Source organism: Phalacrocorax carbo, chromosome 7, assembly GCF_963921805.1.
Source record: "Phalacrocorax carbo chromosome 7, bPhaCar2.1, whole genome shotgun sequence".
NCBI classification, from domain to species: Eukaryota; Metazoa; Chordata; class Aves; order Suliformes; family Phalacrocoracidae; genus Phalacrocorax; species Phalacrocorax carbo.
In genome coordinates, this window is record NC_087519.1 from 25,608,785 (window position 1) to 25,730,680 (window position 121,896).

General features: G+C 48.0%; 6 protein-coding genes across 10 annotated transcripts in view; 4 read left to right on the forward strand and 2 right to left on the reverse strand.

Annotated features, from left to right (window-relative positions):
- The window catches only part of PAK2 (p21 (RAC1) activated kinase 2), a 45,108-nt gene extending 26,929 nt beyond the window's left edge, over nt 1–18,179 (forward strand). For both annotated transcript variants that reach the window (XM_064457084.1, XM_064457085.1), the window contains exons 3-15: nt 1,689–1,789; nt 2,298–2,448; nt 3,320–3,351; nt 3,678–3,785; nt 4,983–5,115; nt 5,771–5,834; nt 6,528–6,576; nt 8,305–8,417; nt 8,902–9,019; nt 10,299–10,398; nt 12,995–13,191; nt 13,746–13,883; nt 14,410–18,179. In XM_064457084.1, coding sequence (XP_064313154.1) covers nt 1,689–1,789; nt 2,298–2,448; nt 3,320–3,351; nt 3,678–3,785; nt 4,983–5,115; nt 5,771–5,834; nt 6,528–6,576; nt 8,305–8,417; nt 8,902–9,019; nt 10,299–10,398; nt 12,995–13,191; nt 13,746–13,883; nt 14,410–14,496 — 1,391 coding nt within the window. In that variant the 3' untranslated portion in view covers nt 14,497–18,179. The remainder of the gene's footprint in view (nt 1–1,688; nt 1,790–2,297; nt 2,449–3,319; nt 3,352–3,677; nt 3,786–4,982; nt 5,116–5,770; nt 5,835–6,527; nt 6,577–8,304; nt 8,418–8,901; nt 9,020–10,298; nt 10,399–12,994; nt 13,192–13,745; nt 13,884–14,409) is intronic.
- Nucleotides 18,180–24,371: 6,192 nt separating this feature from the next.
- LOC104043143 (aquaporin-12) lies at nt 24,372–27,759 on the forward strand. Its single transcript, XM_009502714.2, has 3 exons — nt 24,372–25,510; nt 26,001–26,117; nt 26,718–27,759. The coding sequence occupies exons 1-3, from the start codon at nt 24,904–24,906 to the stop codon at nt 26,897–26,899; spliced, it is 906 nt and encodes a 301-aa protein (XP_009501009.1). The 5' UTR covers nt 24,372–24,903; the 3' UTR covers nt 26,900–27,759.
- Nucleotides 27,760–29,842: 2,083 nt separating this feature from the next.
- On the reverse strand, nt 29,843–47,304 carry LOC104043144 (galactose-3-O-sulfotransferase 2). The gene is made up of 4 exons (XM_064455836.1): nt 47,237–47,304; nt 33,055–33,165; nt 31,493–32,441; nt 29,843–30,803 (listed from the first exon to the last, which is right to left on the reverse strand). Exons 1-4 carry the CDS (start codon nt 47,302–47,304, stop codon nt 29,946–29,948), a joined length of 1,986 nt encoding a protein of 661 aa, XP_064311906.1. The 3' UTR covers nt 29,843–29,945.
- A 13,028-nt stretch (nt 47,305–60,332) lies between these two features.
- Nucleotides 60,333–94,445, forward strand: LOC104051697 (ovotransferrin). 3 transcript variants are annotated; one of them, XM_064457101.1, is made up of 17 exons: nt 60,333–60,463; nt 62,621–62,784; nt 62,996–63,104; nt 64,447–64,638; nt 64,844–64,979; nt 65,406–65,461; nt 66,760–66,929; nt 67,055–67,241; nt 68,314–68,468; nt 69,216–69,309; nt 69,776–69,811; nt 70,490–70,648; nt 71,720–71,864; nt 72,777–72,841; nt 73,441–73,625; nt 74,478–74,664; nt 94,393–94,445. In XM_064457101.1, exons 1-17 carry the CDS (start codon nt 60,421–60,423, stop codon nt 94,428–94,430), a joined length of 2,121 nt encoding a protein of 706 aa, XP_064313171.1. In that variant the 5' UTR covers nt 60,333–60,420; the 3' UTR covers nt 94,431–94,445. The 3 variants fall into 3 exon arrangements, with proteins under 3 accessions (XP_064313171.1, XP_009511101.2, XP_064313172.1); XM_009512806.2 differs by lacking the exon at nt 94,393–94,445 and adding an exon at nt 75,118–75,358; XM_064457102.1 differs by lacking the exons at nt 60,333–60,463; nt 94,393–94,445 and adding exons at nt 61,231–61,270; nt 75,118–75,358.
- Nucleotides 79,162–87,962, forward strand: SRPRB (SRP receptor subunit beta). Its single transcript, XM_064457113.1, has 7 exons — nt 79,162–79,310; nt 79,456–79,550; nt 80,100–80,177; nt 81,749–81,831; nt 82,250–82,386; nt 83,285–83,339; nt 85,757–87,962. Exons 1-7 carry the CDS (start codon nt 79,199–79,201, stop codon nt 85,971–85,973), a joined length of 777 nt encoding a protein of 258 aa, XP_064313183.1. The 5' UTR covers nt 79,162–79,198; the 3' UTR covers nt 85,974–87,962.
- On the reverse strand, nt 90,963–120,264 carry SLCO2A1 (solute carrier organic anion transporter family member 2A1). 2 transcript variants are annotated; one of them, XM_064457104.1, is made up of 14 exons: nt 120,039–120,264; nt 107,801–107,938; nt 105,599–105,761; nt 101,616–101,831; nt 99,430–99,528; nt 97,882–98,015; nt 96,632–96,713; nt 95,282–95,446; nt 94,530–94,719; nt 92,816–92,975; nt 92,277–92,446; nt 92,043–92,107; nt 91,770–91,890; nt 90,963–91,640 (listed from the first exon to the last, which is right to left on the reverse strand). In XM_064457104.1, exons 1-14 carry the CDS (start codon nt 120,129–120,131, stop codon nt 91,520–91,522), a joined length of 1,917 nt encoding a protein of 638 aa, XP_064313174.1. In that variant the 5' UTR covers nt 120,132–120,264; the 3' UTR covers nt 90,963–91,519. The 2 variants fall into 2 exon arrangements, with proteins under 2 accessions (XP_064313174.1, XP_064313175.1); XM_064457105.1 differs by lacking the exon at nt 107,801–107,938.
- Nucleotides 120,265–121,896: the final 1,632 nt, after the last annotated feature.

Here is a 121,896-nt window from a genome sequence, read left to right on the forward strand (position 1 = left end):
CGCAGCCCATGCTGGAGGATTTGAGCACCAGCTCCTGTTCCCTAGATGTCAAGTGCTGGGGAGCAGGAACCTTCCTGAGGAATATAGCTTCCCGCCCCACCTTACCTTCACATAAACAACTGCAAGAGATTGGGAAGAAACAGTACTTTCCTTAAAGGTTTTAACATAAGCAAGTTTCTCCTGTACTGTGACTGAACGATGTTAATGAGAATACTTGACAGTTGGTTTTCTTTTTGGCTCTGACCTGTGCAGCCATATTAAATATATCCTGTTTATAATAGCTGTGTCTTTCCACTGCATTGTTCAGCTGGAGGCAGCCCACATGGCTTTTCGTTTGTAAGTATTGTCCTCAGCTCCCCGTCCTTCCTCTCCTGCCAGTGTGAGGGGATTTCAGAAGGGTTCGCTGGGTCTCAGTAGCATGATCTATGCTTGCCCATGCTCAGTAACTTTTTACTATGTAGTAATAAAGAGGGTGCTGTTTTAGCTGCTCTTTTTCTGTATTGAAACTACGCAACTTCTTATTTTTAAGGAGGATTTAAAAACAAAGCGAAAAAAACTTTTTTTTTTTTAAATACAAATGTAAAATGGTAATCAAGTTAGATTGCAAAATGGTGTGCTGCTTTCCTTTGTGGTTATGAGCCCTATAGCATTGTTGTTGGCTTCGTGCATGCTAAAATAAATGCAGCTGATTCAGCTATATGCTCTGCGAGCCTAGAGGCATTCCCAGGATTACACGTGCAGTTTTCTTGGTATCAGGTCAGGCATGCTCTACAGCTCACTGTAGCTGTAGAGCAGAGGGCTGTGACATGAGGCCTTGAGCATCATCTTTCTGATGGAGAGGAAACAGCAAGTGCACTCCTCTGCTCTGGCAGGGAAAGAAAGCAGGGCTTGGGCTTTTTTGGAAGAACAAGAAAACAGGTTCTTCAAACCTTCCAACTTAACTCCAAACCTCTTCTTAGTAAAGGGAACAGAAAGGTATATTTTATATTTAGAGTTAACTATGAATTGTCTTCCTTTTTATTTTCTCTTTGTCAGAAGAAATAAAAAGCCAAAAAACCCAAGCCCCAGGCATTATAAAATATCTTATGAATTTAATAGAATCTAGGTTAGATTGTGCACATGGTCCGTCTCATTATCTGTTCCTGCTTCTGGTACTTATTATGCTTGTGGGTTGGGTTTCTTTTTCCCTCTTTTAATTTAAATTAGGTAATTGCTCTGGGGCTATAAACACTTATCTTCATCACAGGAAGTCCTAGTTTGCATTAATTACCTTGAATTGAAGCAGTGAGGCAAGAGAGTTTTAACTGTCTTTAGGGTGAACTTGAGGTTGAACTGAAGTTGTCTTCAGTGTTGTTCTTAATCCATATTAAAATGTCCTTTTTTGCATAGTGAACATTCATATGTTTAGATTTCATATGCCCAACAGAACTCCTTGCATTCTGGTGCTCTTATTTGCTGGCTACCATAGTGCAAATGATCTGAATGGAACAAGTTGTTGATTCTTACATGAAGTCTATTCCAACCTGAAAATATTAAATCACTGTGCTGCATATGTGAACACCTCCATCCAGTAAACAGAACAATGGTTACATTCATCCTAACTGTTGTAATGCTTGGATTGATGATATTAAATGGAGACAGTAGGACTTTAAATCTTTGCTCATTAGATCTTTGAATGTCTTTTTCAGGAAGCAAGAAGAAGGAAAAGGAAAGGCCAGAAATCTCCCCACCATCAGATTTTGAGCATACCATTCATGTTGGCTTTGATGCTGTTACTGGAGAGTTCACTGTAAGTATACCTGCCTTGGAATTGCTCGGAAAACAGCTGTGGGTCAGTGCTGTTGTGAAGCCATAGTGGTGTTTAAAGTGCAAGTTGTTTTGGTTTTTTTTGTCAAAGAAGTAGTTTTACTGTGTATTTGTACAGCATGCAGAGTAATGAGATTGTGACCTGTTAGTACTTCTGCAGCTTAAGTGTCAGATGTGATTTTTGTGTCACCTGGGACAGCCTTCTCTGAGAAACCCTCTTCAGTTTACTTTCGTTAGTAATTAACACTGGTTCTGTTGAGTGCTTTTGTATTCCTGTTCCTCACATCTGGCTTAATACACCTGAAAGAGGTGGTGGCATGTTGGTACAGTGATTTGTGTTTTCACCTATGGACATATTAAAAGCCCGTCCTGCTGGTTCATGTGTTTAAGGCTGCGTGTGTTCTGTTTTTTACAGAGAAATGAAATTTGTTCTGTTTTTAAAAACCTCTTTAAAATACTAGAAGGATGCTTGAAATAGCTTATTTTTTCAGGGAATGCCAGAGCAATGGGCTCGGTTGCTTCAGACCTCAAATATCACAAAGCTAGAACAGAAGAAAAACCCCCAGGCGGTACTAGACGTGCTGAAATTCTATGACTCCAAAGACACAGCAAAACAGAAGTATCTGAGTTTTTCTGCTCCAGGTGAGATCCGAGTGTGTGTAAGACATATGGAAGAGGAGTTGTGTATTTGGAACACAGTCTTACTCTCTTTCAGAATAGTAAATCAGATTCAAATGCTGAAAGGGCAAGCTACTTTTCAATGAGGATTTAAAACTTAGTGGCAACTGACGTTGTCCAGTTTATTTCCTGTTTTAAGTGGAGGGGGGAAGAAATGGATTATTCAAAATAGCAGCCAAAATTAAATTTAATGTGCTGTGTTTATGAAGCTGGGGCTCTAAGACTGTGATTAACTGGTTTCATGCTGGAGACCTTGCTCCTCCTGTCTTTGGCCGAAACAGCTATCTGTGAACTTGATCTCACCATGTGGTGGCATCAAAGATGCAAAATAAGTTGTGGTTCCTAGATTGGGAGCTATGCGGGGAGGCTGAGAGAATGACTGTCCTACAAACAGGTGCCATTTTACCTAGTTTTCTTCCAAGTTTTTTCTGAAAATAGCTTGGTAATAAGGCTTTGTAATACTCTCATCCTTGATTCAAGATAACGCTAAGGGAACAGAAATACTCATTTGATCCTGATTTCACATCTCAGTAAGACAGAACACAAGTGTGACAAGCAGTGCTCAATTTGGAAAACTATGTGGGGTACTCAAGTGAGGTGAAAAGCAAGTTGGGAAATGAGTGGGTTTGCCTACCCTTAGGGGAGGATTTTAGAAACTCACAGCTTCCTTCTGCGTGGCTTTACGGTACAACACTGGTTTCTCTCATTTGTGACCATGGCATCTTGCTTTCTGAGAGATGAAAAAAATCTCCCAAGATGTGTTCTTTACTCTGTAAAGTTCACTTTTTATTATTTTTCTGATGGCTTTATGTATTCTGCTATTTGTCCTATTTAGAAAAAGATGGTTTCCCTTCAGGAACACCAACGGTGAGTGTGTTTACTATTCTTTGTATGTTCTTAGGTGCATACAAGTTCAGGTCTTCTGTATTTTTTTTATATACTGAATCTTGCAGTATAAAACAAAATGAGAATTTTTTGTGGAATAAAGACATAAATCGGGGGGCCAACCGAGCATATATTTCATTGGAGCAATAGTATTTGAGTCTTGTAATAAAATGTAGTAGGGCACGTAAACCACTCAACCTATCCTTTCCTTTTGACATAAGTAAGAATTCTTTTATCTTCATGTGGGGAAAAAGAAAGAAGAAAGTCTGAGACAATTTTGTTTGTTTTAAACTTTGGTAAAAATGTAGACCAATGCCAAAGGTTCAGAACCATCAACAGCTGTTGCAGATGATGATGAGGATGATGAAGAAGCTCCTCCTCCTGTTATTGCTCCACGGCCAGATCACACAAAATCGGTGAGCAGCTGTAAAATTTACAGCACAGAACTGCATTTCTCAGTATTTTTCTGCTTCTGTTTTCCAGCAAAGTCTTATATTTGTGAAACGAGGTGTTGTAAGTTTTTAGGGAAAAGTTCTGGTTTTTATCTTAATTTGTGAAGAAAATGCCTAATCTCTGGGTATCAGTTGGATCAGAAATCCTGAAGTTAATGATGATTTCTTTGTCAGCTCGTGTTGAAGGTATCCAGTTATGCTTATCCTTCAACCCAGCATATGAGGAGGCGGCTTTTTAGTCCTAAAAAACTTATAGCTAGTTCCTGTAACTTTGCACAGTACAGGAATACAAGTATATTTGATTTGATTTGATTGCAGTGTGATAGCCTCACCAAATATACTACCTAAACCCAAAACAATTCAAATTTAAGATTTGAAAGCTTATTTCTCACACAAAGTCATCAACATTACATGGAAAGTTAAATGCTTAAGAAGGTGTTCATTAAGTTTTAGTGTAGTTGTCCTGAACTACACACTTTGTTAATAATTTCCCAGGAATCCCACTTATTCCAGCTCATTCGTTTGACTGTGGTAGACGTATATTTTGCTGCTCTGTTGCCCACTTATTCTCACTCCAGGAGTGCAAATGTGAATGGCATTTATTTGTCAAGTCATACTGCTTTATAATTGCCCACTCTAGGTATGTAGACAGGACTACAGTTTCATATTTCTAGAGCAGCTGCATATGTCTGTGAACAGCTCAGGAGGAAATGAAATAAAGCTCCAAGAAAATTCCATAAACTGGGGGTAACTAGGAAATTTCTGAGAGTCTCGTGCTTCTTTTCATGGCAAAGCATGGATCTTTTTCCTTTAGATTGTAGTAGTACTTGATCTCACTATTAACAGTGATTTCTGTTCTGTTAACTAACATGGGTTATAAAGAATAAGGAGCTAGAAAATCCACAGAACATCTGTCTGTGGAAGTTTGGTTTAGTCTCCTAGCATCCACTCTGTTCAGGAGGTGACTGCGTCTGTCTTTCAGAGGTCAGTAAGGTTGCCAGCATTTTGACTTACTGGACTTAAATGTTTCTCAGTTCTAATTTCCACCTCCGATCTGTTATGTAAAATGATGCTTAGGGATCTTTGAAGGACTGTGATTGTTTTCAACTAGAGGTCAATGATTGCAAAGAAAATGCTCAGGTAAACGGTGTCTCTTAACAGATTTATACGCGGTCTGTAATTGACCCCATCCCTGCACCAGCCAGTGACACTTCTGTTGACAGTGCGACGAAATCAGGTGATAAGCAGAAAAAGAAGACCAAAATGTCAGATGAAGAGATCATGGAAAAACTACGTAGGTGTTTTTTATTTCAGATAAACAAAGGCTTTAGGACTGGGGGAGGAATATTAAGTTTCTGCCCTCATCCATATTTTTGTGTAAGGGTTATGTGAATATTGTGCTTGATTGGCTTTGTGTCAGACAGTAGCTGAGAGAGCTGCATTCAGAAGTTCTGCTGATTTTTATGTGCTTCAGAGCCCTGTTGGGTAAAAAATTGTGGAACAGGTTTTTTGGTTTGAAGTTCTGTTGTGTTCTGCATGTATAATACAACCATAATAAACCAAAACAGTTTCTGCTGTTGCTTGTTCCATAATTGTCTTGAAGAGAATTTTTCACCGTATTAAAGTTCCTGTGCTTAAGTTCAGAACTGACTAGTTCCTGGGCTAGGCTAAGCTAATGGATTTGTCATAACCTCATACTGGGTTTGCTACAGAGAAGACTATCATTAAATTGAAATACTAGGGGAAATAGCATGGTCTGTCTCATTAAGAGTATAGCCTAGTGTAATGATTGAAGTTGGGCCATTTGTGACTGGAACTGAATTAGGAAGCTTTGGCTGTTCATGTATCAGCCTTTACTGCTTGAGCTGACCCACTCTTGGAGGTATCTTGGCTGGGCCAGCCCTACTAAAGGGAGACAGCAGGACTGACTCTTTTAATGTTTTTTTTAGGCACTATTGTGAGCATAGGAGATCCCAAGAAAAAATACACCAGATATGAAAAAATTGGGCAGGGGTAAGTGTTCGCCCCAACTTTCCCAGTTGCCAGTATTAAAAGCAGTTTACTGATCTCTAGCTGATGTGATCGCATTTAATGCGAAAGTGTGGCTCTAACCTCTCTGGGTGCATCTAGTCCTCTCCTCTCCCGGTAAGATGCATTTATCCATTTTGTAATATGGCTGCTGAATAGCATGAGGGCATGTTGGAAGGCTTTCTGTGTGCTAAGTGAACAATACTGCCTTGACTAAGTTATTCTTGTAGAGGTTCTCTGAATCCTTCTGAGAAAAAAGTATATACAAGTTCTAGCTTTTCCAGCTTTGATTATATATATGCGTAACTCCTCCCGAATACTTTCCAAATAGGTCTCTGTGTTTGTGGGCCGGCTTCCCCTGGGGGAAAATGAGAAGTAATACCTACCACAGAAAGGGCTGACCAGCTTATCTGATCATAGGAAGCAGCACAAGCTCTGGGGGCTTAGGCATCCTGAATGCAAGAGGCATAGCTGGTGTCAGAAGAGAGCGTATTTGCAGTTAGTTGCATGTGAACTGACTGGTATCTATGATGCCGCTTACTTTTAATAGCCACCTTTCTGATAAAGCTCTTGCAACATCAAAAGCTGACACAATTTTGTTTTTGTGATTTGTCTGTTCATGTTTGTTACACAGAGAGGTGCAACTGGCTGTAATGTTTTTGTTTTTTTTCTTCACAGGGCTTCAGGTACAGTTTTCACAGCTATTGATGTGGCAACAGGGCAGGAGGTAAGATGTCTGTGTTCATAGAGATGAAAATACTTTTTCTGTATAAATGTTCTTCTATAAATGTAGGTGGTGGAAATGATTTGACTAGATTTCTTTGTGGCACCCATCTCTGCTATCACCTCTCAGAAGAATGTTTGTCATAGTTATTTGTAACAGTGTGTTCCTTTTTTCTGTAGTAATCAGATGATGAAAGCTAAAAACAGAGTTTTTTCTTTCCAGTGAAAAGCAGAGGGAGTGAGCTGTTCCAGAAATGGGTTTTGAAAACAGTTTATCCTTCAAGAGTTATGGGCAATGAAGTCCTGCATTTTCAGAAATAAAACTTTGTTTTGTCTTTGCACACTTGTTCTCTAGACCTGTCTCAGTAGGGGGGACTGATGCGCCTATTTGTATGGAAACAGTTTGCTCCTTATGATTCTTTGTTGTAGTTAGAATGCCTTCTCCACATCCTGCTCTTTGCTTTTACTCATTGGTGTCTCCAAACCCACTTGGTGAAATTGATGACATGAGCAATACTCTTTGCATGCCTGTCAGCCGGTGGTCAGCTTTGGTTCCCAGGACTAAAACTTTAGGAACTATTTGCTTCTTTTTAAATTCAGATTTCCTTCATTTTCCTTTAAATGTCCACAAGTAGCTGCTCCTTAAGTCACTGATAAGTAATTGCCCTTTCAACAGTAACCACATTTACCAGTACTGTAGTGGAGCACTACATCTTGATAAAATGCAAGCCTTTCATCATCTCAATATGTTGTCTCTTAATTTCCTTTCTACATACTGCAGTACTTCATGTCCTCTTACTGACTGCAGAGTAAATTTTATAGTCCAGTTCCTTTCTCAGACCTCTTCTGCCTCTTGTCAGGCAGGTGGGCTAACAGTTGATTGCTTGCAGTCTTCATACATGACACGAATGCAGTACTCTGGCTTCCTCAGTGCTCCACATTGGCTATATTTTAAGCAAGGGATTGGACTAGATGACCTCCTGAGGTCCCCTCCAGTCTTACTTATTTTGTGATTCTGTGCCACAAGTTCTCTTCTTTTAATTCCCTTGGTGATATGATAACGATCGGTTCTACAAGATTATATTGGTTCTTGTGTCTGGTTTTGGACTCATGGGTAGGTTATCTTATAAAACTCCAAATTGCCTCCTCAAAATGTTGTAGCTAACGTAACTGGGACAGTTATTCTCCATTTTAAAGTTTGGAATACTTGTCCTGGTCTGCTTATTTCCTGGACAAGTTAGGTCTTTATCTTCACTTCTCTCTCTGGGATAGTTCATTGGCTTAATTGCTTTGCAAGCAATTCCTTCTGCCTCCCAGCATTCCTTATACCCAAACACTACTTTGGTCAGAATATAGAAAACCAAATTGCCTTTGCTTACATTGGAAGGCTTATACTTTCTCTCTTAGTTGCTACACGATTCTCTTCTGTTTTAGGCCTGTTGATATGGTATTGAGCGAGTATCTTTTCCTTTGCTGCCTGTTCTGGCCTTTGTTATTGTTTGTGGACCTTAAGCTGCAAGAGGATGGTGTTGGCTATGGGTGCAAGTTGTATGCTCATCAAGTTGCATTCTTTTTAAGTTGTATGCTAACAAATAGCTTGCCAGCTGCAAGCTGTGCTAAACTCCTTGAATCCCGTTACAGAATTTCTTCTAACTTTTCACTGTATTAAGAATGACTGAAAGGTTTTGATACTCAGGTTTGAGTGATTGCTGTTTTATTTTGTCCTATTCAGGTTGCTATTAAACAGATAAACCTGCAGAAACAGCCCAAGAAGGAGTTGATCATTAATGAGATCTTGGTAATGAAGGAGCTAAAGAACCCCAACATAGTCAACTTCCTGGACAGGTAAATGCAGACAGCTGGCTGATTCCTTCATCCCCAAGGGTCTCAAGAGTTTATAACTTGATACACAGACCCAGACTTCCTGTACCTAAGGGTCTTATAAGCAAATGAGACTGTATTTAGATTGTCATCTAAAAAAAAAGTAATTTGTATTAGGGAATGGTATTGATGATTCAGTATGAAGGCTTCTTCTGTCATGAATGCAGTGCTACATGTAGTTGGGGATCAGTGGTGGACAAGAGCACAGCTGGATCAATGCTTCTGTTGTGCATGAGATAGGTAGGGTGTTATCCACCCCATTTAGGTAGTAAGCATGCAGCTTTTATTGCCAGCATTTACATTTCAGGGTAACTTCCAGATATTAACTTCCTTTATTATTTGTCTTGAAGTGCTTATGAATCATTTCATTGACCAGCCTTCATCAGTCATTTTTCAGTTCCTGGTCTCTTGATGGCAAATGGGCCTTCTTTTCATCTTCTGTTTGTAGTTACCTCGTGGGAGATGAATTGTTTGTGGTCATGGAGTATCTAGCTGGAGGCTCGCTGACAGATGTGGTCACAGAAACATGCATGGATGAAGCACAGATTGCTGCTGTTTGCAGAGAGGTGAGTATTATAGTTGATGCGTAGAGGAACGAAGGTGCGCTCTATTCCCCTAGGTTTTATAAGTACACTTAGGCTAGGACTAATTGCTGTTGGAGCCATTGGGTTAGGAATAATGAATGATACTGAGAGCAGAAATCAATATTACAATTGCAGAAGATTGTAGTTGGAATAGTTTTAAGATTGCAGCGAGAATTCAAGTGGAAGAGTTAAAAATAGCTTATCTCACAACTTACTGGTGGTTTCTGCCCTGAATCAGAGTGCCAGCATCCAGCTGAGCCTCGATTTATTACGGCAGAAGTAGTAATTGTATTATGGGCTGTGCAGGAGAAACTTAGGCTTTTAAAAGCCCCACTTGTCTACATCAACATGACATCAGCTTTTGATGACTCACTGAAAGGGAAGGGATGGAAAGCAAACTTGTACGTTAACATGTATGGACAGGTAATGGTTTCCAGAGAAACCAGAGCTGGAAGCAGAGAACTGAAAGTAACTTTTTACTGTAACAGTAATTAACTTTTCTGAGGAAAAAGTCTCTGATATCAAACTATTGTACTTCGTCAAAACTCTGATGCCCAGTATGTTGGATACGCTTCATTCTGCAAATCAGTGCCACTTTTTGCTAAAGCAAACGAAGATGCAAAAAACTCACTGGGCACTACATCCATGGCAAGTTGCAAAGGGTAAATGTTCTTCTTATATTAAAAGAGAAAAATCTTACAATGTTTTTGTCTTTTATTCTCAAATAGCTAAAGGAAATTTCATTACATTTTTAGGCAGAAACTTAGTGTGAAAGGTGTTAATCTAAACAACACAAAACCAGTATTACCGACTTTCATAATGAAGATGTTTTATAGCCTTTGCTGTTAGGAGAAGTTGCATGCATGTTGAGAATGAAGTCTCACTGATTTCTCTTGGTGAGAGTTCAGGCTAAAAAGCTCTCACTTAATCCTTTATGGTTCCTCTGTAGAATTTGTGGGATGTACCAAAGTTAATATCTGGGATGTTTGAGAGCATCTTGGGTGATGTCTGGGTCATAAGGAGTTTAATTTATGGGTTTGCTAAGATAGCAGAGAAACTCTGTGGTTAAATGATTTTTGTCGTCTTGAGATCTGGAGGCTATTGTTTAGCACAAGAGCTTCCTCTGCTGGTTATTTTAAATAATACCTGTTATATTTTGCACTCAGCACTGGCTGAGGGAGTAAACATTGCTTTTGAATTTGTGTTCACATACACAAATTGCGTTTCCGTATGCTGAATTCTTTTTTTTTTTTCTATCCAGTGCTTGCAAGCGCTCGAGTTCCTACATGCCAACCAGGTCATCCACAGAGACATTAAGAGTGACAATGTCCTGTTAGGAATGGATGGATCAGTTAAACTAAGTGAGTACCAGACAGTTGTTCTAATGTTCTGTTTTCCCTCTCCTAGTAAACTTTGGCTTGGAGAGTGTAAATTGATAGGAGAGTTGGCAAGGAAATCTGAGGTGAATTTTTATTGACTCTAAGTAATAGAAATTCATTCTGTGTTAAAACGTATAGTTTGCAGATAGCAGGTATTGAAATTCTAAGCACCCTAAGACTAAGGCTGTGAATGTGTTAGACCGGAAGGATGTTGAAGCAAACCTGTTGCCACATGAATACGTTGGTAAACATGAAGTAACTGGCACCATACAGTGAAGCAAAGATGCAAATGATTGCAAGAGAAAAGTTGCTGCTAACTGCAGTTGCTTTGTTAGTCTCTTCAGGTTGTCATGACTTGCTTTTAATGTTTTGCCCTTTTCATTTGAAGGCCGCTAACAAGAACACTGTACATTATTAACAGTTGATATTGCAGTCTAGCCTTGTGCTGCACCTGTACAGGGCCTCCTTTTCTTGGACTGAAAGTGTAACACACTTTCATTAATATAATCATGAAATGACAAAAGAAACTACTTGCTTTTCAGGCAATTGTTATGCATGCATGGACTTGCATACAGTAAGTCAGTTTCTGGTGTGTGTAAATGTGTGTGGCATTAAAAAAACGTGAAACAGCTCGAAGCTGTCAGGACTGTTGAGAGAGAGGTGCATTATCTGACTTCTTGGTATGTAGGAATGTGCAAAGAATAAAGTGACCAAAGAGTTACGGGATGGTGTTTTCACAGTTGGGTAGGAATTTGAAATGCCATGAAAATGTATCTTGGCAATATTCCTTAGTCTAGATGGTTGGCAGTCGTTGTTTATGGGATGGAGTGTGAAGAAAGATTATGAGCAACCTGATTTGCTTATCAGCATTGTTGGGTGCACTGCTTGCTTGCATAGGAGGTTTTATTTTTTTAAGGGTGTGATGTGTTTGTGCAAAACTGTCTGGATTCAGAGGGTGAATCTAAGTTACAGTAGAGGATGTGGCTGAGAAGAGTTAGCTAGAGAAGGCTCAAAAATGTAAAAGCTGTCAAAGTAAAGCAGAGTGGCAGATGGAGAGGGTCAGCAGCCTAGGTAAAGAAGCACCAGCCCCAGGAGACTGGGGGAAGATGAGAAGGAAGGAAAGGAGAAAACAGGAGTCAGCTGTAAAAATGTCCTATATGAAGGGGAGATATTGTAACCAATGCTGAGACTAGCTTTTCTTTGGCTATGTGGTTACAGAGCTTCTCACAGTTGTTTAGGGTGGAGGGTGGAAGAAATGGCATCTTCTTTTCAATCTCTTCCCCTTCTCTGGGGGAGTCTGGCTTCTGGGAGACTGGTGACAGGAGAAGTAGGAGATACTAGTCTGCCTGTCACCACTACCTACAGACTACTGGTTGGTGAAACTGGGTTCTGCATCTTGCCTGTCTTTTCTCTCCTTGCTAGTGGCATGGTGCTGAAGACCTCATTGGTAGATCAGGAGACACACTGTTTCTGCTTCTCTGGTGTGTTCATTAAAATGAGCTGTGCTCTGAGTTGACAGTGACATCTTGATAAAGGTCAAGAAGTGCTGGCAAGGAACTCGGTGACTCCTATAGGATTTTTTTTGTGTTTTTGTTTTGTTTTCTTTTAAGGCAGCATTTTTAGTCAGGGTGGGGGTAGTCAGTTCTTTGTTGAATTGTCCTCTTTGTACAACCTAGCACTCTCATGACTATGGCTCTTTTGTTAGCACTGCTTGGCATAAAAATTTCAAAATCAACTCGAAATTTTAAATTCTCTCTTTCTCTTTCTCTCTCTCTCTCAAACTTAGTGTCAATGATAAGGTAATATCTGTCTCCTGCCTTAACTGTGTTCTTATTGATGCTTTACATGCCTGGGAAGTGGGAGTGCTGCAGCTGGATAAAGTAACATGATGGAACATGCATTGCTGCTGCACCTGAAGGCTATAGGAATAGGTGACTTTTCTCGTTTTCTTGAGTGTGGTTGTTCTCTTCGGTAGTTATCTTGTGGAGAGGTTTGTTTGTCCAGGTTCCTTCCGCTGAGTGGGGTAGCACTTCACTTACCTGAAGCCTTGTTTCCATGTCTGTCAGCTGTAGTACCTGTATTTGATGGCCAAATTGCTGTGAAATGTTGAACTCAATAGCTGCACAAATAAAATCTGTTTAGCAGGGCAGAAGCCATGGTTTGTGGATTCATTTTTTTCTAGTTCAGGCCGTATAATATACCATGCACAGAACACTTGCCTTCTGCATTCTGCTTGATTACTTTTTTTGGCTGTTACCCATCTACGATTCTTGAAGAAAGGACTGGGCAAAATACTGTTGTTCTACAGGTAATACTTGTGTCCCTTTTCCAAAGGACAAAAAGCCTAATCTTCATTCCACGGAATTCTGCCCCGCTTAAACACGTTCAGGTTTTGCATCTATCTTGCACGTTGGATTTTGTAATATGCAGAATTGGGGGGGTGGGGAGGGAGGCACCCCCAAGCCCCTCCCAAGAGTAGAGGAGTAAAATATACGTGTAGTAATAGAGAAGTCTTTTTAGGAAGCTCACTTACTTGGGGTACACCAATTTAACTTTTTAAAATTCTGTTATCCTACAGCCGACTTTGGTTTCTGTGCTCAGATCACCCCAGAGCAGAGCAAGCGCAGCACTATGGTTGGAACTCCTTACTGGATGGCTCCTGAAGTGGTCACACGGAAAGCATATGGCCCTAAAGTGGATATCTGGTCTCTGGGCATCATGGCTATTGAGATGGTGGAAGGAGAACCCCCATACCTCAACGAAAACCCCCTGAGGGTAAGAAGCCCAGATGTGGCTAGAACTGTTTGCAGGTGTTAACCATATGAATGTTTTCAGTAATTGTTCATTAATAGTATCTACATTGAAAATAAAATGAAATTAAAAAACCAGCAAGCTTCAGCAGTGCAAGAAAATTCCTCTAGAAGGAAGGCAGCTGTATTGAATTTGCAGTCAGCCCTACCCTGAATTTTTCTGTTCAGACGTTGACTACCTGCTTGTAACTGAAACACTGGACTTTGAATTCAGTCTTCTGTGATAGTTTAGGGAAAGTAAATGCATCAGGTTATGAAAAATGAGGCTTGTGTCAGAGTCTGGTATTTTCTTTGCCAGGATAGGTATCTGTTACAAAAAGATTTTGAATGTTATTTTGCCACTGGCAAGAATAGGTCATGACTGCCTATAATTGTGGCATTTTTAGTTTTTCATCTCATCAGGAAGAGAAGTAGGCTGTAGAGCCCTTTCTCATCTAGACTAAGGGGTTGCTGTGAGGCAGGTCAGTTTGTCGTCTTTTAAAGATTTGGTTTGGTTATAAAATAGTCCTCATTTTACAGGCTTTATATTTGATAGCAACTAATGGCACACCAGAGCTGCAGAACCCTGAGAAACTGTCCCCAATATTCCGGGATTTCTTGAACCGATGTTTGGAGATGGATGTAGAGAAAAGAGGATCAGCCAAAGAATTGCTACAGGTAAGAATCAGCTTCTCAGTCTGAGATACAGAAGCCACAAGTAAGGTCAGCCTGTGATAAACCGCACTGTAGACTGGCACTCTTTTTTTTGTGTTTTCTTCTGAGGACTGTAGTGGACAGCAGTTGGTAGGAACTACAGTTATCAAAGATTGTTATATGTACTCTGAAATTTTCCCATCTGTAATCTGTGCCTTCATTTTGCCACTGCTAAAGTATCGAGCAATTCATGAACGTACTGTAATAGAGCTATTGAAGTGAGCAGAATGGAACTGAGAGAAGGTGTTTGAACAGGAAATGTCTTTAGTGAATTATTGGAAAAGGAAAGGCCTAGGCTGTTTTGGGGTAAGGAGGAATGATTATCAGGCTTGAGGTGATCTCGGTCTGTCCCTTCAGGAGCTGGGCATTGATAGCGTTTGCATTGCTTTGCAATCCTCAGGATGAAAAGGGCAGTGTTAGATATATGGCTTTTACTGGCTTTTTAAACTGTGTCTTTGACTAATTTACTGTGTTTCTCTATTCCTGGCAGCATCCCTTCTTGAAACTGGCCAAACCTCTGTCTAGCTTGACGCCACTGATCTTGGCAGCCAAAGAAGCAATGAAGAGTAACCGCTAACATTACTGCCACAGCCTTCATCCTTTTTTGTTTGTTTGTATTTTACAAATCTTTATAATATATGAAATTGTTACACATTTGGGGGGAGGGAACAGATTTTGTTGGGGGGTAAACGTCTGCAAAAGGGAAGAAACTCTCATCGAGAAGACACCCAAAATGAATTGTGGTGACTCTAGTGATCCCTGTCTGGGGTCCAGAAGGAATTGAGGACTGAATTACTGGCAGGTTTTTTTGTTTGTTTGTTTTGGGTTTTCTTTTAATTCCCAGACAGCCCAGAAATGCCACTTACTGTGCCCAGGGTTTTAAGAGTTTTTAATGACTTTGCTGTAACAGCTCCCATTCATTGTACCCTTCTGGGTACTTTCAATACTTGAATGACAGATTCAAGCTTTCAGAGAGCAGTACTAACTTTACCTGCTGATCTCTTCCACTCTCTTCTTCCTCCCCTCTACCTGTTTACTTTTAAATCACTGTAGTAAGCTCCCATATGACTAGATTCATGGCAAGTGTGACAAATGTGAAGGTACATCTTGCCCCTCATTTCTTTTTTGGATTAGCTGTTACTGTACTGTAGAATTGACAACTTGGCTATGTAAGAAATCGTAATGTATCAAGATGTGTTTTGCTTTTTAAGATTAATATGGAGAGAGGGGGAAGAGAAGTATTCAGCTGTTTTTTCACATGCCTTTGCTCTGCGGACTTTTAATCGAAGATGTGGCCTCTTTGCAGAAACTTAATGATCGGTCAAGTCTTTGGATGTTGGTTTATGGATATGTAGGTAGGGGTCAGATACTTTATTTATGATCAAATGATCACCTATAGTCAGGGCAAGAAAAAAAGTTCCAGCTGTCTTCTGTCTGCTCTTTTTTTCCCATTAGACTTGCTGGCCAGAAGCTTAAGGGATAATGTGCTTGGTGTGGTGGGTAGTTCAAAAACATGTATTGTATCTGTGCTCTGATTTGGGCTTTGGAAGTTATGCTGGTGCCTTTGACTTCTTTATTTTACGTTTCCCTTCTTTGTATCAAATACATTTTTGTATATGTTGTAATTATTTTCCCCAAGCAAATATGCATCAACCTATGGAGTTGTCAGAATTTAAGTATTAGAGCTATTTTTTCCAATTTTGTATGTGCTCCATTTTTACTAATGAAATCAGAGGAACAAATAATCAGATCTGAGGACACTGAAGATACAGGATTTTTTTAATAGGATTCATACAGAAGATTATGAAAACCTGGAAATGCCAAAGCACTGTTCTGAGAATACAAAGGCTGAGAGGGGAGAACAGTGCCGTCAGACGTTCTTGGGGCTTATTTGACCGGCTAGTTGGAGGCTGAGGAGACGTGATGTGTCACACTGAGCCTTTCTCACTAAAGACGTTGGACCAGCTGGAATGGCTGAAGTCAAACATTCAATGCAAGAAAGTGCCTCCCTCTGAAGGACAGTGAGCAACTTGTGCGGTTGAGTTCTTGGGGTGTTACCAGGGGCAAGTGTAGAAGAGCCTGTGCCCCAACTTCTTCTAGTGCTACAGTCTATGCATTTCAACTTCCCCAACAGTTTAACAAGGAGCCAACTGTAGTTACAATGTGCCAAATGATTCTGTGAAAGAATAACTATTACTTTGGTAGGATTTTATTGCATTCCCAGTGGGGCAGGACAGGGGACAGGTAGAGTTATGGCTGGCTATGAATGGAGGACCCTGAATAAAATTTCTTTTGCACACTTTTACAGACATTGCTAGCAGAAGATAGCAGTCATTTGACATAATTTCAGTATTTGTATAGCGACAGAGATAACTATATTTGGGGGGCTGGTAGCCAAGGTATGACAAAACCAATTTCCAGCTGGGAGTAGCCGGCCAGAACAGCACAGACTATTTGTGTTGTTGATTGAAGGGAAGCAGGGCTAGGGTCTCACTGCATCTGCTGCAACTCACTAGCTTCTAGGAAATGGCACAGTACCAAGATGATGTCTTGTGCAGGGCACTGCAGTATCGCGGTTCAGCTTGCATTCTGCTCTGGCGTGGTTGTAAAAATTTAGGTCGGATAAATTATGTTAACTGCTCCATCAAAGGAATAAATCCCTCTAGCGATAAGTGTAAGAATAGTTACGGTTTTGAACTCGAGGAAGTGTCTCATTCAGGCAAGAAAATCTAGATGCATTTCCCAGGCAAAATGTATTACAAGCCATGGATGCTGTAAATGCTATAATGGCGATGCCCCAGCTTGAGTGCACCTGGCTCCCTGATCAAATGAAGTAATGGAAGCTTGGCTGAGAAAATAAACCTGTTGTACTGATGATTCCCTCTTTGTCCGTTGCTGGCAATGGACTTTGTGAAAATCCTTGTGCCAGAGTGAAACTGGGAGCTTTTCTGTCTGTCTTTTTTCTTTTTTTATTTTTTTTTGGATGGCACAATCTAGAGAGTAAGATAACTTGTGATAAATTTAGAGTTTTTTAAAAATAGAAAAACATGAAATCATAAGTAATTTTAACTTATTAGTTCACTTTTATTGATTAATGAGAATGATTTAAAACATATATTACAAAATTTGTCCAGTTTAGGAGATGATTTCCAAACTTTCAGCCATCTTAGCACACAAAACTTGGCTCAATCCAGAAGTTAACAAAATGTATCTCGGCACTTGCTGTGTGACCTGGAATGGTGTTTAGCAATGAAGTTGAGAAGCATCCACATCTCCCCTTCCCCACGCTGCAGTCTTATTGTTATGTGGTGAGGTTTCTCACCCCCACTGCCAGAAATCAGGGCCAGAGATGGAGCTGGCACAAGAGAGGCAGGAAAAGGTTGCCGTACTGTGCTTTTGTGTCTCAGTGGGTCAGGCGTTGTTTTGCTAATGGTGTCAGCTGGATGTGTCTGCAAGATTAAAAAAATGCAAGCTGTGTTGTTCCCCCCACCCCTGAAGGGAGTCAGATTAATGTCCTTAAGACTTGCTTGCAGGCCTGTTCAACTCTGCTGTATCACTAGGGCAGAGACCAGCCAGAGTTTGAGTAGATGATACGGGAAGGATTGCATCTGAAAGTGCTGGGGTTTGCTCTCTTGGGTGCCAGCATAAGATCCTGAGTCAGATTCTAATCAAACTGCATGTGATACATACGAAGCATACGATGGTGTGGTTAGTTGGGTATACAGAGCCAGACAGCTTCTGGTTGAGTTGCAAGTGTGCAGGGAATGTGACTCCTGGGATTTTCTTATCCTAGAACAAGCCAGACTTCTCATCAGAAGCAACCATGGCACTGGGAATGTGCACTTTGACCTGACTTAGGTGTTAACGAGACTAATTGTAGGCTTTCCCCAGCTTTCTGGTTCAGGGAAGTGCAAAAGGTGTGTCTAGAGCAGATGGGAGAAGCTGGGTCCCTTTGTCAGAGGGGATGGTGGATGGGCTGGGGAGGGAGGAAGAAAGTTGTTAAGGGACTCTCCAGCTGGAGTTGAGTAAGTAAATGTCTCTGGTCCATTTTTTCCCTCTGTTCATCACGCTGTCAATGGAAATGGAAGTAGGTGCAAGCTTTCTTTTTATTTTTTTAACTGTCTTCAGATTTTAATGTTGCCTTTTGTGTAATTTAATCCCATTATGTTATTTAATTGTTACTGCAATATTAACTACTGTATTTGTTGACTTTGTTTAATAACTGTTCTTTCAGGGCTAGAAATAAACTTTTAAAAAACATCTGGGTTTCCCTCCCCCCCTTCTCCATCATGAGTTTATACCTTCTAAGAGTAGCTGAAGAGAGTACATGTTTAAATATCTTAATGAGATTAACAGAATGTATTTGTTTGTAATTAAGCTTCTTACAAATGCTTTGATTTTATACTATACTAGCTGGTCCTGTTTCTTTTAAAATTTTAATACTCATCAGTGTCGGTACCAGCCTCGTGGTAACTGCAGCTTTCCTCACCACCACGCAGTGCTGGTAGATGATTATGCCTCCCGCAAAATGCTCCAGATCACTGATGGGAGGAGAGTGGCTCTGCAACACCCTTTTCACCCACCGTGGAAGAGATCCCTTGTTGCTCTTGCGAAGGGAGCAAATCAAAGACCAGCCTAGTTCGTGACAGTCACATCTTCTACCATTCATTTGCTGTAAGGTAGCCTTTTGGTAGTGACTGGGGTGGGACTGATGGGCCAGTAAACTGCAATCATGGCAATATGATGATGTTCCAGTAACTATTCTGAACAAGGCTGCTGTATTTTGCACCGTGAATATCCAGTGTCCCACATGTAAACATTACGGCATAGGAGGCACGGGGAATGAGCCGTCCTGGTGCCTGCCTGGAAGACGCTACTCCTGCTTTTGCACCATCCCTGCTGATCGGCATTTGACTGGCAGAGCTGAACAGGGTGAGGATGCTGGGTGTCAACAGCTCACCTAGGACTTGGGGTGAGATCGATGGTACCTGTTGGTAGGCTGTGGAGATTCGCTCATGTTTTTCATCGGAACTGCAAAAATGCTGTGGTGTGTTGGTGTGGCAGTCTAGCTAAAGAAAAGGACATCTAAACGAATTTACTTTGGGGTTGAGACCAGTTCAGTTGAAATCCAGATGAAGTTTCTGTCTCAATTGTGGATGTCAAGGACTCATCGTGTCGTGTGTTTCCCATGTGTTATTGGGAAATCATCTCTTCCCCTTTCTTGTGTGTTGTACAAGCCTTGCTCATACCACTGACAAAGGGAAATGAAGAAACCACTTGTCTTCAGAAGCCTTTTCAGCCAGACATGAGAATGTTGTTTTGCACAAAGCACTGTCTCTTCAGGTTAATTAATTTGTTGTAGTATCTTTGTCTTTATATAATTGACCCTTTATTCATTTAAACTGATGTTCTCTAACTCTGCATTTAAGTGATTTTGCATTTAATTTGTGGCGTCGACAAGAGGAGGGAGAAGGTGCTTAGTGGAACTTGCTAATTATTTGGATATTGGTACTTGTGCTGCTTGAAGGAGAGCAGGGTTTTGGCTGAATGTGATTTGCACAAGTTGAAAGTTGCTAGTCCTTCCTTGATAAATCCTGCTAAGTCCTGCATGAATTTGCTCACCCCTTGCATATACCTGGCCTAGACTAAAACCAAGAGCGGCCCCTTCTTTTTGGATCCCTTTATTCAAGATTGGGTGTTTAAAACATTGTTCTTTGAGATGGTAATCTTGGGGGCAATGATTTCTCCCTTTCAGGGCTGCTGTTTGGTTGCTGTGAGTTTACTGCAAAGCTGAGCACAGTTATTCAGACTGTGCCAGCAAGACAATGGTTAAAGCCAGGATGGCTGAAAACTGAGAAGGATCTTAATTTCTATTTAGTGTTTTCATAGTGGTGCCTGAAGAAAAGCACTGGGTTTCAGTGCAATTTGTGTGGCTCGTGTGCAAGTACAGCAGTTGACTGTGAATGCCTACTCCCAGGGATTTGTACAGCTGCATTTTTTCCTATTTTTATAACTTGCATTTTGCTCTGAAGATTGTTTTTAATAAAAATAGCCATCCTCAGTCATGTGAGAGAGGTACGTGAAACTGTGCTGAGCTCAGCTAAGTTCTTGATGTTGCTCTCCAGATGTGTGGAGGAAAAGTTTTTTCCAAGAGCTTTTTTTCCCTACTTTGTTTGAAGTTCAGCCTAAGGAAGGAATTTTTTTTTTCCTTGAGGGTGAAAATACTGACAAGTAAGAACAGTGAATTTCTGACTGTAACTTTTCTATCTACAGTTTGTTACGAGGGAGGAGGGCAGTGCTGATGCAGCTTCTCATGCTGTCGTTCCCTTATCACAATGGTGATACTGCTTTTTCCCGTTCTTGTCTGCCGGCCAGTGTATGCAGGGGAGATATTTTCCAGCACATGGTAACTTAATTTCAAAACCCATTTACCTATTGACCTGATTATTGAAACAGCCTGTAGGGACTGGGAAGTTAATGATTGCTCATTCTCTTTAGGACACTAAAAGGCCACCAGACTTCTGCTTTGGAGAAGATGTATTGAGTCAGTAGAAAGGAGGATGGGACAGGAATAACAATCAGTATGTGTCTCAATGCAGAGACGTGTCTCAATGCACAGACTCAAGTGCCTGGTGTTTTCTGAAGGGCTTGTGAATAATGGATCTGGCTCATTATAACTGCAGACTCAGGGCATCTCCATGGGATGTTCTGGAGGGGGAACAGGGGTGACCTTCCTAGGGACAGACATCTCCCTTGAATTCAAGGTTTCTAGAGCCAAGGATGATCCATCTTTGTTATTTTTTCCTCCCAGCAAATGCTTGTCCTAAGTATTCAGGTCTTTTCATGAAGCCTGATTAACTCATGGCTCTCCTTGAGCCCTTTCCATCTGGCTGCCTGTGGGAGGAAACCTGCTGCTGGGTTTCTGCTGCCTTGTTGCAGCAGCTGATAACAGGTGGTTGCTCTTGAAAAACTCTTACCCACTCACCTGCTCAGTAAAACTCCTTAAATAACCATACAGCTGTTTTCAGCTGTAGCTATTACCTCTCTGTAGGTGAAAATAGTGTGGTGGTGGTGAGCCAGTGTGGTTCTGTTCAGCTTTTGTTACCCTTCGGTGTGTTTGGAGAGTGTTTATTTTACTTTACTGTGGAAATACCAGCTTGTTTCTATCCCATGGCTAAAAAAAGCCATTTAAAATACCTGCGTTTTGACCTGTCGTAGTTCTTGACAGCCCTGAAAGCAAATTTCACTTAGAAAAGAAACTGATATTCCAGCCACAGAAAAGTGGTTTTCAGTGTGGGTATCTGAATTTTTAGATAGTATTGTTTCTTAGAAGAGCAGCCATGCAAAGCCGCATGGACTATTGGTTTTGCCTTTGCAGTGGCCTGAAGACGTGTTCCTGTACAGAGCTTGATTGTGCCGCCTCCTGCTGTCAGCACTAATGAGAGATAGGGAATGAGCTGCTTGCGAATCTGTCACTGGCATTATTTAATCCCATAATTATCCTCATAAGTAACAGCTTCCAGGTCCTCTCTCCAGCCTGCCTTAAGTGTCCCACAATTGCAGGATGTGCCCTGGGCATAATTACAGGCAATGGATGGGAAATAGTTTTTAAAAGACCTCTGAACATTTACATCCTAAGGCCCAACATTTAAAACACTTGAAGAAGGGAAAAATCAGTTCCTGTGGGAAGGAATAGATGTTGGGATATTTCTTCTAGTTTTACCATGGATGTCACAATGTTTTCCGTGTTGCAGCTGTGTGTGGAGGAAGGGGACAAAAATGCACTTGCTTTTTAGGCATTAACACATGGCAGCTTTCTCCTGTAAGAGTAGCTAGAAATATTAGTGTAAGGGCCATGTGTAACCCCCTTTTTTTGTTGATCTGGATGGACTCTGCTCAGTGGCTGAGATATTCTCCAGAGGGGACGTGTCAGAAAGCTCTCGTTTGCTCTGTCAAAACCCTCTGCTGAAACCAAGGTTCGAACGCTGGTAGGAGGGATTGAGAAGATCTATGGAAAGATCTGTGGTGTTCCCCTGTGCAAACTGCCCATCTGTCTCCTGTGTCCCATGAACCAGTGGTTCCCTTCCAGGGACTTTGGGTTGGTGTCACTGGGTCCTTGTAGGGTTTTTTTTCTAAAGGTGGAAGTTTGAGGAACACAAACATAAGGGACATGGAAAGAAAGAAGTTGGATTGTGATGTTCTGCAGTCATGAGTAGCTTTTATCACACTTTGTCGCTGCCAGAGGTTAATTCTTATGAGGTGAAAAATATTACTTTTGAGTCTTTTAAAGCATGTTTCACCTTCCTTTATTCAGGCAAGGTCGTCTTCTCATTTGAGGCCAAAGATGCACACTCGTCTCGCCTTCTGGAGAGAGAAATGGGTTAAAAATGGTAAAATTGTGATGATTTTTGAGACAGGCCAGTCAAAAGAGGGCAGTTCTGGTGGGGAGGAGGGGAGGGCTTGGATGATAGACTGTTTGCAGCATGATCCATCTCCTTGCTTGGGCTTGCCAGTGTTTCCAAATCAAGTGCTGTGATTGCTGGGGACCAGGTATCTTCTCAAAAACACCCTTGTGTGGGCACTTGGTGATAGCAAAGACTGTGGGAATGAAGATAAAAGGAAGGAGCGTGTTACAGGAGGAGATACTGAGGCTGGCTGTGACCTTCACAAACATCTCCAGAATGCCCTACCAAAATGCGCTTCTTTTCCTCTGCGGTAAGGGCTATAAGGGAGAGGAGCAGAGCAGTTCCAACACCTTTGAAGTGTACACTCCTGGTTTTCACAGGTTGGTCTGTGTTGCCATAGCTGGCTTGAACTGTATTAAGTGCCTTATCCCTGACTCAAGCATGCTTCACACCTATGCCTCCTGACAATTTCCATTACAAATGACTTGGCGGGGAGGGGGGGAAGGGGAATAAAATGGCATTAATAAAAGCTGTTGGCTCCTTGCATGCGTTAAGCTGCTGATGGGATGGTGAGAGGAGCCTGTAACCCACCAGTGCTGCCTGCGCAAAGGTACAGGACCAGGCTTTGCCCTGGCATGGAGTGCCAAGCATGGCGGCCCTGATGCCCGGCAGCTGTTTCACGGTAGGTCCCACTACTTTTTCCTGTGATAGCTGAGCACACCCTGGGCATGTTTATCCCTGCAGCATGCGGGTGATGATGGAGATGTTACTCCAACTGTAGTGATGGGAAACGTGGGCTCGAGGTGGTGTAATCTCTGCTGTGGAGCATGGGAGTGACCCAGAAGACACATAATGAATCATTTATGCTCTGTTAACTGTGAATCCCTGATAATATCAATCATAGAATCACAGAATGCTTTGAGTTGGAAGGGACCTTCAGAGGCCACCTAGTCCAAGCCCCCTGCAGTGAGCAGGGACACCTTCAACTAGATCAGGTTGCTCAGAGCCCCGCCCAGCCTGAGCTTGATTCTCTCTAGGGATGGGGCCTCCACAGCCTCTCTGGGGAACCCCTTCCAGTGCTTCACCACCCTCATTGTAAAAAATTTCTTCCTTATATCAAGTCTAAATCTACCCTCCTTTAGTTCAAAACCGTTCCCCCTTGTCCTGTCACAACAGGCCTTGCTAAAAAGATTGTCCCCATCTTTCTTATAGTCACCCGCAGCCTTCTCTTCTCCAGGCTGAACAACCCCCACTCTCTCAGCCTGTCATCATAGGAGAGCTGCTCCAGCCCTTGGATCATTTTTGTGGCCTCCTCTGGACCCGCTCCAACAGGTTCATGTCCTTCCTGTGCTGAGGGCTCCAGAGCTGGATGCAGCACCCCTGGTGGGGTCTCACCAGAGTGGAGCAGAGGGGCAGAATCACCTCCCTTGCCCTGCTGGCCACGCTGCTTTTGATGCAGCCCAGGATATGGTTGGCTTTCTGGGCTGCGAGCGCACATTGCCAGCTCATGTCCAGCTTTTCGTCCACCAGTACCCCAAGTCCTTCTACGCAGGGCTGCTCTCAATCCCTTCATCCCCTAACCTGTACTGATACCAGGGGTTGCCCTGACCCAGGTGCCGGACCTTATCCATCCCATCCCACCCTTCCTGCCATGGCCTGCACTGCTCCTGTGCTTTCCATTGCTCGTCACCCCTTTTATCCCTGTAGAACTTCAGCGGTGGGCATCTGGGGGTCCCCAGTGACCTGGTGGGAGCTAGTGCAGAGGATGCAACCACTGTAGCAAACACAGTGCATTTCATCACCTATGCTTTTGACTCCATCATGTATTCAAAGGTCTAACCCAAATGTATTTAGATGTTTAGATGGTGTCAATTTCAGAAGGCAGAGAATGATGACACCATGGGGTCATGTTGGTGGATCTGGGAAAGACCCTGTCCCTCATACACATGTTACCAGCAGCAGGAATTGAAATGCCACCTGCAGAGCATGTGCAATTAGTGCCACCAACAAATGAGTTGAGGTCTTACTCAAGGCAAGGTTAGGAAGCAGTAAGTAAGCTGGCCTTTCAAATTGGCCAAAGATGGACTTCACTGTGGCTTAGAGTGGCTCTGTCCTGGAGAAATGCAGACTCCTTGCATGAGTTGCTGGTTTTCTAGAAGTCCCATCATGTCCCAGGCTTTGGGATTGGGGGAATAAATTAGTGGTTTATGGTGCAAAATAGAAACAAAATAAAGGTTTTTGCTGCTTCTGGAAGACCTGAGCAGCTCCAGGGAGCTGCTGCAGACTCTCAGATATGAATGCTGGGGGTTGGAGACTCAGCGATCATGTGGTGGAGATAACACTGGGACCTGCTTGCTGGGACAAACAACTTGTTGGCTGATCCAGCTGCAGGTGAGTCCAGCTCCCCATGACAGCAGGCATTTCCTCCCAAAGGAGAGGGCAGCATGTGCCGTGTTTCCCAAGCCTGTCGGGCTGTGCCACGTTTGCTTACATGTGGCTTTATAAAAAGGAGGTGAAGAAGCTTTCTCTGCTCCTTCCCAGGGTTTGGTCCAGTCTCTCCCCCCAGCGCAGCTTTTGCTATGGCTGGCCTGAATGTCTCCATTGCTTTTTTTTTCCTGGTTGTTGGGGTGTGCCAGGCACTCAGGTGGCTTTCCAAGAGGCTTTTGTCTCCTGAAATGTACGGCTGCCTTGCCAGAGAACTTGCTGGCTCATTACAGTTATGCATGAGCTGCCTTGAGCTGAGGATGCTGGCAGAGATCGGCCTGTGGGGTGGTGGCTTTGGCCCAGACGTGGTCCTGACTCTGCTCTTCCTCCTCTTCACTCTTCATGGCGCCTCTTTTGATGGAGCATCTGCCAACCCGACCATCTCTCTCCAGGAGTTCCTGCTCCTCGAGTCCAACCTCGCAGCCACTGCTGCCAAGCTGCTGGCCCAGGGTGCAGGCACAGGGATGGGATGGGCTGTCACCAAGCTCTACTGGTCCTTGGAGCTGACGCATTTCCACCTCATCCAGAACCTGATAGCATCAGAGTGCAGCTCCTCCATCCACACATCTCTGCACCATGCTGCCTTTGTGGAAGGCACCTGTTCTTTCCTTCTCCACCTTGTCCTTCTTAAATTACAAAAGAGTCACCTGATATACCGGGTCCCTGTCCTAGCTGCGACGGTCACCTTCCTGACCTACACAGGTAAGCAGCACCTGCCCTTTTCTAAGTCACATAGAAAATTACCTAATTTGTGGGGGAGGAAAGGTCCCATTTTCATCTTTGAGGACTTGAGAGAGAACAATTACCAAGATGTGGTTTTGCTGCTTATTTTGGGGAATATTCCTTTTCAGATGAAGACAGCAGTTTAAGACTTCTAGACAGCAGATGAAATGTTGGCAAATGAGAAGCCATAGCCTGCCCCAAGACTGGGAGCACCATCCTTAAATGTCCCCTAACACAACCCCTTGGTCCTGCACATATCTTCCTGCAAAGCTCAGGGCAACAAGGGTGGGATTTCCCCACGTGCTGCTACCACACAGTCCAAAGGTGCAGCTGCCAGAGCTGGGCAGCAGAGATGTTCCCAGAGCCTTCCATCAGGCAGGAGGGGTCATGGGTCTCCTGGTCCAGCTCTTTTGTTGGTCTTTCAAAGGATGCAAGTAAGACTGATGGCCATGCTTCTCTTCCCACGCAGCTGGACCATTCACGGGGGCCTTCTTCAACCCTGCCCTGGCCACAGCCACCACCTTCTACTGCTTGGGGAGCAGCTTTTGGGACTACGTCCAGGTTTATTGGCTGGGCCCCCTTGCAGGTGAGATCTGCCCAGGAGGTACCAGGGGGCAGGGGTTGGGATGGTGAGCAGTGGGCAAGGCAGAAACACCGCGTGTAACACAAACTGTTCCTGGCAAAGGCCTGAACTTGGGTCTTGCCAGTTGCAAGTGTCCTTCTCTGTCCCCCTTGCCTGTCACTAGAGTTGTCCCTTGTCCATTTTTTTTTAATCCAGTTTCTATGTGGGATATAGGCAAAACTCTCCCTGAGGCCAAAGTCTGGGGGAGATGGAGAAAAGATGTTTTAGGGCAACGATAGGCTGAACTATGCTATTGAGGTTGTCCACAGCTTCAGGATGACCATGGGGAGCTGGATACATCCTGCCTAGAATGCAGAAAGCAGGGAAAGGAGACTGCTGGTGTGGTGTATGGCACTTTTGGGTCAATACAGCCTTGCTATTATATTAAGGACACAATGGTTAAAATCTCCTTAAAGTAATATGGCAAGGGTGAAGTGGGCACTTCAGTGGTGGTGAGCCACATTTTAGTCATGATGAAGATTGTGGGAAGGGCCTGAAAAATCAATGCTCAGCCATGGAGATGCTCAATGCAGCACATGGAAGGGGTTTGTGGTCTTATTTCAGGGATGCTTGCTGCTCTCCTGCTGTACCAAGGCAACATCCCACGACTGTTCCAGAGAAATCTTCTTTACAGCCAGAAGAACAAATACAAGATACCCAAGACAAGGGTGGTGGTGCACGGGGAGAGTGATGAACCATGTCGGAAGAGGAAAGGGGAGAAGAGCAACTCTGAGCCTCGTGCCTGAATCACAGACAGGAGCCAAGGAGGTCCCTGCAGCCCCTCTCCTGGGAGCAGGTTTCCTGGCACGGAGGATTTTGCTGCTCATCCCATCCAGCATCCATCCTGCTCGTTTGGTCCCTACCACAGGGTCAGATTTTTTTAAAGCATTGCAAAGGAATTGGCCAAGCTGGCCTTGCAGGTTCTCTGAATCCCTGAGGTCCTTTGGGAATAGCTTTGCAAGCCTCTTTAGAGACCCCAAAATGTTTCAAGCCTGCATCTCTAGCTCGGTGGGGGAAAAAACCCTAACACTTTTGCCTAAATTGCTGGTGGTTTTGTATTGCCAGGAAGCTGAGAGAAAGTCAGGACCATTACGTGGGTAGGCTTGAGCAACTCCCAGGTTACTGCATCATGCGGTGCTTGAAATAATCTGTCTGGATCTCTTGCAGCCATTAAAAAAACAACATAAACCAGCAAATGCCTTGGAAACTTGGGATCAGGAGGAAGCATGCTTTGATCTTTTGAGTTACTAAACAGATATTGGTCAAAAATTGGTGTTCTTTGAGTTAAACTGAGGTCCTTGAATGGCAGAGGCTGAACCTGGCAGTTCCTGGAGAGGAATTAAAAATGCTCCAGGGCAAGGGAGCCTACTGGCTGCAGGAGACCCTGCTCCTCTGTGGATGCAGTGCTTAGCCTAGGTTTAGTGTGCTGTAAGGCGTCAAGAAATGGTGCACAAAGTGTCTGTGGTTAAATAAAGAGACCCAGGCAGCTGGTATGCAGTTGTTGTGGGTGAGCAAGTGTATCCCCAGGCTCCCCTCTGTGTCTACATGAAATATTCCTAAAGATAAAATTATGGTTTGTGGAAATAATAGTAAAAATAAATGTGATTAACCTTTAGGTGAGTGATGTCATTCCTGTGAGTGATGTCATTCCTGTGAGCTCTGTGGGAGGAGATCAGCCCATCTGTTCCCCCAAAATGGGAGAAGCTGTGGAGATGTCCAATCTGCCATTGCTCCACCTGCTGCTTGCTCTGGGAGGGGAGTAATCTGGGTGGAAACACCTGCTAGGTAAATGCTGGGGCTGGGGCACCCCATGGGTGCTGCAGGGGCTGGAACAATCCCATGTTGCAGCACTCCTGGAGCAGGGCTGCTGGGCATGGCTGGATACTCAGCTGCCGCCTAAAGATCTCCTCTGCCCCTGCCAAAAACAACAAGTTCCTGCATTTTGCAGCAGATAGTCAATTTTGCAGGACCTCTCTGGGCAGAAAGTTCCTGAGCTGACTATATTCTTGATGTGCTACAGATTCTCAGAGCAATGGCAGGGTGTCTGCTCCAGGACAGGCTGAGTTTTTCATGTCAGATACAAGTGTCCCCTGCCCTGGGTTACCTTGGCAGGAGCCTGACCAAGGAAAATCTGCTCCTGTTTATTGAGTTCCAAAAGGTGAATAAGGAAGTGGCACCTGATTAAAATCCAGAATGAACTGAGAGCCCAGGAAGGTGTCAGATGCAGGTTTGGTACCCAGAGACGTGGTGCCCCCTGCCCCGGGTGCCAGCCCTGCTCCTCCCTGCATCCCCACTATGTTCCCTGTGGGTTTGTGGACGATGACCCTGTCTACACTGCCTGTGGGCTGCCCATCTCCCTTGCTTGCATGCGGAATTGTCCTCTGGTGTGAACCACAAACTTCCCAGGAGCCGAGGGGGGAGCTGGACCTCTGCAAACCATGAGACCTTACAACATCCCAACAGGAGAAATGAGGCAAGCGGCTAACACAGCGATATGTGGACATGCCTCAGAGGTCAAACTTTATGGAACAAACAACGCCTTAAAAACCACGCAGCAAATGCCCCCAAAATGATGCCCGTGCATAGTGAGTGGCTGGACACTCGGTGCTGCCCAGTCCCTTGTGGGGAAAGACAGTGAGAATGCAGTCTGTTTTGTATCCCTGTTAAACTGTGAGCTGGAGATGGGGCACCTTTGAGTGGAAACCAAAACCTTTGAGGCTACATATGGCTGGCCGAGGGAGGGCCTGGGATGCTCAGGTACCCCTGGCAATTTTTTCTGAACCTCTTTTGGTTTGGAAGTCATGCTGAAAATCCTGAGCTGGGGCCTCTGTTTATCCAGACTGATTTTCTGGCTCTGCCTCTGATTTGAGGATAAGTGTAAAGTAAGGTTGACTAGCCCACCACAATCCATTCTTGTGGTATTTTTCCCCAGGCAGAGCATAGAATATTCCCACAGCTACTCCATGTGGGCTGGGATGTCTGGCTGCAGAGATGCTCACAAGACATTCCCAGGTGCATGGGTATTTAGCTTGCAGGCTGATACCACGTTGTTGGTATCAGCTCTGGGGTAGGATGCTGATCCTATAAATGCAGCATATGAGTGCAGCATCCAAAGGCAACGTGTAACCACAGCATCAGGGCAAAAAAAAGGCTGATTTTTTTTTCTTCAAGACATTTTCAGAATTTTGAGGTCTCCTTCTTGGGCTGCTGGGGAGACAGTCTGCTGGGCAGACTGAAGTAATTAAGGGGAACTTCATAGGAGTGACGAAGAAAATTTGCTATTTTTAATTAAGAGGCTGCTTTTCCAGCATGATAGCATTATGATGCAGTGGAGGAGAGCCACAGCTGGATAGACAGACTGTTCCCAAGCTGTAAATCAAGCTCTGCAACTCTGATTTACAGCTTGGCCCTGTGCTGTTGCAGTCTGGTGAGGGGCTGAGAGCTTGGGCTGCCCTCCTGGTTCTGCTCTTTGCTGCTAGAGTTGGTGCTATGCAACGCAAAGACCTAGATCACCTCCTCCAAGGCTTCAGCCGCCAGTCAGGGGTTTTGCCCTGTTTGCTCAGGACCATGGAAATCATGTTGTGTTCAGCCCCTGGGACCCCCCCATTGCAGCCCATCCTGCTCTGCAGCAACAGCAGCACATAGCACCCAAGAGCTTGTGCACAGTCATGCACAGATAGAGGTGGCCACAGGCTCTCATGGGCAGAAGCAGCCCCCGAGCCCAGGAGGCAATAGCCTTGCTGTCCTCAGAAAAGGCAGTTGGAAAACGATGCCTGGAGGGGACAAGGACACTCAGTGTTGCATGCCCTCCAGCCTGTGCTGCAGGGCCTTGCCCTGCTGAAAGGGAGTGGGCTGGTGGGCCTGGGGATGCTTCTGGGCAAACTGCTTCTTGTAGAGAGTGCTGCTGTACTGCAGCTCCGGGGTCACCAGCCGCCGGCACATGCTCTCTGTCTCTTTATCCAAGCCCTGGTTGAGGTTATAGCCCAAGATCTTTGCGTTGCCATGCTGCAGTGGCCGCAGAGAAGAGTCCTTGATGTCCTTTGGGGCTACGCTGCCCATCCCTTGCAGGCAGGTCCTCGCCAGCTCTGCCTGCCTCTCCCGAAGCGCTTTTACTTCCTGTTGCATGCGCTCCCTGCCAATGTCTCGGTCGATCCTTTCCCAGAAGGTCCTGTTGAAGTGGGTGTAGATTTCCCAGTCCAGCCTGTTCCAGGCCTTTATCTTCTCCATGATGGTGTCTGAGAGGGCAGACTTGGTGCTGTTGTCCCTGGTGTTGAGTGGGAAGGCGATGACACTGTCCAGGTCCCAGCACAGCATCTCCTTCAGTAGCACCATGGACTCATCAAAGTACTCAGAGATAAGGAGCAAGTCAAAGGACGCCTCGATGGCCTTTAGCATGAGTTGTACCCGCTCGGCTGAGACCTCTGCGTCGGGATTGAAGCCAAAGTCAAATGTCATGAGGTTCCTGGCATAGTGGCTGTCACTGTCTGCAGGGTTGTAGTAGTAGTAGGGCTGGCTGAGGAACTCCTCCAGGCTGTGGGCACGGGAGAAAGCTGATGTGCTCTTGTAGTACACAAAGGAGGACTCCATGAGCTGCACAGGGTTCCTCAGGATGGAGAAGTAGATGGCTGAGCTGGACACCACTTTCTGCACCTGCAGAGGAGAAAAAGGAGATTTTAAATGTGAGGTAGGGACAAGGGACCTGCTCTCTCTCAATCCTGTGCTCTGCTGGAAAGCAGAAACACTTGCTAGGGTTGGAGATGGTGTACACTGGGGAAGGTTTCAGGGTGCAGCTCATCAAAGGAGCATTTGTGTCAGCTGTGGGGAGCCCCAGAAGAGGTACATGGGGAAAGCAATGACCAAAGCTCCATGCTATGTGCTGCCACAGCTGGGTGGCCTGTTCAAGCTTAAATATGTCCTGTCTCCTTGCCTTTCCCATGATCTTCGTGTCCTTAAGTGGCATCCAGAAGGGTGGATGTTGTGCATGGCTGACTTGAGCTGATGCACTTAAGGCATTCTCCTCTTGCAGCTGGTACCCTGGCCTGTCCAGGGAGAAAGACATCTCAAAGGGCCCACCAGACAAGAACAAGATGATAGTTGCTGACTGCTACAGATGCTATCCCCTGACTTGTCTCAAGTCCAGGTACAATGATTCATCAAACCTGTTTACAGAAACTCTCAGGAGATGCCCATAACATGCAAGGTACCCGGGGGCAATCCTGTCTCTCTCTAGCTTCATCCCTGAAGTTTACATGCTCTATGGGTGTTCCACCTTGCTCCCCACAAGCCCCTCTCTCCCTCCCCCATTTGCCCCTCCCGAGGCATTGTGGCTTTGCCCATACCTCTGGCTGCAAGAATCGCATGTGGTGGCAGAGGATGTTGAACCGCTGAGGGCTCCTGGGGGAGAATCCCTTCACAAATGTCGCCAAGAAGTGGCGCGGGTAGGAGAGCTGGTTGCCACCCCTAACAGGGAAGGCAAAGGTGAGGTTGTGTGTGTCACCGAAGCGGAAGAGGATGTTCATGACAGTGCTGCTGGCGCTCTTGTGGACTTTAAGGAAAACAATGTCAGTCTTGGGCTCACATGTCTCCCCTTGAGAGGAGACCCCTCTGGCCTGCTGGCCTTCTCCAGGTGTCATCCCCTCAACCTTAGAGACTTCTGTCCAACTTGGGAAAATTCCCCTCACCAGGTCTGTCTTGTAAAAATCCTCTGCCTGTGGAGGTTGAGCTGAATTTGGCATGGTGTGTTTAAGTGAGCTGCCCCACTGATGCTGGGGAAAACCCATGGGTTGAGGCTGAGACGGGGTCTGTACCACCACCTGCACTGTTCCTGGTGATGATGTTCTGTGCTCCTCTGTGGTCAACCTGCTTGCTAAGATTATGAACTTGCTGGTGACAGCATCAGTATCTCCCAAAACTGTGGAGATTCTCCCAAGAGGACTTACAGAAGAACCTACTCTGGTTGCTTTCCTTAGGCCAGGAAGCTCAGATTTCAGCCTCATGGATGAAAGATGGGCTTTCACCTTTTTGGTCTTCTCCATAGGCTGCCACATCCGGTGCTCCTTTTGGCTGCCTGGGCTGTTTTCTGGTGGGGTCTCCTGGCTGAGGGACAGATGCATTTGAAAAATGTCCTGCGTGCTCTCAGTTGAAGTGGGGTCTGGCACAGCTTTCCTCTGCCAGTGTGGGGAATTGTCCTCCCACAGTGGGTTGGGGGTCTGGAGGGCATAGCGGAGCCGCTTCTGGCCGTGGTCAGTGGTCTGCTGCAGGGCATGCTCCAGCTCGCACTGGGAGACTCTGTAACAGGGAGGACGCGAGGCTCAGCTGCAGAGGATGGAAGGAGTGTGCAAAATGGGCAGCTCCTCTGCAGCCCAACACCCCCCCCCCTGCAGACACCCCAAAGTGCATTCCCCCATCTTTATTGAGGTGGGTGGCATTGGTGGTGGGTGTAGGACTTGACCACTGCTCTGGGAGGTTGGTGTGAATGCAAGAAGAGAAGGACAGGTCAGCAGTGATGTGCTAATGCCCCTGTCCTGCTGGAGCACTGTGTGCTGGTGGAAAGGGGCAAAGCAAGAGGAGGCAGGAGAGAGAAGAGTAGGTGGCCTGGAGAAGCTGGAGGAAAATTTGCAGATGACCCTGAACTGGGAGGGCTGTAGGGTTTTGAGACCAACCAGGACAAAACCCAGAGCAGCCTAGTCTGGACCCAGAGCAGGCTCAGCTCTGTCCAGGGCATAGGGTGCAGGGGTTGGATGAAGGAGCCCTGGCAGGCTCCTCCTCCACCTGGATTTTCCTCCCTGTCTAAAGAAGACACTGTTGGGTGTTTTTCAGGAAGGTGGTTTTGAGCCCACCTCAGTGGTCAGTGAAAGACTGCAGGATGAGGTGCAAGTTTGCAATCCTGCTTGGGACCTACTTGGCAGGCTGCAGCTTCTCCATGACTTGAAGCGTGATCAAGAGGAGGATGAGGAGGCTGAAGAAGACCAAGAGCCGACCTGGCTGGTACCTGTATATTGCTTTCAACTTCCTGCAAGAAAGCAGATGTTTCAGACCATTAGTAGGTAGAAGAAACATGTGTGGGAGGCAGGGGGAAAAAGACCTTAGGAGTTTAAAAACATTTTTCTAAAGATGAGGTCACGTTTTCATGTGTGGAAGAGGCGCAGAGGCAGTGATAACCAGCAAACCTCAGAGACTGTGCTCAAGCAGTGTGGAAATTTCCAGGTGGGACACAAATACCACACTGAAAGGTAAACAGTGATAACTGCAAAGTCCCTTGGCTGCTCAGGAATGACTTACCTGCACAGCCTGAGCTCACACTTCAGCAGCAGGAGCAGGCACCGCTTGCATTTGCCCTGCCCTGCCTCACCTAGAAATATTGGGACCCTGCCTTTATAAAAAAAGACAATAAAACTTTGCTTTTCCTGGTCTTCCTTTCTCTCGATGCCTGCTGTTTGTGGTGATAGCCACCTGCGCAGGATCCAGCTGTGGCTGCAGATTAGATGCCACCATGGGTACCCCAGCTGTGCCTCTCCGGTGCGTGACGTGGCTTTTAGTTTGGTTTTAGCTAAGTCTACAACAGCAGCGTGATTTCTTCAAGTCATCAGCACTACGCTATGGGGCTTTGGGTTGTGTGTGTGGACACTCTGGCCATGAGAAACATTGCCACAGGATTTTACTGTCTATAAGGCTTGCTCCAAATCCTGGTGGATCTTGATTGTAGTCTTAATCTTTTAGTCATAATCTTAAATGGAGCAGTCAGGGGACTAAGCTTCCTGGAAAAAAGGATTAGTTCACAATTCGTTTCTGCTGGTTTCTACTCAGGGAACATATTGTTGCCTAACAGGAGATTATTTGTACTGAGAATCTGGTTAAATCCTCTGTTACGGGCTCCTCCTTGGGTGGAAGTCCAACCTGCAAGACCCAGATGTCTGCTCTCCCCCTCTCAGAGGGAGGGAGCAGGTACAGGTTGCTTTCCCGAGCATGAAATGGAGGGATCTAAATAGGAGGAATTAATGAAAGCAGAAATTTGGGCAGAGCCTGCTTGGAAGCCACCCTCCAACAGCTAATCTGCATTCATTGATGTTGCCCACTTCCTTCAGTGGCCAGTTTTGGACCAAGATAGCGGGCCTGGGACAACACTGACCTGCTTGTCCCAGAGCTGCTTCATCTCCATGGTGCTTTATCTCCTAATCTGGGCAGTCTTGGGACATGTGGGAGAAGTACTAGCTTGATGACCTAGCAATGACACAAACATGGGCTGTCTGAAGTGGTCATGTGCATCCCATTAGTACTGGTCAGGAATTTGGGTTTACTATTGAAAAACTGGATTTTTTCCAGAAAAATCATTGTCTGTTATGACTAACTGTAGTTTGGTTATTACAGTACTACTTCCAGTGGTTGCGCATCAGTTTGGACACTCATGGGTACAGTTCTGCCCTGCTCTCAGTGTCACTTACTGAGTTGAAATGCTAAGCTCCCAGGAGATTTTTAATGCCTAAAGTACTTGGGATTATAAAGGCTGGGAGGTCTTAGGTCATGACAGTGCTACTGAGGATTCAAAAGGTACGTAATTATTGGCACGGTGAACAAGCTAGTTGTCAGCAGCACAGCATCCCCAAAACTTGATGGCAGCCTGGAGGTATCCATGCTCATTTTCCACTTGAGGAGCACTGCCAAGCTCGGATGAGAGACAGGCGGCTGGCGAACGTGCCTGGCCATGCAAGCAGCACAAGGAGAGCCTCATGCTGTCAAAGATAAATGGGTATGACAAGTAACAGATCAGAAAAATGCCAAATGCTTAAGCAGCACTTGAAATGTCAAGACATATTTTAGTGAGATGGTTGAAGCAGAGACTTGGGGCTGCCACAGAGCTGCTGCAAGGCAAGGCTTGTTGAAATATCCCTGTGTGGAAGATCACTGATGGCCAGAGAGACCAAAGAAGGAGAACGCAGTGAAGGAGGAGTTCCTCCAGGATGAAGTGAAGCTGCAGGACAGATCTTGTTGGGGACTTGATCCAACTCCCCCATCACTCAAGCCACAGCTGATATTTTTGTCTGCCTGACCAGCCTAAGAAAAGCGGCAAGAAGGAATGAAGAGCTAACTAACTGTGATATTCTGCAATATACCTAAACTGTCTCTTTGGGGAAATCTGCACAGGCACCCAGTACTGAAGGCAGAATGATGCAACACTTCCCTGGCAAGTGGCACTGAGTAGGCGGCACTCTCTGCTACTCCAGTATCTGTATTTTGTGCAGATATCATTCTGGACTTGTTCCACAGAAGTCCCTGGTTGGTACTAAACTTTTTTGATTTGTGGAAAACCTGTGAAAGATCCAGGTCCTTTTGCTGGTAGCCTGCTGCACCTTTTGAGATGGCTGTTGTGTTGTTTGAACAACTGGTTGAGAACATGCAACATGTTGCTGGCTGCTTGGGTCTGATCAGGCTAGCATAAAGCCTTCCTCCAGGTTGGCTCTGATGGGACACACATGCATCAAGGAGAGTGCGCTGAGAAAGGGAGAGCTGTGGCAGCACTGAAGATGCCAAGAAGTTACACTGAAGGCAGCAAAGCCAGTATAAAATGGTACATGTAGCATGAGAAGCCTTTGTCTTGGAGACTGGAGCAACTGGATGATTTGTAGCTGGACAATGAGCCCTCAAAAGACTCAGCTGCTTTCCATAGGTAACTCTTTCATAGCTTTCACTCAGTTTAACATGCCAGGAGGAGATCATGGGTGTGGGTGTCTTGGGGCAGAGTTAAATACTTGAGATCAAAGCACTGGGAAGATATCTAAGATTCACTCAGAGCTGGTGGGAATCAATGCTGCCCCGTACGGTGGGTCAGGCTGCAAGAGGAATCTGCAGAATCTTTGGAAATGCCTCTGGCTGCAGGCAGGCTATAGCTGAAGAGCCCCTGTAGATCAGAGCCTGTGTGCTGTCACCTCCAAAAGTGTCACAGCAGGGTGCAAAGATGGATGCAGCACCCCAAAGATGCCTTTGGCTGCGAGGGCTTAGCAGCTGAGCCACAGTAACGGAATCATCTTATGCTAGCTCAATGGATTTAATCAAAACCCAATCTGTCAGTCATTTATTTGCAAGGGATGATGCCCCCAGCTGTGTCCCACTGCCTGCTCCTGGCAGGGGAGGGCATGCCTGGGGTGCTGCTTGGAAGCAGGCGCTGCTTGATTGCAGTGGTACTGCAGATTTCCCCTCCATTTTTTCCTCTCTGCTTGAAGCAGAGAGGATGAGCTGCTTCCCTCTGACCTGTGCCCCTTCCCTGTCTAACACAAAATAAATGCACTGGTCATGATGGCTCTGTGGTCGGCTAGCACTTGCTGAGCCAGGCAGGGTCTCAGCCAGGTGATGTGGGAGGTGCTGAGCCTGAGTTCACCGGGCAGATAGGTGGCAGAAACTGACTTCATTGATCTGCTGTGGCTAGATATGCTCCAGGCAACGAGCAATGTTGCACAGGGAATTAACATACACGATTTGTACACCAGTGATAGCCCACTTCCTCTGACCAGAGACAGGAGCCATTTTCTTCACTTGCATTGCAATAAATGAAAAAACAGGGACAACAGTCTGCAGGACGCTCGGGAGAAGACAAGGTAGCGCAACAAGGGCACAAGGTCATTGCCTGCCTGTGTTGGTGCCCAATGTACCCTTGAAACAGCTGGGTTAAGAAAGACCCCAAGCCCCCTAGCACTGCAGCTTGTGGTGCAGCAGCAGGGTGTGCAACGCCTCAGATGCTGCAGGCACGTGAGGAAAGGCTGTCCTGTCCTGAAGTGCTCTCCCCCAGCAAAAGGGCACTGCTGCAAAGTCAAGCCTTGCCCTTCTCTGTTCCTTGTCCATCCTCTCCAAAATAGAGCCTGTGGAAGAGCGCACCTCACCCTAGATGCATTCATTGGGCTGGCCATGTAAAAGACTTGCACAGAGACAAATTTCTGCTCCACATCTACTCTGCAGGTGAATGTACAGAGCTGAAAGCAGTGAGCTGAGCTGTTGCCTGGGATGAGGTAGGAGGGATCAATACCTTACTTACCCTGCCAAGGTGTCTGCCATTCTTTTTCCTTTGCAGTGTCAGGCCTTAAAAAAGATGCTATTTTCCTGCCTAGCATGCAGGGCAGCAGTGCTGCCCTTGGAGCTTCATTAGAAGAGAAAGGCCCATCAAACCAGATCTCCCCGCATCTTTGCGGAGCAGAAGTGCTTCTCTGCCCATTCCCATCACCACTTCAATCTTCAGCCATTTCTCAAGACAGAGGGACCTACCAGGACACAACTCTGGGTAGGGTGGAAATAGAATTTTATACAAGGAAATAGTAGTTTACTTAAATAAATAAATGATCCACTTACGTGATCAAATGCCTTCTGAATTTCAGCATGGTGAGCTCGAGCCTTGGCTGGGGAGCGGGTGGTTATCGTTAGACTGGGAGAATGGAAAGCAAACACCCAGTGCCTGGCTTGTGTGCCTGCAGCCAGTGGCCCCTCCCTGGGGGGGGCACCTGGGACGGCAAGCCCGCAGCGGACCTTCCCACTGGTGCCTTGCTCTCCAGCGCCTGCCCCAGGGAGTGACCAGCCTCTGCTCTGGTGAGTGGCACGTTTACGCAGCCATGGCCTGGAGAGCTGCTGGTAGCAGACTGCCTTCTGCAAACTGCCGCCACATCATGTAGAGCAGTGGGCAGGCTGTCTGGGTGCTTGTGGACACTACTGGGGAGGGGTATGCCACCCATGTTTTCATCCTTGGTTTCACCTGTGGCTGTTAATGGTCCATTTTGACCCCTCATGTCTTCCTGCTCTACGCTTTGTGGTTGTCTCTTCTTTTCCCTTCTCGTGTCCTGCTTTTACTTTTTGACAGAGCTGAGGACAGAGATGGTTTGGTCACGAGTGGTTAGCTTTTGATAATCCCTACGTTGATACAGTCTTTAGGTCTGTGCTGCTGAGACCCTGTGCAGACTGTGTCGCAACTGCATGGCATGGAGCTAATCCTCTCCAATGCAGCCTGGCTCAAGCCACCCTGGGCCGGGGTTACAGCAATCACCAGCTCCCTCCTTTTCTTCCACTTGCCATGCTTGCTGCTCCAGGCACAGTGTTTAACCGCCTGCGCTCCAGGCACTACTTAACATGTTGATGTCTTGCATTTGCCATCTTCAGACTGGCCTCCCACATTCCCCCAAGCCAGCAAAGCCCTCAATCTGGGGACTGTGCTGTGCCAGGATGACCAACAACAGGACAACCTCACTAGAAAGTCAACTGTTTTCCAGTACCAGCAGAAAAATGGTAGAAAAAATGGTCACTGGGTTTGCTTCTTGCTGGCTGGTGGACAATGTAAGACAACTCAAAGGAGGACTGGGATGCTGCCCTCCATGATGGAGGTCCACAGCCAGCCCTTTGACCAGAGTGTCCTCCCTCTTCAGTAGCTTTTCCTCCACATCCTTTCCCTTCGAGGCTCATCCCAGCATCCTGTCCAGTATTGGCAATACACAGCCATGGCTTTGTGTGACCAGAGGCCCTAAGACCAGGTAGTGGGACCACATGCTTCTCATATTTGGGCACCAGACACCTGAGGTAGTGGTAGAGATGGAGGACGTGTGGCTGTGATGTATACCAGGAGGACCAGTGGCTCAGGCTGTGCAACACCCACTCTGCAGAACCAGACTCCCCATGTGGCTTCTGGCACCAGTGGAGAGAACCTGGAGATGTGTGCTTTCCCTTCACCCATGCCCATGGGTCTCAGGAAATGCTTATCAGGCTGATAAGTGACTTCCAGCCCAGACCTTGGCTTTCTTGAGCCACAAAAAGGTCCAGCTTCCTCCCTCCCTCTCGCAGGCAGGGAGGCAGCCATTCCCCTCATCCTGGCACAGGCAGGCGCTGCCTCTCCCTGTCCACCTCATCAAAACCACAAGTTTACTGTGGGGCCATCGTGTTCTCCACCCATCCTGCTCTCTGGCTATCTACCTAGGCTGGCAGGTTTTCTGGGAGTCTGAGGCTGGATGAGAGCCATGGGCTAGCTTGCTGTTTACAGGGATCAAACCGCTTTCTGCTGTTGGGACTGAGAGTTGGTGCTTCTCCCCTCTCCTTCCCTCTGCACAACCATGCCCCATGCAACATGAGATGGATAAGCCTGCTTGGGGGTCCACAGTGATGTGGGGTAGGTGGCTGAGGGGTCTGCAAGCACCACCTCAGGCAGGACCTTGGGAGTCATCCTATTCCTGCAGGGCATGGGGCATCCTCACCAGAGGCTCATCAACGTGAGGGGGCCCAGACTGGCTTGACCCTGCTCCTTTTTGGTTGTTTCCTCTTGCTGGATTGCCATTTGTGGGGTTTGGTGCTGCTTAGCTCACTTTTTTCCCTAAGAAGAATCTTATCTGTCCATGGGGATCTCAAAGGAGGTCCAATTTCGGCATGTAATCTTGGTCAAGTTTGCCTATATTCCTGTTTGCTGCCTGCCAGCCTCTTTCTTGGGCATGACTTGAAGCATCTGTAGAAAAGAAACTCAGAAGGCAAAGTTACCTTCTCCTGCTTGGATCTGGTGATGTGAAGCACAGCATATGCTGTCATCTGCCTGCATAATTCTTGTGTCAGAGGCCACATCTGCAGGACCTCAGCAGATCTCTTGGGCTGCTTCTGTTACCTTGCAACTGCATCCCAGAGAGGCTGTTTCTGAGCATGACCTGGATGGAATGGGGCTCTACTTGTGGACCAGTGTATGAGGGCCTTGGTGGAGATGGCAGTCCTCTGAGATTACACCTGGTGGTCTCTTCTCTTCCACAGATGTTGGAGCAGTGGTCAGGATGTGGGCAGGCAAATGTGCCTCTTGCAGCTATGTGTCTTGAGAAATCAAAGTTGCCCTTGTAGGATGGACTGCGCCCTGTCTATGCTCACCAGGTAGCCAGGTCCTGCTGGGGTGACCAGATGGGCTTATAACTTTTGTGTACATGTGAAGACTGTCCTGGTGGTGCAGAACTGCCCCAGGTGCCCACTGCTGAGTATGACCCTTTAGGATCATACCAAAAGGGTATGTGCACCCTCCTAGGTGGTGTGCTCATTCACTACTTGGGGATGGGCTTATCTCAGCGGAAGGCAGATGAGGGAGCCCCAAAGACAGCTAATAGCAGAAGCCTCCAGTCCCTTCCCATCCCACATCCCTGTACTCCCACCCTTGTTTAAGATGATGAGCAAGGATACCTCAGCTTGCCTCAAGACACCCAGGACCTTGCTGCTCTCATGCAAGGGCTTTCCTGCTTGGCTTGTTCATGGCCTGGAGAGGCTGCTGGTGTTTTTTTTTCCCAGGGTTGTGAGGCAAGCTGCATCTGCATCTGGAAAGCAGGCACCTCTGGTCCATTTGCAAACCTGCACCTGGGTTGAGGTGAATAAGTTGGAAGGTGACCACATCTGCAGTGAGGAGAAGCAGAGTCCCATGACCCAGATTTCCAATGTTGGGGACTAGATCAATTACTGGGGCAATGGGTGGTGCAAGGGAGAGCACTGGGGTTTGCAAGGGCTTGAGCCTCACTGAAACATCAACTAGCTGTCTGCCTGCCTTCATCCATGCCTTATTCCTTTTCCTGCTGGGTGAGGACTACTCCAGCATAAAAATAACATAGCAGAAAGCTGCATGTGGGGTTTTTGTTTGGTCTTGCTAAAGACAGATATGTTTTTCTTCAACAACACTCCTTGCTGCGCCCCCAGGTGTGAACAGCTGCCTTCAGGTGGGCAGCATGACAGGTGTCCTTGCAAAGGTGAGGAGCCAGCAAGGGTTTTCCAGGCAGGAGCAGTGAAGCTTTGCTCTCCTGTGAAGGGTGGAGAGTGCTTGTGCTGTGAAAGTGAGGAGCAGGAGAAAGGCCGCTGCTGCTTTTCAGAACAATGTTTTCTTTGGCTAATGAGGAGGGGAATGGATATCTTTGTGTGTGTTGGCAAGAGGGAGGCAGCTGTAGCCTGGAGGGTACAAGCAGCCAGGGAGATGTCTTTGTAGAGAGCAGAGAGTGGGGTCCTGGATCAGATGATGAAACTGCTTCTGGGGCTTTGCCAGTGGAGGATGGGGCAACCCCTGGAGATCTCCTGAGATGGCAGTGGCCTGCAGAAGTTTCCTTAGCAGGGAATGGAGGGTGACAGACCACCTGTTGTAAATGGCTCCTTTACTTTAAAGTCAAAGCAGGACATCTGCAAAATAAATTGAAACCATTTTGTGCCTAAAAGAAGCAGTCAATGCTCCTTAAATTTCCAGAGAAGCAATTAGCTCAAGTGGGAAAACCAGAGCACTACAGAAAAGCCATACCCAAGTTAAAGTTCTCCTGGGAAGGTCCAGGAGTTCAAAAAACTACGGATCTGATATTAGAGGAGCCTGGAAGACCTCCTGGCAGTGTCATGATGATGGGGCAGGCCTTCAAAGAAGCTCAGCTGGTGAGAGGGGCTGAGGAGCCCACTCTTTGTGCACTGGTGGCATTGGCTGCCATCCGCAGTGGGACTCCTGGTGCCTGAAGCCAAAGTCGCTTGGGTTGAGAAAGTTGCCCTTTTGCCTCATGCAGGCAGCTAGACTTAGAGGACCTGGAGAGATGTTGTTCCTACTGGGATAAATCAGAGAAAGCACATCTATTGCTGGACTGGGTCCCATTCCTTACTCAGGATGACCACAAGGTCCTGTGTCCCACCATCGATCCCTGCTGTGCCTGTGCTGCCTGTGCCACCTGCTCAGGCTCCACTGGCCAGTCTCTCATCACTTGCTCACAGCATCCCATCAGGAAACTCCTAAACTTACCTCTGCCTCTTGTTTTGGGTCCTTCATCCTAAGGCTTCCAGCTGCCTGGTGCTGCTGCCTCCTCCCACCCTGCAAGAAATAGTTGAGCTGTGGCTGAGGCTGGGGATCTGCCTTTTACAGGCACAAAAGTACAACCTAAGCTGATGCATAAAACCATACCTTCGAGTAATGCCATAATTTGTTGTCCTGATCCCAGCAAGAGAGAGGAGTATGGCCGAGCCCTGCATGCTGCCAAGGCTGACAGGGATGTCCCTGCTCACATTGCTTCATCGTTTTTTCCCCCTCATCTTTCTTTGGTGGGTTTTTTGTTTTTTTTTTTTTTTTTTTTTTGTGTGTGCACTTTGCTTAAGCAAGGACTTATGTTCATCATTTTCTGCCTAAACGTGGTCACTTTGGCCATGTCATTTGTACCCTGGCAGCCTGGAGCTTGCTGGATCTCAGAGGGTCTGAAAAGACAAGAGGTTTGTGGGTATCTCCTGAGCAGCAAGTCAATCCCAGACACAGTGGTGAAATCAGGGTCTGGGACATCCTGATTTCCTAGGTCTGCAGTCCTTCCTGTGAAACCCCTGGAGAGAAACTTCATAGAGCGATGGGCTTTCCCCCCACCCTCAGCAAACTCTTTGTGCAGCTTTTCTGTTTGCTTTTCAGACCAGTTTCCAGACAGACCTTTTCATGAAACGAGCCATGATAATTTCTATATTACTTTCTCCGGGGAATCCAGTGCACCACACTATCAGCAATGTGCAAGTTTGCTTTCCAAGTCATTTTGAAATCTGTCACACACTGGGCTTCCCCTTCCACTGCTGGGCAGCTACCAGTCCATTACCACCTACCTAAAATTGATATTTAGTTAATTTTACACTTTGCAGAGCGAGTGAGGCATGCCCATTTAATTAGTTCCTATTAACTTCAACAGGTCTCCTGGGACATTGAAGTCAGCCCGCTCTACGCTGACATGCCCATTGACACCAGCTACATCTGAAAGAATGCTCAGGGCCAGTGGGAGTAAATGTATCTGGCTGGGAAGTTGGGAGAAAAGCGTGGAGAGATCTGAGAGTAGGACTGGTGCTGATGTGTTGCTGCTGGGCTGTATGGGATTCCCCCACTGGAATGGGGACCTTGTCCCAGAACGGACGAGGCAGAGCCTGTGCCAGCACCAGGCAGAGCTCCTCTTGGGCACGAAGGCTGAAGAACAGCTGGATGTGCTCGGGTTTAGGTGAGAAGCACATTGTTGTTTCTGGCTGCATGCTTTTCAGCTTGCATTGGGACTTTGGCCCTAACCGTACACTTATTTGTTCTTTAATCTCGGTCACCTTATCAGAAGCCTTTGGACAGCCAAATACATCTCCACTCACCTTGGGAACGGGCTTTGCCATTTCTTTTCGGTTGGTTTTGCTTCCTTGCCAAAGACCTCTGAGAGATTAGAGCGATCGCTCACAAACCTGAGCTTTGTCTTGAAGCCGCCAGCACTGGCAGCACTCAGGTACTGGAAAACCTGTATATTTTAGGGTGGCTTCGATATTAGACCAGATCCCCCATGCCCTTGTAAGATCCAGGATCTTCTGAACAATTCCTGATGACTGTCCATGTCTTCTTCTCCAAAGACACCAGATTACATATTACTGGGAGGACTTGCTGGTCCATCTGCACGTGTCTGGGAGCAGAAAAGAAAGTGGGCATCCCAACCAGCGAGGTGCATGGGTTCTCCTCAGCAGAGCTGGAGAGAGACAGCTCCCATGGGTGAATTGCATGTGTGTTAGTTTGCTCCCATTGCCTCTTGTCCTGTCACTGGCCACCACTGAGAAGAGCCTGGCTCCCTCATCTTCATTCCCTCCTATCAGATGTCTACACACATCTATGAGGTCCCTCAGAGCCTACTCTTCTCTGGGATGAACATTCCCAGTTCTCTCAGCCTCTCCTTTATAAGGATGCTTCAGACCGTTCACTGTCTTCGTGGCCTTGCGTTTGACCAGCTCTAGTAAGCGCATCTCTCTTGTACTGGGGAGCCCAGAACTGGACCCAGCACTGTAGATGTACCTTCACCAGTCCTAAGCAGAGTGGAAACGGAGGCTGCTGCCAAGTTCAGGAAGCTGTGTTTGTCGTGGGGATGGCAAAAGGTATCTTTAGGACTCTCCATGGCTGGCAGGAGTCCTGTGTCTGACCTGGAGGAGAAGGTAAGTGCTGGGTCCAGCCCTGGCTCTCCCCTGGCTTGCACCTAGTACCTGCAACAAAATAGTGAAAATGGTTTTCAGATGAAGCCTGGCTAGAAAAGCCATGTTGATGGGGGTAACCAGGTGAAGCAGGCTTGTACAGAGCAAATGCCTTCTGAAACAAATCAGCAGGCAAACAGGGTGGGGACCTCATGGTCGGATGCCACCTCCTATTTATGGAAAGCATGACAAGGCACCCAGACAAATGCCGATGCCTCACCTGGCCAAAGCGAGGTACAAGCGAGTACCAGGTACACCTGGTACAAGCGAGGCTCTGTTTAGTAAGAGGAAGGATGCCAAAATAATGGTTTTCCTGTTGTATTTTACCATAGATCATGACAGCAGAGCTGCTGCCTTCTGGTATACCAAAAGCGTTAGTCCTTGTGTGAGGCTGTTAGGTCTGCTGGAAATTTGATCATGGAGTCCCATCAGCGAAGAGGAGAACAAGAGGACTGATGCTAGTGTCCTTGAAGGACTTGGAGAAGAAAGAATGCCCTCCAGGAAAAGTGAAAAAGCAGCGGCTCTGTAGAAGGATGAGCTTGAAAACAACTATCCATAGATCTGGGAGTTCTGGGAGGGATGGAGGACTTCCATATGTCAAAGGCAAGGGAAAGATGGAAACATCAGGAGATGTCCTTGGACATGGCCAGCACCACTCTGTGCTGTTAGCAACATGCATATGCTCTTTTTTTTTGGCCCTTTTGCAGCAATTTCTATGCAGCAGATGCTGTATCTGGTTCCTCTATTCATACCCATCCACAATTAGATGTTACTGAGAGCAGACATCCTTCCCTGCTCAAGGATGTCAAACTCCAGGAGCTTCCTGCGAGCGTTAAATCTTTGCTTCCCCCAGGGATGAGAGGCTGACCACCCTTGATAGCTCTGTTCTACAAAAACTGCAGTGCCCGTGTCCACACCACAGCTCTTCTAGGTGAGGAATGGATTAAACACTCACGACTTTTTACTGCTGGTCCCTGCAGGGGTCATCAAAGCAGCGTGGATATAGCAGGTAGCTGCCCAGAGAACAGGCACAATAAAGTATTTCCTGATCAGAGCTACTTTTTGTAGGTAAAAAGCCCCTGAGATTTGCATTTTCTATCACCAGTTGTGATGAAGGAATCTGTTGACATGGCCAAAATGATTTCAGGGCAAGAAAAATAATTTGCAGCTCTTGGAAGCCTATAAAGGGGCTGAAGAAGTTCACAGGAAGCCTCCTTTTGTCCTTCTGCTTTTCCACCAGCACACACTGATCCGTTCTGGTTTGGCTCCTTTGCCACCGATCTCTTCACTCCAAGAAAGGAGGACTTTGATGTCAAATCCCCACAGAAAGGCATTCAGGTCTGAGTTGTGCTGGTTACACCAGCTTCTTGGTCTTGCCCCTGGAGCTTTCATGAGTAAGTGTGTGACACCTTTGACTACGTATGAAAAGCTGCTGCTCCGTTCCTACAGCCTACTCTGTTGCATGCATAAAAATACACGGAAGGTAGGGGTCTGCTGAAGGTAGGGGTCTGCTGAAGGTAGGGGTCCCTTTGGCCAGAAGGATTCTGGACTTGAAGCTTTCCTGTGAGAGGAATTGCTCCTTTTGGAGACCCAGTGCCTGCTGATAGATTTATTTATTTACTTACTTATTTTTGCTGCTTTTCTGTGCAGTCATGCTGCCTTGGGGGGTTCATGGCTCAGGGTGTTTAAAAGGGGAGCATTTGCTTAGAATAACAGCTATAGGTCAGGCTCCTTCTGGGGCTCTCAAGCTCTCTGCATGGTTCTGCCGCAGCTCACCAGGCATTGAGGCTGTAGATAAGCCACATTCCCTTCACTTCTCACCTTCAGGACAAGGTTGGCACAGAACCTTGAACATTGGCCAAGTCACTGTTGTCTTCTCCAAGACCAACAAAGCCCCACTCTGCAATACTGTCTGAGGTTTATGCTTGATTACCCTATACAGCTGTAATAATGAAACTAATTCAGACATCAGTGCCCTCTGAGACACTGTGGGTTAGCTGAGTTAGTTGAGGAGTGATGAGGTTAGTCATGGAAGGTGCATGAGCTGTGCAGCCCTCCACAGCTAATCTGTGGACACCTGCCTGCAACTCCCGCAGGTGATCAAGCAGAGATGGAGGTGCACAATGCAGCACTGTAACCCTGCTTATGCAGCGGGTCAAGGTGGGAGGGGGGTCATGACATTGCTGGTGGGGAGCTGTGCCCCATGCAGAGCCAGCTCCAGCCATTGTGTTTGAGCAAGGGCTGTGCAAACAGCACTACGTGCCAAGGCTGCTGTTGCCATTTCTTGTTGGCAGCAGCAGGTTGGAGGTTCAGAGGGACGGTTTTGGGTCCAGAGTCTATGTGTGAGGAGAGCTGTGACTCATCAAACACGATAGGGTCTGGGGATGGAGAGCGCTGTGCTGTGGTCTCAAGTTGAGAGCCATAGTGGGTGCTCAGTGTAGACTGGTGGGGCAGGAGGAGAAGGCTGAAGTGGATACAGCAGCCCTGGGGATGAAGGAGCATAATCAGCTCCTTTCCTTGAGCACAGGCACTCTGCCCCTGCACCATCTCCTTGCTGCCTTCGTTCCTTCCTCCTGCCCTGATGCCTCTGATGACTCTTTTTCTCTTGCTGGGCCTGGAGGGCTTACTCTCTCCCCACAGGGTCTGAGGGCATGTTTGTCCCAGAGGAGCCAAGTGCACGCTTGCTGCACAAATACAGTCCTACAGAAGGTCAAGGAGCTGAAGAAGGTGGGGATGGAGTCCCTCATGTGCTGTAGCTTTGGACATGGGTGTTCTATGGATTCCCATTGGTGGACTCTCCTACATCCAGCAGAGCTAGGGCATTCCTGGTTGCATCTCTGAAGATGGGTGATGGTGGTTCAATGAAGGGAATGGGGTGCACTGTGGCTGTAGTTGAAGGTACACGCCACCCCTGCCCCGGCAAGCAACAGTTGCATAAGTGGTCCAAAACCCAGTTCTTTGAAGATGTTAAAATAACCCCTCCTCCAAAAATCCTGGCTGAGGCTGCAGCAGCCAGAGCTGGGGTAGGTGTGTTTGCTGAGCAAGCAGCCACTGTTTGCACAAAGGGGATTCATTAGGCTACAGTTTGATTGAACTTTGTTCTGGGGATCACATATTATAACTGGTGCCCTCCTCACCTCCACTGCCTTGGCTTTGGATCCTTTTCTCTGCTGTGGGTCAAGGCAATGACCTTCCTCTGGGCCATTTTTCTATCTCTGTTGCTTTATTGTTCTTCCTCATGCTACGTCTGGGGTTTTCCTCTGTGTGTTCTACAATACACTGCCCCAGGGCAGCTGGCGGGACACCTTGGAGGGACTTCTGTCCCACCAGACACAAAGCTGGGTAGGGTTGACACGTGCTTTGAAACCTCTCCCTGGGATGCTGTAAGGAGGCGAGAGCTGATATTTAGGAAAACAACTTATTCTCTGCGAAACAAGGCTGAGGGAAATGCAAAAGCCATGCAAAGCTGAACGAAGCAAGAAGTGTGCAGGCATAGGGAGTACGTATTACCACTGTTGGTGCCAGTCATGCAGCAGAGTGGGCTCTAGATGTCTTTCCCCTGTTGGAGAGAAGATCTGTGTTGAAGGTAACCCAAGGGAGACACTTGCCTAGTGAGGCTTAGCAGTTCAACCAGCTGGGAAGCAGGAAAGAATGTAATAGAAACTGCTGCAAACAGTCTAGAAACACCACGTTCCAGGAGGAGTCTTCCTCTCTTCGCATCTGTTGACCCAATCTTCAAAAAAGCAATTTCTAAATAAGGAGAATGCAGGTCCAGGTTGGGAAGAGGTTAAGAGATGAGGAACTGAGCCCCAGGAGAGAGAGACTACAGTACTTCAGGCTGTTTGGCATTGAAAGGAGAGAAGTAGGGAGCCATAAGTGTACATACACCTTAAAGTGGCCTAGGACAAATTACAGACATGAGGACAGATCACAAGGAATCAAAGAGCTCTGCTGGTGTCTGTGTAGCTGCAGTGGTTTCCAACAGCCTTGGAGGGTCTGAAGACCATGTCTGGAAGGTAGTCTGTGTGCTCCCATGCATGGTAGCTCCAGGAAGGGGTTGGAATAATTTCCTTTCACAACAGCCTCTGTGCCCCAGGGAATGTACTCTACAAGCAGGAAAGTACTCTACAAACAGTTGGCTGAAGTCTCACAATCTCTAGCTCTTGTTCTCATGGGAGACTTCAACTTACCAGATATCTGCTGGAAATACAACACAGCAGAGAGAAAGCAGTCTTGGAGGTTCCTGGAGTGTGTGGGAGATAACTTCCTGACGCAGCTGGTAAGTGAGCCAACGAGGGGAGGTGCCCCGCTGGACCTGCTGTTTACGAACAGAGAAGTCCTGGTGGGTGATGTGGTGGTTGGAGGCTGTCTTGGGCTCAGCGACCATGACATGATAGAATTCTCGATTCTTGGAGAAGTAAGGAAGAGGGTCAGCAAAACCGCTACCTTGAACTTCAGAAGGGCAGACTTTGGATTGTTAAGGCATCTGGTTAACAGAGTCCTTTGGGAGGCAGTCCTGAAGGGCAAAGGAGTCCAGGAAGGCTGGATGTTATTAAAGAAGGAAGTCTCAAAGGCCCAGGAGCAGGCCATCCCCATGTGCCGTAAGTCAAGCAGGTGGGGGAGAAGACTGGCTTGGCTGAATAGGAAGCTTTGGCTGGAACTCAAGAAAAAAAGGAGAGCTTACCGCCTTTGGAAGAAGGGGCAGGTGACTCAGGAGGACTACAAGGATGTTGTGAGGTTATGCAGGGAAAAGATTAGGAAGGCGAAGGCCCAGCTGGAACTTAAACTGGCCGCCACCATTAAAGATAACAAAAAATGTTTTTATAAATATATCAGTGACAAAAGGAGGGCCAGGGAGACTCTCCCTCCTTTGTTGGATGTGGAAGGTAACCTTGCCATGAAAGATGAGTAGAAGGCTGAGGTACTTAATGCTTTCTTTGCCTCAGTCTTTAATAGTCAGACTGGTCATCCTCAGGGTTGTCAGGCCCCTGTGCTGGGAGATGGAGCTAGTATGCAGAATGAAGTGCCATGTTGTTGAAGAGGTGGCAGTCACCGACCTGCTTCTTCACTTGGATGTTCACAAGTCCATGGGACCAAATCAGATCCACCTAAAGATACTGAGGGAGCTGGCAGAGGAGCTCAACAAGCCACTTTCCACCATTTATCAGCAGTCCTGGTCAACCCGAGAGGTCCCAGGTGACTGGAAACTAGCGAATGTGGCAACCCTCCACAAGAAGGTTTGGAAGGAGGATCTGGGGAACTACAAGCCTGTCAGCCTGACCTCAGTGCTGGGAATGGTCATTGAGCAGATAATTTTGAATGCCATTACGCAGCACATGCGGGACACCCAGGGGATCAGGCTCAGCCAGCATTGGTTTATGAAAGGGAGGTCCTGCTTCACTAACCTGGTCTCCTTCTATGATAAGGTGACCCGCTTAGTGGGTGAAGTGAAGGCTGTTGATGTTGTCTACTTGGACTTTAGTAAGGCCTTTGACACTGTCTCCCACAGCGTTCTCCTGGAGAATCTGGCTGCTCATGGCTTGGACAAGTGCACTCTGTGCTGGGTTAAAAACTGGCTGGATGGCCAAGCCCAGAGAGTGGTGGTGAATGGAGTCAAATCCGGTTGGCGGCTGGTCACGAGCGGTGTTCCCCAGGGCTCAGCGTTGGGGCTGGTCCTGTTCAATATCTTCATTGATGATCTGGATAAGGGGATTGAGTGCACCCTCAGTAAGTTTACAGATGACACCAAGCTGGGTGGAAGTGTTGATCTGCTGGAGGGCAGGAAGGCCCTACGGAGGGACCTGGACAGGCTGGATCGTTGGGCCAGAGCCAACGGTATGAGATTCAACAAGGCTCAGTGCTGGGTCCTGCACTTGGGTCACAACAACCCCATGCAATGCTACAGGCGTTGGGAGGAGTGGCTGGAGAGCTGCCTGGAGGAAAAGGACCTGGGGGTGTTGGTTGACAGCTGGCTGAACATAAGCCAGCAGTGTGCTCAGGTGGTCAAGAAGGCCAATGGCATCCTGGCATGTACCAGGAGTAGTGTGGCCAGCAGGAGCAGGGAGGTGATCGTGCCCCTGCACTCAGCACTGGTGAGGCCGCACCTCGAGTACTGTGTTCGGTTTTGGGCCCCTCACTTCAAGGAGGTCACTGAGGTGCTGAAGCGTATCCAGAGAAGGGCAACGAAGTTGGTGAAGGGTCTGGAGAACAAGTCTTACGAGGAGTGGCTGAGGGAGCTGGGGTTGTTTAATCTGGAGAGGAGGAGGCTGAGGGGAGACCTTATCGCTCTCTACAACTACCTGAAAGGAGGCTGTAGTGAGGCGGGGGTCAGTCTCTTCTCCCTAGTAACAAGCGATAGGACAAGAGAAAATGGCCTCAAGCTGCATCAAGGGGAAGTTTAGGTTGGATATTAGGAAAAACTTCTTCACCGAAAGGGCTGTCAAACATTGGAACAGGCTGCCCAGGGAGGTGGTTGAGTCTCCATCCCTGGAGGTATTTAAAAGAAGGGTAGACGTGGTGCTTGGGGATATGGTTTAGTGGTGGACTTGGCAGTGATAGGTTAGCGGTTGGACTCAATGATCTTAAGGGTCTTTTCCAACCTTAACGATTCTATGATTCTATGAATGGATATTAGCATTCAGAGACCTTTGGGTCATTGTCCTTCTGTTAGTGCAGGATGTGCCTCTTTCCGGATGTTCCTCAGCCAGTCTGGGAGCATTATTTTCCTTCGAATAGACTAACACCAGGAGACAGTGCACAAGGCCTTTCTCCGTCTTCACATTGCTCCTTAACCATAGCTAATCTTACAGATCATGATCTCATAGATCTCCTCTACTTTCCCTTTCACCATCAAATCATCTGAGTAAGAGATGCATGAACCTGAGAGTTTGACAACTGTGAACCGGGTAAGGGCTGATTTAAAGGAAAAAAAAAAAGGTGGGATCTTTCTTCAAACTGGGAACCCATCTTGCCATGTGTTAGAGTTCAAACACAATGAGCAGTGGAATGCGGAACAATGCAAAACAGAGCAGTCCCAGGACAAGCTGTACGAGCAGAAAGAGCTGCTGTTCCTGGAGAGGAAGGTTGTGTCTTGTGCCCAAGATGCTGGAGTTTGCTTCTTAGCTCAGCATCCTGCTGCTGAAGATCGCGGGTGCAAGAAAGTGAGTTTAGCAGACTCAGCACCCAGCTGAAAACCTGCAGGAGGTGGTTATGTCCAAGGTTTGAGTTGGGATACGGCTCCCTGGCTTGTCCCCTCAAGCCAAGACCCTGCGTGCTAGCAGCGCATGAGCTGGGACAGGAGCTGGCCACAGCCCTGAACACTCCATCAAGGTGCCCCTGCTGGGGGGAATGTCCCTGCCATGGGAGTCCAGCTGTGGTACATCCTCTGTGTTTCCCTCTCCTACCTTTCTGTCCCCACCTCTTTTATTTTTAAGCGGTCACCTGTGACCAGAAAAAATTGCACTGTGGCTGCTGGATAAATGAGCAGCCTGTACTTTGGCATTTATGACTACTGGAGGTTTAACCCTGAACTGCTCTGGGTGCCTATGTCTCTCCTTAAAATCAGAACAGCTTGACTTGCAATCAGTTAATCCTTTAATTCAGCTTTGATTACTGAAGGTGTGAATAATGTCCCCTAGCCACCAGGCAAGTGGGTGCCCTGCCTGACCCACCATCTGTGTCCTCTATTACATCCACAGGATACTTTGTGCTACCTCTGCTATAGTGGGGTGAATTGGCCTCTGCAGGTGTCTACCCCCTGGGATGACAGAGGCAGCCCAGATTTAACTTTTAGAGGGCAAAACCAGAGCAAGATGGTCCTTTTTTTTGCTTTCTTCAATTTGTTAAGTCCTCTGTCACAGACAGAGCCTGCAAGTGTTACTAATAGAAATGTTATGCTAATGAGTAAAAAGCTGATTGCTCTTCTGGTGTAAAATGCTCCCCGGAGAAGTTGTTTGCTGCTGTGCTTTTAAATCTGTGCTAGCGTCCCTCGTGGTAGACAATAAAGGAGATACAGGTTGGTAGTTCCAGCTTCCCTGGAGCCCACTGTCATTACACAGGTCTCATGTCCTTGACTAAAGGCCAGCCAGGTCTTTTCATGGGGATTTCCCACCTGAAGGGGAATGTGCAAGAGGAACAAATATCTTGTTTGTAATAGGATCTCCATGAAGTCTTTCCTGCTGTTTGTCTATGTTATTTCTCCATAGCATGTTTATAGAAGACAATGTTGGTATCAGCTCAGGGTTGTGGGACTCCTAGAGCCAGCACTCAGTAGAAACGTTTGGTTCAATGGGAAAATTTTTACTGCTGCATATAAAAAAGAATTGCCCAGGATATAGTGGACTGTAAATTGATTGAAGTTTGGGATCAAAGCCCTACAACACATTCAAGGTCTTGTTTTCCATTCCCTGGTCTAACCAGGAGATAGCTTTTTGTTCTCTCCTACATGCCAGAGTACCACAAGGGCAGACTGCTCCCAAAGGGATAGGAATCCCAGTGTGATGGCACAGCCAGGCATGTAGGGGACTTGTCCATCACTGTTTCCATGCAAGGTGAGCAGCATGGGCCCTCGGATAGCAGTCAGGGTGAGCCCAGAGTCCAGATCCTCTGGGAAGCTAGTGGTGATGAGGCAGGTCTGAGGTTGGGATTGGTTCTGGGGACAGTATATTGGACACAGCCCAGGGATCACCAGGCAGGTCCAAGGTCTGGCTGGGAAGTCTGTCTGTGGGTTGGGGTCTGGTCCAACAGGGCCATGGCCAGGCAGGGGCAGAGCTGTGATGGAGCTGGGGATCAGTGCTCCCCCAGCATTGCTGGGGCAGGGACTGATGGGCTGAGCATGAACAGGCTCCTAGAAGCTTGTCACTGGAGGCCCCTGGTGAGGCTGAAAATAAGGGAGTTGTAATGGTGTTGTAAGAGCTGGTGATGCCTTTTGGTAAGGGATGTCTCTTGCAGCACTGCACAACTAACTAGTGTTTCTCCAAGGCTTGTTCTCTCTTTCTGCCCAGGCACATGGTCCTGGTGTGCTCTGGCTGTGGTGTCCATCCAGGTTTCACATGGCAGAAGAGTGGCAGGGGTTTCTGCTGTGGTGGACACCACCAGCAGGTGCAGATGATGGGAGAAGGGTGTTAGTGATCAGAGGGGTGCATGTTGAAGGGCAAAACCTCTGGTGGAGGGGAGAAAAACAGCTCTCAGCTGAGGTCTTGCAAGGCTATGGATATGGCTGTGCTGAGACCCTCAGTCACTGCCAGTGACCAGACTCCCCAAAAGTAATTAGTTTTCCACTTCCACTGTGATTTTAGGGTTAGTGGCACAAAGCCATTTCTCCCCATACAGCACCCTTTTCCTGTAACATAACCGATCATTATACCTACAGAGCACAGCCACATTCCCCCACCTTATGCAACTCCTACCAAAGCATCTGAAGCAAGAAATTTTTCTGGTTCCTTCCTTATTCTTGCAACAGTCATCAGGAGCTGTTAGGGCCACGTCACACTTCAACTAGACTTTGCCATCACTTTTCCCAGTGTTGAGGCACCTGCATGAGCAGAGTGTGTGGGCAAGGGCCCGATGGATGATGCTGTGGGTGCTCTGGGAGAGGGCTGCTGCATCCTGCTGACCACCCCACCCCAGAACTCCTACCCCAGGTCCAGCCCCAGGCAGACATGTGCCCTGAAGCCCCCACACCTCTGCCTAGGCTTTCTGCTCCTTTATCCCTGCAGCTGGAAATGCTGAGGGGATTAAAATTCCATGGGAGTCTAAAAGCTCCCAGGAGGAGCTTTGAAATCTGCTCAGCTTGGCCTTTTGTGCCCTCCCACCTCTGCTCCTCCGAGAGCTCTTAATAGTCCCAAAACTTTTATTATTTTCCACATTGCAAAACAGTAATTACTGGAAAGGATGGGGTGGTTTGAGAGCCAGGGTCCAGTGGTGCCTTCGGGGCTGTGCCAGCCCCAGGCAACTAGGGAGTGGAGCAGTGAGGATGGGAGGAGCAGTTTCCCTCAGATTTTATCTTGATGAGAACATCTTGACCAATGACCAGGAAACAAATTCCTCTGCCGCTTGGGGGGGAGAGGGGAACTGAAATGTCAAGCTTGCCCTTGGGCTCCTTAGAGATCCCTGGGCAGGGGAGGTCTTTTGCTGATGGTATGGTGGTCACCAATGCCGGCAGGGAAGACATGCCCGCCCAGGTCCTGCGTCCAGTATTTAGTCATTGGTGTCATACTTCCTATTGACGTCCAAAGAGTAAGATGTTTGTATGGCTTGTGACTGCTGAACTGCCAGATCTGTGTTTGAAAATCTCAAGAGCAGAAGGAAAATTAATTTAACTAGAATTCAAAGGGTCTCCAAAACAGACTAAGCCTTGCTGTTATTCTGAAGCTTTATTTCCATTAATTCCCTTTAATGCTGTTTTAAAATTAAAAAGTGGAAGGGAATGCTGGCCAACAAAGTTTTTGGTGGGTTCAAATCAAGCATTATTAATCCGTGAGGAAATGTATTGGCCCTAAGAGTGTTTAAATGGGAAGGTGGCTTCAACCAGGACACATGTAACAGCATGTAGTTGCAGTGACAGTTTAAAAATTAGCTATTGTGAAGCTCCACGCACAGACAGGGGCTTGGTATTAATGATTACCATGAATTAACAAACTGGAAAGGGGTTGAAAAGCAAGTGGTAGAGTTCAGCTTGACCCACTGGTGAGCTGACCCTTTTCCCCTTCATTTAATGCCCAAATCCCATTTCTGTCCAGAATCGTTATCCAACAGCAGAACACAATGCTTGGGCACAGTGATGGGTGCCCATGCCGGCCTAGCTGGGCTGCCTGTGGGATGTGAAGGATGATAAGAGGTTCAGTCCCTGCTCCTTGGGCCAGATGCTGCAGTGAGAGCTGCTCCGGCAGCTAGTCAGCGCTGCCAGCCCTGGACCTCGTGCTGCTGGTGCTGCCCTGCAAAGCTGCTTCTTGATCTCTCCCCTTGCTTTTTTTCTTTTGTGTCTTTCTGGTTGCTGGCCTATGCTGCCTGCTCCCACCGGCAGCTCTGTGCCCACAGCTCCTGTGAAGTCACGCTTGGTCCACCCAAATCACCAGCATCCCTCTGCAGCACGTGCAGGGTTGCTCCCCGAGCAAGGCTGGCTGCATCCACCAGGTGCTTTCCTCTGCCTGCTTCAGTGATGTCTCCCTGCTCCTTGGGTAGCCAAAGATGTAGGACCTAGCTGGGTGTCCCCTTGTGGTGGTGAGGTGGCCACGGCTCACCTCCAGGTGTACCTCATGCTTCTCTGCTCTTGTTCTCCTCTCACCATGGGGTCTTCTTGACCAGCTCCGCCACTGTCTTGCCTCTGTCCCCATCCTGGTGACCTAGGCTCTGTGACCACAGTGGACTGTCCCTGCTCACACCCCTACATCCATGTGCACAGGTGCTCATGTCAGCCACAGCTCCCCCCTCCCCTGGAAATAAGCCACCCTTTCTCCTCACCCATCCACATCCTCTAGGATGGTCCAGCATCTTGCTGTGGGTACATGCCCCCGCGGAAACCGTCTGGCATGCCTCATGGATCTGGACACAACCATTCTGTGGACAGGAGAGTTGCGCAACCACCTGGTGCATGCCCTGGTGTGGGACCTGGGGGTCCTGTGGGAGAGGAGCTGAGGGCGCTGTGGCCATGCAGGGCAGCTGGCATTCCTGCCCTTTCTTTCCTGACTATCAGTATTTACTGATTTGTTCCCACAGATCTTTGGAAAATACCCGGGAAGTGGGGGTGAATGTTATCAGGCTCCAGCTGCTCTATTTGCAAGTGTGTCTTCAGCAGGAATGATTAACCCACTGCGTTTTTCTGCCTTCCTTTCTAAAAGATCTTCAAGAATATCACAGCTCTCGAAGTTGCACAGAGTTGCTGGTAAGCCTGTTAACCTTTGGGTTAATTAAGCAAACTGAAATCCTTCAATAGGAGGAATGGCACTAATTGCATATCCGAGAGGGTGAGTTTTGCATGGACCACTGGCTGGCAGAGCAGCAACCACTGCTGACTTCAGCAAGGGGGCTGGGGAGTTAGTGGCGGCTTGCTTGTGAGAGGAGGTCAAGAAAATCTGTTTCCTCATTGATGCTCAGCCAGTTGGTATTTGCTGGAGGGGGGGATGTGCACAGAGAGGATTGCAGGGCTGTGGCACTCTCCCGCAGAGCTGCTGTGCAAAGCAGAAAGGGTCGAACTGCTGGTACCTGGCTGTCAAGCCGACATTAGTTTCCAACCTAAAAATGCAAGCCTGTAACGGCATGACATGGTAAGCAGCTCCGGACAAGGGGCTGCAGTCTGCAGCTGGGCTTAGTGTTCTGAGCCAGGAGGAGCTGCTTAAAATTGTCAGAGAACTCTTTGTTTGCTGTGTACAGTTTATAAATTAAGCAATACTTAGAAGCAATACTTAGAAGCAAATATTGGTTCAAACAACATCAGCTCCCACTCTCCAGCGGCCAGTTCAGCTCATCCCAGGTAGAAAACAGCATATTGCAACACAGTCAAAACCTGACACCAAGTATTTCTCCTAACCAGCAGGGAAACTGGTTTGTGGCATTTCCTGAAAAATAAACTAAATACAATGACTCTGGAATTGGAGCACAGCCTCAAAATTGACCCCTAGGTCCAAACAGGGGCTGAAAGCATGTTTCTGGAAAGACTGCCACAGCTCTCCAGGTATCTGTCAGGCCTTGGCAACCACAGGGAATAATGAGCTGGTCCAAGTCCACCATCAGCCACGGACATACTTGCCAAGCTGGCACTCCCATGGTGTGTTTTACAGCTTCTGCAAGCCCCGTGACAGCCTGGACTCCAGGGGACGAGTGACTCCCTCTTCCAGGAGGGACCCGGCACACAGGTTGCCAGCCTGGTGACCCCTAGGAACAGCAGCATTAGCTCCAGAGACCTCCGCTGCTGGATAGGAGCACCTCTGTGGAAATAACTGCTCCAGATTGTCAGGCGAGATGCCTGCGTTGGTGTGGCCTTGACCGCAGCTTTCCCACTCCCTGGTTAATGCTTTCCACCCCACCCCACCCCCCACCACAGACACAACCAGAGCTCGGCTCCAGCCTTCATGCAGCTGCGCTGGCTCCAGGAGGGGCTCTGCCGTGGGGAGCAGCCAGCTCTGTGATAAAGCCGAGCCCTCTCCCAGACAGTTGTGCCAGCTCCAACTTTATCCCAATTACAACAAATGTCCTTTCCTTGGGCCACAACCAAAACTCCAGTCCAGCCTCATCTCAACCACAAACCACAGCATACACATATGGGGTTGCAATAATAAGGAAGATGTAGAAATAAGCAGTATTATTATACCTTCAATTTTACTTAGTGTGGGGCCAAGCCCTGTTCTTTCCATGGGGTTCAGATGTGTTTACACATCACCAATGGTTGGTCAGAGGGTGTGTTAATGTGTATTTCTTCATGACCCGTGTAATTTTTAGCAGCATCCTCTTTCTGAAAACAGAACAGCCAAGTTCTGTAATGTTGCAATACAACGAACTTGAGACGTGTAACAGCAATTCAGCTTTTTTCATTGAGATGTACACCATAGAAAGCTTGATGTTTTCTGGATAACGAGGACAAAGTCTGAGAGGCACTGGCTCAGCTCTGTCCTTTCTGGTAAAGCTGCTCCTGCTTGCATGAGCCAGAGCATTGACCTCTTACCTTGAAAGACAACAAGAATTTCCATCATTAGTAAGAATTGGCCCTTGCTGTTCAATCTCAGCTTAGTCAGCCAGATACATGCATTTGGGCATGGGAGGAGCTCTCTTTTTGCACAAAACCGTGCACCCAGGCAGTGAGGTATGGATCTAACTAGAACTTGTAGAAGTATGTATGTGTATTTAGTGAGAGAGAGGATCTCCTGTGTGGATAAGTGTGCATTTTCTAACAAAAAATTTGGAAAAGCAGTTGTCTGATAGACGTTCAGGGTAAGAAGCTGGTTGCACCAAGAAGTTTGCCCCTCCTGGAATCCAAAAGGAAGGCATTTTTAAGCTGGAGGCCACCCAGAATACTTTTCCTTTTCCATACAAAGCTTCCCTTGGTGGGAGGTACTTCTCAGAAAGGAGCATCTTGGAGGCCTCTTGGGTCCTTTGGAGATCAAGATCTGAGCCTTCAAGCCCGTGTGGCCTAGAGGACACATCACCAATCTGCTGTGCTTCTGCCATTGTGTACCTCTAAGGCAAAGCATGTGTTGGAGGAGTTTCTTCTCCCCAGAGCTGCTCTGTGGCAGGCTGGAGGGACAGGTCTTGGCCACAGAAGTCAAAGCTGCTGAAGAAGCAGCCACAAGATGGGTGCACACCAGGAGGAAAATGGAAATCCATCATGGAGAAAGGTAGGATTTGGTAGCATCAAAATGAGGTATAGAAGCTGCACTGTATGTGTCTGTTGACTTTCCAGATGACTAGAGGCTGGACATCTGGAAATCCAGGAGGTTACTGGTAAATACTGGAGTAAAAGAGGTAAGTAGTAAAATCTATTGCATTCCAAGCCTCTTCCTTCACCCCTGGATTTGTCCTGATGCCATCTGGGAGGGCAAGAGAAAGAGGTGTGGAGCCAAAAACCACCCATCACATCACCACATCACAGCCATCCCCTCGGCAGATACAGAGAGTGCACTGGGGATGCAGGTGCAATTTGAGAGGGGAAAGAGGAGCAGTGAGTGGTCCATGTAAAAAATGCTGGGAACCATGTGTGGAAGGTGACATAGTACAGGTTCTTCCAGCTCTTCTGTTGCTTGAACAGATCCTTTATGTTTTCCAAACTTTCTTCTGCCTCTTTCCCCTTCATTTGTCATGTGGCAAAATCACCTTTATCTGCTCTGGATAGTGTTTTATCTACTTAGTTTGTGGAGTCAAGGTGTCCAAATATTTTCACCATTATTTATGTGCTCAGATATATTTGATTTTCCATTGGCACTGCAATTTCTAGGCTCTCTCAGGATATCTGTTAGAAGAGGCGTTTTGGAACAAATCAACAAAAAGCTATGGAAGAACCATGTGGGAGAGCCTCCTGTGAGCTTTTGTGCCTCTTCTTCCCATGGATGGAGACATTGCCAAGGCTACCCTGAGGGAGGCAAGGATTGGTGAGACCCACAGGGAGCTGGGGATGGATTTCAGCGGCATCTACATGTATTGGTGGAGGAAGACCTTTGAAGGCCACAGCTTTCTGGAGTAAATACTGATGGGAGATCTTTTAAAAGGGAAGGAAGGCTTGCAGTGTGCAAGAGGAAGGGCTTGTGCAGGGAATCCAGATCACAAAGGGAGCCCGGTGCTCTTGAGAGCAAGCCTGGGAGTGGAACCTCACCGCTGGGCTTCCTACAGCACTCCTGTATCTTGTGTCGGGTGCACCAGCCCTAGCAGCTGCTGTCTTAGGGATGCTGCCAGGCCTTATGGGCCTGATGTGGTCCAGGGACTCTCATTTAGTGTGCATGTGCCGAAGTCAGCCTGAAGCTGGTCTTGTAGCCTCCAGCAAAGATCAGGATATTGAGCCTGGGACAGCATCGCAAACGCAGACTGTAAATCTAGCCACGCCCCACTGGTCCTGGATGTAGGGAGATAAACCTGGAGTGACACAATCAGAGGGAGAGGTTTTGCAGAGGAAGGGGAAGGATGGTGACTGCTAATCTCAGCATTTCTTCCCAGGTTCATCCCAAGAATTTAACAAAGGTGCAGTGTGATGTTTCCTTATATCTGCAGGGCACTTATTGAGCTGTTTGCTTGCTGCAATTGACTTTCTTGGCATGTGCAAGGAGCTTGCCAGATCATGCGTAAGGAACATTTACTGCCTTTCAACCCTGTTGCCAAAAGAGCGCAAGGGAGCAGGCAGGCACGCAGGGTGCTGCAAGCCAAAAGCACGACAGCACCAGTTACTGGCAAACATGCAAAACTCAGGGCTGGATCCAGCAGGGACTTTCTGAGATTAGGCTGGGCAAGGCAGGGGGTGACTAGCACAAAGAAAATAGCCCCTCCTGTGGTGTTTCAGCCTGCAGGGGAATTCAAATGTCACAATTTGGGAATTTTCCATCTGAAGCCCCTTGTAAAATGAAAAGTACCTTGCCCTGCTCTAACCACTGCCTGCGGAGGGGTTCAGTGCCAAAATGAAAGGCTTCCTAAAAATGGGCTGATCCAGGGAAGGGGGGCGATTTAGGAGCTATTGAGAAACAAGGAAGGACAAACAGTGTTAGGTCATTGCTTCTGCAAACACAGCCAGGGCTGTTCCTCTATAAAAGGGGGAGAAAGCAGTTCCAGAGCCATCACAGACTTGGAGGGGACAGTCTGTGACCAAGGCTGCTGCACCCCCTCCTTGGCACTGACTCCCTGCTCAAGTATGAAACTCATACTCTCTACTGTGCTGTCCTTCGGGATAGCAGGTAAGTGTTTGCTGAAAGAAGTTTTGGGGGAAAGGAAGAGACAAAACCTCCCAGGACCCCAGGCTTTCCCTCTAGATGAGGCTGTTTGAGAGCTGCAGCACATGCCAGACCCAGGCAGCTGTTAAGTAAAAGCCAGGACGTAAAAGCAAAGGAGTGCCTGCCAGATGCTTGCTTTGGCAGCTGTGGATCTCTGTCAACAAGGATGGTGTTCTGAGCATTAATGACAGCAGCTTTTTCCTTGGGTCAGCCCATGGAGGCTGGAGGGAGGTCTGCATGTCCCCACAGCAAGCTGCCGAGCACCAGGCTAGCAAGGAGGAGGGATGCTCAGTACTCACTGCGGGGGAGGGGACTGCTCGGGAGAGGCTCCACACTTGCTGCCAGAGAGGGGAAGGGAAAAATCATCCTCCTGCAAGCTGCTGTGCCGGGAGAGAAGCAGGAGTTCAGCCATGGGGGAGAAACAAGAACAAGGTCTCCCTGCAAAGACTGCATGTGTGTTGGGTTAAACCTGAAGGCAGTAACAATAAAATAGAGCTTAAATAATGAAAGACTGCTTTCTCCCTGCTCTCCTGTGCTGTTCCGTGCTGCTGCTGCAGCTGCACTTTGCTTGGCGCCTGTGTATTTTATGCCTAAATTGTGCTGTTGCAGAGCTGGCTCTGCTTGAAGCAATTCTTTCTCTCCTCTCTCTCTGCTCACAGTTTTGGCAGGCAATAAGCAGGTAGCCACAGCAAGGAGATTGCTGCTCTCTACACCTGACCTAGGAACTGCTGCCTGGAAAGGAAAAGATGGGTCCCCTTCTCACAGTAGGCAGTGAGTCTCTTCTGATCCCCCATAAAAAGTGGTGGTGATTAATGTTCCTCTGGTGGGAAGTGCTCCCTGTGCTGCTGCCATCAGAAAGTCCTTGAGCATCTTTGTATGCGATGATGTTTTATTATCAGTGACGAGTCCCTCCTCCTCGCCTGCACGGAAGGAGCCAAAAGGTTGCCCAAAAGCTCTGTGGCAGAGGCTGTGGCATTTGGGCTCCCGTTGCCTTCCCAGCGTTCACCAGTGCCCCCAGGCTGACTCCCTCAGGAGGTTCCTGTCCAGCTTCTCCCTGGGGCAGGACAGTTGCCAGCACTAGATTAAGGTCACCATGGCTTTGTGTAGCTAAGACTTGAAAAACGTAGATGATGGCAGTGGGAATTAAGACTACGGATTATCCCTGTGGCCAGATTCAGCACCTCCACTGGGAGGAGGGGAGGTGTCTGCCTTTCAGTGTTGTGGCTCAAAAATCAAGTAAGAGAGAGTATTTCAGAAATGAAGGAGAAAATTGAAACAGCATAGGTTAATCTGGAGACGTTTGAAGGAAATGTGCCATCAAGGGTTTGGAGGGAGTGAACTGTGCATAGAGCCTCTCAGTCTGCACAGTCCTGCCAGGAAAGAGCAGAGTTAAGGTGAAGTGTGCAGTATGGGCTGGCCACTTACTTTATCTGCACTTTCCAAGATTTCTGGTGTTTAGGTTGCTGAAGGAGGTGTGAGTCTGTGTCCACCTGAGGTTTTTGCTTTGCTCCAGTCTCCCAGAGCAGCCAGTCAGCTGCATTTTCTGGTTGGGGGACTCTTAGGAGAGAGGACTGTGGAGCTGGTATGGCACCTCTGTTATTGGGTGTAGTGGAGGAGGTGAGATATAAAGAGACAGTTAAATATATCAGATCATCTAGCTGCCAAGGAGGTCATGTGTGGCAACGTACTGAATATAATCTGGCCAGGTCAGAGTTGCTCTCCCTCTGGGGTTATTTGCAAAAACTGCTTCAGTGGATGACCTTTGCTTTCCATTTTTGCAAACTCTTGAGTTTGATTTCTACTGAAGTGTGTGGATTTGTTCTGCTACTCCTACGGATGTTGCATGAGCTCAGGCTGCTCGAATCATGATGCTGTGCAGGATATTCATTACCAAGGGACAGGAAAGATCCTCCCAGATGTTCCTGAAGGTGCACGTCAGGCAAGAAAGAAACAGCCTTCCTGCATGACTTAGGAGATGTGCAAGGCTGATCCTGCACCCAGCCATTACCCGAGGCTGTGATTGCAGGGAACCAAAGATCATGTATTCACAGAGATGCTGTTTCTCTCTACTTCGTGCCTTTCTACCTCTCTGAGACTATTTATTTCTGGTTCTTTCTACAGCTCTGTGTTTTGCTGCTCCCCCCAAGATAAACATCAGATGGTGCACAGTATCCTCACCAGAACAGAACAAATGCCATAACCTAAGGGACAACATGCAAGCAGAGGCTGTTGCATTGACTTGCCTGCAGAAAGCAATGTACCTCGACTGCATAAAAGCCATTTCGGTGAGTGGGCAGCAAATATCTGTGCTGGGCACTGAGGATGTTTCAGTAGCCTGTTACACCTGGAGAAGGCTGGGGTTTCCTTTGAGTCACTGCTGTGATCCCCCTGTAGAGAAGGACTCACCCACAAGGATCCAGGAGAGTCTCTAGGGAACCATTTTCCCTCATGCATCCCTGCTCCTTGTTTATTGACTGAAATCTTTTTGTTGTTTAGAATAATGAAGCAGATGCCATTACCTTGGATGGTGGTCAAGTGTTTGAGGCAGGCCTTGCCCCCTATAAGCTGAAGCCCATTGTTGCTGAGGTCTACCAACACGGCGAAGGTACATGTTTCATGCAATATTTTTAAGCCTAGTGGTGGTAACAAACTGACAGTGTAAAGGCCACCCTTTCCACGCAGAGCTCCCACATTGTTTCTGTTGGGTGTCCAAGATATTGTCCCTGGCTTCCAAACCCCAGAGGGGAAGGGGGGCCAGTTACACCAAAATGTGAATCATCACCCATGGCCACAGGGTCACTGCAATGGGAAGGGGCAGAGCCAGTGCCCCATTTCTGACTTTAGCTGTGATGACAGTCACTGATCCCATGATGATGCAGTGGCCACGGAAGGAGAGCACCATAAGCAGAAATCGTGGTTGTCCTGAACCATAGCATAAAAATTGTGCTGGTCGCAGAGATGATCTTCTTTCAGTGACCTCGAACTATGCAGGTAAAAAGCTGTGCTAGATAGCAGAGATAACCTGTGTAGCTTCCTACACAGTCATCAAGACAAAAAAAAAAAAAAAAAAAAAAAGAAAAAGATTGAAGAGTCAACAGCATTGCCATTAGTGCTTGTGGAAGAACACCCAGTTGAGATTACTGAGGCAAGAGGTGCAGGCAAAGCACAGAAAAAAGAAGGGAAGCATCAAAAGTGCTCTGCAGCAATCCCTTCTGATAAGACTTAGCTCTGTTGCTCCATCCCTGCTCACTGTCTGTACTGTCCTCCGTATCTCCCATCTTTCCCTTTGGAGCTAAAGAGATGCTATTTCTTGATTTGCCTCCATCTTGCCTCATGCAATCCCACCATGTCCAAAGTTCCCAATCTCTTTTGACCTCTTCCCTGGTGTTCAGCCTGTTTGTACACAATATTCAGGATCAAAACAACATGGCAGAGTCATTCCCAACATGGCAGCTAAGAACATACAGATACTAAACGGAAGACTGTGGTCTCTACCACCCCTAAAACTAAGTCACTTTTTTCAAACATAGCATGTGATGGACTAGGTATAGAGACTAAATGTGGAATTTCAGTCTCACAAGGCTTACTTGTATGCTTCAGTGGACAAGGGCATTGAGAAAAGACTTGCCAAAGAAGATTTGCCAAAAAGACTTGTTGAAGCATCCTTACAAAACTATGGGCAAGTGTAACATCTGTCCAGTGGCAAAGTATTTTGCATGTGTCATTATTTTCAGGTCACTTATTGTTACAAGCTGTAATGTGCAGCATCCATTCAATATTGGCAGTGTAGCTCACCCCTAAGAAAATGGGAAGACCATGAGTGTTCAAGTAGATGCTAATTATTCGGAAGTGCAGCACTTTATTCTCTGGAATTAGGGGTTTGGCAGGATTTGAAGCGTTCATAAATTTTGCTTTTCATTGCTTTTCTGCTTTTTCCTGCCCTGCAGGCTCCACAACCAACTACTATGCCGTGGCTGTCGTGAAGAAAGGAACAGGCTTCACGATAAATGAGTTACAGGGCAAGACCTCCTGCCACACGGGCCTGGGCAGGTCCGCTGGCTGGAACATCCCAATTGGGAAACTCCTTCACCGTGGAGACATCAAGTGGGATGGCAAAGACTCAGCCTCCATCGAGCAGGGTGAGGAGGGAAATGGCGAGATAAATGGGCTGGTGTTAAGCCAGGGGCAGTGGTACGGTGAAAGCAATGTTGCCCAATCTCCTGTGGAGGTCCAGAGGTAGCTTGCAGAGCAGTCAAGTCACTGACATTCTTTATGCATCCTCTCCCTTCCAGGTCCTTGAAAAGGTGAATTTTAGACTAACTATTGTTTCTTTTTTGTCCATAGCGGTGGCCAATTTTTTCTCTGCCAGCTGCGTGCCTGGTGCCACCACCGAACAAAAACTGTGCCGTCAGTGCAAAGGGGATCCCAAAACCAAATGCTCCCACACAGCACCTTATTCTGGATATTCTGGAGCTTTTCAGTGAGTGAAAGTTGTTTTTCTTTGGGGGAAATATTCTAGCCCTGACACAGGCAAGTTTTTGTTATACCAGGAAGAGCTGTGTTGAAATCAGGGGTCCTGAGGAGACTGAACTTATAGAGCAACTGAGAGTGCTGGTAATTGAAGACCCTGTTGGCAATAACTGGCAGGCAGCTAGCAGAAGATGAGAAAGGCAGCTGGGCTGTATGGTTTTGCACAGACTTAAGAATAGAGAGCTTAGCATTGTGCTAGGTCTAACTGGGCTTCTTGAGATTCTCTGGCACCACATTTTCTTCCCTGCCAACATAGCTTTTTGGGGAGACTATGGCTTTACAGTTGCAGTTTGTGCCAAAGTAATTTGCTGAAACAGTAGATAAGGAGCCACAATGTCTGGTTTTTTAACACCTCCTCTGTTCCTCCCACCTGCAGCTGTCTGCAAGATGGAAAAGGAGATGTGGCTTTTGTGAAACACACAACTGTTCAAGGTAGGCCTGAGGGACCACTTGTTTCTCTCCTTCCCAGTCCAAACTCTTGCTGCCACTCCACCCTGCAATTAGTCTACACTGTGCAGGCTTTCATTGCTCTCCAGGTTTGCCCCAAACTTCTTCTCTTTTCATCTCTAGAAACATGTTTTGCACACTGTGGACTGACTTATCACTGTTACTGAGAAATATGTTTGTGGTGGTGTTCACTTTTTCTTCTTTGGGGTTCTTTGAAGAAGGAAAACCTGCTTGATTTAAGTTCAATAATATTATCATTGGTTCCATATCTCAGAGCCAGCTGTAAGGTTATCACAGCAAATGTAGGGAGAGCAATTGTGTAGATAATTACACTCACGCATCCCTCTGGGAGGGACTTTTGAGGGAATTCAGCCCACAGCAAGAGTGCACCTTCCAAGACAGAAGATGGCGTGGCATGCCCAGGACCTGCAGTGAGTTCAGTGGATGGCCACCAAGATGGTCACGGGGCAGGGACACTTGTCTTGCAAGGAGATGCTCAGTGGGGTGGGCTTGATCAACCTGGGGAAGAGATGGCTTTGGGGAGATCTCAGAGCAGCCTGCATGTGCCTACAAGGAGGTTAGCAAGAAGGTGGAGCAAAGATCTTTATGGAGGTAGGCAGCAAAAAGTGGAGAAACAATAACTATAAACTGAAACAAGAGCAGTTTGGTCCAGATACAAGGAGAATTTTTTTTCCCCTTGAGGACAGTCAAGTAGTGGGACAGGTTGCCCAGGACAGCTATGTACACGCCATCCTTGGAGGTCTTCAAGATCCACCTGGAGCAACCTGGTCTGCCCCTGCTTTGAGCAGGGGCTTTGACCACAGATCTTCAGAAGTCTCTTCCCACCTGAATTCTCCTGTAACCCTGGGATCTCTGACCTGGGCTCTGTTTTCAGCCTTGACACTACTGGCCTTCACAGACCATGTGTGGCTTCTGACCTGTTCTATCAATTTGTAAGGTGTTTGTAAATCTATTTGTACCTATTTGTACATGCCTGGATGTCTAGGCACTACTGCCGCATAAATCACCTTACTGTTGGGTTAGTTAAGACAAAGGCAGAGATAATCTCTCATTCACAAGCACACACATTCTCCTTTCTGCACTGGCTTCATATGACCACAATGACCTCATTACCACTGCAAAGGGGATGCGTGTAACCTGTCTTCTGCAAAGAATTCTCTCCCGAGCTTCCACAGAAATAAATTCATTACAAAGCTGCCCCAGACTGTTTTTTTTTGTCTATTTTCATGGTGATGCAACCCATGGATCTTCCCTTCCTCCAGAAAATGCCCCGGAGAATAAGGACGAGTATGAGCTTCTGTGTCTGGATGGCAGCCGTCAGCCCGTGGACAACTACAAAACCTGTCACTGGGCCAGGGTGCCTGCTCACGCTGTTGTGGCTCGAGATGATAGCAAGGTTGATGATATCTGGGCCTTCCTCTCAAAAGCACAGGTATTGTCAAGCCCTTCTTTCCTTCCCCGAGCATCCTGTGTTCTGTACCCTGGCTTTGCTTGTTGTCTTCAGCTTTCCAAGTGCCTTGGTATGGTCATTTGCTGATTATTTTTCCCTTGTGACAGGAAAAATTTGGCGTGGACACAACCAGCACCTTTCACCTCTTTGGGCCACCTGGCAAGAAGGACCCAGCCCTCAAAGACTTGCTTTTTAAAGACTCTGCTATACAGCTGAAGCGTATCCCATCACTGATGGATTCCCAGCTCTACCTGGGCTTTGACTATTACAGTGCCATCCAGAGCCTTCAGAAAGGTAGGCAGGATATGAAATACTTCTGTCAGTGTGAGCTGCGTTGAAGAGACGGGATCAGCAAACATGTCTGGGGAAAGGAACACAATTTTTTCAAACACAAATAGTATTCTCTGCAAAATACTTCCTGTGAAAGGTATCATCATTAAAATCACACAATATTCACAAATTTCACTTACATCAGCAAAAGGAATTTGTTGATACTAAAGTCAAAAATAACATCATCAGCAAAGGATAAAGGTGGAAAATTTACACACACTCTACCCCTTATCCCTTCATCATGATTACAACAACAAAAATTGCCCATGGTTATTCAGCTGGTGGTAGGGGTTGGACATGGTCAAAACTGCTGCTTAGAAAAGCCATTTCTGGTATGTAAGAGAAAGGAACATCCCAGGACACCAGGTCCAGTATTGGCCACTTGAGGGAAACAGTTTTCTTTATTTCTGTCTAGGGTCATCAAGCATTTATTGGTGTCCTAGCTGACTTTCTGAGAGTTGAACATTCCACAAATGACCCCCAAAATCCACTTAAAATGTATAGTTGCTCAGAGATCTCTGTGGTAGGCTCAGATGCTACGGCATTTATGGAAGGGGGTGCATGGCCTTCATGTAGCATCAAACCAGATTATTCAAATGACACTTCACAGAAACATAACTAGGCTGTAATTTTGCAGCTTGGTCTGGTCTTAGTGTCATGGTTGTCTGGGATGTGAGGACTGGAGAAATGCGGAATATATTATAGGCAGCAATACCAAGTATTACTAATGCATGGTGGTTTAGTAGTTGCAATGTTTTAGCTAACATGAATCTGTGTGAATGGCTTGTGTTATGCAGACATCCTCCTTTCTGACCTGTAAGTTGATTTTTGAGCCTACTTCAGCTTAAGAATCATCCCTTCCATTCATACCAGCCCAGAGCTTTTTAAACAAGAACATATTGCACTGGGCAGCAGCAGGTTGGTGTGTACAGATGGTTTCACGGCTGAGTCCCACGCACCCAGAAAGTTGTTTGTAGCCTTATTGTTCAGCAGGGATCTAGACTTATCCTTTTTTTTAAATGCTGCCGTTTTAAAGATCAGTTGAACTCCAACCGCAGAGAAAACAAGACACGGTGGTGTGCAGTAGGCAAGAGCGAGAAGAGCAAGTGTGACCTCTGGAGTGTGGTGAGCAATGGGGAGGTGGAGTGCACTGTGGCAGACAATACCAAGGACTGCATTATCAAGATCATGGTATGTTTTTTTTCCTTTTCTTCTCCCTGTGAACCTTTCAGATGGAGAGCAGCATTGCTGCTTTCAGCCTGGGAATAGATAGGGTGGGGAGGGGGGAGTAGATTTAAAAATAAAATATTGGGAGCTTTGCAAGAAATACCAGTGGGTAGAAACCAACATCATCACAGGGAAAGGCTTGACTAGTTTTGCACTGATTAACAGTTTTAAAAAAAAACCTGTTGGACAGTATTCTTTCTTGAGGTTTCCTAAATAAAAAGAAGTTTTCTGGTGTGAAGTAACTTTTTTTTTTTTAAAAGGAAGGCAAAATACAATTTTGTAAAATGCAGAGAAAAATAGTTTCCTGCTTAGAAGAGAAGTGGTTCCAAAGTGCAGATGAGGATGCTGGTGGTAGCTCAGAGGGTTGGGTCAGTACCGTGAAGGCAGCACAAAATGCAAACTTGAACGGACAGGTGAGATAAGGAAATCCATTTGGCAGGGAAGCAGGCTAGGAGAGACACATGCCTGAGCCTGCAAGTATCTTGGAAGGAGAGCTGCTGCTGGAGGTGGTTACAGGTGCACAGGAGTGATAATTTCAAAACTCCCTCTGCATCACCAAAACCTTGTCTGTCCATATGCTAAGGGATGGCCTCTCAGGTCCCCCAGGCTTTTCTTCCTTACATCAAGTGCGTCTCTCACAATCTGATTTCTGAAAAGCACTGGTCTGGGGACATACAGCGTTGTTTCATTGCTGCGCCGTTTTCATTGCAGAAAGGTGAAGCAGATGCTATCAGCTTAGATGGAGGTTTCGTCTACACTGCTGGCGTGTGTGGCTTGGTGCCAGTGATGGGAGAAAGCTATGAGGGTAAGCGCAGCCCAGGCTGTCCCTCTGGGTCCAGGTCGTATGGAACAGGCTGGTGCAAAAGAACCGTTTTTATTCTGAAATCTAAAAAGCAGCCTCAGCACTGCATCCTGCAGAAAACACACGGTGCTCTGAGGCATCTCTGCTTACCACAGCACACCTCGCCTTTCCATGAAGGTGGACAGCCCTGGGAGAGTGGACATTGACAGTCAGGAACACAATCACCTCCAGCTCTTGTCTTCTTCATTTTAACCATGATGTCCTTGTCCTTTAGCACCACCCTCAGTAAAACTAGTTGTTTTAGCTCACAGGAGCAGATGGAGGCTGTGTTTTGTTCTGTTGATGCACAAGGTGTTACCTGAAACAATCACTTTAGAATGAAGTTTCTCCAGAAATTAGTGAGCTTGATCCTTTTTTTTGGATTTGCTGTATCTTTTCTCTAATATCTTCCTCTCTTTCCTTCCCTCAGATGAGAGTGAATGCAGCAAAGAAGAAGGAGAACCAGGTAATTACTGCCAACAGAGGGACAGAAAACCGTTCTGATGGATATAAGCAGAAAAATACATATGCAGTCATGAGTGGAGAATAAATGGCCAGTCTCCACACAAAAAGCCACTGTGTCCAATGTAGATATTAAATATTGGGAGACAAATTTAGTAGTCAGAGGGAAAGTCTGATCTGCAAGCAGATGTCAAGGCAAAGCATATAGTAATGGCAGAGGTTGTGCTTAGCTGCTGCTATCTGGAGCACAGTCACACCATAACAATGCCAGGGCTGGGAACAGGGAAAGATGGTCTGGACTGTAGTATTAGGAAATTGTTCTTTCTAGAAATGGGAAGAGGAAGAGGAAGGAAGGTTTTTGTCCTTTGTTAAGGAGGGGATAATAAATCATCCCATATGTATTGCTATGGCCTTCTTGCATACCCAAGTGTCAGAATTTTTGGGCAGGGGGGAATGTCAGAATGTCAGGGATAATAATTGCCCAGGAGCATGGTGGGAGTTGATGCATCACATCTGCAAATTATTCTGTTGTTGCTGCACAGCAAATCATTTATAAATGCAAAGTACTGCTATTATGCTGTTCATAGGTGCTCTCTCCCGAGTAGAGCTAATGCTTTGCTAAGGGATCATGGTGGGATCCTCAGGTCAGTCCTTAATTCTTCTCTATTTTATCTTCTGAAAGCATCCTACTTTGCGGTGGCTGTTGTGAAGAAAACTGACAGCGATATCACATGGAACAACCTGCAGGGCAAGAAGTCGTGCCACACTGCTGTTGGGAGAACTGCTGGCTGGAACATCCCCATGGGCTTGATTCACAACAAGACAGGCAACTGCAATTTTGGTGAGTCAAGTTTTGCATCCATTTCTTCTAGCTGGAATTCTGCTTGCAACAATGTTTTCCCATCCTTCATCTGATCTTCAAAGTTTCTTGTGCCTCAAAGATTCATACCTGGAGGTGGGAGATGGAGAAGACTCTGTTTTTTAAGGTTTCACTGAGCAAAGTTTTAGGCTGTTGGTGATTGCTTCAGAGTAAGATATGGCATGTCCGCTGCTTTGGGGGGCTTTGCTTTCTTTTCACATCTGTCTCCTTCCCTGTGCAGCAGCCCAAAAGGTATTCCCAGAAAGGAAATACAGGCTGCCCCAGGTATAGGGGGCCTGGTGCTTGTGCAGGGTGTGGAGTGGGGGTAAAGGATGGGTTTATGAATATAAGAAGGGAGGGGAAGGGCTGAGAACAGGGGACAGAGGCTGATCTTTGTTCCAGAAACTTAAAGGGTCTGATCTGACTGCCTGAGAATAAGGGAGTAAAAGTCTGCATTGGCTCTGGGCCTTTAGAAATTGTTCAGAGATCGTCTACATCCAACTTTCAGTTGGTGAGAATTACAGTCCAACAAATATAATGTGGAAATATTATGGACCAAGGCAAATTAAGCATATAATTATTAAAAGGAAGTCTCTAACCTCAAGAATATACTAGTGTTAGTAAGTTTTAGAAATCAGCCTCTCCATCCCCCTGCCTGCCTTTCCCACTCTCCCTTCTTTCCCCAGAGCTCTGGCATTGCTGCCAAATGTATTTGTTGCCAACTCTGCAACCTGTAAAGGATGAGGAGGCTTGGGCTGGCTCTGCGTGAGCTGGGAATGGTTTGCAGCAAGAACATTCTGCTTTATATGCCAAAATAGTGCCTAGCACAATTGCACCTTAGGCTCTGCTTCGTTATCAATAATAACAAGTAATCAGTTTCATAGAGAAAACTGGATGCATGCAATTTGCTGTCCACTGAATTGTTCTCCTTCCCACATCCTGTTTCCAGCTCCCAGTGACTGCTAATACACATTCAGCATGAGAATGTATTATTGAAAGAAAACCTAACTTTTCAGTGCAGGCAAAGTTAATTTTTCCTATTTCTGCCTTCAGATGAATACTTCAGCGAGGGCTGTGCTCCTGGGTCTCCTCCTAACTCCCGCCTCTGTCAGCTCTGCAAGGGCTCAGGGGGGGTCCCGCCAGAGAAGTGCGTTGCCAGCAGCCATGAGAGATACTATGGATATACTGGAGCTTTCCGGTAGGTGGTGGAAACACTCAGGCTGCTCTCAAGTACCCTGTGGTTTAGTCACAGAGGTTACGGGTAGACCACATGTGGAGTACAGCCTCGTGTTGATGCTAATTTTCTGACCATCTCTTTTTCTCCATTACACTGCTGAAGGTATATAGGTCATATACATATGCTCTATGTTTTTAGCTTAGGCAGCTTCCTGAAAAACAATGTAAAATGTTCCTGTTCTGTAAAACTAATGTCCTGGTGCCTCCACACAAGCCTGGAGAGGCACAAGCATTTTGGTCATACCTCCTACAACAGCAGCAGTTCTTCACTTTTAACACAAATAAGGAGTGTTAAAAGATGGGGGCCCACAAACAATGCTGCCACTAGACACTCTCTGTTAAAAATTCTGCTTGCCTTATTTAAAATGAGCTGTCCTCTAAAAAGTGCAGAGACCAGAGGTCAGCCCCATGCCATCTCTTCCATCCCACTCAGCATCAGCTCAAGTCTAAGTAATTCATATTGGGGATGAATTTAAAAAGAGAATGAATCTTGTTTCATTTACATCTAATAGCAAAGACACCCTGCTTCACTGTTTGCAGTCCTTTTGGTGCAAGTCAGTGTTTTTACAAAGCTATTAACACGTGCAGGCAGGCATTGCAGAAAGCAAAGCAGATTCTGAACCTGGACAAACTGCTTCTTTCTGACAATAAAATAATCGGCTACTTATCATGTGAGAAGGATGCATGGTTTTTTTCCAGAATGTATTAAAAGACTATGTTTCAGATATCCTTAAAATATTCATAGCAGGGCTCTTAGACCTGGCTGTCCTTGGAGATTAATTTTACAAAATTAAGACATAGTTCAGAATCAAATCTGTGGGAAAGAGCCAGGATTCAAGCACCAGCATCACTTGCTTTTCTTTGTACTTCCAAGGTGTCTGGTCGAGCAGGGGGATGTGGCCTTTATTAAGCACTCAATCGTCAAGGAAAACACTGATGGTATGTGGTTATTCTGTTGCATGGGTCTTGGCAGGGCTGCCTTCCCCTGTCTGCATTATTTTTGTTTCTAGTGGAGAAGGTAATAGCAAGCTTTACCTGCTCATCCTGGCAATCTGACCCCTCCTGCAGGAGGAACAGAATTCAAGTGTCAGTACATGCTGTCTCCCCCGGGTTGCTCTCCCCAGGCATTTCTGCAGAGACACAACCCCACTAACTATCATATAATTTCAGCTGCACAATTATTTGGGTAGTCCCTTAACCACAGACTCCTGCCCTGGCACCTTTGTGCAGCACTCTAGCTCCCTGCTTGCCTGAAAATAAAAGTTCAGGTCACATTTCTGAAAGCAGTGGTTGAAGTTTTCCAAGCATTTGGGAGAAAATGCAAGGAAGGAGATGTAACTACATCTTCCAGCCTGCTCTGAGAGTCTGACCGATCCCACTGACTTTTCCTGAGTTCTACTTACAGCCCCCTTTGTACACACCAAGCCTCCAAGTACCAGTGCAAATGCAGGCAGGGACAAATGCCTTGCTTAGGTGTTGTCAGGCAAGTTCTTCTGCTACACAAGATCTCTGAAGCTCTGAAACAATTCTCTTTAAAGGCAAAAATAAAGAAGATTGGGCCAAAGATCTGAAAATGGACCAGTTTGAGTTGCTGTGCACTGACGGGCGTCGGGCAAATGTTATGGCTTACAGCGAATGCCACCTGGCCAAAGTTCCTACCCATGCTGTGGTCACGCGTCCTGAGAAAACAAAAAAAGTCCGTGAGCTGCTGGAGATACAAGAGGTTAGCAGTACTGACAGCGGGTGAAATGTTCTGGGGTTGTTTTTACGTGGCATGTTTGCATTTTTAGAGCAATGATGCTCTCAGTTTCCTTGAGTCAGCGAAAGGTGGAAGTTTTTAACTTACTGGTACGGGGTGACAGCCTTGTCCCTCAGCCTCCCCCTTCCTCCATCCCTTCCAAACTACTCTTTCTCTTCTGCCACCTTAGCAAATACCCCTTTAGGTAACAGCCGGATCAAAGTGGTTGCTGTTGTCACGCTATACTTGTGTGACATGAGATTATCACCTCCTTCTCCGGCCTGCTCTTGCGAGTTTTTTTCAGAAGCTCCTCTGAGGTGCCTGGTCTCTAACCCAGCTGGGTCAGGCACAATGTGGGCACCGAGCTGTCCAGCCCTGGGAAGACAACAGCCTCCCTGTACACACACAGAGTCTTACAGCTACTGGTGTAAATGTAACCAGGCTAAACCACCTCTGATTTTAGACTGCAAACATTACTATTTGCTCCACTGTCAGGGTCAGCTGAGAGGCACTTGGGAAGTCAGCTCCTTTTGCTTTCAACTCATGGCTAAGGCGTAGGACCTGCCAGCAGCATCTGCTGACAGGGTCTGCATGTATTGACATGTTCAATGGAAAAAAAAATTGTTTTGGCTGTTGTGCCACAACAGCGCTTACCACTGAGAGATCCCTCATCTTACCACATGGACAGAAAGGTCAATCCTAAATTTCTGGTGCTCATCCTGGGGGCTCCCCAGGATGATGGCAAACAACTAGGACTAAGAGCTAGCCTTGTACAAGCTGGATCTTGCCAGCTTTCTACTTTTTACATACACTTACGTCTTTGTGCCTGTATTTCAGAAACGGTTTGGAACAAAAGGAACCGAGAAAGACAAGTTCAAGATGTTTGAGTCTCAAACAAAGGACCTTCTGTTTAAAGACTTGACCAAGTGTCTGGTCAAACTCCGCAGTGGAATAACGTACAAGGAATTCCTTGGAGATCAATACTATGCTTCAGTTGCTAGCCTCAATACCTGCAATCCATCAGGTAACTGTATCAGCCCCAGGAAGAAGCCTGTGAATTGCAGTTCTTAGCCTTGCAGGCATGGACAGTTTCTTCTGTAGCTGTCCATTTATTTTTTTTAAAGCAAAATGAGGGTAACTCCTGAAGATGCCAGTATACATTTCTCAAAGTTTCTTGGATGAACTGAAAACAATCTTGAAGTCTGCTGCTCTGGCATCAATGGGAATCAAAGATTTTTATTCACCTTTAGAAAATATGAACTTTGAGAAACAGTAAAAAGAACCCACCCTGTCCCATGTGAACACACACATCTAAAGCGTGTGTTCAGTGTGATCTGTGGTTAATACACTGTTTTTTTGTTGCACATTGAATATATTTTCCGTGCAGTGACATTGTTGGCATGGCTGGGTATGTGCTGGTGGGATGGGAGGGTTTAAAGGCAGGATCTGAATTTCCCCCTCTCCTTTGCCTTTTCAGATCTTCTCCAGGTGTGCACCTTCCTTGAGGACAAGTAGTGAGATGGGAAGGACCCTTACTGGAGTGGGAGAAAACTTCAAGCCATGACTCCTCCTGTGTCCTCAGCACCAAGCACCAACCCACAGAGGGCCCCCTGCCTTCACTGACTTCTCTGCCATTCCTCATCTCTCTGAAAGGGGCTATTTGAGACCGTACCATTCTCTGCTGCCATCATAGCAAGAAATAAAATCTCAAATCTAAATGGGTGTCCTGAGATTTTTCAAAACTGTTCTTAGGCCCATTCCTTCCTCAGTACCTCTTGCTGTAGGACAGTGCCAGATACCAACATGGCTGCTGCCACTTCAGGCTATTGCTGCCTGTGAGAGAAACTTGTTTCAACATTTGCCAAAGCAAAATGTATTAAATAGGCTCTAGAGCCTAATTAACAGATATCTTGAACTCTTGGTGGTTTTGCTTCACCCAGGCTATTTCGTTATCGCCCCAGCAGATGACAGTTGCCCAGCGTGACTGGGACAGAAGAAGAGGGAGAGTGTTTATGCTAGGGAAGCTGAAGGGTGGAGAAGGAAAAAAACCAAACCAAACAAAAAAAATACAGTGGTTGTAAGATGAAAGGTATGAATAGAAATCACCTCATCTCATATCTCAGCTGGATGGATCTGAGTCGTTTCCACAAGGCAGTACTCTTAAAACACATAAATATAATGACAGGGATAGTCCAGGCTTAGACTTCCTTTCTTAAAGAATTCTAGGACTTACTTAGAAACATGTGCTTTTGATGTGCAGAAAGCGGACTCCACAATCCGTAAGACTATAAAGTAGGTATGTTTATTCAGCGCTGAGCAGCATGGGGGGTAGTCCCACCAAAGTCGTGCGTGCCCGCGTGATATTTTGTCTTGGATTTATACAGTAAAGCATTACCTATACATAAGATTTCCCAACACGCCTATACATCTGCATGACCTTTCCCCGCTTCGTATTAAAATTAGCCTAAAAGAGTTATATCCATAAATCTTTCCTAAGTGCGCTTGCGCAGTGCCTCCTCATGGTGGTCATCGGGGGTCGTAAAGATAGAATTATAAAATCATAGAATCGTTAAGGTTGGAAAAGACCCTTAAGATCATCGAGTCCAACCGCTAACCTATCACTGCCAAGTCCACCGCTAAACCATATCCTCAAGCACCACGTCTACCCTTCTTTCAAATACCTCCAGGGATGGAGACTCAACCACCTCCCTGGGCAGCCTGTTCCAATGTTTGACAACCCTTTCGGTGAAGAAGTTTTTCCTAATATCCAACCTAAACTTCCCCTTGATGCAGCTTAAGGCCATTTCCTCTTGTCCTATCGCTTGTTACTAGGGAGAAGAGACTGACCCCCGCCTCACTACAACCTCCTTTCAGGTAGTTGTAGACAGCGATAAGGTCTCCCCTCAGCCTCCTCCTCTCCAGATTAAACAACCCCAGCTCCCTCAGCCACTCCTCGTAAGACTTGTTCTCCAGACCCTTCACCAACTTTGTTGCCCTTCTCTGGATACGCTTCAGCACCTCAGTGACCTCCTTGAAGTGAGGGGCCCAAAACCGAACACAGTACTCGAGGTGCGGCCTCACCAGTGCCGAGTGCAGGGGCACGATCACCTCCCTGCTCCTGCTGGCCACACTATTCCTGGTACATGCCAGATTGCCATTGGCCTTCTTGACCACCTGAGCACACTGCTGGCTTATGTTCAGCCAGCTGCCAACCAACACCCCCAGGTCCTTTTCCTCCAGGCAGCTCTCCAGCCACTCCTCCCAAAGCCTGTAGCATTGCATGGGGTTGTTGTAACCCAAGTGCAGGACCCGGCACTGAGCCTTGTTGAATCTCATACCGTTGGCTCTGGCCCAATGATCCAGCCTGTCCAGGTCCCTCTGTAGGGCCTTCCTGCCCTCCAGCAGATCAACACTTCCACCCAGCTTGGTGTCATCTGTAAACTTACTGAGGGTGCACTCAATCCCCTCATCCAGATCATCAATGAAGATATTGAACAGGACCGGCGTCAACACTGAGCCCTGGGGAACACCGCGCATGACCAGCCGCCAACTGGATTTGACTCCATTCACCACCACTCTCTGGGCTCGGCCGTCCAGCCAGTTTTTAACCCAGCACAGAGTGCACTTGTCCAAGCCATGAGCAGCCAGATTCTCCAGGAGAACGCTGTGGGAGACAGTGTCAAAGGCCTTACTAAAGTCCAAGTAGTCAATGTCCACAGAAGGCTGACGGCTCCTCTTCATCATCGCTAGTAACCTTTGTTTCTGCGCAGACTCAGTTATCCCTTGACTTTTGTCCAAACTGCAAAGTCAGGTTTAGCTGGTTCTTGAAACAAGTTTCTGTCCTTATCAAGAAGTTGTCCTCTGGTGGTGGATTCCGGGCCTCCTTGCTAATCATTTTACACAGTGGCCAGACAAGCGTTCTGCAACAATTAACTTTCAGCTGGATAAGCGTTCAGCAACAGAACAGTTAGCCTTTGGTTTTGCATCCTAAAAGCCCCTTCCCCCTTTCGCTTTGGTAGCCTGTCCAATGTGCTTCTGACCTGAAAACAAACACGTAGGTGGGCAGCCTGACTCTGATCCATGGTGAAAATAAAAAGGTCTGCTGAGGCTCTCTGCTTCAAAGGAACAGAGTCTAGGGTAAGCCAGCAGGTCTCAACTCTCTTGTAAAGGCAGGCATGGAAGAGCTGATGAGGGCAGAAAGATGCCAAGATCTTCTGGCTTTGAGGGAATTAATATTTTGATGGGCTTACAGTGATGGTTTTTGGATGCACATGGTATGTGTTGTGATAAATCCACTGGCCTGACTGAAGATCACCTTGGAAGACAGAAATGTAGAGTGTGATGGGAAGCAATGAAATTTAGTTCCTTATGTTTACGCAGGATGAAGTATACCAGACAGATGGCTTTTTAAACTTGTTCTTAAAAACTAGACGAGAAAAAGATGCAGTGCCTCTAAGAGCCTGCTTCTACAACTAAATATGGCTAGAGTTAGAAAACTCACCCCATAGGGTGAGTCTCATGCCCCCCGTCCATCTTGGTGTCTTCTCTTCTGAGCTCACTATCATTAATGGATGTCTTACTTTAACAGGGCACCCAAAACCAGACGCAGCACCTAGATGTGGCCTAACATCTTGAGATGTTTGAGTCTCAAACCAAGGACTTGGTGCTGGGCAGAGGGAGTGGGCAATCAATTTTCGTGGACGAAAAGCTGGACATGAGCTGGCAATGTGCGCTCGCAGCCCAGAAAGCCAACCATATCCTGGGCTGCATCAAAAGCAGCGTGGCCAGCAGGGCAAGGGAGGTGATTCTGCCCCTCTACTCCACTCTGGTGAGACTCCACCAGGGGTGCTGTGTCCAGCTCTGGAGCCCTCAGCACAGGAAGGACATGAACCTGTTGGAGCGGGTCCAGAGGAGGCTACAAAAATGATCCAAGGGCTGGAGCAGCTCTCCTATGATGACAGGCTGAGAGAATGGGGGTTGTTCAGCCTGGAGAAGAGAAGGCTGCGGGGGACTATAAGAAAGATGGGGACAATCTTTTTAGCAAGGCCTGTTGTGACAGGACAAGGGGGAACGGTTTTGAACTAAAGGAGGGTAGATTTAGACTTGATATAAGGAAGACGTTTTTTACAATGAGGGTGGTGAAGCACTGGAAGGGGTTCCCCAGAGAGGCTGTGGAGGCCCCATCCCTAGAGAGAATCAAGCTCAGGCTGGGCGGGGCTCTGAGCAACCTGATCTAGTTGAAGGTGTCCCTGCTCACTGCAGCGGGCTTGGACTAGGTGGCCTCTGACGGTCCCTTCCAACCCAAAGCATTCTGTGAATCACCGCCACGGCTCTCTGCAGACACCCACCACCCCCAACGTCTTGCCCTGCAGTAACCCCCCTCTCCCCTCCAGGGCCGGTCCGAGCCGCCCCTTCCTCTTCCTCCTCCTCCTCCTCTGCAGTCGAGGGGCGGGAGGACTACACCTCCCGGCAGCCCTTGCGCGCGCCACCCGCCCTCCCGGCAGGCCGCCGCGCCGGAAGCGGAAGCGGAGAAAGGGCGACGTGTGCGGGCGGGCAGCATGGCGGGGCGGCTGGAGCCGCACCTGGAGGCGCTGCGGCGGGAGCTGCGAGCGCCCGACCCCACCGTGCTCTCCGTCCTCTTGGCGCTGCTCGTCGTCGCCGTCACGCTCCGTGAGTTGCGGCCTGCGGGGGAACACCCGCTCCTCGCCCCCCGGTGGCGGCCCGCGGGCCTGCCCCGGAGCGCCGGGCCGCAGTGGCTGAGCGGCCGCCGGTGCCGCCCGCTGCGGGCTCAGGCGCTCCCTCCTCTCTCCCGCAGTGGTCTGGAGGTTCGTGCAGGGCAGGAGGAGCAGTCGGAAGGCGGTGCTGCTGCTGGGCCTCTGCGACGCGGGGAAGACGCTGCTTTTCGCGCGGGTGAGTGGGGAGCGGGGGAGGGGGGCGGAGAAGGGAGCCCCAGGCGGGGTAACCGGGGGGAAGGCTCGGGGGGACCGCGAAGGGAGCCACATGCCGGGGAACTGGTGGGGGGAGCGGCGGTGAAGGGAGCCCCAGGTAGGGGAGGGGTGGGGGACTCGAGGAGGCTGTGAAGGCAACTCCATGTGGGGAAAGGGGCGGGGGGGGGGCTCGGGCGGGTCGCGAAGGGAGCCCCAGGTGGGGGAACTGTCCGCCCTGGCGTCCTGTCCTACGGAGGTAGAGCTGCCCCAAAGGATTTGCAGACACACTCTCTTCCTTCTTGTTTTAGCGATGTGGAGATTCAATATATAAATAGATTTTTTTTTTTCTTAATGAGAGTTTTTTAAAGTCTTGGGTGGGGGAAGAACCCTGAAGTTGTTTCATGCATGTAAATTGAAAACAGATATCTGAATTCTGTTACCCCTTAGATTATTTCACTTTCTGAGCAGATGATATGTGATGCCCGTGTACCTCCAGCCTTCTTTTCCTGAAAATTACTTTTTTTCCCCACAGCTGTTGACTGGCAAATACCGGGATACCCAGACCTCGATAACTGACAGCTCTGCAGTTTATAGAGTCAGCAATGACAAGGTGAGTGGGCAGGTTTTCAGCTGTAACTCGTGCGTGGTTGCTTCAGCCAGCTGCTCTTGTTTTTCTGCTCCCTGTGCTAAACCTGTCTTGATGGTTTTCGTGCTTTCCAGCTTGAAATCAGTCCCCAGTTTGGTCTGAGCATAGGGTAGGATTTTTCTAGGCAATGCACCCTGAGGAAGTAGGAAAATACTGGAAAGTATTAGGTACTCCTCGTCCGCACAGGTTCTTTTTCTATTTGCTTGTCAAATTGAAAGGCGGGTAGTATGTGGGGTTTTTTTTTCTACAGAAAGGAAAAGGAGCTGCGTTTACAAGTGGGGTAAAACACAGCACTGTGGGGACAGAGGTGTGGTTTGGAACAGGAGGGAGATTTGTGAGGGAACATGATTCTATCGTGTTTATTCGCTGGGCAGTAATTTCTGTGTCTCCCCCAAAAATCTGAATTTAAAAGCTTTACCAGGCTTAAAAAGAGTCTCCAGCTGAACTTCATGTGGTCTCAAAAAGGGGTTTGGTTACTGTCAGGTCCTGGGCTGCCATGGACCTAGTTATTTTCAGTTTGTGGCGCTCTCTCATTTCAGAGGAGTTTCTTTCTCATGCTGGGTACGCATGTGGCAGTGAAAGCAGCAAGCTGGCAGCACATTACACACTAGTGAATTGTAAAAGTAGAGGATGTTTCTGTGCCTTCTTTATGGCAATCTTCAGTAACAGCAATGATAATAATAATCTTAGTAAAGGGAAATGCAGGGCTTTCTATATTTGTGTCTCTAAGATTGAGCAGACAGGAGGTATATGGAGGGGGAGAGGTGCTGGAATGCCACAATGTGGGGTACAGCTTTTTTTAAATTGTAGGCAAGGTTTCTACTAAAATCCAAGAGCAGTGAGTAGATAGGGTCTTGTGTCGTGTTCTCTGCCCTCCTGAGAACAACAAGGACTATCTTGAGAATGGAGATGTGGCTTTACAAAAAGTCTTGTAAGGGCATTTTTCTGTTATTTCCAGCAAAGTTATGTGTATTTAGGTAGACTTGCAGTTGGGTAAATTCTGTGTGAATAGATTCAGAGACTGTGGGATTAGTATTTCGTATCAGGGGCTTGCAGGAAAGGAGTTGGTAGTTTTGCTTTGCAGAGGTCGTCTTGCTCTCAGGGGCAGTGTAAGTCTGCTGGTGTGCCAAGAGAAGTGACTGATGAAGCTCTGTCACCCTCACTGTGCCAGCAGTAGTTGTAGGGGGGGATACTCTGGATAAGAAATGGATTGAACATTCTCGTTTCTTTGTGGTCATGCTCTCTCCTCTCAGCTCTGGTGGGTGGTTTCCTGGTGTTGGCTCCCTCCTTACTGAGTCCTGGCCATGAATGTCATTCCTCAGCGTTTCTTTTCCCTGTCAGAATTGTTTGGGCTGGTGGAGAGGGTGCACCTTGGGGAGAGTTACCTGCTTCTGCCCTGTATGGGGTTTCACTCGCCTGCTGCTGCCCCAAGAGCAGGCTAACTGGAATCCACTCTCAGACTCATTTTCCCTGGTCTATGATCACAGGTACCCCTAGATTAAGTCTTGCTGATACCTTCTTGCTTCTGTTCCCAGAGTGCTAGCGTGACCTTAATCGACCTTCCAGGCCATGAGAGTTTGCGGCTTCAGTTCTTGGAGAGGTTCAAGGCTGCAGCCAGGTAACTTGGAGGAGAGGGCAGCTGATGGTTTGGACAGGGATCAACCAAATGATGGTGCTGAGGATGTTATGAGCTGGGCCAGATTCACTCTGTGTGGTGGTGCCCTGAGAGTCAGAGCTCTGCCATGGGGTAGCAGTGGTTAGTTATTCTGCTTTCCCACTTGCCTGTGTTGGTAGTGCATCAGGAGGCCAAGCAACTGCAGTGGGGAGGGATTAGGGGATGTGGTATATCCATGGGGCAGAGAGGGAAAGATTTCCTGCTGGGGCTGAATAGGGGGTGTATTTCAGTCAGCACATGCTCTTGGGTTGGATGAGATCAGTTGTGGAAACAAATGTATTAGCCCAGGCTGGAACACTTGTTAGGGGAAGATGGTTGCAGACCTTCAGGCCCAGCACATGTTCTTCCCTCTTTCCTCCAGAGCCATCGTGTTTGTGGTGGACAGTGTGGCCTTTCAGCGGGAGGTGAAGGATGTGGCGGAGTTCCTGTACCAGGTCCTGGTCGATAGCACTGTGCTCAAAAATGCACCTGCGCTGCTGATTGCTTGCAATAAGCAAGGTATTGTGCGCTGCCTTGTGGGCTGGACATTAGATTCAGTCCTTGAGTGATAGGTGTTCATGCTGTGGATGCTGAATTTCTTAGGAGTTGGGATTTCAGCAAAATAAAGGCTGGAACTCAGTTTTAAACTTGGACTAATCAGCAGGAACATTTCTAGCAGCAATTGGAATAATTCTTACGTCAGGTATGTCTAATGTAGCTTTGCAGACAAGCACCACTTGAGAGAGCTGCAGCTTTTTAGATGGGCTTAAGTAAGGCAGGTAACTTGCAGCTTGTGCAGAACTGTCTTCCTGAATCTGCAGGCAGCAGAAAACAGGATCAACTTGAGGGTAATGAACTATCTGCACACACTTGGTAGCTTCAATTTTCAAGTCAAACAGCCGTTTAACTGCCAAGATTATATGTTTTCTCTTGACTGGACTAGCAGGAACATCCAGTTACTGGAAAGGACTAGATTTTGAGGTCCCTATGACTTTTACAGTGAAGGTGTGGATCCCTGTATAACAATCTGAAGCTTTTGGGCAATGTCAGATTTGGTTTTCTTAGTTATTTCATGCACTACTTCAGGAGCTGCCTGGGGCCTTTGTGGCTCCATGTGACATACATTAAAAAGCGCAGTGTTGAGCTCTGTAACTCCAGGACAGGTAAGAGTGCCCAGCAAGAAGAAATTAATTCCTGACATGGTATGTATCAGACTTTGGGTTGCTCCCGTTCGTACCTCCAAACCCGAAGCTCCAGCATCCCTTGTCCTAGTGCAGCCATGTCCGTCTTTGTCCCAGTAACTCTGCTTATAGTGCACAGTATGAGCAGGCCTTACACTACCCTTAGGAGAAGGAACCATGTTCTGAATTCTGACATAAAACAAAAAAGCTGATTTCCTCTTCTTTTCTCTTTCTAGATGTCACAACAGCAAAATCGGCAAAACTTATTCAACAGCAGCTGGAGAAAGAGCTGTAAGTATGAAATTGGTTCTTAAACCCTCTGAGCTTATCTCTTTTCCTTTCTTTCTCTTACCTCAGTGCACAGTGAGCTGCCTTGAGCCACATCTAAGTTCACTGTAGAAGAAGAGCAGTCTGTTTTGTCTGTGTAGATGCAACCGGGATAATAGAAGTTTGTGCCTACTGCTTTTTTGCATGCTTTAGCAAGGAGCAGACAGTGTGTTGGCTCCTTGAAGCTGTGGGTTGGAGAAACAACATCCTAATCCTTTCCTAAAAGCGGCCATTCCTAGGCTAAGCAATACCACCCATGGCCCAGGGAGGTATCTGGGTCCTCTCTCAGGTACAGGCAGGGTTGGCTTCCAAATGTCAGACTTTCTGTGAGTGGTATGAAGATCTCAGTAACTCTACCCAGTTGTACTGGCACAGGTGTTTTTTTGCGGGGCTGCTCTGATGCAAAAGGGCTTGGCATGCAAAGCTTGAAAGCTGGGGAGAGATCATCTAGTTTCTGGATCTGCTAACAGGCATTGCAGGAGCCTGGTTGGGACCCCTTGTTGTCTCTGTATCCGCCCTAGAAAGGACATTAACCTGGGAGGACAAATGATGTATGATCTGCTGCTAACTTTAAGTTGTAAGAGGAAGTGGAAGGAGGAGAAGGTGGCTCGTATACTGTGCTATGTTGTAAGCTGCCAGCTGAATGAGCTGTAGAGTTGTTGGCTGGCAAGTCCATCTGGGGAGGGGGCAGGTAGAAGATGATATTTTTAAGCTATATTTAATCTCTGTGCATGAAGATTCCACCTTTGAGTTCCATAATTATAGTTGGGTCAGATCTGCTCCGGGAGAGACCTGTGCAGCTCTTGCGCTGTGGTGGACTTCTCCACCAGCATCTAGTAGAGATTTTGCTTCCCCACATGGGCTCAACTGGGTATTTTGCCTTCCTGTTGCCTGTGGGTCCTGTTTCTGGACTGCAGTTAGTGGCAAGGCAGTCTTCAGGGTAGGAGGAGCAGCGTAGCTCTTTGGTCTCCAAACAAATGTATGTTCATGGGATATGGCCATCTTGTTGCCAAGTGGTGGACTTGGCAGTGTTAGGTTTACAGTTGGACTCGATGATCTTAAGGTGGCTGCTTGCGATGACGGGGATAGGGAAGTCTCTCCTGAAGTGGATTCTATAATCTCTTTGGCCAGTAGACGGCAGCAGGGTTGTTATTGCTTGTGCCTCTCCCCGGCTGAATACCTGACCCTCTCGTTTTTAAGGGAGGAATTAGTTGCCACATATTCAAGCATTCCTTGGTTCTGATGTTGGGCATTTGGCAGTTATCTCTATGTAGAGCTGGATTTATGATGCAACAGAGATTTCTTGCAAGGTGATGTGTATGATCACTAACCATGGTCGCAGGAGCCAGACAGTGCTGCTTTAGTTGGATGTCCTTGTGTGGAGAACCCAGGGAAGCATCTGCTCTTATTCCTGAACTCTGATCTCTGGACAGTGTTGTTCTTTCCCTGTGCCCCATTAATTTAGCTCCATTCTGTGAATAAGGAGTAGCTGGGATTGACTGTGAGCAGGCACTGCCAGGCTACTCTGTCTCTGGAAGAAGTGCAGCAGTCCAGCAATGAGGGTCTCCTAGGCAGTCAAAGATCTGGGAGAGATTGCTGTTTGCATCTGTGTCTGGTGCAGCCTCTTGACTTCCCTAGCCTCGCTTTTTGGGACCTCAGAGGCAGTCAAATCTCAGTGCCTCTGTGTCTGTTGGGCTGATCCATCTCCTTGTGCTGCCTCTGCCTTGGATGCTTGGTGAGTGTGGGCAAGGAGGGCCATCCTTCAGCTCCACATGTGGCAAGGAGTTGAGATGCTGCAACAAGCTGAAGGGTGGGAGCAGGAGTGACATTGCAGCCTGGTCCTGGGGCAGGCATTGCTCATGGGAGCAGTGGGGAGACTCAACCCCCTCTCAGTCCCGAAAGGTATTTGGCATACTCAGGTGGCAGAGGAGTGACCCCCTGCATGATCCCTGATACCATGGCTGCCTCTCTTCCCCATTAACCCATTAAACTAGTACAGATCCTGAGTGCTGTGGGCTAAACCATATATAATGCCTGGTGACTGGTGTCTGCTATGGGATATTGGAGAAATTCAGATGAGGATGTTGTCACCTGACCCTTGTTGTTTATTACAGAACAAAACCTGTTTAAGCACCCTCTCCTTGGGTGGTCTCCTGTTTGTCTTGCTCTCTTGAGCTTCCCTGCAGTTGTGCCTTCTAGCGGGCATCTAAGAGAAGTGGCCAAAGTGCCTGCCTCTGCCTGTGCAGAGCCATGGCACCTTCTGTCTTTGGTGTAGCTGGCATCCTGCTGACAGAGCTGGGTCCAGAACATCTCAGCAGCCATGGTGTAGGTAATGTTCCCCTGGTTCACAGTTCCTGACTCTTTCCCTTCTCTGTCTGCAGCAACACCTTACGAGTGACCCATTCTGCAGCCCCTACCAGTCTGGATGGCTCAGCCACTGGGGGCCCTGCCCAGCTGGGGAAGAAGGGCAAGGACTTCGACTTCTCCCAGCTACCCATGAAGGTAGAATTTGTGGAGTGCAGTGCTCGGGGCAGTAAGGGAGAAGAAGGAGATGCTGACTTCAAGGGCCTTGAGAAATGGCTGGCCAAGGTTGCCTGAACAGAAGAGAGCATAGCTGGAGGGAGAGACTTGGGGAGGCTGGCGGGGGTAGGACACTTGGAGACTGAAAGGAAAAAGATGGCCTGAAGCACTCAAATCTCATCTTGCTGTAGAAGAAAATTCAGCTGGAAACCAGCATTGCAGTGTCTTCCTCCACTGTTCATGGGCTTGGAAGCAACATGACAATTGCTGGCATGATTTCCTCTGACTGTCTCTTCACACTGCAACATTTTTTTTCCTCTCCCCTCTTCCTTTGTCTTCCTCTGGGATGCTGACCCTTTGGAATTCTGTGTTTCCTTAATCTTTAGGCTTTTAATTTGGGAGTTGCAAATTAGGAAGGAGTGAACCGCCAGGTGAGTTTGAGATTGGAGTCTGCGTGTTGGTTCTGCCTTGGTTTAGCATTGCAATCCTGTTACCTCTTGGAGCTACTGATCACCTCCTGATTCTGACTTCTTTCCCTAGCCTCTCACTGCTTGGGAGCACTGTGCGCATCATCTGTGCTGCCCCAGCAAAGTGCACAAACTCTCTCTGTTGGGCAGTCATTGTGGAGAGTATAAAAACCTGTTTACCTCTGTTTCCCCTACCTTCTTGTTCTTCCAAACTGATGCAGTCTTGTTTCCGTGGGACTGGAGTGGTCTATTAGATGCCAAGACCAGGCTGGCTGATCTGCCTTCGTCACTGTGCACTGCCTGCATCCTTTGGTGCGTCTTTGCATGATTTCCACTGTTGGACAGTTCTTGGGAGCTTTTCCTTTAATGTAGGCCTATGTCCTGAAAGCTTGTTTCACTCTGCTTCTCCTTCCCATACTTCAGGCTCTTCTCCCACAGATATCTGTGCACGCTCTCCTATAACTCTGCCACTTGTAGGGTCTTAGCTTGAGACCTTGAGGCAGGCATTTTTTTTAGATTTATGCCTACATTTTACATGAGATCTGGCATGACAGGTGTTTACTGTGCAGTCCCCTTCTGTCTCCTGTGTGATCTCAACTGTTAATCTTGCAGGGAAGATCGAGGGGATGCCTGTTGCTGTAGCTGTCGCAGTGGCTGAGCAGGCTGCTGGAGGCTGGTAGTGTTGGAGGGCTCTGATTCAGTATGCTTCTGAACTTCTCAAAGGACGCTGCTTTCCTTCCTATGCTCTTGGCAGGGCCATGGGCTATCCAAAGGGAGATCTTCCGGCAGCATTGGTGTTGGTCAGGTGGGAGACAAGACCCTGGTTCTGTGCTGGACATTCAGCTTCCCCTTCCTGAACAGCCTTAAAACACAGTTGCCCTAGGCAGCAGCTTTGTGTAGCTTTGTGCTCTGATGGGGTGCCATTTCTGTGCAGCACCTATGTGAGGATGATTGCTCTCCAAGATGCTACACTGCAGATTGCGAGGTCCTATAGCATTGAATTTTTTCTTGCTTTTTTTTTTGTTGTTTCCCGTTTTGTTTTGGGGTAGGAGGGAGAGGCTGGCTTCTGGCAGACCTTTTCATTCCTTTGCAGGCTCCTTTCTGGTTTGATGTTTCCTGCATCACTCAACGGATCTGTTGTATTCTTTTTCCTTTCTGTCGGGGGCATTCTCTGCCTCCCTGTAGCATTGCCAGGTGTTAGTAGCATCAGGAAGAGCAAGGCTGCCTCTTGCAAAGACCTGGCTCATGATGGAGTTGGGCCTTGGATTTTCAGTCTTGTGAACACAGTGGCTCTTCTACTGTCCATGCAGGAGGTGAGGAGGGACATATTTAGGAAGTATGTTATATTCTTATATTTCCTGCAGCCAGAGCATTGCTGGAACATGCTTGCCATGCTTTGTACTCCCTTAGCTGGAGCTTCTTCCCAGGCTGCCTGCTTTGAATCTATAATGCTGAAGTGAGAATATTGCTATTTCTTTGGGTGGCTATTCTGCTTGCAAAGTCCTTGAAAAGCGAAGGCCAGGCACCAGCGTCTGCTGGGGTAAGGTAACATGAGGCCATAGTTGGTTTTAAGTTATTAAAAGTACTCCTTAAACAAAAATTTTTTGCCTAAATGTTTGTTCTGAAGTCTTGGTTTAGTCTGTCTGTATTGGCCCCTTCTTAGTGGTGTCAGATCTGCAGGGACTGGGACTTTGCTTTTGCTCAACACGATGCTGGAGATCAGGCTTCCTGCTTAGTTGCCAGGGCTGTGTTGTCAAAAACCAATGCCTCTTCCACACACAGTGCGTTTGGGTTGGTTTATTTTTTGGGGGGTGTGTATTTACTCCTTAGTCTGAATGTTAGGGACTTGATAATTGTAGTAAAAAACCCCAAACCACCAACCAAAAAAACTTTACAAAAAAGGCAATTTGCTCAAATGTACAGGAAAACTCAAGCCAGCTGCTGTGCACTGTGCATGGGTTTGTGGTTTAAGTCACAGACCACTGGCCCCGCTCTGTGGCAGAGGCGGCTATGGCACCCTGCAGCTTGATGAAGAAACCTCAGCTTTCCCTGTCTGAGCATGGCTCCAGAGCTCCAGGGCGGCTGTATGGCAGCGTAGCTGAGCTGGGGCTGAAGCAGGTGCTGCTCATGCTGGAAGATGGAGCATGCATTGGGCTGTTGCAGAGATGCATGTGTGTTTTGGGCTGCACTCCATGACCTGCCTGTTAAATATTTGTGGTGGTTTTTCCCCAGTGGCTGAGGGAAAAGGGCAGAACTGGAAACTCTGAATGTTGTTTTCTTTTTTCCACCCCACTCAGCCAGCTTTGTGCTTTTGTTTTTTGCTCTTATGTATAAACCTTGCTCCCAGCCTGTGGCTTTGCGCTGTCTGGGTAAGTTGCTCCTCAGGCTGTAGCTTGGCAGCCAGTGTGTTCAGATGGCTTTGGCAAGAGAGCAGGATGTGATAAACTCTGTCCCTTCTGCACCAGCTGCGTGACCCAGAGTCAGACACCCTGCTGCATTTGCACATCTGCAGAGATTGAGGCTTTCACTGTACTTTAAAGCCCTTTTGATCAATGTTTTTTGCTATGGATTGTGCTTTGCCAGCAAATTGTTCCCCTGGAAGGGAAAGGCACTTTCAGAGGAGATCAACAAGCCCAGTGAGATCCAGGATAGCAGAAACCACATGAAAGTGGAGGAGAGGTTGCTGAAAGGCAAAGAAAAGCAAAAATAGCATGATGCCTGAACATTAGCATCACTGTGGTGGTGACCTACAAGGCTCCCAAAACCAGGTGTTGCAACTGTCACCTTTCCTGTGCATAGAGCCATTGGCCTGCCCAAGCCACCTTGACACCTTTTGGGCCAGGAGCTTCTGTGTTGGCCCTGTTTGGGCCACCTTGTATGCTTCCACTGTCCAGCTTGATGTTACTCCTGATGGGATGAAGGCGGAGAAAGCGGACCTAAGGAAGGTCATGCAAGGTGGAGGGGGAATAAAAATAGCACAGACAGATCTCATTTTTTTGAAGACCTGCTGATCCAGAGCAAATCTAAGGCAGCTCCCCTCCTGTCCTCTTCCCTCCTCTCCTTTCCATTTACTCCCTCTGTGAGCATGGATGCAGCAGGGCTGTGGGCCAAAAGCACAGTGAAAAGTCATGCCTTGTCCTGCACAGCAACAGGACAAGGACAGTGGAGGCTGAATACATTTACCCAAGAAAGCTCCTCCACTCCCCTGCTGTACTTCCCCATCCTTTTAGTCTGCAGTGATGCTGAGGAGGGGATACAGCTGCAATGTAAAGGAGGAGGAAGGTGTGGTACCCCTGACTGGCCCATGCTCCTTGCCCATGGACCCAGGAGCCCCAACTCAGCTCAGCTCTTGGCCCTTCAGCCCCTTCCTGAGCTACACTGGAGGTGTAGCCTGTCTCCAGCTCAGCCATGGCTGTGTCTGCCTGGCCATGGATCCTGCTGATCCTTACCCACTGACTATCCAGCACCCTTTGCTATCTCTGCCCCAGGGATCATATTGCTGATCCTGACCAGCAGCATCTGCCACAGTCCTCTGCGGGTGGCAAACATGCTTCAGCAGCCACTCTTCCTCCAGGAGCTGTGGAAGAGATGTGACCTTTTCAGATCTAGTGCATTCATGTCAAGCCTTTTGCTCTTGGCTTTACCTTTTAGCAGTGTCAGTTCATTGAGTTGAACGGTGTGTCCTTTGCATGATGCCAGGCTCTTGATAAGCTTGTGAAGCAATTTCTGTGATACCAGTCAAGCAGTGCTCCCATGTCACCCTCTAACGGGTGACAGCATGCAGTCATCAGCAATGGGTGTGCCCCCAGATCCTGCCATCTAACACTTCTCTTCCCATTCTAGCAGGTTGCCTTCATCCTGCCAGAAATGGAAAGGTCCCAGGAAGCACTGTAGGGCAGGTGAAGTCCTGCCAGAGCGGATCAGGGAGGCCTTGGAGCTGTTGCACTCACTTCACATATGCCACAGACAGGGATATGTCCAGCACAACCCTGCCTACAGGTCCTACCTGCAGTCCTCTGCGAGCTGCCTGCAGTCTTCTGCCTCCATCCCCACACCCAAAGTGCACTGTACCCTGCCTGCAGCTTCCTGCCACCAGCCCCATGAACCCTGCCTGCAGCCATCTTTCCTGCAGCCCCCTGCCACAGCCCCCTGCCCATAGCACCATGCACCCTGCCTGCTGTGTGCTGAATTGTGCAGGTGCCTTTTGCAGGATGATTTAAGCAGGTTGCAGAGGGCTGCAGGTATGGGGCTATAGGGAGTGAGCTTGGGCATGGAGCTGCAGGAAGAGGGCTGGGGGCAGGGGGCTGCAGGTACTAGGTTGCCAGCATGGCACTGCAGGGAGGGTACAGCGGCCTGCAGGCATTGTGTTATGGGCTTGGGGCTGCCAGCAGGTTTCATGGGGCTGCAGGCAGGCTGTCAGCCAGCACAGCCTGCCCGTTCTGCACAGTCCCTCATCACCAGGGGAGCAGGTGCCCTGTCTGCTACCGTTTCATCACCTTTGCCAGCAAGGGATGCATTCAGCATCTGCCAGGATGCAACCCGCAGGCACCCCCACTGCCTTGCTAGTGGGGGAAAGCTCTTGGGGAGACCAGCAAAGCACCGCAGTTGGAAAAGTGAACTTTAATTTTTTTTTTTAAAAAAGAACCAAAATAACCCCCCAAAATGTTCTGTAATAAATCCCTAGTGATAACTTTTTACAAGTGTGCATTGTCCATGCTGACCTCTGTGAGGGATGTGAGCAGGGTTGGCAGCCCTCTCCCCTGCTCTTGTCCCAGCTGGGAGGGCATTACCCCTCTGGAATTGTCACACTGGAGCAGGGGGACCACTGCCCACAGCAGGCACATCTCTGGGTATAGAGGATGGGGCTGCGCTCCAGCTCCCATCTGCCTCCTGCTCCGGGTCAGAAGGGGAGGCGGGGGGGATGTCCCCCTCCCCAAAGCGATGGACAACGTAGAGCTGGAGAGCCTGGGAGAAGCTGGTCCCAGCATGGCGCAGGCAAGGAGCATCACTCGCCGGGAGCACAGCAGTGCCGTGGACAGCAGGAGAGGAGCTCAGCGCTGTTAAGGTGAAGTCACTCCCTTAGAAGGAAAAACAAACCCAAAAAAGACAAAAGTACTGGCAGTGGGTAACGGGATGCAGAGTCAGTCCTCGCTTGGGCTACACCAGCCCTGCTGCCTTCTCCTGCACATTGTACTCCTTGCTCCTCTTCACCTTCCAGCTGATGAGGGCAAGGAGGATGGTGCCCACCACCTTGTAGCCCACCTGCAGTCCCAGGTATCTGTTAGGAGAAGAGCAGGGAGATGCTGCGTCTGGAGGTGGCACCTCCAGCCAGCACAGGGCTGAGCTGGGGACCATCCTCATAGTCATCCCTGCTGGGGGAATGATGGGGGGGACACAGCAGGGATACCTGTTGCGGAGGAAATCGTTGTTGTAGTAGGCGCAGAACCGGCGCTGGGTGCACTGCTTCTGCCAGTAGATACAGGAGGAATCAATGAGGGCACCAAACATGGCTGGAGCTGGCAGCCAGGCTTTGGAGAAGAGAGGATGGAGTCAGGCTGCCTGCCCTGCCTGCATGGTTTGCCTGCTGTCCCCAAGGAGTTTCAGCGCCTCCCTGGGGCTCAAGCAAGCCTCTGAGCACCCTGCTGCCTTCCCCCAGCCTCATTCCCCCATGGACACTCACCCAGCAGCCTCATCAGTAAGAACTGGACTCCAATGGCAAACGACTTCTCATCCTGGTTTACCACCCTGCCCGGGAGAAGCCACAGGAGGTCAGAGTTGCTGTGGCAGCTCTGTATTTGGCCATTCATCTTGGCCTGGTTTCATGTTTAAGAGGTGCTGTTGATCCAAGTATGGGGAACCCAGCACATCATGCTTCCCCCAGTGCTTTGTGAGCCCCACCCTGCCCATTGCTCACCGTAAAACCATCATGTAGAGGGGGTTGTGGGACAGGCAGGCTACTAGGGCAGCAAAGGAGACGAGGAATATGGCAGGAAGAAGCATGTGGGAGCAGCTGAGAGGACAGGATCCTGTCTTGGCAGAGGACAGCCCCTTCCCAGCAGGGATCAGGGAACAGTTCTTGTAGATCTGTTGGGAATGGTTGGAAAAAAACAAATGTAAAACTCCCAAAGCCAAAAGCAGGATTTTTAGCGATGCACCAAACCATGTCATTTTGCAGAAGACTGATGAGAGCAGTAGCTCCAATTTTTAAGGCACAGCCATGGCGTCCTGCAAGGGGATGTGCTGCCATACCCATTTCTCTGCCAGATGCCCAGGGTGTTATAGCAGTTCTCCATTGCACCGTCTCAGGACTTCAGCTCCTCTGGTAGACCTCCCACCTCCCCATGTCTGCCATGTTACTGCATTTGTCAGGTTACCCCTACAGCATCGCTGCAGCCTCCACCACCACCAGCGAGCAAGGTGCACTCTGCTTTGCAAACCACTCATTTTACTCACCACTTGTTTGGGAGTGGAAGAATTAACAGTGCTGTTTGTGCAGCCAGCGAAGCAGGGGGAGATGTACTCCACACTGTTTTCTCCACACACTGGGTGAAAGATGTGCTCAGAGCACTGGCACCCACTCGGTGTCTTAACCTGCTGCTGGGAACTCAATGTACTGCCAAAAAGAAGCAGAAAAAATTTTTAAAAAATTAAGAAATAGGACTGGAGGAAGAAAAATCCCTCTTACTAGTTAACTAGTTTCCCCATTCCTATTTGCGCTGGGACACTGCCAGCAGCAGGCTGGCCTTCTGCCAGGCCCTGATCCCCTGCAGGTACCTCTGCAAGCATACAGTGAACTTAGCAGTGATCGTGTTATGTCTGCAAACAAGTACTTGCACACTTCCCTCCCCCCCCAGCCCTGGCTGAAAACTAATCAGCCAAAAGCCTGGAGAAATTTATCTGGGCTCCATCCAGACCGGCACAAACAGATGTGTGACTAGCCCAAGCTGGAAATACCATGCAGACAGAAACTGGAAGCAGGCTCTTTTCCAAACAAGCCTAACAGCAGTGTGAAAGTCAGGAGAACAAACCAGTCCTGTCTTGCCTTACTACCTAAGGGAGTTCAGCAGCTGGAGTGGCGTGGTCTGTCTCCTGCAGGAAGCTGGCACCAGGGACCTGCCCTTGGACAGAGTGGGATGAGGCAGAGCTCATGTTCACCCATCATGAGGTCCACAGCTACCTGGGGAACCAGGCAAAAGGCCCTTATGCACTGCTTTTCCAAGGGAGGAGGCTTCCAAAGTAATATAAGGCAACTGCCTCCTTTTGCATGCAAGTCCCTCCAGGAGCTCACTCTTACATCAGCAAAGTCCATCAGGACTGGTGTGTCACAGGGGAGCTGAGATGGGGAATCACCCTGACACTGGCGGCAGGAGGTGAACGTTGTGAGGCCAAGGTGCCCTCCAAAATTTAGCACTTGCAGCACTGCATCTTGAGCTGAGCATGTCCTCACATTTGAAACCTTGGTCTCACACAGAAAGCTTGAGATGCCAGTGCTTCTACATGCGCCTCAATTCGTGGTGCATGCCATGCAGATCTCAGAGCAAAATATAAATGTCACCCATACACAACTTTGCAGAGTCCTGTTGCTTTCCTTCATGGTTATTTAGGTGGCTTTTAAGTGGGAGAAGCACACAGCCTGCCCTATTCCTCACCCCTCCAACGTACCCCTGGGACAGGAGGCTTATTGCTGGCAAAGGGAAACATTTGTACAAAAGCCCCTTGCTGGCAGTGCATTGGGAAATGAGCACAACACACTTGACAGCAAGCCTGGGGTGGAGTCTAAATGTCATTTTTATCTTAAAAAAAAACATGGTAAGAGCCAAAAGTTCCCACCCAGGTGAGGAGAAGGGTGATATCCAGCTGGAACAAAGGGAGTGCGTGAGATGCCCATGTGTGGGGTTGATGAGGACATAGGCACTAATACTACTAATTTTCCCCTAGAAATCCAGAATGAAAAAATACATCCCGCTTGTTTGACACAGAAAATCAGGTATAAATGCCCTCCCAAGCATTCCGTCCTGTATAGTGCTTAGATCTCCTCCAGGCAGTGGGATCAAGGAGCAAGCAGTAGCATGGCAGTGTCTACTGACTCTTCCCCTCCACCCCATAGATATCCAGGTCAAGAGCTGGAGGAATAAGGCACTGCAAACAACCCAAGTACCTGCATTACCTGGGAGGATAGATCCCATTGATGCGCCCTGTGGAGCAGCCCATGAAGAAAATGGGCAGGCAGATGAGGATGGAGAAAACGAGCACCACCACAGCAAACCGGGGGATGGCCCGGAGGGAGAAGGCAAAGCGTTTCATGATGATTCCTCCTAAGAGCATCCCAAGTGCCGCTGCTGGCAGGTTCACAGCTCCTGCAGAGGAGTGAAGTCATTAGCTGTGGTCCTGCGTGTCAAGCACCTCTCTGCTGGCATGGGGTGGAGGTAGTGGCTTTGTGAACCTCGTGGTGGTTGGGAGACCCCACAGACCCCACTGTTACCCAAGAAGACCAAAACCCAAGGCACTCAGTGTCTATGAGAAACCTCAACCTCAGGAGTCTGACTTAGAGATGTAAGATCAAACTTGGCACCTAATTGCTTGCTCTTGCCAACTTCTTTAAGCATCCAAGTGATCCAGACCTGCTTCACCCATGTGGTAGGAGCTGTAAGTCTTCAACGAGAGTGGCTGCTGGCCCACAAGAGTAAGCAAACAAAATGTAGTCAGTCTTCAAGTGGCTGCAAGACAGCCTGGCCTTCTGCAGCTATCTCAGGTCAGGAAAGTTATCAACCATCTTGAGGGGATCCCTAGATCTCATCTGAAAATGAGTTTCCAATGTCTTCCTCCCATGGGATTAAAAAGCCGGGGACATACGGGCAGGTGGCTGCCTGCTGATGGATATTTTTCACCCTACGGCGGCTGCTGCCCAGCTGTGCTCACCTATGAGAAAGTTGGCATACGAAGCAGAGGCACCATACTGCTTCTCCAAGAACTTGTTGAGGAAGGTGGCGAGTCCCGCAATGACTGAGGAGAAGCTGCACTGAGCCAGCACCAGGAGGATGAAGATGGGGTTGAGGAGCAGCCTGAGGAAGATCTTTGGGAATCCTACAGGGAAACAGCAGGAAAAATGTGTTTTGGCCATGCGATCCTCACATCAGCAATTCATACTGTGAAAAAAACACCCCACCCTTAGACTGTTTCCAGTGAGTTGTTACAAGGGATGTCTAAAGCCATGGGAAGATGGAGAGGAGACACCCTAATTTGGCCCAGCAGCTGTCAGGACCGTGGATAAAGTGCCCTGACAGGTGAAGTGGAGGGCCAGCTCTGCCCATCACCCTCCCTCCCATGCTTTCCAAACTCACAAGCCTCTGGAGCACTTAGCAGCCATGGTGTTGTGTTTTTTTTTTCTGGAGCAGGGGCCATACCCTCAGCCAGGGCAAACGAACAAAGCCACAGGGGTTCTGGCAGAGCCCCGCTACTGCGCACAGGCAGGGTCTGGCTCCTGCATCTGATGAACACAGTGTATTTTCCTGGTGGGACATCATGTCCCCCTGCCCAGTCAGGACAGCCTTTCAGTAGAGGCAGACTGACTCCAGGCTTCTCAGGAGCAGCTCTGTTTATTTGGTCTCTAATTAGCTTTCCCCTTCTAGCCAAGAGTGCTGTGGAGACCCAAGTCTTGTGTTGTTCATCAAAGCCCAGTGAGATAGAGAAGAAGGAGCTGACAGCCACAGGATATGACTGCAGTGGATGGAGAGGGAAGGAGGGGGGGATTTAGCTGGAAAGATGTCATCATGGAGCTAAAAGAAGTCATTAAACTGATCTCTTTCATCAGTGACATCTCTACTTGAGCCTGTTTCAGCTATGCATAAACAAACTGGTGTAAGCTGCAGTGCAGTGACCTTCTCAAAGCGGCAGCTGGTGGCGCCAGCAGCCCCATGCCCTCTCCTGGAGCTGTGGGTTAAACCACCCACCTAGCAGTTTCCAGCATGCTCATGCCATATAAGATCCTCAAACCAATTTTCAGGGATGATTCAGGCTCCGCAGACCTCAACACAGCTGTCTTATAGCAAGAGTGAGGCTGTGTCCATCTTCCCATAGTCCTTAGGGAAGGGCATGCTGCAGTCCTTGAGGTGCCTGAGCTGGCCCTGGCATCTCCATGCAATGTGGTAGAAAGACTCAAAGGCCCCCAGTAAGCACCCTCAGCTTGAAAATGCCGGCATGGTGGTCTCCACCCACCCAGCATGGCCCAGTGCCCCTGATAACCCTCGCGTTTAAGTACCAGCCCTTTACTTTTTATAAACTCCAGCAGGGAGGTTTCTTCAGCCACCCCCTTCTCCATCTTCCTGAGCATGCCAGCCTCCGTGTTCGGGTCCTGGGGAGGGAGAGAAGAGCAGCCTGCAGTGAGAGGGGAGAACCCATGCATGGCTGGCACCATCTTGGCACGCAGCGAGGCTTGGGAGGAGCTGGGTATGTCCCAGATGCCTTTGACCCCCTGCCAAGCCTGATGGTTTTCCTGCCTGTCACAAAAAATGGGTTTATTATCTAAAAAAAATCACTGTAGCCCTCAAGCAGAGCTGCAAGACAAAAGCTTGTCCTGCTCAGAGAGGTTTTAAGAGCTTGGGAAGCTTTTATTTCCTGAACCCTGACAAGATACCTCTTTTTTAATTCTGAAAAAAAGTAGGAAAATGAAAGTTGGTGATAGGTCAGCTCAAGCCTGGTGAGTCCTTTAGCTATAATAATTAAATATTTTGGGTTTGATTTTGACCTTTAAAGAATTGATGATTAAAAAATTTCAAAACAAAATAAAACTATTTTTGAAACTAAATGAGTGGGGCTTGGCTTTGACAGCACTGAAACAAAACATTTTGATAATGTGCATCTTTTAAAATTTTTTAAATGGGAAACTTGTCTCTTTTCTGCAATTTTTTCCCAAATGAAAAGCCCATTTATCAAACCCCCACTTCCCAGTTTTATCCCAGTGCTGCTCCTGTGTATGCCACACTTGAGGATGCTCTACTCCAAGCAGGGGCTGTCACTGATGATGCTGCTGGCATGAGAGGAGTGTCACCTTGCAGAGGGTGTTGCAGTGGGGACTTAAGATACAGCCCTCATGAGGTCAGACACCCCAGGAGGGTTGAGTCCCCATGGACAGACTCCTACCAAGGACGACTGCATGCAGGAACCCCAAGAAGCCACCCATCCATTGCCCTGCCCCAGGGAAGGTGCAGGTCTACCCAAAACATTCCCAACAGATGTTGTTGATGCTGCCAGTGGGAAAGGCATGAGAGCTGGTTTTGCTCTGCTGAGCTGTGGTGGTTCTGGCTTTCCAGCTAATGGTGCGGAAGTGAAGGGTCTGGTCCTTCATGTATTAGAGGCACAGAGCTGGTTTGGAAGACTTTTCACTTGTGAGAAGTGGGAACCACATCTCAGAAGGGTTGCTGGGCTCCCTCCCTCCCACCCCTTTCCTCTGGCAACAGTATTCCCTCCCTGAGCGCAGCCCTGGGACCAAGATGTTCTGGCCCTCGGAGAAGAGGTCTCACCTCTTCTTTCAGCATGTACCGAGGGAAAAAGAAGTAAGGAATGGATGTGAGCACCAAGCAGCCTGAGGAGATCAGCAGTCCCAGCCACCAGGCTCCAATCCACCGCTGGTCCCTTGGTGTCAGGGCCACTGTAGCTGCAAGACAGAAGGAGCTATTGTAAGAGCTCTGCTCCTGCACATCTGAGGGTGAAAGGGGCAAACATCTGTGCAAATACGAAGGGTTCATGTGGGTACAGTCCAAGGGTCTCTCCACTGGCATGGCAGAGCAAATGGATGGAGGTGGGAGCTCCCACCAGTGTTGGCAGCAAGACCAGCCCTGGTCATGTTTGACCTCCTTTCCCCTGGCCAGGATCCTGCACTGCCACTCCCCATTCAAACTGTGCCAAGCATTCCAAATGACTGTAGGATGGATTTAGTCAGCATTGAAGTATGCTGATGGCACACGTTCAGCTCTTCCCCACAAAGCCAGCCAGCAAGGTGGCAATTATGGGGGCCCGACTCCATCCTCCTTTGCCCAGGGCATATGGCTGGTTTGGACTGTGCTGCCTGCCAGGGATGCTGAGCCGAGACAGGGACCAGGAAAGGGCACAGCCACTTTCCTGGAAAAAATTACTTTCCCATTGTTCCAGGCTTGGTCACTCTCTGCTTGCAGAGACCAAGGGAAGAACTCGTGCCGGCAGAAGAGCACTGTTAATGAGCCTGGTTTCCGAGTGGACGAAACTCTGGGCGCCTTCTCCGGAAAAAGGAGGAGAAGGTGAGAGCCGCTCCGTCTCCAGAGCAGACATCCTTCGGCTGGGCCAAGCGATGCTCACGGGAGGTTGACAGATTGCTTGGCTTGGCATGGGGAACGCATCTCCGCATCGCCGGGACATTGCGGCTGGGAAAGAAACCAGCAGCAGCCTCTGGGAGGGAGCCCCGTGCCAGGGTGTGGCAGGAGAGGAGCCCACACCCCACTGAAACAATCACTCCGCTTCCCCAAACAGGACCACTCCACTCTGGAGCTTGGACGTCATCATGGAGCGACCGGGCAGAGGCTGCTAAATGCTTCTGTTGCCGCGGGAAGCGAGCCAAGGCTTTTTGCCATTTCCTGCCCCAGGTTCATTTATTATTCTTATCAGGCACCAGACAAAAATGTCAGGCAGCTCTGATCTCTCTAAGGAAACACAGGAAAAGCCACGTTAATGATGGAGCTGGGGAGAATTCTTCAGTGATTAAGTTACCAGAAGTAATAAGCACACACTGCAGATAAAGAAAATAAGTGGTGTTAGCTTGGTCCCTCTCTCTGCAAATGCTGGTGAAAGGTGGTGGGGAGGAGGATGAGTAGACTCAAGCCTTCCTGTGCACGCATATAGCAATGGTTGCTCTGTGGTAGCCTCCCTCATGGGGAGACAGAGTGAGGGAGTGTGCTGGGGATGCTATTCCAGGTCAGGTCTTTCCAGGGGTCTGGGTTTTGTGAGTCACAGGTCTGGTGGCTTCTGCCACCAGTTATCTCAGAGTGATGTTCTGACTCATGAAGGCTTTTAGGAGAAATAGAAATAGAAATACTCACCAATGTCAACTCTTCCAATATCCACAAAGAGCCGCAGCACCACGGATCCCAGCAAGTACCCAAAAGCAGGGCCAAACACAGCAATGGCAAAGAGGATGGCTGAAAAAGAGGAGCACAAAGAGCCAGCATGAGCAAGGACCAGTAGCTTCAATGCAGCTATGCCTTTTGTCTTCCCACGTGAGGAACATGAGAATGTGTCTCACATGAGAATGCTGTTACAACGTGCAGAGGTGAGAAACCATCTTTTATCAAACAGCAGATGATGAGAAGATCCCCGTTGCTCAGATACTGAACGTGGTGTTTGTAACAGGATTAGGATGACGGCAGGCAGCTGCCTACAGAAAAAGTTCCTCTGCTCTGCTGCAATCAAGACTTTGCTGATGTGCTAAAAGTTGTCAGCTACACTGTGAATACCCATGATTCACTGTGACAAAGAAGGGAACCCTAGAGAACAGCAGGACTGTGGCATCCTGGGTTCCCATGGGTGATGGAGACCTTAATCTCCTACAGGAGGCCGGGGAAACAAAGTCATCTCAGTTCTTAGATCCAAACAAAAACATTTGGTGAAAACTTCAGGGGAGGTGAAAGATGCTGAGAGCAAAAAGGCCAGGAGATCACCCTCAGTTCAGCCGAACTATCCTGTTCAAAAAACAGATAACTTGGACCTAACTTGTAAGGTCAAAGTGTTTCTTTTTGACTTCTTTGGAATGTAAGGATTCAAGTTTCCTCCCTAAAAGAAACTATTTGTACAACCTGCTTAAGATGTTCAAAAGGAGACGGTTTGCTTGAACTGCATTGACCATTTCTGTGCATTTTGCTGGCCTGGAGCTTTGGGTATGGGTATGACAACACCTGATCCCACTGCTATGCCTCAGCTGTGCACCTTTTTAAGGTGCACTTAAGCATTTTAAAAGCTTTTTTTTTTTTTCCAATTTTTCCAATTTTTTTTCTACAACATAAACCTAACTGTTGAAGGGCAGGGTCTTCAGACAAGTATTTGATCTCATACATAGACAGTAGTGTTCCCTTTCATGGGAAGATGCTGAGACCGAAAATTAAACAAGATTCAAAGGGTAATGTTGTATAGATGCAAACCAGACTCACAGTAGCCATACCCCCTGACAAGGACAGTCTCGCAGCCCTAAAGTGACCACCTACATTATATAGAACGAGCCAGTCCCATTTTCCTTCACCTTCAGGACCTGCAGGTTTGGGAATCCAAAGGGTGCTCAGAGGTCCTGGGAACAGTGGCCCTTTGCCACAGGGGGAAGACAAAGATACTCTCTCCCTCCTTTTGCCAGCCCAGACTACTATATTCGAGCTGAGAGGAGCGAGTACTACCCGCACAGGACACTTTCTGCAGAGCTTTTAGGTGGTGCAGCAGCCCTTTCCAGCAGAAGCCTGGAGCTAAGTATGCCTGGGTGGGTCTGGAGGCCCTGCCAAGACTCCAGTCCAAAGCCTGTCCTTGGGAGTCTGATTCCAAAGGTTTTCCTTCTTCTTTAGTGCTTACCTTATTTTGGAACATCCACTTTCCACTCCTAAATATGACGCCTTTGGCTGCTTTAAAGACATTGTTTGGCACCAGGAAGAATCAGGTTTTTAAATAACTTATGGACTGAGCTCAAAGCTCATGTAAGCAGACTAGTATCAGCTTTGCCATTCACAGGGAAAAAAACCCTGCAGTTTAACATGCAAGCCAGCAACAATTTCTTTAAAACCAAGAAGCCCCCCCGAGCCTGGGAGCCCCCACCAGGCAGGGACTGATTCCTGTGTTAATTAGGTCCTGCAGGCTGTCATACCTCTAGTTAAACCGTGATCAACCAATGCTCAGCAAGAGCAGGAGATGGCCTCTGCAAAAGCTTCCTTACTACTCTTTCCCCCCATGGATGGCATATGTTCTGACAGATGCAAGGGAGAAGACCAAGCTCATCCATCTCATCTCCTTGCCCTGATTCTTTGGCTTCCTAACAACCACACCATAAATATAACCCTACAGGGAACAGCTGACTATCAAGGGGAGAGGCAGCCCAGCCTTTCAATGGGGAAGGATCTCATCTGAGTCCCGCTGGCTGCTCAACCTGTGCCCGCAGGTTCCTCTCTAGATGAGCACCTCTATATCTCACCTCTACATCTCACCTCTAAGGTCTGGAGGAAACAAAACGATATACAGCAACGGTTCCACTTACCAACATACAGCGGGGAATTGTTTGCTTCTGCAAAGTCATCTACGTAGGATATCCCAAAGGGCTGGATGGGAACCGTTCCGATTCCGGCCAGTAGCTGTGCGATGACCATCATTGCCCATATGCTTGTGGCCTCCTTCTGGGGATCCTGGGTGGCATTCGGGCACACAAACTTATTCTCTGCATAGCAGAGTTCAGCCTGGACCTGGCTTTTGTTACCTGAAAGGAAGACGAATGAGCATTACAGAGCTGGGCACGTCCCGTGCCTCCTCCCACACTAATTCCCTAAATACCATGAAACTCCCAGGTTTGCTGAGTAGGCACACACTGTTGGATTTTGGATGGATTGCTCATTTTATTCAGCAGTTCTCATCACCTTTCCCTTCCTTTGGGGTATTATACTGAGGTCAGCATAGCAAACAATCAGGCTGTGATTTTTATCAAACTTTTAAAGAGCGGGTGATCAGAGAAGATGGAAGCAAATTAATTTCTCTTGTGAAGGGTCAGCCCTGCAGCCCAGCTCCAGTGAGCTGCATTTGAGCTGTCAGCAGAGGATAAAAAGTTCTCCATCAAAGCTGCAGCAACGCTGGACCCAGCCAACTGACAAAAGCCTTCGGACAGGCACTGTCAAAGTCAATGGAAAAGCCTAAATATTCATGGATGGAAAAACTTTTTAATGCAAAATGAAGGTGTTACAGAGCAAACAGAGTAAGTCCTTGTCTTTCAATACTAGCTTTTCCCACTCTGGCTTTTATTTTTTCTTTTTAAAAATGATTTGTAACAACATTCCTATCATGTCTTCCTTGTTAATGTAATAACTGTGGATTTTCTACACTTCTGAGCAAACAGACACAAAACAAAACCGAATATTTGTCAAGTTATTAGGGGTTTTCATTGGTGTAGTGCGGCAGCACATTCCTAATAGTAGGTCACCACAGAAATCCTTATGTAAGTCCATTCAAAGCCACATTGTCTAAAGTGTCCATGTTGCCAGACAGAACGAGTCTCCTTTTTTACTTTACCACAGCAAAAGCGAGAGCCACAGAAGCGTCTCATGCCAGATTGCATGCTGTGGAGCAAGGCTGCTCTCAGTTTAATAGAGGCAGACCTAGCACATGGCTGGCTTTTAGTTAGCAATGGTCTTTCCTCCCTTGTGGTACCCGGGCAGGAACAGGGAGCGATGCTCTCTGGGGCTACCCTGCTGCCCTGAGCAGGACACCCTGCCCCTCAGTCTCCATTGCCCGCATTGCTCAGGAGCAGCCAACCTCCTTCCAAAGCAAGGACCTTACTTCTTCACACCATCTGGACATGGGGAGGTCTTCACTTTGCTCAAGATTGCCATGCAAACTCCAACCAGGACTGGAGCATCTTCATGGGCTGTAAATACCAGGGAGAGCCACGTATGGCTCCAGGCAGGGAGCAGGATGATACCTGTTCCTTTGACTTGTTTCCTTTGCAGTAAGAGCAGCCCCTGTCCTGAATCCTGATGAGTTCATAGCCTGACGCATTAATTTAAGCTGTCAGAAAACTTGGCATCTGATGCCCGATCCACTCTCCAAACTGGCCAACTTGAAAAACACGGCGGCAGTCAAGGCTGTGTAGCAGGCAGGCAGCTGCAAGCCAGCAGAGAGCTGGTCTTCATATTTCTGTGTGAGTGCTGGCACACTCTCAGCCCCACACTGGGCAATCATTTTTAAAAATGTTTCATGGGATCTGGGCTTGCAGATCAGCCATGGTGGTGCCAGACTTCCCTGAGCTGATGTGGGAGAGCAAAGCCAGAGGTTCTCTAATGCTTTTGTGGGAGCAGAGATTCTCAGGCACTTGTGAGCAGCTCTGTCCTCACTGTGCTTTGCTCGCTGTCTGGGGTTTGCTTCCTGTTGAGCTGCAGCAAGGTCAGGACCTAACTAAAGAGAGCAACTTGCCTAAGGCCACCCAGCAGCACTCCAGCACAGCCAAGGCCCCCTGAGCCCAGAGAATTGGGCTAGGACGCAATGCATGGGGCTCAAAGCCTTTCCAGGAGAAAGCATCTTCTAACTAGAGGTGGAACACTATCTCTGGCTGGCAGTGCTGCGACTGCTGCCATCCTCCTCAGTGGCACAGGTGCAGGGAGAGCAACTTGGCACAGAAACAAGGTGACTTAGGGTTTTCAGAGGTGGCAATCCCCAAAGAGGCTAAGGCTCATTGGCATCCCAAGGATTCAGGGGCTGAAGTCACTTTGGGAAGACCAAAGCCAGCCTTGTGGCACGTGATGTAGGCTCTTCTGCGTATTGCGTTCTGTATGGAAACTGGAGCTGTTGTCACACACACTAGCTTGTTCCCAAAGCCTGCCCAGTGAAACCAGTAGCCCTCCTTAGTATTGATCATAAGGCTTATTGGTTAGAGCAGAACAGGCCCTGGGGACAGGAGATCTTAACTCTGCTCTATCACCCACATACTGCTCAGCAACAGGGAGACGACCTCACTTCTCATGCTGCAATACCTCTGTGACTCCAATAAAGATAATGTTCCTTTCCTTTCCAAAATGCTTTGGGCTATAGGTGACCCATTAGCTGCATTTGTGTTCAGCCTGGGCTCTCAGCAGGGCTGCAGGGAAGCCAGGCTGCAGCAGGAGCATTTGTTCTTCTGCCTTGCACTGCCCCAGCTCTCAGCTGTCTGTAGTGAGAACACCAAGAGCAATGTCTTTTGTCACACACAAAAACCAGGAGAAAGGAGATGAAGATCAAAGTCTAGCTGGTGAGACAAGGCATACACACACATCAGGACTGTACTTTCAAGCCTTCTTATCAGCCAGATGATCTGCTTTGCTCCCAGAGCACGTGAATACTGACCTACAGTGCCACAGCTGTTAACTTCTTGAGCAAATAAGGTCCATCTGCATGAGGCTGATGGCAACAACTGTTCTGGTATGAATCCAGCTCAGCATTCAGAGAAGCATGAAGATTCAGTGGCAAGGTACTGCAGAGCCTTTCATCCCCCTCAGGAACTGCACCAGTGCCCCAAAAAAGCCAAAAGTGAAGTGATTTGTCCACCGTCACACAGGACATCAGCAGCAGAACCAGCATTTTGTGCATGCCAGAGCTTCTGCCCCAAATCTGCTGCCCTCTCAGCAGCTGTCTCTGCTCACAGTTGGTTTCACGTTCTCTCCCTAGCTGGCTTTTTGGATAGCTGAATGACATGTCATCATTAATAATGATGCTGTCTTCATTAGCCAGTAATGCAGCTTTAGAGCTGCAGCTGGGGCTTTTCTGATGCCACAGAAAGCAAATCTATTTCCAGGATGCTCAGGAGCAGGTTGGAAGGACCCACACCACCCTGCAGAAAGTAGGGACACCGTGTGCTTAGAGATCTGAAGAGAGATTGGAGGGCATAGCCAGGAGAGAAGCACATTAACATAACATATTAAGCTTGTTAAACAATTAGTTTTCAAGTATATTTTGTAGTATCCACGTGGAAGGATATGCTCTCTCACTGAATGTGGAGCCTCCTCACAAATATTCCTGGGGTGGCACGTCCGTGTGGGACGATGGCTATCTCAGGGGGTCTCAGCCCTACAGCAAGCTCCTTGGGCACTGATGGGAGGGAGAGGTGACTTGGCAGCCTAGAGAGCGAGAGAGCCTGCCCGCTGAACTCGAAACACAGGCTGCTCCCTCTGGAGGCCTTCAGGAGCATCTCTGGGGAATTTAGGTACTGCGCCATGACGACCGCGCTCGGCACCTAAAACCATGGCTTGAACCATGTGTGCAGAAGAGGTGGAAGGGATGCCACATGTAATTATTGTATCCAGAAGGGGTTGCTAAACTATACTGAAGTCAGGCTTAAAATAGAAAATCTCTGCCTTAAGTCTTTCCCTCCAAACACTATGTTTAATTTGCGTGTGCGCTGGATACATCCCCTCTTTTTGAGTAGGCACAGGTAAACCAGCCCAGAGCAACTGGAGATGGATTTGTGCTGGGACAGCTCATGGTGATAAGAGTGAAGGCACTTACCAGCACTAAGTGTTGTATATTCATAAGGGTCTGACAGGAAGTGGGGCAGAGTAACCAGGAATGCTCCCAGAGCCAGCAGCAGCCCCCCCATACCAATCACCCGGGGGCGGTGAACTCGGCTGCCGAAGTAGCTGACGAAGATGATGAGGACCACATTGCCAATCTGGAAAGGGCACAGCAAAATGGGGAGAATGTTAGAAGATGTCACGGAGGAAGTCAAGACTGTAACTTGTCCCCCATGACTGTGTCTGGGTGGGTGGAGAGCTCTCTTATCAGGTGGTGTTTGACCACCGACAAGAGCAGGAAGGGGACAGCCCTTCACCCTGCACATTCACAGCAAGTCAGTGCTTCCTTATTATCAAAAGCCAGAAGGCCAACTCCTTGGCTTCTGTCACCTATGTGCATCCCTTGTTGTCATGGACAGCTTCACAACCTTCCCGTGGTCTGGCTGGGGCTTTTTTCAGCACCCACAAATGCCCCCCACCCCATAGGATGTGGCATAAACTAATTAACGAGTACCCGAAAACCAGCAAGAAATGAAGCATATTGCCTCCATTCCCATGACGCTAAGCAGGCACAAGCCCAGCTACAAACCAGCTCATTGCAAACATTTATGACTCTCGATATTTGCAACTGCAGATATCAGCTAAAAACAAATGAAAACATGCAGCTTGCTCAGGCAAGAGGATTAACACCATAAAATTACCATTACATGGGCTTTGTCAGCTTGGGACAAGCTAAACATTATTTTAACTATGGCATGTATGGCTGAGAATACTTTTTATTTATGTTTCCACGAGCTCCCTTGTTTGTCTCTTTGTGGTTTTTGTTCTTGGAATTGCTGCATCTGTCAATGTGAAAAGATTGTGGTCCTGGACAGGCAGGGGAGCTCACACAGAGCTGGAGTAAAGGGCAGAAATCCCTCTCATAAAGCAGAGAAATGAAGACATATCAGTTGTCTGAAAGCTGTTATTCTTTAACAGCATGGCATCTGTCCTATTCCAACACTTTTCCTTTTATATTCTTGCAGTAAGAGGCTGTTCTACATGTTTGCTTTGGTATTACTTTTCCAGGCATTAAATATCATAAGAAGTAATTTCTCTAGCGGATGAGGAGAACACAGGTTACAGCTATATCGTCAGTGTGGATGGTGGGATACTCCGCAGGGCTTAGTTATGCCAGTTGAAGATTAGCAATATTACAACTGTCCATATCAGCTCTCTTTCTTTGCATGGTTTGGAGCTAGTCATAATCAGTGGGAAGTCCTCAACAGGCTTTGAACCAGTCTTTTTAATCTCAGATGTAGGTGCTGGTTGGGGTAAGACCTGGGCATCTACTTCCCCAGGGTTCTGGGAGGATTCCCAGTGCTCAGCCTCTTGGTGGAGAATCTCATGCAAGGCAACCAGCTGTATGGAAGGTGGGCTGCCACCAAGCACTTCTTTGTGCCACCAAAAGAAAGTTTCTCCCAGCAGGTCTTTTCCTAGTTGGCCTTGAAGAGCTACCAGAAATTATACAATTCATAACAATGTGAACTAGAAAACTCATTTCAGAGGAGTAAGTGATTAGAAAGTGTCTGTGGGAAAATCCTTTGCCAGCTCAGCAATATGACACCAGTCCAAGTTAGTCCTTCACCACAAGGCCATCAGAGGCTGGGACCACTGAAGAAAGATCTTGGAGACACTGCTAGCCAGGGTCTCCTGTCAGAGAAAGCTGGGAATGATTCAAGCTAGGGTCATTCCTAAAGCTGATGAGACACTGATGAAAACATACTTTTACTGGAACTTGCTCATGAAGCTGTAGTTTTGTGAGTACTACTCATAATAAAATGCTCTTTGCAAAAGCTGTAAGAACTGTGATCAAAGGTGAAGAATCACACTGCATGTCTCCCAGTCATGTCTCTGCATGAGATGTATGGCATCCCAGGGTGGAGTGGTCTTCTCTGATGTAATCTGATTTCTGCTGCTGCCCTCCAAGGCCACGTCCTCACCACCTAACCATACCTTCAACCTCCTGGCATGTGGCACAGCAGGAGTGAAGTATGAAGAGGTGTCCAACCGTACAGCAACGTCTGCTTCATCCAGCATATGTAGGCATGGCCGAGGAAGCACTGAGTTTGAACAACTCTGAGACCCTATTTGGGGAAGGTCCCTCCATGTTCTGGCCACTCTTGGGGGCCCCTGCACAAGTGCCTCACCCAGTTACCTCATGCAAGCTGGAGATGAAACCTGAAGAGAGACTGGAGAGCCCAAAGCGCTTCTCAATGGTGGTGAGGCTGCTTTTGAAGTTGGCGCTGTAGAGGAGCTGGGAGAGCTGGAGAAGCCCATGGCACAGCACAAACACCTGTGGGCAAAAAAATGTGCCATCTCAGTTAGTACGTTGCTGATGTGTAACTGCTGGAGACCATGTCCTGTGCGAGGGATGCAATAGTCATATGCACATGGACTTGAGTTGGCCAACATGGCTGCATCTCTGACATGCAAATGATCTAATGAAGGGCTCAGTCCTGGAGGCCTAATTAATTTAGCTTTGCAAAATGAGTGGTGCAGTGTTCAGAAGAGAGGGCAAGGAGCTCTGGTTTTATCTTTCCTCTGCTTTACTGGTATTAACATTTGTTATTATTCACACTGTGGCAAGCCTTGTGCAGTCCTCAAGAGCAACCCTCCAACGTGTTGCACTGGGAGTTGTACAATGATAAACCAATGAGACATTCTTGACTTTGCATGGACTTGGTGGGTGCTCCTGAGACCATGTTAGAGTCAACCCTGCATCTGCCGTGCTGCAGCTGAAAGGGAGCCATGCTGGTTTAAACTACCTGAGATCCAGTATTTCCACTCAGCCCCTTGGATTGACTCATCTGTAAAGCCAATTAACAGAACCTGCTTCAAGGGGTGTTGCAAGAAAAAGTTGAAAAAAGGCTTTAAAAGCCCCAGAGGGAAAGGATGAAATATGCACAACATAGTCTTACTACTGGAAGACTCTGCAGTATTCTAAAAACAGCATCTTTTCCTTGAGCCAGGCTGTGAGCCGAGCCAGAAACCAAGCTGACAGTGGCAGAGCTTGCCTGGAGCAGAGGAGGGAGTACAGAGAGTTTATGGTGCAGGGCAGAAGCGTGGTCGAAAGATCCCGGGTGGCCTGGGAGAGGAAAGTACTTTCAGTCGGGGATGCAAGAGGCAGCTCACAAGTGTCTTTTGATCTATATTTAGTCAGAACAGTTTTCCTTTATTTTTCTTGGAATGGAATGTGTCCACGCAGTGCCAAAGGTATTTTAAAATAATTTAAGAAAAAAAAAAAAAAGGGAAAAGGTCTTTTTATTTCTATTCACAGGAAATCAAATATTTGCTGAATACCGGAAGTGTGTCCCACAAAGATAACGGTGGGAAGACCAAGATGATGAATGCGGGATCAAAGGTACTGCAGGGCTGACAAATTCCTTATGTCCTTGGCTAGGAGACCAACAATACTTGTTATTAGTATTTATTTGAAATGGTGGTAGCGCCCAGAAGCCCTAACCCATTGAGAGAGAAAAAAAACCCCACAAAACCCAAAAACAACAGAAAAAGAATGAAATTGTCCACACAACATGGAAGCTGCAAATGCTGCAGGTAGGTGGAGTGGCTTTTTGGGAAACAGAGGCTCTGCAGCCCTGGGGGTCTACCTGGGGCTGGTCAGGCAATTACAAGGGAATTTGGGTAAGAGAAGATGGGCAAGAAGATGGCTTCTTGGGAAGCTTCTCCTGTGAGGGAGGACAGCACCAGCCAGAAGACAGAGCTGGGTATCTAAAAGCATAAGTGATGGGAGAGATGCTGACAGACAGCAGGAGAAGAGGACGGAGATGAAGGGGAAGGAGAAAATGGAGCCTTGGCAGTGTGAGGGCAGGCTGTGAACAACCTGGAAACCATGGAAAAGTAGGAGAAAGACAAAAAAAGAGAGAAGAAGGGTTATAAGGACAAGCTGCTGTCATGAACTCCCCAGCCACATCTTGGAGGGGTGTCAGGAGACAGGCTAACAGCAGGCAGGTATCTGCCACCACCAAGCGGGAGAGGACAAAGTCCTAGGCTGGGACTTTGCCCTAACAAAAAAGCTGCAGAGCAATGACTTGGGGTGTAACATGGGAAGCCCCCCCAGACAGGGACAAAGTGGAAGTGAAACATCTGAAAGTAAACTCTTGAAGCAGCATGACCTCTACACCCTCCACGTATCACCTCCTACGTTCAAAACCCCACCCCAGCACATGGCCCTGCAGGTGATAGCTGGATCCACCGCCTTCACCTTCCCCAATCCTGACTTGGGATCACCATGTAATTAGTCACAGAATGGTTTGGGTTGGAAGGGACCTTAAAGATCATCTAGTTCCAACCCCCTGCCATGGGTAGGGACACCTTCCACTAGGCAAGGTTGCTCAAAGCCCTGTCCAACCTGGCCTTGAACACTTCCAGGGATGGGACATCCACAACTTCTCTGGGCAACCTGTTCCAGTGTCTCATCACCCTCATCACCCTAGTCAAGCCAGACTGGTCAGGAGGAGAGGTGACTCCTGTGAGGATGAGAAAAGGAGAGGAGATCTTGTTGCCAGAGAACATTAATATTTTGCTCCTGCAGCTCTAGCCAGACCCTACTGAAGTCATTCAAATAAGGAAGTGCTGGCGAAACAGCGGAGGGTTGGGACCGCCTGAGATGCAGAGCAGCTGGAGGGAGAGCTCTCCTGGTGTGAGGCGTTTGCTGGAGAAGCCAAGCTGTTTACCAACAGGGAGGGAAGAGGGTGGATCACTAAGGCTGAATTTAGCGCAGCAAATGTCAGCCTAATCCCAGGGTAGAGAGGGAGATAAGAAGTGCTGGGGAGAGAGAGGATGCTGGCAGAGAAAGAAGATGAGGAGGAGAGGCAGCCTGACTCTCTGAAATGCTGGGTTTGGCAGGGGATGGGGAAGGATGACGGGAAACCAGCACTGGCTATGCGTCGTAAGAGGATGGAGGGCAGGAGATAAGAGGGCCAAGCTGTGGTCAGAGAGGGCAGGCAGAAAAAGGTAGAGCTCCCAGGAGACGGTCTGAGATGGGTTTATGCATTGTTGATAACCTGGGGATGGACAAAATGGAGCCATGCGTCCCAAGATGTCCAGAAGCAAGCTGGGTCTGCTTCTGGGACCAAGAAGCGGAGAATGCATTTCTGTGGGAGGAATGCAGCTGGAGACCACCAAAGAGGGGAGAGAAAGACTTTAGGGGTGTGACTGCTCCCCTCCTTCCCAATAGTTCTTCTAATCTGGCTCCTGAGAGCAGGGTTAGTAGGAAAGGCAGAAGAGCAGGAGCGATGCTCAGGGGACCCCATCCAGCCCCCTGCTGCTGCTGGCACTGGGACCACATAGCAGCCTCAGCCCTTGGATGTGGAGAGCCTGGAGGATGGGAAGGGAAGGGCAGAGGAGATTTATTTTGATTGGGAAGAAGCTGCCACCCAAATCAGTCAGAGCAAAGCAAAACAGCCTTTGCTCCAGGACTTGTGCAGCTGGAGCTTGGCTTTTCCAGACACACTTCGGCTGTCTGGAGGCGAGAGATGTGCCAGATTTAAGACTTCCCCTGTATTCATCAGACTCAATGCTAAATAAAATAATGGTCCAAACCTTGAAGGCTCTGAGTGCAAGTAGTCAGGAAAGAGACTTACTTGGAGGGCTCCCCAAAATGAACCCCTGTGCTGCCTGACCTTGGCACTGGCCAAGATACTCCAGCTGTGAAAAGCAGACCTCTGAGGGTGGTGGAGGTGAAGGGTACTACTCTCCTGTGTCCCTTCGCAGGTCCTCATGGGTCTCTCCTCTCCCAGTCCCTCTCCTCATGCATCCCCATCCCCACATGTTCATGCTGATCACCCACAACCTGCTGGTCCATGAAAACCAGCACCGACCTGGTCCCTTCCACTGAACAACCTCAGGAGGAGACAGAGCTACTATCATCCATCTTCCATAAGCCTTAACAAAGAAGGAGGTTTTAAAGAAGAGGCAAACTCATCTGAAGGGAGGTTTTCCTGATGCAAAGCAGGCACAAAGGCACCAAAGGCAAAGGCATGGTGGGAGGTTAAGGAGTCGGGGACACTCCCATGAATATGAAGAGCTGACCCTCTGGAGCAGATGCTCCCATCAGAGCCTGGTGTGTTTTTGGAGCTGCAGGCAAGCAGCAATTGCAGGCAGCCAGGGAGGAGCATGGAGAGGCCAAAGGCGTGCACCCACATGCACCCACACACACAAAATCCCCTCTTAATCATCCCTATGTTTCCTTCAGAGTGCCTGAGCGATCCTGACTCCAGGCTGTTTATACAAGACACTTGACTCCTTTCCAAGACACACTTCATTTATAACGAAAGCAAACGCCTGGGGGAAGGTCCCTCACAGACATGCTGCTTCCCCTCCCCCCCGCCCAGTACATGAGGACTGACACCTCCCAAGGCAACACTTTTTCTTAAGGAAGAGGAACCCACCCTGTTGCAGGGAGGAGAGGGGACTCATCCCTCCATGTTCTAGACAGCACTTGTCAGGTTCAGAGCAAAGAACTTGGCAGCTATTCAGTCAATCCCAACCCAAACCTCCTTCAGAGGAAACGTGTTCGACAAATACTCAACCTGGAGGGCTGCTGGGGCTGAGGCCAGGCTGGAGGCAGCTCCCAGACATGAGGATGCAGCAGCAAGGCTGAAATCCTATATGGGCAAGATGTACCCATGGGATGCCAGGTATGGCCACAGTGGCTGGTGCACTCCCGGGACATGTCTGAGACAGTGTTTCAGCACTTGCAGCCACCTCAGAAGATCCACTTGCACCCTTTCCACTTCCCTGAAGCTCACAGGGAATAAAATTAGGCTCTGGGAGGAGAAAGGGGGTCTGCGAGCCTCATGCTGAACCCATAAAGCAGACAAGGATGAGGAAACCAGAGCCAGGGGTAAACCTGTCCTTGCAATAGGTATTCTTGTGGTCAGAATCTTTTGGGGTCAAAGGGAGGTTGCTGCCCCCAGGGCTGGATGTGTGCACTGGGAGCAGGCACTGTTGCAGGCAGTGCTGGTAGGCGGCATGCACTCGCACTATGTCATGTCACATACTGGGTCCACTAAGCTGTATTCCCTTATCTCGCGTCTATCTCTTTCTGTATTGCTTATGTAAGATAATGCATTGTCAACACTGTCACTGGCCTTAGCAAACAAACTGGACTTTAGAAAAGCCTATTACGAAAGGTGAACTGTTTCATAAGAGTTTTTTTGGGGGGCAGGCTGGGGGAGCATCCCTTGGTCACCAAGGCAGCCAATAAAATGCTTTGCAAATTGGGTTAAGTAAGAAAAAAAAAACCAAATGTGAAGTGCTTGCTAAGCTCAGCATGTGTTGGACATGGGTCCAAGTCAAGGCCACGTAAAAAAAAACAGGTTTCTTTTTATTTTGAGGTGTGAACTGCCTCTGTGGAATCACCAGAAGCCAGGAGGCTTCTCCAGGATCCCTCCTTTGCAGGGACCAGGGGCTTGGGAAGATGCTGCTACATGTGGCGTAGCCACTGCCTCTTCCTCTCTGCCAGCTGGAGGAGTGAGTTAAGGGTTAATTCCTTGCTCTGCTTCCACAACTTCCTGCTGTGGCAGCAGCACTCATGTCCAAAGTCATCTCTCACCTAGTTTTCAGTGTCCTCACCTTGGCAGCCCTGGCTGGAGACAGAGAAGGTGGAAATGTTAATGACACAGCTCACCCTGTGAGGAGAGAGCACCGGCAGCTCCCGGCTCTGGCTCTCACGTGCAGGCAGCAGTGCTAACCTCATGCCCAACAGCCTTCCCGTGGCAATGCTGCTAGCAGTGTGGATAGAAAGAGGCTTAATTCATTACATGGACGCAAGAGCTGCCTGGGAGCTGTATAGAGGAGTGGAGACCCTTACAGAACCTATCAAACTGCTCTCAGCTGGTTGATGGCACTGAGGTAGGACGTGGCCAAGAGCAGTCATTGCAGGGAGGCACAATATTCAGAGAGAAGACAGGCCTTTTAGTTTACAACTTGTATGTGATCAACGCTCCTGCAGTAGGACAGCTGAGATCACTCAGTCCAAAAGAAATATATCAGCTGGAAATGAAATGTATATGGACGTGCATGGGGAAGTAAGTCTCTCCCTGGCATCTCTTTCCTACATGCAGCTGCCTAGATTTATAGATCAAAAAGCACCAAGAAAGATGAAAAAAAACCAAAACCAAAGCAACATTTCCACAGAAGGAACCAAATACCCTGCCACACAGCACATCCCTTAGCACAAAACCTCTGAGCCTGGAGCACGGTCCAATGGCAGAAGTTGGCTCCTAAATTTTATTTCTACTGCAAAAAATGAATTAATTTAAAAACGCCTAAAATGGTTAGGGATTGTCTGAAGCACACCACTGCCCAGATTATGAGTTGCAATTATGACTGTCTACTGCCAAGTAATCTATACTTTACAATCCCCAATTGTCAAGTGCAAAGACAACATTTGCTCTTTTTGCAATAAATGTACACACGGGATTTCCCTGCACCCTGTCCCAATGCACTTTCAAGGTCCGTGCAAGCCCTGCTTTTCCAGGCACATAAAAACACCACCCTGCCTTAACGTGCAGGTGCACATTGCAGATGTTAGAAAGAAAGGAGGCTTTTGGCTGCGGAGGACTGCCGAGACCAGACCCTCAGCATGTGAAGTGCATGGGTTTGTTCTCTCCCAAGCTGCTGCTGATAAAATACTCCTGCCTGCAAAATATTATGCATATTGTTAAGCAGCCTTCTTTATTCCTGCAACCAGACTAAGCATGCAGGTAGGTTGTGTGGTTGGGTCTTTGCTCTTTCATTTTTTCCTAAGGTATCTTTTCTTTATGGTGCATCAGGATCCGATCACCTGAAGGTAGCTTCAGCCTGGCTTAATTTTCCCTGACCCACAAGTGTATGTAAACACTCCTCTTGCACGCCCACAGCCCTGGCCATGCCTCGTGCTCCCTATCAGTGACACTCCTCTCCCATTTTGCTCATGATAATCTTATCTACACTGACCACTCCTTGGTTGTGTTTGGGCACTGAACCACCTCACCCCTCATAAAATTATCTTGTTTCGTGTCTCCTAGACCTTGATCCCACTAAACTTTCCAACCCATTTTACGGTCTGGCTCTTCCCCCATCTTTTTCCTTACCTTGCTGCTGGTGCTGTTGGTGAAGGCCAGGCAGTTCTTTTCCCTTCTGAAACCCAACCCCAACAAAACCAGACATAAACACAGTGTCGTAACCAATCAAACCCAGCCTTTGCTTTCTGATGCCAGTACCATCACCATAAATGCTGGAAAACCCCAGTCACAGCCAGTCCTTCTCCCCATGCCACTCCGCTGTCCTAAGAACCCTGCTTGCTTCTTTGCTACAAACACTCATCCAGCTTGCCATCTCTCCTTGCACAGTGCCCAGTATTGGAACGTCCTTTGATTTTCTTGCTTAAACCAATGGTTCTAATCAACAATGACTTTCTCCTCTGGGTGCTTCCCTCACCAAATCTACAGCCATGCTGTCTTCAGATCAATGACTTGATGAATCTCCCATTCTTGCTAGCAGCTAAATAAAGCAATTTATAACTTTTTCCAACACAATATGAGACCACAACCGTTACATCTCCAGATTTCTGAAATACATTCCTCTCAGCAAATTCTTTTAGTCCCTTTAAAGGAAGGGACAAAAAATTTTCCCTGATGCTGTTGGGACCTCAGACCCCAAGGCAAGGTTCCAGTTTCTTCTGCAAAAGGCATGCAGCCTTCCCAGGGAGGGGAGAGCTCCCCATTCCTGGCCATTGCAGCCTGCATTGCCCCACCACCTTCGCCATGGGATGCTTTAAAGTCTTAGCACACTCTGAGAGCCCACAGTCTCCTCCTGATCTTGCTCTTCAATCTCCTACACTCTTCTATACCATCCCTCTCCCTGCCCCAATATAGCACCCAATTTAAAACTGCCCCTAAGGCTTTTAAATCTCCCCCCTGGACTCCCTCCAGCTGGCATAAGTGACAATAACTCTGCTGTCCTCCTGCTTCCTTTTCCACACCAGGTGGTCCGCATGGTAAAAGCCTCCCCTCTGCCTGTGCTCCCAGTCATTTCACACTGCTCCCCTGCACTCTCCAGCTAATCAGCTTCCAGATGAAACCAGTCCCACTCAGCTAAGTAACAACATATTTATACATCTTTCCTCCTTGTCATGTTTCTGGGGCTCCTGAACAAGCAATTAGCTATCAATTAAAAGAGCACAAAACCACAAAAGAGATAATAAAGGTGAAGAAGCCAAAACATCTGAGGCACTGCAAACAGATAATACCTTTGAAATAATCATTTTTCAGTGGATGTCTGGAGGGGCAAGATGAGCAGGGACATATTGGAGACAGCAGTTAGGGCTCTTGACTGGGGGACATCAGTGGGGCCCATGGTCATGCATAGGTATCAAGAAGACTAACCATCCACTTCTCCACCTTTCAGACCTGTTTTTTTCCTCTAGGCTGTGAGGTCCTCAGTGTCCCCAATGCCACCAGGTGCTGGCATACACCCGAAGGTTGGTTTCATCCCGCATTTGCCAGGCAGCACAACTGCAACCCCCCAGAATTTCAGTGCCAGTCAGCACAACCCTGAAAGCTCTGGTGAGCTTCCAAACAGGGGGTTGTCCTTGCTCATTATCACCCATCTCCAGCACCACTGTGGGATTACTGAGATGCTCGAGGCTTCTCATAGGTGACAGTGCTCAGCAGCAACCATCCAGCCCCAAAAACTGAAGGCCTTTTACATTCTACTTTCTTTCTTCAAGGTGATTCAAGACAAACAGCCAGCTTTTAGAGGGGTTCAAACAACCCTGAAATATCCTAGAGGGCACTCAGAAACATAAGCATGAAGACCAAGTTTATTCCAGCTACGAGATACAGTGTAGACAGCAAGCACACTGTCAGCTGAGGCAGGTGGTGCTCTTAAATATTGTAATTGTGGTATTAGCTACAGTTGTTAATACCCACATATAACCTGGAGTAACTTCCACAGCAGCAACAAGGAACTGTCACCAACCACGTTCCTGTAGGGTACAGAGATCAGCTGTAAATGCCTGCTGTGTCAGAGCATGGATATGAGCCATTGGCCACATCGACAGGGCATTGCCTCCCTGAGCGCCTGCTTCTGCACCCCCAGCAGTGCCTCCATACCGTCCACCACCAAAGCTGCCAATCCCATCCCACTCTTCAAATCACTGCAGAACCATTAAACCTGCTGCTTTCCACCAGGACCCTTCCCTCTCTGATGCCCACCCCTGGCACCATCATGCTTCTGTACCTCCAAACATCAGCAGCTATGGGGCCAGTGCTGAAAAACACTCTGAGAGTGACAGGAACTGGTGCAGAGTGATGGTAGTCCCTGTTGCAGGGAACATGGAGGAGCAAGATGGTTTGCACAGAAAAATAATTTGCTATTTTTGGCCCTAGCCCTGCAAAAGGCACTCTGAAAATGATCCTGGCATGTGAGCCTTAGGGAATAAATATGAGCTTTGTGATTAGGACTTGGAGCCTCTTACAACTAGGGGACTTTTTTGTGTTGGAAATGCTATCCCTGTCAGAAACTGCCATCACTTACAGGAGGAAGCTGCATCTAATTAATTTAAACCCCTTTATAATACCTGTCTCTGTGTGTGATGATGCCAGCAGCTTCCCACACAATTAGGTGCTGGATGAAAACTTTATACAATATATTATTTGCAGTGTCAAGGTCTTCCCATACAAACAAGAGCCATATAAACGGAGATGTTTACTGTATGCCTTGCCCTCTGACAACCCATTTACAACAAACTAACTTCCCAAACCTGGAAATTCAGTTGTGGCACTTTGATTTTCTACTAATCTGGGGAGCTGAGCGGATTGACAACTGCACAGAGGCTAGTGCTTTTCTACCTTGAAGCAGTTATTTTTTTAATGTATGTATATTTTTAACACAAATGTCACAGAGCAGGAAGAGTGAACAGGTCAGGAAAGGGTGGGGGATGACATTGCTTGTCAATCTATATACATTTGCTCTTTAAAGCAATAACTTTTCACCAAGGGATGGGTGTCCTGACTCCCCACCATCCCAGATGGTACCACTGGTGCCAACAAACATGTTTTGATAGAGCTCAAACTGTTCCTTAACGTGCTTGCACAGTGCCAGTATTGGTCTGTGCTAAATTGAGGACTGGTTCCCCTTGACTTAGCAAAAACCTGTTGACTTTTTAAAACAAAAGTGCTTCTTTTCACATGCTGGTTTTCCTTTAGTGCAGCTGTATTTGCATCAGCCAGGGCAGGAGGGTGGTGGGGGTCTCTGGTGGCCTCTCCTGCTCCTGGGGTCACTCTGCACATGGTCCCACACACAGTTGCCACACTGGGTGCTGCAGCACCACCTCTCCCTCCAAAATCACCTCCTAGGACCCTGCAGACAAGCTTGGTGGTGGGTGCCTGGCCGCTCTGGGGAGCTCCAGGCTCCTTGCTCATTTTGAAATTAAGACTTGAGCCCTCCAGCTGGCACCAGATGCTGAGCAATTCGAGCTGGGCTGACAGGCACCTCCTGGCACAGCCAGAGCTCCTGCCTGGCAAAGTGACACCCCCGTGTCATCTGCCCTTGGCCAAATGCCCTCAGGAGGTCCTGGACACAGCCCCTGACCAAATGCCCTTGGGTGCGTGGGGTGCTGAGTGCTCAGCCCAACTCCAGCGGCATGCTTTTTCTTTTTCCTGACATTTTACACCCTGATAAAGGCATCGAGTTTGGCAATGTTTTTTCTGGTCCAGGATATTTTTGCAGGCATGCAGATGAAGGTAGCTGTATATATTTCCAGGGGAGAGCATGAACATTACTCACCCTGAGCCATGGTCATTACTGGAGCAGCCTGGAGGAGGTTAAGGCCATCTTTTGCACCTCCACCAGAGAAGGGGTCAAATCACCAGTCCCCTCCAGACACATGTCAGATTAGCCCAGAGGCAGCCCTAAATTACCCAGGGTAATCTCAAAATCTTCCTCCTGGAGCTCACAGCTAAAAAGGGCCATCAAGTCACCTGCTAGAATAGCCCAGCCCAGGCAGTGGGGACCTGCAGGGATGTAGGAGTGGAAGATATGATCTGGGATGATGCCTCCAGCCCTGGGAGCCCTGAGGAGGGGGAGCAGCCTGTTGGGAACAGCCCCATGGCTCCCTACAGCATCCCACAGCACCCCAACAGAACTGCTGGGGCCTCACAATTTGCTGAAAATTTTTCTGCCCAGAAACTCACCCCAAGCAAGTACAGCCTGAAGAGGAGTGCCAATCTTCATGCAAGGTGAGGAAAGGCAGGTGGCAAATAAAACCCAAAGCCATCACTGACCACAATGCCTTACCTATGGCTGCATGCTCCTGAAAACACACTTAGCTGGGAAACGCTGACAAACCCTTCCTTGCAGCAAGCACACGCTCATATTCAATAAGACTAGTGCGAAATTACACCCCAGCCCTGGGCATGACCGGCAGCACCAGCACAAGAGGGTCCTGCCAGCTGGTGGCTCCTTTCACTTACCCAAAGCTTCTCTGCCTGTGGGCAGGTGCTGCTAGAAGCTGCCATTACCCAAAACTGCACCCAGCTGCTTCGGATGCCAACATGCAGAGGTGCTGCCAAGCAAGGCGCAAAAATCCCCCCACGCAGGGAAAACCTGGCCAACGCGGGCAGCTGTCCCAGGGACAGGAACCAGCACGTGCAGCAGCCTCGGTGCCCATCCAGAAATGGGCCAAAATGTGCTACAAAGGGAAAAAAAGACAGGGCAAGTGGTGATGTAAAAGCACGATGATTAGCAGTTTAAACCATGAGAGGTGGCTGCGGGGTTTCTCATGCAGGCAGTGAGCTCAAGAGCCTGAAGCTCAGGCAGTGACTGGCTTTAAGATGACAGCTCCTGCCTTGCTAATCGGGCAGGTGAGTAACTGGGCAGCCAACACCAGAAAACCCACTTCAACCTGCCGAGATTTTGCTTCTGTCACTCAAAATGCCCTGCTCACCAGCATTTTTAAAGCAAATCCATGTTATTACAGGGCAGTGTTTTCTTTTCACACCAGGATGTGGTTAATCATTCCCTAAGCAGCAGCACACTGTGTACCGGACATCGTGGCTAGCTCCACAGCTCACGGAGAGCTGCCCATGCCGCTTCCGCAGGGTGTAACACCCACGCACCATGCAGGGTACCACTCTGAAACCCACTGAGCCCCCCAGCCCATCCCGTGTGCTGAGCAGAACAGACCTCAGCGGCATTATCCAGGATTGCTCAAGAAGTTGACTGTCATATTCTGCATCTTAGCAAACACGCTTCATTTTACTGGCAGTTTGTATCAGGGATGTGGGGACCCGTGCGATGGGTTGGGGTCACTCTCTGTGCAAGCATCTTCCTTCCTCCCTCCCCAATGGGGAAGCATCACATCCCTACCAGGCACCACTCCTTACCTTAATGTTGCAGAAGATACTCCGGGAGCAGGTGCCAGACCTTTTGGGGACATCAACTGGGGATTTGCCAGCTTCGGGGTGGACTCCCATCATGGAGGCTTCCAACGGAGCCCCAAATAGCTGGGCTGCACACGGGCTCCCGTCCCTCTCCGGCCTGTCCTGCTGCCAGCAGCACGCACAGTCTATGCCGAAAACCCTCCAAGCCCGTGAGTGAGGCAGGCAGTGTGAGCTCAAAGTTTTTATAAGTCTGCTCTCGGGAGTGATGATGAAACCCTTTCTCCTCCCTCTTTTGCTTTGTGCGCAGAGGGAACTTTAAAGTCGCAGGAAGCCAACGCCAGCATGTAGGGAGCAGGTAGGAGTGAGGGCTCGCTGAGCCCCGCCGTTTTGGGGATGAAGACCACGGCGGTGTGAAGATGCTTGTCCACCTGTGGGGACCACCCAGCACCCTGACCCACCACTTGTCCCTGCTGCAGATCCCCTCTGCTGTGCTCACATCCAAGGTTGCAGGACACAGCTGGACAAGACACTGGCACCGGCAGGACAGCCTTCCTGCAGGGAAAGCGGCTGGAGTTTTAATTCAAGTCCCCCTGAAGGGTGAGAGGAAGGGGAGGCACCTTCCAGCAAACCGAGATGTGGCTGGTGGTGGGAGGGGGTAAACGTGGTAGCCAGACAGAGAAATCCTTCGCTGGGTTAAGGGGTTACAGAGAAAAAAACAAACAAACAAACAAACAAACAAATGAAACAACTTCTCCTGCTTTTCTCTCATGAAAATTACTGTATTTGTGAAGCTCTGGTTTTTTTGCTAATACCTCTCCAGGGCTTTGTTTATGCAAAGCACTGATTTATTTTGCAGGCTCCTCACAGGGAAGAAAAGTGTCGGAGGAAGAAGGGCAAGTTGATCCCAGCTGAAAGGAAGACAACTTCAAATTTTTGTCAAAATTATTGCTTTTCCCTGCATAAAGCAGGTGGGAGGGAGGCAGGGGGACCCCATGGGAAACAATGGAGCCTACCTTGGGATGCCTTGAGCCTGGAGAATCCAAATCCCAGCTCCCTGAACAGTTTCCCCATGGGAGGGCTGGCAGGTCCCTACGTACACTCCAGTATAATGCCAAGGAGCCAAGCCCCACTCAGTGGGCACCCACCAACACCCATGCCCTGCCCCAGCACCCGCCGTGGCTGCTCGCCACAAGAGGGTGCATTGCACCCATGGGAAAGGCTCCATGGGTGCTTCCTTCCTCCTGCCTCGCCCAAACTGTCCTGTGAGAGGACCCCCAGGTCAGGATCTCCGGGGTCCAGCATCAGTCTGACCAGGCTTGAAAGCAGTGTGAAAATTAATGTTGCTAAGATAAAAAGAGCTACTTTTGGCTGTCAGCTTCCTGATTTCCTAACCCTGTCCCAGGAGCACCACCTGCAGAGACAGGTGACTATCAGTGACCTGTGGGTAGCAAAAAAAAAAAGACATCCTGTTTTCCCATCTCTCTTTTTCCACTCCTATCCCCAAATTTGCAAGACCTGGGGTCAGGATGCAATGAGAAGAGTCTTTTTCCCCCATCAGTTAGCCAAACCCTTTTATCCTCCACTCAATGGCAAAAGACAATTTCAGCCTCACTGAGAGAAAAGTTCAATCAAGCCAACACCTCTGCTTGTCTCCCATCCTCCCTGTGAGCCCAATGTGCTGCTGAGCTCATTTTTTCAGGCAATGCTGATGTTAGCATCGCTAATGGCCCTGTTTTTTCAGTTTATTCTGCAGAGACCCATGACGCTCACTTTGTTATAACAACCACCTCCACGCAGAAGCTGCTTCAACTTTTCCATACAAATTTGTCTCCATGCAGCAAAGCATACCAGGGAAGAGGCA

What these genes read in the sequence shown, in the direction of transcription:
- LOC104043143 (XM_009502714.2), top strand. Translation starts at nt 24,904, where the DNA reads ATGGCTGGCCTGAATGTCTCCATTGCTTTTTTTTTCCTGGTTGTTGGG. An exon ending in CACCTTCCTGACCTACACAG is followed by an intron (nt 25,511 to 26,000) that starts GTAAGCAGCACC and finishes CTTCCCACGCAG; the next exon opens with CTGGACCATTCACGGGGGCC. An exon ending in TTGGCTGGGCCCCCTTGCAG is followed by an intron (nt 26,118 to 26,717) that starts GTGAGATCTGCC and finishes GTCTTATTTCAG; the next exon opens with GGATGCTTGCTGCTCTCCTG.
- LOC104043144 (XM_064455836.1), bottom strand. Translation starts at nt 47,304, where the DNA reads ATGGCCCAGAGGAAGGTCATTGCCTTGACCCACAGCAGAGAAAAGGAT. An exon ending in CCAAAGCCAAGGCAGTGGAG is followed by an intron (nt 33,166 to 47,236) that starts GTGAGGAGGGCA and finishes GCTTTCTTGCAG; the next exon opens with GAAGTTGAAAGCAATATACA. An exon ending in TGCGATTCTTGCAGCCAGAG is followed by an intron (nt 30,804 to 31,492) that starts GTATGGGCAAAG and finishes TCTCCTCTGCAG; the next exon opens with GTGCAGAAAGTGGTGTCCAG.
- LOC104051697 (XM_064457101.1), top strand. Translation starts at nt 60,421, where the DNA reads ATGAAACTCATACTCTCTACTGTGCTGTCCTTCGGGATAGCAG. An exon ending in CATCCAGAGCCTTCAGAAAG is followed by an intron (nt 67,242 to 68,313) that starts GTAGGCAGGATA and finishes GCCGTTTTAAAG; the next exon opens with ATCAGTTGAACTCCAACCGC. An exon ending in ACTGCATTATCAAGATCATG is followed by an intron (nt 68,469 to 69,215) that starts GTATGTTTTTTT and finishes TTTTCATTGCAG; the next exon opens with AAAGGTGAAGCAGATGCTAT.
- SRPRB (XM_064457113.1), top strand. Translation starts at nt 79,199, where the DNA reads ATGGCGGGGCGGCTGGAGCCGCACCTGGAGGCGCTGCGGCGGGAGCTG. An exon ending in AGACGCTGCTTTTCGCGCGG is followed by an intron (nt 79,551 to 80,099) that starts GTGAGTGGGGAG and finishes TTTTCCCCACAG; the next exon opens with CTGTTGACTGGCAAATACCG. An exon ending in ATAGAGTCAGCAATGACAAG is followed by an intron (nt 80,178 to 81,748) that starts GTGAGTGGGCAG and finishes TTCTGTTCCCAG; the next exon opens with AGTGCTAGCGTGACCTTAAT.
- SLCO2A1 (XM_064457104.1), bottom strand. Translation starts at nt 120,131, where the DNA reads ATGATGGGAGTCCACCCCGAAGCTGGCAAATCCCCAGTTGATGTCCCC. An exon ending in GTATCTTCTGCAACATTAAG is followed by an intron (nt 107,939 to 120,038) that starts GTAAGGAGTGGT and finishes TTTTGCCCACAG; the next exon opens with GTGTTTGTGCTGTGCCATGG. An exon ending in AACGATTTCCTCCGCAACAG is followed by an intron (nt 91,641 to 91,769) that starts GTATCCCTGCTG and finishes TTCTCCTAACAG; the next exon opens with ATACCTGGGACTGCAGGTGG.